The following is a 144179-nucleotide window of genomic DNA, read 5'->3' as shown; positions in this document are numbered from 1 at the left end:
AAAAAGTGACAAAAATCCAGCAAAAAAGTGACAAAAATCCAGCAAAAAAAGTGAAAAAAATCCAGCAAAAAAAGGCAAAAATCCAAAACAGCGACAAAAAACGAGAAGAAAACGAGGACAAAAACAAAAAAGCGCTAAAATGACAAAAACTCAACAAAAAAGTGAAAAAAAACCACAAAAAAAAAGGCAAAAATCCAGAAAAAAAGTGACAAAAATCCAGCAAAAAAGTGACAAAAATCCAGCAAAAAAGTGACAAAAATCCAGCAAAAAAAGACAAAAATCCAGCAAAAAAAGACAAAAATCCAGCAAAAAAAGACAAAAATCCAGCAAAAAAAGGCAAAAATCCAGCCAAAAAGTGACAAAAATCCAGCAAAAAAGTGACAAAAATCCAGAAAAAAAAAGACAAAAATCCATATACTGTGGAGACAACGAGCAGAGTGTTGTGATGCCACAGACAGCGTGTGGAGGGGGCGTGTCTAAAGGCTCAGAGGTTCTTAAAGAGACAGAGGCCTATTTCAAGACATTCACTACAGCCATTTTGAGAGAGACATTTTATACAAGGCAGTTATTCTAATTTACTGCATTTACAGACCAGCAGAAGGTTTGTCATCATTGTAGTGTGATATAGACTGGTGCTATGGGACTGAAAAAAGCAGAATACCCCCTCTTTAACCTCTTAACTCCCACCTGAACATGTTTTCTCCTGTTCTTCAAATTCTGCAAATCTAAAAGCTTCTTCAAAACAGCGATAAAAAACGAGAAGAAAATGAGGACAAAAACAAAAAAGCGCCAAAATGACAAAAACTCAACAAAAAAGTGACAAAAACCCACCAAAAAAAGACAAAAATCCAGCAAAAAAGTGACAAAAATTCAGCAAAAAAGTGACAAAAATCCAGCAAAAAAAGACAAAAATCCAGCAAAAAAGTGACAAAAATTCAGCAAAAAAGTGACAAAAATCCAGCAAAAAAAGACAAAAATTCAGCAAAAAAGTGACAAAAATCCGGCAAAAAAAGACAAAAATCCAGCAAAAAAGTGACAAAAATTCAGCAAAAAAGTGACAAAAATCCAGCAAAAAAGTGACAAAAATTCAGCAAAAAAGTGACAAAAATCCACCTTTTTTTTCTTCAAAAATCCAGCAAAAAAGTGACAAAAATCCACCTTTTTTTTCTTCAAAAATCCAGCAAAAAAGTGACAAAAATCCAGCAAAAAAGTGACAAAAATCCAGCAAAAAAGTGACAAAAATCCAGCAAAAAAGTGACAAAAATTCAGCAAAAAAGTGACAAAAACCCACCAAAAAAAGTGACAAAAATCCACCTTTTTTTTCTTCAAAAATCCAGCAAAAAAGTGACAAAAATCCAGCAAAAAAGTGACAAAAATCCAGCAAAAAAGTGACAAAAATCCAGCAAAAAAAGTGAAAAAAATCCAGCAAAAAAAGGCAAAAATCCAAAACAGCGACAAAAAACGAGAAGAAAACGAGGACAAAAACAAAAAAGCGCTAAAATGACAAAAACTCAACAAAAAAGTGAAAAAAAACCACAAAAAAAAAGGCAAAAATCCAGAAAAAAAGTGACAAAAATCCAGCAAAAAAGTGACAAAAATCCAGCAAAAAAGTGACAAAAATCCAGCAAAAAAAGACAAAAATCCAGCAAAAAAAGACAAAAATCCAGCAAAAAAAGACAAAAATCCAGCAAAAAAAGGCAAAAATCCAGCCAAAAAGTGACAAAAATCCAGCAAAAAAGTGACAAAAATCCAGAAAAAAAAAGACAAAAATCCATATACTGTGGAGACAACGAGCAGAGTGTTGTGATGCCACAGACAGCGTGTGGAGGGGGCGTGTCTAAAGGCTCAGAGGTTCTTAAAGAGACAGAGGCCTATTTCAAGACATTCACTACAGCCATTTTGAGAGAGACATTTTATACAAGGCAGTTATTCTAATTTACTGCATTTACAGACCAGCAGAAGGTTTGTCATCATTGTAGTGTGATATAGACTGGTGCTATGGGACTGAAAAAAGCAGAACACCCCCTCTTTAACCTCTTAACTCCCACCTGAACATGTTTTCTCCTGTTCTTCAAATTCTGCAAATCTAAAAGCTTCTTCAAAACAGCGATAAAAAACGAGAAGAAAATGAGGACAAAAACAAAAAAGCGCCAAAATGACAAAAACTCAACAAAAAAGTGACAAAAACCCACCAAAAAAAGACAAAAATCCAGCAAAAAAGTGACAAAAATTCAGCAAAAAAGTGACAAAAACCCACCAAAAAAAGTGACAAAAATCCACCTTTTTTTTCTTCAAAAATCCAGCAAAAAAGTGACAAAAATCCAGCAAAAAAGTGACAAAAATCCAGCAAAAAAGTGACAAAAATCCAGCAAAAAAAGTGAAAAAAATCCAGCAAAAAAAGGCAAAAATCCAAAACAGCGACAAAAAACGAGAAGAAAACGAGGACAAAAACAAAAAAGCGCTAAAATGACAAAAACTCAACAAAAAAGTGAAAAAAAACCACAAAAAAAAAGGCAAAAATCCAGAAAAAAAGTGACAAAAATCCAGCAAAAAAGTGACAAAAATCCAGCAAAAAAGTGACAAAAATCCAGCAAAAAAAGACAAAAATCCAGCAAAAAAAGACAAAAATCCAGCAAAAAAAGACAAAAATCCAGCAAAAAAAGGCAAAAATCCAGCCAAAAAGTGACAAAAATCCAGCAAAAAAGTGACAAAAATCCAGAAAAAAAAAGACAAAAATCCATATACTGTGGAGACAACGAGCAGAGTGTTGTGATGCCACAGACAGCGTGTGGAGGGGGCGTGTCTAAAGGCTCAGAGGTTCTTAAAGAGACAGAGGCCTATTTCAAGACATTCACTACAGCCATTTTGAGAGAGACATTTTATACAAGGCAGTTATTCTAATTTACTGCATTTACAGACCAGCAGAAGGTTTGTCATCATTGTAGTGTGATATAGACTGGTGCTATGGGACTGAAAAAAGCAGAATACCCCCTCTTTAACCTCTTAACTCCCACCTGAACATGTTTTCTCCTGTTCTTCAAATTCTGCAAATCTAAAAGCTTCTTCAAAACAGCGATAAAAAACGAGAAGAAAATGAGGACAAAAACAAAAAAGCGCCAAAATGACAAAAACTCAACAAAAAAGTGACAAAAACCCACCAAAAAAAGACAAAAATCCAGCAAAAAAGTGACAAAAATTCAGCAAAAAAGTGACAAAAATCCAGCAAAAAAAGACAAAAATCCAGCAAAAAAGTGACAAAAATTCAGCAAAAAAGTGACAAAAATCCAGCAAAAAAAGACAAAAATTCAGCAAAAAAGTGACAAAAATCCGGCAAAAAAAGACAAAAATCCAGCAAAAAAGTGACAAAAATTCAGCAAAAAAGTGACAAAAATCCAGCAAAAAAGTGACAAAAATTCAGCAAAAAAGTGACAAAAATCCACCTTTTTTTTCTTCAAAAATCCAGCAAAAAAGTGACAAAAATCCACCTTTTTTTTCTTCAAAAATCCAGCAAAAAAGTGACAAAAATCCAGCAAAAAAGTGACAAAAATCCAGCAAAAAAGTGACAAAAATCCAGCAAAAAAGTGACAAAAATTCAGCAAAAAAGTGACAAAAACCCACCAAAAAAAGTGACAAAAATCCACCTTTTTTTTCTTCAAAAATCCAGCAAAAAAGTGACAAAAATCCAGCAAAAAAGTGACAAAAATCCAGCAAAAAAAGTGAAAAAAATCCAGCAAAAAAAGGCAAAAATCCAAAACAGCGACAAAAAACGAGAAGAAAACGAGGACAAAAACAAAAAAGCGCTAAAATGACAAAAACTCAACAAAAAAGTGAAAAAAAACCACAAAAAAAAAGGCAAAAATCCAGAAAAAAAGTGACAAAAATCCAGCAAAAAAGTGACAAAAATCCAGCAAAAAAGTGACAAAAATCCAGCAAAAAAAGACAAAAATCCAGCAAAAAAAGACAAAAATCCAGCAAAAAAAGACAAAAATCCAGCAAAAAAAGGCAAAAATCCAGCCAAAAAGTGACAAAAATCCAGCAAAAAAGTGACAAAAATCCAGAAAAAAAAAGACAAAAATCCATATACTGTGGAGACAACGAGCAGAGTGTTGTGATGCCACAGACAGCGTGTGGAGGGGGCGTGTCTAAAGGCTCAGAGGTTCTTAAAGAGACAGAGGCCTATTTCAAGACATTCACTACAGCCATTTTGAGAGAGACATTTTATACAAGGCAGTTATTCTAATTTACTGCATTTACAGACCAGCAGAAGGTTTGTCATCATTGTAGTGTGATATAGACTGGTGCTATGGGACTGAAAAAAGCAGAACACCCCCTCTTTAACCTCTTAACTCCCACCTGAACATGTTTTCTCCTGTTCTTCAAATTCTGCAAATCTAAAAGCTTCTTCAAAACAGCGATAAAAAACGAGAAGAAAATGAGGACAAAAACAAAAAAGCGCCAAAATGACAAAAACTCAACAAAAAAGTGACAAAAACCCACCAAAAAAAGACAAAAATCCAGCAAAAAAGTGACAAAAATTCAGCAAAAAAGTGACAAAAACCCACCAAAAAAAGTGACAAAAATCCACCTTTTTTTTCTTCAAAAATCCAGCAAAAAAGTGACAAAAATCCAGCAAAAAAGTGACAAAAATCCAGCAAAAAAGTGACAAAAATCCAGCAAAAAAAGTGAAAAAAATCCAGCAAAAAAAGGCAAAAATCCAAAACAGCGACAAAAAACGAGAAGAAAACGAGGACAAAAACAAAAAAGCGCTAAAATGACAAAAACTCAACAAAAAAGTGAAAAAAAACCACAAAAAAAAAGGCAAAAATCCAGAAAAAAAGTGACAAAAATCCAGCAAAAAAGTGACAAAAATCCAGCAAAAAAGTGACAAAAATCCAGCAAAAAAAGACAAAAATCCAGCAAAAAAAGACAAAAATCCAGCAAAAAAAGACAAAAATCCAGCAAAAAAAGGCAAAAATCCAGCCAAAAAGTGACAAAAATCCAGCAAAAAAGTGACAAAAATCCAGAAAAAAAAAGACAAAAATCCATATACTGTGGAGACAACGAGCAGAGTGTTGTGATGCCACAGACAGCGTGTGGAGGGGGCGTGTCTAAAGGCTCAGAGGTTCTTAAAGAGACAGAGGCCTATTTCAAGACATTCACTACAGCCATTTTGAGAGAGACATTTTATACAAGGCAGTTATTCTAATTTACTGCATTTACAGACCAGCAGAAGGTTTGTCATCATTGTAGTGTGATATAGACTGGTGCTATGGGACTGAAAAAAGCAGAATACCCCCTCTTTAACCTCTTAACTCCCACCTGAACATGTTTTCTCCTGTTCTTCAAATTCTGCAAATCTAAAAGCTTCTTCAAAACAGCGATAAAAAACGAGAAGAAAATGAGGACAAAAACAAAAAAGCGCCAAAATGACAAAAACTCAACAAAAAAGTGACAAAAACCCACCAAAAAAAGACAAAAATCCAGCAAAAAAGTGACAAAAATTCAGCAAAAAAGTGACAAAAATCCAGCAAAAAAAGACAAAAATCCAGCAAAAAAGTGACAAAAATTCAGCAAAAAAGTGACAAAAATCCAGCAAAAAAAGACAAAAATTCAGCAAAAAAGTGACAAAAATCCGGCAAAAAAAGACAAAAATCCAGCAAAAAAGTGACAAAAATTCAGCAAAAAAGTGACAAAAATCCAGCAAAAAAGTGACAAAAATTCAGCAAAAAAGTGACAAAAATCCACCTTTTTTTTCTTCAAAAATCCAGCAAAAAAGTGACAAAAATCCACCTTTTTTTTCTTCAAAAATCCAGCAAAAAAGTGACAAAAATCCAGCAAAAAAGTGACAAAAATCCAGCAAAAAAGTGACAAAAATCCAGCAAAAAAGTGACAAAAATTCAGCAAAAAAGTGACAAAAACCCACCAAAAAAAGTGACAAAAATCCACCTTTTTTTTCTTCAAAAATCCAGCAAAAAAGTGACAAAAATCCAGCAAAAAAGTGACAAAAATCCAGCAAAAAAAGTGAAAAAAATCCAGCAAAAAAAGGCAAAAATCCAAAACAGCGACAAAAAACGAGAAGAAAACGAGGACAAAAACAAAAAACCGCTAAAATGACAAAAACTCAACAAAAAAGTGAAAAAAAACCACAAAAAAAAAGGCAAAAATCCAGAAAAAAAGTGACAAAAATCCAGCAAAAAAGTGACAAAAATCCAGCAAAAAAGTGACAAAAATCCAGCAAAAAAAGACAAAAATCCAGCAAAAAAAGACAAAAATCCAGCAAAAAAAGACAAAAATCCAGCAAAAAAAGGCAAAAATCCAGCCAAAAAGTGACAAAAATCCAGCAAAAAAGTGACAAAAATCCAGAAATAAAAAAGACAAAAATCCATATACTGTGGAGACAACGAGCAGAGTGTTGTGATGCCACAGACAGCGTGTGGAGGGGGCGTGTCTAAAGGCTCAGAGGTTCTTAAAGAGACAGAGGCCTATTTCAAGACATTCACTACAGCCATTTTGAGAGAGACATTTTATACAAGGCAGTTATTCTAATTTACTGCATTTACAGACCAGCAGAAGGTTTGTCATCATTGTAGTGTGATATAGACTGGTGCTATGGGACTGAAAAAAGCAGAACACCTCTTTAACCTCTTAACTCCCACCTGAACATGTTTTCTCCTGTTCTTCAAATTCTGCAAATCTAAAAGCTTCTTCAAAACAGCGATAAAAAACGAGAAGAAAATGAGGACAAAAACAAAAAAGCGCCAAAATGACAAAAACTCAACAAAAAAGTGACAAAAACCCACCAAAAAAAGACAAAAATCCAGCAAAAAAAGACAAAAATTCAGCAAAAAAGTGACAAAAATCCGGCAAAAAAAGACAAAAATCCAGCAAAAAAGTGACAAAAATTCAGCAAAAAAGTGACAAAAATCCAGCAAAAAAGTGACAAAAATTCAGCAAAAAAGTGACAAAAATCCACCTTTTTTTTCTTCAAAAATCCAGCAAAAAAGTGACAAAAATCCACCTTTTTTTTCTTCAAAAATCCAGCAAAAAAGTGACAAAAATCCAGCAAAAAAGTGACAAAAATCCAGCAAAAAAGTGACAAAAATCCAGCAAAAAAGTGACAAAAATTCAGCAAAAAAGTGACAAAAACCCACCAAAAAAAGTGACAAAAATCCACCTTTTTTTTCTTCAAAAATCCAGCAAAAAAGTGACAAAAATCCAGCAAAAAAGTGACAAAAATCCAGCAAAAAAGTGACAAAAATCCAGCAAAAAAAGTGAAAAAAATCCAGCAAAAAAAGGCAAAAATCCAAAACAGCGACAAAAAACGAGAAGAAAACGAGGACAAAAACAAAAAAGCGCTAAAATGACAAAAACTCAACAAAAAAGTGAAAAAACCCCACCAAAAAAAGGCAAAAATCCAGAAAAAAAGTGACAAAAATCCAGCAAAAAAAGTGACAAAAATCCAGCAAAAAAGTGACAAAAATCCAGCAAAAAAAGACAAAAATCCAGCAAAAAAAGACAAAAATCCAGCAAAAAAAGACAAAAATCCAGCAAAAAAAGGCAAAAATCCAGCCAAAAAGTGACAAAAATCCAGCAAAAAAGTGACAAAAATCCAGAAAAAAAAAGACAAAAATCCATATACTGTGGAGACAACGAGCAGAGTGTTGTGATGCCACAGACAGCGTGTGGAGGGGGCGTGTCGGAAAGGCTCAGAGGTTCTTAAAGAGACAGAGGCCTATTTCAAGACATTCACTACAGCCATTTTGAGAGAGACATTTTATACAAGGCAGTTATTCTAATTTACTGCATTTACAGACCAACAGAAGGTTTGTTATCATTGTAGTGTGATATAGACTGGTGCTATGTGAATAAAAAAAGCAGAACACCCCCTCTCTAAACGTTATTTCATCCTTCTACCCACTATACTCCACCATTTCTCCTCCGCACACGTCCAAGTGTTCTCAATCTGTTATTAATACCTCCAGAAACATCTGCGAGTCCAACATAATAAACTCCCCATAATCCGGCAGTGTCCGCGGCCCGCTCCTCTTCAGCTCGAGCCCCTCCATCACTTTATAAATAAACACACATTTTTATCGATCGGGTGAGAGCAGATGCCCACTCTCTCTCGCTCTCTCCATCCCGCCATCTGCAGCCCCCCCCCCCCCCCCTCTCTCGCGCGCACTTATGATAATGGACCACATGCTTGTATTGATTTTGCCTCTCCGTCTGTGTCTGCTCCTGTCTGCGCGCATCACTCTTGTTTCAACACGCAGCTCGTTTCTCTGCCTCGTCCGTTACAAGATCTAAGGGAAAAAATGGCTGTTTGTCTTCAAATGTGAGGTGCGCTTCTTGTTGTTGGCGTTGTACATACTGCCCCCTGTGACTCCTGGTGGTTCCCAGAGTCAATAATAAACACGGTGAGGCTGCGTTTCAGTTTCATGCCGCTAAAATCTGGAACAGTCTTCATGAGGATGTGAGACAGGCCTCAACTCTGACAATGTTCAAATCCAGGCTGAAAACAGTTCTGTTTGCCCGTGCATATGACTGAAAGTATTTTATCTGCACTCTCGCCTTTTACTGTAATTGATTAATTTTATATTGATGTCCAGAGGAGAAGGAGCGACAAAAACAGAGGTTAGGTAAAAATCCAGCAAAAAAAGGCAAAAATCCAGCAAAAAAGGCAAAAATCCAGCAAAAAAAAGGCAAAAATCAGGCAAAAAAAGTGACAAAAATCCAGCAAAAAAAAGGCAAAAATCCAGCAAAAAATAGGCAAAAATCAGGCAAAAAAAGTGACAAAAATCCAGCAAAAAAAAAGGCAAAAATCCAGCAAAAAAAAGGCAAAAATCCAGCCAAAAAAGTGACAAAAATCCAGCAAAAAAAAGGCAAAAATCCAGCAAAAAAAAGGCAAAAATCCAGCAAAAAATAGGCAAAAATTTTTGCCTGATTTTGATTTTGCCTCTCCGTCTGTGTCTGCTCCTGTCTGCGCGCATCACTCTTGTTTCAACACGCAGCGCATTTCTCTGCCTCGTCCGTTACAAGATCTAAGGGAAAAAAATGGCTGTTTGTCTTCAAATGTGAGGTGCGCTTGTTGTTGTTGTTGTTGTACATACGGTTAGTGCTAGATCGTCTGCTCCAGAGGGACGGTCTGCTGTGAAAACGTGAGATATCATGACACAAATTAAGGTTAGGGCCAGGGAAATGGTTATAACCTCTTAACTCCCGCCTGAACCGAGAGGATCTTTTTCCTCAAGTCATCAGATTTTTTTTCCAACATTTTTTTGTTGGGTGTTCAACTCATTTTTGTAACTTTTTTGTAATTTTTTTTAATCACATTTTTGTCATTTTTTCGTCAATTTTTTCGTCAATTTTTAATCCATTTTTAATCCATTTTTTGTCAATTTCTTGTGACATTTTTGCCACTTTTTCATACATTTTTCATCACTTTTTTGTCAATGTTTTCTCACTTTTTTGTCACATTTCCATCATTGTTTTGTCGCTATTTTCACAGCTTTCTTCCAGAGGCTTTTGGACTGGGGCTAAAGCCAAACTGGAGAAAATGTGCTCGGTTCAGGTGGGAGTTAAGGGGTTAACCTTAAGGATTAGGGTTATTTGTATTTTTAGACAAACCAACTCATAGATCTATACAAACTCACAGCAGACCGTCCCTCCGGAGCATATGATCTAGCACTAACCGTTGTACATACTGCCCCCTGTGAGCACCGTGAGGAAATGCACGTCAATCAATCTTCGCGGCACGAGACGTTAGGAACAGGCGGCTACAAATGCTCATGTTTGAAGCTAACAGAGGGGGGAAACAGTTAGCCTACTCTTCCACTCACTACACTACTCAACAAATGCTGAATTATGGATGTATTTTCTACCAAATAAAGATACAAAGACACAGAGAAAGTGGTTCAGTGGCCCAAATATATACACACAACAAGGAATGCTAACCATAGTTCTAACATTAGAATGAAGATGATCATTTCTTAGATGTAAAATGTAATAATTACAATTTAAGATCTTCATTAAAGGAACAGGCCACCGTTTTTCCACACTGAGATATGTTCTTACCTGAGCTGTGACGAGTTCTTTAGGACCTGTCTGATCTTCAGTCACGTAAACACAGCGCAGACGGCGTTAGCATTTAGCCTCTCCCTCTCTCCTCTATAGCTCCAAAACAGGTCAAGATAGAAGCTTCCAAGCTCTTCCACGTTTTCCCTATTTAAATATGGTTACGTGAAGTGTTCCACTACAAAGTATAATTACACACAATTAAACAGTGTGGATTTTCTAAGCGGATAAAAGGGGGAACTATATTGTAAGGCGTAATAATACCAGGAGTAGTTTGGCATCCGCGCAGTAAAGTGAAGATTACTGCGCGGATTTCGGACTACTCCTGGTGACCTTGTTAGGTAAGAATAAAGAACAGGCGTGTCCAGAGTAGGTTAGAAAGAGCTCCATCTGCACATCCTTCAGAGCAAACATGACGTCTGTTTGTCTGTTTTTTCAAAGCTGTTTTATAAGTTTAGAATCAGGCCGTAAGGCATTACATCACAGACGTCGGGCTCTTCCTGTTTGACACTATGACGTAAAAAAACGTCAGAGTGTCACAGCTCAGTTGTTCACCAGGGAGGGCGGAGCAGCTGCAGAGAACACAACATGGTCTAGAGTCACCACTGATACATGTCCTGCTGTGTGGAAGATTGTGGTGTTTTGTGTTTTGTCCCTTTCTGATCTTTTATCTGTGAACATTTACCTACTTTTTACATATTTAATGTTGTCATTCATCATTCACTGTCTCTTTATGTCTCTGTGATGGTGTTTCTCTGTATGTTTGCGTGAATGAAGCCACAAACCACAATTTTTGTTGAATTTTTGTTGAATTTTTGTCACATTTTTGTTGAATTTTTGTCACATTTTTGTTGAATTTTTGTCACATTTTTGTTGAATTTTTGTTGAGTTTTTGTTGAATTTTTGTAATTTTTTTGTTGATTTTTTTCACATTTTTGTTGAATTTTTGTCATTTTTGTTGAATTTTTGTTGAGTTTTTGTTGAATTTTTGTAATTTTTTTGTTGGTTTTTTTCACATTTTTGTTGAATTTTTGTCATTTTTGTTGAATTTTTGTCACATTTTTGTTGAATTTTTGTTGAGTTTTTGTTGAATTTTTGTCATTTTTTTGTTGATTTTTTTCACATTTTTGTTGAATTTTTTCACATTTTTGTTGAATTTTTGTCACATTTTTGTTGAATTTTTGTCACATTTTTGTTGAATTTTTTCAAATTTTTGTTGAATTTTTGTCATTTTTTTGTTTAATTTTTGTCACATTTTTGTTGATTTTTTTCACATTTTTGTTGAATTTTTGTCACATTTTTGTTGAATTTTTGTCACATTTTTGTTGAATTTTTGTCACATTTTTGTTGAATTTTTTCAAATTTTTGTTTAATTTTTGTCACATTTTTGTTGAATTTTTTCAAATTTTTGTTTAATTTTTGTCATTTTTTTGTTTAATTTTTGTCACATTTTTGTTGATTTTTTTCACATTTTTGTTGAATTTTTGTGATTTTTTGTTTAATTTTTGTCACATTTTTGTTGATTTTTTTCACATTTTTGTTGAATTTTTGTCACATTTTTGTAGAATTTTTTCACATTTTTGTTGAATTTTTGTCACATTTTTGTTGATTTTTTTCACATTTTTGTTGAATTTTTGTCATTTTTTTGTTTAATTTTTTTCACATTTTTGTTTAATTTTTGTCACATTTTTGTTGAATTTTTTCACATTTTTGTTGATTTTTTGTCATTTTTTTGTTGAATTTTTTCACATTTTTGTTGAATTTTTTCACATTTTTGTTGAATTTTTGTCACATTTTTGTTGAATTTTTGTCACATTTTTGTTGAATTTTTGTCATTTTTTTGTTGATTTTTTTCACATTTTTGTTGAATTTTTGTCACATTTTTGTTGATTTTTTGTCACTCTTTGGTTGAGTTTTTGATAAGGAAATAGCAAAACAACATGGCTAAAAGCTCCAAAAAGTCGATTTTCCATGATATAGGCCCTTTAACTCCACACAACCCGACGCCTGTACACTTTGAAATCTTCCTGGAGCTCATCACCCGAGGATTCTCCCAACACTTCATCTTTTGGCTCACGTCTTGGAGCAATAATGCTCATTGACCCTCATGTGTCTGATTATGTGCGCTCCGTGTCTGTTGCCCTTTTTGATATTCCAGTCTCGAAGCTGATGCTAATTTAATCAATATCGACTGTAAATCCGGCCGGTTGCTGACTCATGTGAGGCTCTGGAGTCATGCAGGACCCACACAGACATCACAGGCACAGCTCACATGGTCAGGGCATGTTCAGACCAGGGAAAACAGGGAAATGTGCTCCATCTAAAACGTACAGATGAGCTTTTATTGTTAATTTATTGTTTAATGTGAGCTTTTTGGTCAAACACATACTTCCTTGAGTTTACTGTGAGCTGAGAAATGCCTGATAATGATGCTGGCAAAAAGAAAATTAACGTGATATTTTATAAAACCAACAAACCAAAGTTTAGCTGACAGAATGCGGTTACTTAATCACGCTAATCAGTGATGAATGACTGTCGGGGGAACTATATTGTAAGGCGTAATAATACCAGGAGTAGTTCGAAATCCGCGCAGTAATCTTCACTTTACTGTGCGTAGTCCCCCCTTTTATCCGCTCATTTTGTGTAATTATACTTTGTAGTGGAACACTTCACGTAACCATATTTAAATAGGGAAAACGTGGAAGAGCTTGGTAGCAAAAAAGTGACAAAAATCCAGCAAAAAAGTGACAAAAATCCAGCAAAAAAGTCACAAAAATCCAGCAAAAAAGTGACAAAAATCCAGCAGAAAAAAGACAAAAATCCAGCAGAAAAAAGACAAAAAATCATCAAGAAAGTGACGAAAATCCAGCAAAAAAGTCACAAAAATCCATCAAAAAAGTCACAAAAATCCATCAAAAAAGTCACAAAAATCCATCAAAAAAGTCACAAAAATTAAAAATTAGAAGAAAAAAAATTGAAAAAAAATAAAATTGAAAAAAAAATTATAATGTTTTTTTTGCGATTATGCTAATTCTGTAATCGTTTACTGTTGTAATCGAAATCGTAATCGAATTTCGATTAATTGCACAGCCCTACTATGGACCCAAAAGAACGTTTCTAAAGCGCGATAGGGCGGGACATGTCCGCTTTAGAACTGTCCTGTTGCCTTTTTAAAAGCAGCAAACCCTTCATTTTGCGACAAACACTGCGCTTTTACACCCTCGTTTGCTCACATTTGTCTTGGGAGCTGATATTATTCGAAGTCTCCACAAAAGCGTCTTAATAAAGCCGTATTAGATCCCGCGTTTCGATACGGCGGCGTTTGTCCCAGAGGCTCCTGCTGGAGACAGATGGAGTCTCAGATTGGAGCGGGAGCCGAATTGGAGGGAAACGAGGTCCGGGGCGAAAAAAACCCCAGAATAGAACAAAAAAAATATATCTAAAAATCCATTTACTCAGAGGGACCCTGAAGGCATCACGAATCCTGTATCTCACAACAACAACAACACAGCGAGCGCCCGTGTATCCCCCGCAGGCGCGACGATAACCCCAGCGCTATTGATTTATGGGGGCGCAGTAAATGATACGGGACCTCACGTCGGACCTCTGACCTCGCAGAGTCTCGGTTTGATGTTTTCAATTCTGTTTGTTCCGCACAGGTTTACACGGGGGCGAGGGGGAGAGAGTAAGTAAAGTCAAAACTCACTTTGGGGTAAAAGAGGTCGATTTGAAGGTGAAGAAACACAAGGAAACCTCATTAGGTTCGGAGTTGGGGCTGTTCCAGGAAATACTGCGCCCCCTCTGTAAAAAAAACAACAACAAAAACACAACGTCAGCGCTCTGTACTAAGTGCTAATCGTTTCATTTACTAAACAGATGCTCTTTACATAGAATACGCCGCAGAACTATGTGCTACAAGTCTCTCATTTAGTGGGTTTTTCACACATTTTGCCCTTTAAGTCCAAAACATGCACAACAGAAAAGATCAAGAGTCTCCTACAAACAATAGGCCTATAGTGCTTTAAATCAGTGTTTCCCAACCAGGGGTACTTGGAATTATTTCAGATTTTAAAAAAGAAGGTGAACGGAGTAGAATTTCAATATGAATTTCAAAGGAAAGTTAGTTTTAATTATGTTTTTCAGTAAATGGTTTGAAATTGAGAGTATATTAGCTTAATTTTAAACACAACACACTGTGAAATACTGTATAATATTAATTTGGTTGGTCACTTTGTAATAATATTGGCAAAATCCTCATGGTAGGGGGTTCTCAGAGTATAAATCCACGACTCAAGGGGTACGCGAGGCAAAAAGGGTTGGAAACCACTGCTCTAAATGACAAGTTAAATTCATAAACGTATGCTTTTCAGCTATGGCTAATGCTAATCATGAGCCAAGAGTGTTAGTAATTATGTCCAGAATATCAGAGCCTCTTTACTCTGTTGTGGCCAAAGTTTAATTTATGGACACGCTTTTTCAAAAAATCCACAGACACTAAAATGTTGTTACTGACTTGAAATCAGATTTTTTTTTTGTACCAATAGTAAACGCCTCGTGTGGCCTTCAGGTCATTCGGGCAGACGATCAAAATGACCCAAAAACCACTGAAGATTTTTGCGAAAAGAAGCAAAATGTGAATGTATGGTTGTTTTAAAGAGGGGGTATTCTGCTTTTTTCAGTCCCACAGCACCAGTCTATATCTCACTACAATGATGACAAACCTTCTGTTGGTCTGTAAATGCAGTAAATTAGAATAACTGCCTTGTATAAAATGTCTCTCTCAAAATGGCTGTAGTGAATGTCTTGAAATAGGCCTCTGTCTCTTTAAGAACCTCTGAGCCTTTAGACACGCCCCCTCCACACGCTGTCTGTGGCATCAGTGGGGAGGGGGTTCTGCTGAGGAGCAGTGGTCGGTTACTCGGCTGGTGACCAAAGCTCGGAGGCGTCTCCAGGAGGTGGGGGCGTTCCTAGGAGGACTCGGGCAAACCTATCCCTAAAATGGCCGCCATCAGAGAGGGAGAGGGTTTGAAATGTTAATTAATAAATGAACCTAATATTTTAGGTGCAAATGGACACAAATCTAGCTTTTCTTCGTTTTCCTGGTCGTCCATTTTGCTCAAATAGAAATAAAGGCCTGTCTCTAATTGTGGCCTGGCTCCAATAAAGGCCTGGTCCTGATGCCCTTGAGTAAATAAAGGCCCCGGCCTATATTAGAGCATTTACGGTACGTCACTAAATCTATAAAAGCTCAGTGATATAAAGTCAAACAGTGCAAATTCATGAGAAAATCTTCAGCTTCATATGGATGATATTTTATTTTATAGCGGAAAATACAACAAAGGCGATTCAGGAGATGAAATGTGCCACTCCATTGTAACATAGGGTAACAAATTAACACATTCGTTATCCCTAATGTCTTTCTAGAAACAGATGCAATAAATGTATCAAACTAACACCAAAAAACATTGTAAACATCAGCATAAGAGGCTAAAAATGTACCCAAATCTTAAAGACAACACCGAGTACGTCCTGGTGAAATGCTCTGACCTTTTAATATCACAATGAAAACCTCCGCATGTTACAATCAATACCTGTTATGTCGACTTCTAATGGCCACATAAATCCATACGATGGAAAAAAGGTGAGAAAAGAGCAACAAAACTGAGACGAAAACAATGATGGAAATGTGACAAAAAAGTGAGAAAACGTTAATGAAAAAGTGGCAAAAATGTCACAAGAAATGGACGAAAAATGGATGAAAAAAAGACACAAAAAAAAACAAAAATGTGATAAAAAACTGGCAAAAAACTGGCAAAAAAATGACAAAAAAGTGACAAAAAAGTGACAAAAAAAGGACCAAAAAAATGACCAAAAAAATGACAAAATGTGACAAAAAAAATGACAAAAAAATGACAAAAAAATGAACAAAATGTGACAAAAAATGACAAAAAAATGACAAAAAATTGACAAAAAAATGAACAAAAAAAAATGACAAAAAAATGAACAAAAAATGACAAAATGTGACAAAAAAATGAAAAAAATGTGACAAAAAAATGAAGAAAATGTGCTAAATTAAAAAAAAAAAAATTGACAAAAATTGACAAAAATTTGACAAAAAAATGACAAAAACGTTACAAAAATGAGTTGAACACCCAACAAAAAAATGATGGAAAAAAAATCTGATGACGTGAGGAAAAAGATCCTCTCGGTTCAGACGGGAGTTAAGAGGTTAAGCTTTTATATTTGGGTAAAGCTCGCCCGGGTGCTCTTCCAGAATGGACATATGGCCAGTCCGCCCCTGGATACAGATGTAATAAATGTCTCAACCTAAGACCAAAAAACATTGTAAACATCAGCATAAGAGGCTAAAAATGTACCCAAACTGAGTACGTCCTGGTGAAATGTTCTGACCTTTCAACATCACAATGAAAACCTCCGCATGTTACAATCGATACCTGTTATGTCGACTTCTAATGGCCACATAAATCCATACGATGGATTCAAGAGTGCAGCGCTCTCTTCTTTACTGCCGTGCCTTGTGCCTCCGGGCCGTCCCCTCCTCCCTCCATCTCTCCTACAATACCCACGATGCATCACTCCGCGCACCCGCGTCCCCCCCGGCCCCGGCCCCGCCGCGACTCCAGCCTTTTACGGGACACTGTGGGAGTAATTGGTCGTCTGGGAGGAAGAAAGTTTAGGAAGGAACAATATAGAGCCGCTTTGATAGACGATATATCTGTCTGCCTTTACGGGAGGACGCTTCACTTCGGGAACGGGCACAATACGGAGCAATTTCCTGCTCCCTAAAGTCGGGGCGAGTCGGTCAGTGTGTGGAAAATACAACTATCAGTCATCCAGGTGGTCAAGTCAACCGTCTCACATTAAGAAACAAAACAACAGGACTTGAATTTAAACAAGAAGCAGGTGTTACTATTGAAAAATCTAATGAAATCTACAAGTAATACCGTAAATGCTCTAATATAGGCCGGGGCCTTTATTTACTCGAGGGCATCTGGGACCAGGCCTTTATTGGAACCAGGCCACAATTAGAGACAGGCCTTTATTTCTATTTGAGCAAAACGGACGACCAGGAAAACGAAGAAAAACGAGATTTGTGTCCATTTGCACCTAAAATATCAGGTTCATTTATTAATTAACATTTCAAACCCTCTCCCAGCGGCTGGAACATTGACGCCTTTTATTTTGTCGGGACAACAGGAAGTGTTTCGTTGCTGTTAGCGGAGCTTTGACATCAATGTCACTGCAGGTTTCTGTTTCGTTTTTACCGGACCGGATTATTTGTTGTTATCTTGTGTAAAAGGCGAGTTTAGACGGAGCGTTTGTGTTTGTGATCGATCATGAGACTGACCCGAGAGAAGACGAGACGCTCGCGCTGATGGGAGGAGTTATTTTGAGGCGTGGGACTGACCTGCACACGGAGCAGCTGGACGTGCTTTGAAGACGCGATGGAGACTTTATTAAAACCCTGGAGGGTCACACGACATTTGCCCTGTTTCCAAATATGGTCACAGGAGGTTTGAAAAGTGGCTAAATCTGTGTCAAAGTTACGCTCGGATCAGCTCCTCCGCAGCGTCCCCCCTCGGCCCGGGTTCAGTTTGTTACTTCCTGCACGTGAGTTTTCATTTACACCAGTATGAGACAAACTCCTAACATGGGGAATATTTCTACTGCTATAGTTTCTAATAAAAGCCCCGGCCTGTTTTAGAGACCGGCTTTAATTTGCCTCCGTCAGCCTCGAACCCGGCCTCTGTCGGAGACCCGGCCTCTGTCAGAGACCCGGCCGCTAATGGAATACAGGCCAGTATTAGAGAATTTACGGTAATTCAAATGAGTTTTTTCTTTTTGACTGGAACTGGACTGACTCGGGTGAGTGTTAGTGATCCAGTCCGTAATGATTCGCCCCTGATGCCCCGCCTGGTAAACTCGCCCCTGCCTGCTCTCTGTAATTAAGGGCTTCCTCCGTAGTGCTTGTGCTGACAGACTGATCAATGTGAAGGTAATGCCTCTGCAGCGGAGAGCGGGGCCTGAATCTGAATAAGGGCTGGAAGATGACAACGCGCAGTATTTGCACAGCAGTGAATCGATCAGGGCTTACACCAACTGAGCGGCTGCAGGTTCAACCGGGTTCCCAGTTTTCCAGGGGCCAGGACTCCCCCGGTTAAATAAAGGTCAACAACTACGACAGTTTAGCCTCCTGCAGTGTGGGGACTTAACATTTAGGGCGACACAATACGTCACAAGTTTATTGTTAGCATCTACTGTAGGTCATGGTCCAAAACTCAGGGCCACATATAACGTAAACGGGAAAATACTAATGAGAAAACATGTTTGAGTAAATGTATAATGAGCTGTACGGTAGTACCGCGGTTAGCGCTCCCGCCTCACAGCTAGAAGGTCCAGGGTTTGATTCCCACCTGGACGGGGCCTTTCTGTCTGGAGTATGTGTAGGTTTCCTCCAGGTACTCTGGTTTTCCCTATCACTAAAAACGTTTTGTTTGACATATGTGCTGTAGGAACCGCCACCTTAAAGGAATAGGCCACCGTTTTTACATACTGAGACATGTTCTTACCTAACCTTAGCCGAGTTAATATATCCCCGTCTGGTCTTTGTCCGTGCGCTCACACATACGCAGCCTCTCCCACATGTCACATAGCTCCAAAAAAGCTCACGATAGAAGCTACCGAGCTCTTCCACGTGTTCCCTATTTAAATAAAGTTACGTGAAGTGTTTTCATGCGAAGTATAATTACACAGAAATGTAACATGTGGATTTTATAAGCAGATAAAAAGGGGGACTATATTGTGAGGTTTAATGATACGAGGAGCACAACGTCCGCGCAGTAACTCCTAAAGGTTATTGACGGAAGTGAGCGGGGGAAGTCTTTAGGAGTTACTGCGCGGACGTTGTGCTCCTCATAACTTTATTTAAATAGGGAACTCGTGGAAGAGCTTGGTAGCTTCTATCGTGAGCTTTTTTGGAGCTATATGACATGTGGGAGAGGCTGCGTATGTGCTCCGTTTGCCTGGCAGAGCGCACGGACCAAGTCCAGATGGGGTTTATATTAACTCGGCTAAGGTTAGGTAAGAACATATCTCAGTATGTAAAAACAGTGGCCTATTCCTTTAAGGTGGTGGAGGGTTTGAGCACCTGAATGATCCTGGAGCTCTGTTGTCCGTGGCTTCGTGCCCCTGTAGGGTCACCCATGACAAACAGGTCCTGGGTGACGGGTCGGATGGATGGATGGATGCTGTAGGTCTTTCCTGGGGGCCTCCTCCCAATGGGACATGTCCAGAACACTTCCTGAGGGAGGCGACCAGGAGGCAGTCGAAACAGATGTTCCACCTCTGCTGCTCCTCTCGATGTGAAGGAGCAGCAGGTCTAGTCCGAGCTCCTCCCGGGTCACTCTCACCCTGTCTGTGTTCAACCAGTAAAGAAACTCACTTCAGCCGCATGTTTCTGCGATTCTGTCCTTTTGGTCTTTGCCCAGATCTCCTGACCAAAGGTGAGGGTAGTTTTAATCATGAGAGTTCCATCCATCCATCTTCTTCCACTTGTCCGTTGCTGGGTCGTGGGGGCAGCTGTTGGAGTTGCCCAAATCACATCACACCAGCCCCTGTGGCTACTCCTGCAGGTGGTGGGTCCACAGAAAGACGGCCTCATGGTTCTAACCGGGCCTGTTGGTCTCTCATAAGGAGCTTCTGAACCGCTCTTTGTCTGACCCGTCACCTAGGACCTGTTTGCCCTGGGAGACCCTATAGGGCACGAAGCCCCGACAACAGAGCTCCAGGATCATTCGGGTGCTCAAACCCTCCACCACGTTAAGGTGGCGGCTCCAGGAGGGGTCGTGATAGTTCGTTCAGTTTTTTTGTGCTGATCGCTTATAGTTTTTGTTGTAATGTCTAATGTACTCGTAAAATGGACACACACAGTTCTAGACGGTTTTACAAACTAGACTCTGGGAATATCATGCAGTTTATCAGCTGAAAAATGTTGGTTCAGTGTTTATGTTTGTGTTGGCTCTCAGTCTCAGTTTTCTTCTGATCTGGTGAAGTAAAGACTAAATCAAAACCGTCCATCGTCGTCCAGGTTTCCCCACGTCGTTGACTGGACTGGTGTCAAAGACTATTTATTTATTTAGGTCCATTTAATGGGGCGAGTCACTTTACCGCGTACTAACGGCTGCTCGCTCTGCGTTATACTTATGAGCTGTCAGGAGTAAATACATAACGACTCCCACGGTTTAGAGGGAGACATATGGGACGCATTGACCCGCACATAAACATAATTACTCTGCTTTAGTGGAGAGTAATGACAATTCCAATACAAGCATTTTCAGTCTGAGCAATAGCAGGTTTAAGCACACGATGGAGACGGAGCGTTCGGTTGTTTGGAAGGATGTTAGACTGTTACAAACTGAAAGATCCAGAGCACTGACGACACACAGTAACTCCTGATCATGAATACATCACAGAAATGCCTTTAAAATGAAGCATGTGGAAGAGGACCTCGTGCACTTAACCCTACATTTGGCTAACTAGGATTACTGAGGATCATATCTTTGCTTCCTGAAGGCTCTACTTTCTGTCAAGGCAACACCACGTCCCGACAACGGCCTAAATAATGAAACAAGAGGAGGAATTTGTCACGATATCCATGTAACGCGTTATGACTGGAAGGGTTGAATGTGCCAGAAGAAGATTCGGCCACGGAGCCAGAGTGTGTGAATAAAACACATAGACAGGAAGGAACGTTTCAAAAAAATGTATTGAATATATATAGTGGTATAGTTTTCAATATAATAGTGTATTCAATATATATATATATATCAGTGGCGGCTGGTCCATTATGGGCGGTGGGCGCCGCCCTTCCTATCAATTTTGCAAATAAAATAAAACGTTTTAAGTTCAGCAAAATCATAGCTTTCTTATGTACAGGTGTTTTTACACTGAGGGAGGGGGAGCGGAGGTGTAGGAGGTGTCATTTTGTCTGTCTGGTTCACCTCGTGCTGTAACAGCATCATAAATGTGTAGTTTTGTGCTCGGGGCGGCAGGAACAGCGCCCCAAACATCTAACCAATGGCGTTCTGATATGGTATAAAAACGTCACCAAATATCATTAATTCAACCAATCAGAGACGCGCAATAATAAACCTCCGATGGGCGTGGCCTCAGCGCTCATAATGAAACCACAGCAGGTCTGGGACTAAAACTGTTCATGAATCAAAGAGGAAACACCTCCTGCCTTTGCTCTGGTTCTGTTGGTGCAAAACACAAACATGTATAGAGACGATCTTTACACTTTAGTCAGAAATTAGTTATTTTTTTGTTGAATAAAACAAAACAACACGTTTTGAATATATTCTACATAAAATAATAATATTAAATGCCCCAAAGATAACTTTTTTTAAGTTAAAAACAATGTTTATAAGTATCTAATTTAATAATAACTAACTAATAACTAATTCATAATAACTAATAATAAGTAACTAATTTAGTGGACTTTGCATTGATAATCTTCATTATAATCATATTTAATGTTGTTCCTCTGCTTCATGTTTCTGCTCCACATGAACAAAGCTCAGAGCTGATCCTTTAACAGAGAATTTACATGATCTGAGGCTCTTTCAGACGCTCAATACAAGTTTGGATGATTTTCGTCTCTCCTTTTCATTTTTATTTAGTCTCATTTTAGTCGATTGGGGTAAAGCCAAACTGGAGAAAATGTGCTCGGTTCAGGTGGGAGTTAAGGGGTTCATGGAAAACCCCTTGAGATGCAGCGTCTCGTTTTCAAGGTTGGACCAGAACATTTAAACTGAACACAACACAGTTCAACACAAGACAAGTAACAAACAGATACATTAAAGGCAAACATCAGACGCCGCTCCAGCTCACACGACCGTCTCAGAATCTACAACATTTAGAAGAATAGAAGAATAAAATAGATGAAGCAGTAGAATAAAGATAATATTATTCCAACCAAGAGGCCGCTGCAAACAGCTGATAAAGACCTGACCAGAAGTGATTCGGGCAGATGATTCCTTTCACTTGGCGAGTAAGTCCCTGGAGATGTGGGGATGAAAACATACTAAAGTCAAAAACACTCCAGACATTTGTAAAAATAGTCAAAATGGAATATATTCTGACATGAACTTGGATCGAGCCAATGTAATTACTGTGGAAATATTGATTTTTGCCTCGTGTTTGGGTCAGAAAATCAGACTAAAAAGTAGAATTGTCTCGTAAAAGTACAAGACAATTTGCTGAGTGTTTGATGTTAAGTGAGAATAACTAGAAAAAGGCTTTGGAACTTTCAGATTCCTTTAAAACTCAACAGAGAAAAGTAAATAAATCAAAAGTTTGTGGCCTGCGATCTATATTTAGTCCACGTTTGGAGTCTGGGTTAATTCCCCCGCTCCCTCCGCCTCTCCTCCTCCATCGCTCTTAAACAAATATGATTTTAATGATCCGCCGCACCTGCCTCGTGTGGCGTTCACTGACCTGAGACGGGTTAATGCCTCCGCTCGCCCTGCTGCAGTTCAGATACAGGAGCGGGAGGGGGGGGAGGGGGGGGGAGCAGGCGTCCCGCGGTGCGTCTGGGACAGAAAGGTCACTCCGTGGAGGATGGAGATATTAAAGCCGTATTTAAACGTAGCGGCGTGTGGAGAGTCAGTGATAGTAAACAATATGAAATTAGCATTAGCTGAAACTTTCTTCATTGCAGGGCGTCGAGGCGAGTGTAATAATGGCACTGATTTATATCACACGCATGGAGTTGGGAGTTATGTGTTACGACCCGAGCTTGGCAAACCCAAAGAGTAGACGGAGAGAAGGTAAGTACAAGATTTATTATTACAAAGCTGGAAGACGGCTGGTTGATTGTGGCTGCGTCTGAAAGCATCAGATTATATCCTCTAAGCACTAACACTAGTAACTAACTCCTTAACCTTTCATGAGTCGACTGTTAGATCTGTGCAGTTCGGGAACTGGAGCTTCAGCTGCATTTTGAACAATCCGTCCTTCCTTAAACAGGGGAAAGGGAAGTGACATCACCAACAGCTGATTTTCTTCTTCTTTAAAGTTATTGGTGGAGTGCAGGTCAAACAAAAGTGCATGTCGCCCCCTAGTGTCCAGCATCCACACAGTAAAGTGAAGATTACTGCGCGGATTTCAAACTACTCCTGGTATTATTACGCCTTACAATATAGTCCCCCCTTTTATCCGCTTAGAAAATCCACATTGTTTAATTTTGTGTAATTATACTTTGTCGTGGAACACTTCACGTAACCATATTTAAATAGGGAAAACGTGGAAGAGCTTGGTAGCTTCTATCTTGACCTGTTTTGGAGCTATAGAGGAGAGAGGGAGAGGCTAAATGCTAACGCCGTCTGCGCTGTGTTTACGTGACTGAAGATCAGACAGGTCCTAAAGAACTCGTCACAGCTCAGGTAAGAACATATCTCAGTGTGGAAAAACAGTGGCCTATTCCTTTAAAACGGTTTGTGTGGCTCATTGGCATCAAAAACCGACGCTCAGACGGAAGCATCGTCTGGGCAAAAAAAATGACAAAAACCGACAAAAAAATGACCAAAAAATGACAAAAAAGTGACAAAAATGTGACAAAAACCGACAAAAAAATGACAAAAAAATGACAAAAAAAATGACAAAAAAAATGACAAAAATGTGACAAAAAAATGACAAAAAAATGACAAAAAAGTTACAAAAATGAGTTGAATACCCCAAAAAATCTGATGACGTGAGGAAAAAGATCCTCTTGGTTCAGGCGGGAGTTAAGAGGTTAATTTGTCTAGATTATGGGTTTCTTTATGATGTTTTTATGTTTGAATATGCATTATGAAAGTGTCATCACAGTTTTATCTACATGAAAGAAGGACAATACAGTCGTTGGTGACCCTTTATACAAACAGCAGCACAGTTTTCATTAAAATTCCGTTTGCAATCTGTAATTGTTCCAAGACACCTGTAGGACTCCACACACTCCACTTTATATGTGTTACAACATGTGGGAGAGCGCTCTTCCTAAAGTCGATGTCTTTTGTTTTTGCAACGTTCAAGAGAAGATAAGACTCATCTCACCATTTGACAAAATCCTCAACAACTGGGCCACGCTGACTTTCATTCTTGTGAAGTCGACTTACAATAACTGAGTCATCTGCGTGTTTTAAGATGATTCTGTTTTCATGGTCACTCTGACGCAAGCTAGTGTACAATATAAACAACAGGGGTGAGAGAACAGGACCTTGGGGTGAACCTGTCGAAACAGTGCACTGGTCAGAGAGTTCACACAGACTCTCACTCTTTGACTTCTTCTGGTTAAAAAGCCCAGCCTACGATGTTTAAATCAAGATGAAAATCGCATTGTATCAGTGCACGAGTCCCCTTTCCCTCCAGGTGTTTGAGGAGCAGATGAAGCGAGGTTATAGTCGCATACTCAACGCCTCTTTCCCGGCCCGTAAGAGAACTGCATGGGGTCAAGTGCAGGCTCAGTTTTTCGAAGAACATGTCTGCTTTTACAGAATACTGAGAAACAAAACTGGAATGAAACCATGAGCTCGATCAATCGAACAACGCAGATTTTCCTCACCACAAACAGAGTCTCTTTCCTGAGGCCGTGACATGAAATAATGCGAAACAGTTACAGGGACCTGCGTGTTCATCCATTACATGAGCGAGAGGAGCCTGTAAATGTCAATGCTCTGTTGTTACCGGGCAGAAAACACTCAGCGCCCATTATCATTGATTAGGACTCTTCTAAGAGAGGAGCCAAATGAGAGGCGGGAGAAAGAGAAAGAGAGAAAGAGAAAGAGAGAGAGAGAGAAAGAGCAATTTACTGAGTGTCGAGACGTTCAAGTCATGCACAAAGTTATGCAAAACCAGCTTTCAGCGCTGATGGAAAAACGTGAAACGAAGACGTCGTCTGAAGTCGTTATGCAGATGATTTGTATGACTCAGCCGCGGGGACAAAGTTTACTGTCCGATATGCAAACATGTTCAAAGGTACAATAGTGATCAGCTGTGAAGGAAGGGACTGATTCAGAGCTGGTCACAAAACCCCGTCACAGCAGCAAGACAATAAAGGTTTGTGAGATGTTTAGAAATGATGCACACATGACTCACCGGAGAGTCCAGAGAGAAAAGTGTTCACGTTTAGATGATTCAAAGACAAGTGTCCGTTCAGAAAGCAGCAGGTGGTCAGAGTTTGTAACAATATGCGGCTTGAAAAACAAAGGGACCGTGGAAATCTCTCTCCAGACATCAGATTCACCTCTTAGAGCATCAATTATAATTAATAATAATAATAATAATAATGGATCGGTTTTATGAGCTACTATTGTAGCCACAGCTGCCCTGGGGTAGACTGAAGCAAGGCAACCAGTCCGCGCCATCGGCCCCTTCGACCACCACCAACCACTCGAGGGCTGAAACGACTAATCGATTATTGAAATAGTTGACTATTTTAGTAAACTTTGTCATTTTTCCTCACTTTTTTTTGTCAAATTCTTGTTATTTGTTTTGTCACATTTTTGTCATTTTTTAATCAAATTTTTGTCACATTTTTGTCACATTTTTTGTCAATTTCTTGACATTTTTGCCACTTTTTTATCCATTTCTCGTCACTTTTTTGTCAATGTTTTCTCCCTTTTTTTTTGTCAAATTCTTGTTATTTGTTTTGTCACATTTTTGTCATTTTTCTGTCATTTTTTATCAAATTTTTGTCATTTTTTTGTCAATTTTTTTGTCATTTTTTTGTCAATTTTTTTGGTCATTTTTTGGTCATTTTTTGGTCATTTTTTATCAATTTTTTTGTCATTTTTTGTCAATTTTTTTGTCATTTTTTGGTCATTTTTTATCAATTTTTTTTGTCATTTTTTTGTCATTTTTTTATTACATTTTTTGTCCATTTTTTTGTCCTTTTTTTGTCATTTTTTATCAAATTGTAGCCCTTTTTTATCACATTTTTGTCCATTTTTTATTAAATTTTTGTCATTTTTTTGTCAACATTGTATCACATTTTTGTCACATTTTTGTATTTGTTTGTCATTTTTTGTCACATTTTTTGTCACATTTTTGCCACTTTTTCATCCATTTCTCGTCACTTTTTCATCAATGTTTTCTCACTTTTTTGTCACATTTCCATCATTGTTTTCGTCTCAGTTTTGTCGCTCTTTCACAGCTTTTTCCCAGAAACCTTTGGATTGGGGTAAAGCCAAACTGGAGAAAATGTGCTCGGTTCAGGTGGGAGTTAAGGGGTTAAGATAACAGAGCAACACTGTTCAGTTTCATCATCTTCTTTGTATCTGAATCTAATTCCCAAGGACCCCCTCATGTCTTACTCCCATCGGTGTCGAGAAATCCAGTAATTACTTAAGTGCAGCCGATTGAAGAATCCACCGACCAACCCAAAAGCATCAAGTTTGACCTCATTCAAAACTCTAAAACATCTCATAAAGCTTCGTTTCCATTAATCCCTCACAGATATTTTACACGTCTTCAAATAAAAAGAGCTAAGATGCAAAAGCAGTTGGTTTTGCTGTAGTATTTTGACTGTCGCTCCACTTTGCTCATTCAAACAAACGAAAAACCAAGACGCCAAATGTGATCGATCAGAGGCATGAGATCGGTTTTATTGCTGCGTTTACGGAATGAATCACAGATGAACTCAGTAACCTGCAGAGAGTGGAGTCGACTTCTGTTCCCTGGAGCCACAGTGCCCTCTGCTGGAGAACGCTGGAAAAATCATCCTCATCAGAGCTAGTTCAGCCTCGACTTTAAGTTCATGGACTGAATTCTGGAAGTCCTTAGCTTTCAAATAAGGAATCTTCACAGACACTCCTACCTCCCGCATAAGCCTTTCATTTCAACTCAAAAAACGCCAGTTCTTCAGAAAATGATCGACTAAACGCAGCTTAAATGCCTCACCTTCCACAACGAATCACCTCTTAACTCCCGCCTGAACCGAGAGGATCTTTTCCTCACGTTGTCAGATTTTTTTCCATCATTTTTTTGTTGGGTATTCAACTCACTTTTGTAACATTGTCATTTTTTCTCAAATTTGTCAAATATTTATCACATTTTTGTATTTTTTTTGTCATTTTTTGTCACTTTTTTGTCAAATTATTTTAATTTGTTTTGTCACATTTTTGTCTTTTTCTGTCATTTTTTTCGTTAATTTTTATGAATTTTTTGTCAAATTTTTATCACATTTTTGTCACATATTTGTCCATTTTGTGTCAAATTTGTCATTTTTTTGGCCATTTTTTCGTTAATTTCTTAGCAAATTTTTGTTCTTTTTTTGTCAAATTATTATCACATCTTTGTCATGTTTTTGTCAAATTTTTGTCAAATTTTTGTCATTTTTTCGTACATTTTTTTTCAAATTTTTGTTATTTCTTTGTCAAATTTGTATCACATTTTTGTCTTATTCTTATTTATTTATCAGGGACGATACAATCAACATAGTTACAATTAATATTTGCAGCTGATGCGATGCATGAAGAGCTGGTAGCTAGTGCTAGTTCGCAGCTCATGTCCCTGGTTGGGCCTTTCTACACAGTTTACAATAATAAAATACATAAATACAACATTTGTATAAAACTTTGTCAGTCACACTCATACACACTGTGTTCGCTCACACCTACGTTCACTCAGACTCAGTGCTGTTTACAAACGGGCACAGCTTTGGTTTGTTTTTAGCCAGGACTTAACCCTAGAAGTGAACATTTTAAACTCAGATATGGTTTGAAGTTCTGTGGGTATTGAGTTCCACAGCTCCGGACCAGAGAACGAAATGGCAGACTGACCAAATGCAGTTTTACGGTGTGGAATGGTACAGTTGTGATTGATGGAGCCTCTGGTGACTCTGTTACTGTTTTGTCTCTGTATAAATGAACTGAGTGGCTCGGGTGCAAGATTATTATCATTTTTTTGTCATTTTTTGTAACATTTTTGTCATTTTTTATCACATTTTTGTCTTATTTTTGGTCCAATTATTCTAATTCGTTTTGTCACATTTTTGTCATCGAACTCAATAACCTGCAGAGAGTGGAGTCGGCTTCTGCAGAGGGGGCTGTTCCCTGGAGCCACAGTGCCCTCTGCTGGAGAAGGCGAGTACTGGAAGAACTCTGAAAAAGTGCTTGTAGTTCGCACTCATTGCACTCAACAAAGCCCAGTTCCAACGCATTAAACACGAGATAAACTAAAACACCCCAAAGCTCCATGAGATAAATATAAAGTAATATTCTAAGGTTGGAAATGCCAGTCAAAATCAGATTATTTTCCCGACCAGAGGTGAACACTGGCACTATCAGCAGGGGTAAGTTGAGCCAGTGGGTAAAGTGAACCACCCTTATAGTTTGAAAACATCTTTTTCAAAAAACATCAAAATCTTAGATGAGTTTTGTGGGCCTCGGCTTTCAAATGAGGCGTTACACTGGCCTATAGGCTGTGAACTCCAGTCTAGAAGCTGAACTGGTGAAACTGTGGGTTAAGGGGTGTGGGAAATACATGATTTTTAGCTAATGTTATATTTGATAATGCTATTGAATGTTTTTTTTATGAGTTTAATCTATGTGCTTTAAGTTCCAGTTGAAACCAATCTTTTCACACGCACATCGCTGTAACACCACATTTCTTGCTCTTGCATTCTTTTGCTCAAACCTGTGGAGACGGCCGGCGCCCTCACCGGAGCTGTGAAAAAATAACTCCATATAAGGCAACAGGAAGACAGTTCTAGTGGAAAACTACTGAGAGAAAGGCTTGATGACCTTGGCCCGAGCTCATCTCCTCTCTCTTCGTGAAGTCACATTTTTTCTGATATATATTTGTAAGAGCGCAGTTAGGCGGTGCCGTTTCCTGGGACGGCCCCGTTCGAGCACCGTGCACTGCAAAAAGTATTTAACTAGATCAGTATAAACATCTTAATTTGAGCATAATAATCCAAATTTTAGTTGTTTTGACTAGTTAAGAAGTTGTTGGGCATTTGTCCTGGATTATTTCACTTGTTCTGAGACGTTTCTGACTCGTTTCGTTACATTTCCTCCTTATTTCAGGTCATTTTCTTTGCCAATGGGGAAAGAAAATTGGTCTTGTCTCATTGGCAATTTCAATTTCTTATTTCAAGCGAGATTTTCCCTAGAACTGGTCTGAAATGTCCTCAAACAAGCAAAGCAAACTTGGTCCGATCAGGAAAAGTGTCTAAATGAGTGAAAACCGCTCAAAACAAGAAACATTTCCTCAATTCAAGTTAGGGCTGCTCGATTATTGAAAAAATAATAATCACGATTATTTTTGTCATAATTGAAATCACGATTATTCAGACGATTATTTGTTGCCTTTAAAAAGATCCATCAGATCAGAAAAAGAGAAAAATCCAGCAGAAAAAAGACAAAAATCCAGCAGAAAAAAGACAAAAATCCAGCAGAAAAAAGACAAAAATCCAGCAGAAAAAAGACAAAAATCCAGCAAAAAAGTGCGATTATGCTAATTTTGTAATCGTTTACTGTTGTAATCGAAATCGTAATCGAATTTCAATTAATTGCACAGCCCTAATTCAAGTCATTTAAGACAATGCTTGATTTTTTCTTTTTGTAGTGTGTATATTGTTCGGGACTTTAGCATTGAGATAACCTGTGTTTAGAAATTGTACTTGTTATAGGGAATAAATCTTCTTTGACTAAAGCTACTGAATTCTGGTGGTTTCTCCTCGGACCTTGGGATCAACGAACGCGCTGGCGAGACCTTTTTGATACTTTAATACTTAAAACTTAACCGTTTAACTGTGTTTAAATTGATCTTACGGAGTTTTAATTTTGAGTTTTAATATTTCCCGTGAAATCGCCCACAGGGGTTAAAGTAAATCTTCGTTTCCGTCCACCCCAAGGAATAAACTCTCCCTGAACAAACATCTTGAATCACTTTTATTCATCATCATCATATAAAACATGTAAAATGTGTAAAAGCGTCTCATCTGCAGCCGCACTCGTCCACCACCATGTCCTGGTAGTGCCGCAGCACCACGTTGTCGTTGTTGTCGTAGTAGAGCATGGACACGGGCGACAGGCGGATGGGGACGCAGCAGGGCTGGGGGGTGCCCTGGGGGTCCAGCGAGTGCACCAGCGTCTGCAGGATGGCGTGGTTCGTCCCGTTCAGGGTCTCGCTCAGGGGGAACGGGCAGTCGCCGAGGCAGTAGTTCGCCATGTAGCCCTGAGGAGTCACAAAACAACAGTGATCACAGGGTTCAGTCACAAAACAACAGTGATCACAGGGTTCAGACCCAAAACAACAGTGATCACAGGGTTCAGTCACAAAACAACAGTGATCACAGGGTTCAGTCACAAAACAACAGTCAGTACAGGGTTCAGACACAAAACAACAGTGATCACAGGGTTCAGACACAAAACAAAAAAAAGACAAAAATCCAGCAGAAAAAAGACAAAAATCCAGCAGAAAAAAGACAAAAATCCAGCAGAAAAAAGACAAAAATCCAGCAGAAAAAAGACAAAAATCCAGCAGAAAAAAGACAAAAATCCAGCAGAAAAAAGACAAAAATCCAGCAGAAAAAAAGACAAAAATCCAGCAGAAAAAAGACAAAAATCCAGCAGAAAAAAGACAAAAATCCAGCAAAAAAGTGACAAAAATCATGCAGAAAAAAGAAAAAAATCCAGCAGAAAAAAGACAAAAATCCAACCAAAAAGTGACAAAAATCCATTTAAAAAAATGATAAAAATCCAACAAAAAAGTGACAAAAATCCAGCAAAAAAAAAAGACAAAAATCCAGCAGAAAAAAGACAAAAATCCATTTAAAAAAGTGACAAAAATCCAGCAAAAAAGTGACAAAAATCCAGCAGAAAAAAGTGACAAAAATCCAGCAAAAAAGTGACAAAAATCCAGCAAAAAAAAAGACAAAAATCCAGCAGAAAAAAGACAAAAATCCAGTACAGGGTTCAGACACAAAACAACAGTGATCACAGGGTTCAGACACAAAACAACAGTGATCACAGGGTTCAGACACAAAACAACAGTGATCACAGGGTTCAGACACAAAACAACAGTGATCACAGGGTTCAGACACAAAACAACAGTGAGTACAGGGTTCAGACACAAAACAACAGTGATCACAGGGTTCAGACACAAAACAACAGTGATCACAGGGTTCAGACACAAAACAACAGTGATCACAGGGTTCAGACACAAAACAACAGTGATCACAGGGTTCAGACACAAAACAACAGTGATCACAGGGTTCAGACACAAAACAACAGTGATCACAGGGTTCAGACACAAAACAACAGTCAGTACAGGGTTCAGACACAAAACAACAGTCATTACAGGGTTCAGACACAAAACAACAGTCAGTACAGGGTTCACACAAAACAACAGTCATTACAGGGTTCAGACACAAAACAACAGTCAGTACAGGGTTCACACAAAACAACAGTGAGTACAGGGTTCAGACGCAAAACAACAGCGATCACAGGGTTCAGACACAAAACAACAGTGATCACAGGGTTCAGTCACAAAACAACAGTGATCACAGGGTTCAGACACAAAACAACAGTGATCACAGGGTTCAGACACAAAACAACAGCGATCACAGGGTTCAGACACAAAACAACAGTGATCACAGGGTTCAGACACAAAACAACAGTGATCACAGGGTTCAGACACAAAACAAAAGTCATTACAGGGTTCAGACACAAAACAACAGTGATCACAGGGTTCAGACACAAAACAACAGTGATCACAGGGTTCAGACACAAAACAACAGTGATCACAGGGTTCAGACACAAAACAAAAAAAAGACAAAAATCCAGCAGAAAAAAGACAAAAATCCAGCAGAAAAAAGACAAAAATCCAGCAGAAAAAAGACAAAAATCCAGCAAAAAAGTGACAAAAATCCAGCAAAAAAGTGACAAAAATCCAGCAAAAAAGACAAAAATCCAGCAGAAAAAGTGACAAAAATCCAGTAAAAAAGTGACAAAAATCCAGCAAAAAAAAAAAAAAATCCAGCAGAAAAAAGACAAAAATCCAGCAGAAAAAAGACAAAAATCCAGCAAAAAAGTGACAAAAATCCAGCAGAAAAAGTGACAAAAATCCAGCAAAAAAGTGACAAAAATCCAGCAAAAAAAAAGACAAAAATCCAGCAGAAAAAAGACAAAAATCCAGCAGAAAAAAGACAAAAATCCAGCAAAAAAGTGACAAAAATCCAGCAAAAAAAAAGACAAAAATCCAGCAGAAAAAAGACAAAAATCCAGTACAGGGTTCAGTCACAAAACAACAGTGATCACAGGGTTCAGACACAAAACAACAGTGATCACAGGGTTCAGACACAAAACAACAGTGATCACAGGGTTCAGACACAAAACAACAGTGATCACAGGGTTCAGACACAAAACAACAGTGATCACAGGGTTCAGACACAAAACAACAGTGATCACAGGGTTCAGACACAAAACAACAGTGAGTACAGGGTTCAGACACAAAACAACAGTGATCACAGGGTTCAGACACAAAACAACAGTGATCACAGGGTTCAGACACAAAACAACAGTCAGTACAGGGTTCAGACACAAAACAACAGTGATCACAGGGTTCAGACACAAAACAACAGTGATCACAGGGTTCAGACACAAAACAACAGTGATCACAGGGTTCAGACACAAAACAACAGTCAGTACAGGGTTCAGACACAAAACAACAGTGATCACAGGGTTCAGACACAAAACAACAGTGATCACAGGGTTCAGACAGGAAGAGTCTCACATCGAGCGCTTAAACACTACTTTTTAATGCCACAAGCGGGGCCGGACTGGGACTGAAAAACAGCCCTGGACTCGGACCAGCCTGGCCCAAATTAGCGTAACTGTGACACTTCCACAAATACATATTTTAACCTCTTACCTCCCGCCTAAACCAAATGCAGTCTGTCCTCTTTTGGCTGTGTAACACCTCATTTGAAAGCTAAGACCCACAAAACTGACCTTTTTCCTCGTGTTGTTGCTGTGTTTTGTCACCTTTATGTTTTTCTTTTTTTTCTTTTTCATTTGTGTCACATTTTTGTTGAATTTTTGTCATTTTTTGTCACATTTTTGTCACATTTTTGGTGCTTTTTTCCCAAGAATCTTTTTGATTGGGGTAAAGCCAAACTGGAGAAAATGGGATCCGTTCAGGTGGGAGTCTCTTACCTCCCGCCTAAACATTAACGAGTGCATTTTCCCCAGTTCGGCTTTTTATTATTGTTTTTTTGATCGGCATCATCAGCAAAAAGAGCGGGAAAGGCGGTCGTAGAAACAGAAGCAAAATCATTCATATAAATAATAAATAATAACGGTCCCAAAACTGAACCTTGTGGTGCACCATACTCCACGGAATTCCTTTTAGATTCAGGTTTTTTTATACTGGGCTTTACCCAAATCTAAAGGCTTCTCGACTGGAGATCAAAGGAAAGCTAAGACCTACAAAAGTGACGGAAACTTTTCGTCACGTCGCCACATTTTTGTCATATTTTTAATTATTTTTTCTATCATTTTTTGTTGTGTTTTTTCTCATGTTTTCATCCTCTTTTTCTCACCATTTTGATGCTTTTCATTTTTGCTTTTAGATTTGGGTAAAGCTCGGTTGAGGCGGGACTGGTGGCCCTTCTGTGCTCTTCCAGAACGGACTTGTGGCCGCTCCGCCCCGGGCCACAAGCGGAGAAAGAACTCAGCGCAGAGTCTTAACCCCCGCCGGAACCAACCACATTTTATCCAGTTCGACTTTAACCAAATCTAAAAGCTTCTCGGCTGGAGTTTACAGCCAGAGTAACACCTCATTTGAAAGCTAAGACCTACAAAACTGATCTAAATTTTTAGCTCATGTTTTACTGAGTTTTCTTACTGTATTCTTTGTGACCGTTTTGATGAGTTTTTAAAATCACAGTTTTTGTTATTATGTTAATTATACTCATTTACATCTCGTTTTTGTCGCCATTTTCGATAGTCGATATTAAAGCTAACAGGCCACTGTTCGTACATACTGGGATATGTTCTTACCAGACCTTATTATACGGCTCTTCACAACGTCAGCAGAAGCTCCGTTGATTTGAATGGGATTTTCCAACGTTCTCCCGGTCATTATTTTCTGATAAAGGACGTCTGAGAAAAATAATGACGCTGCCAATGTTAACGGAGTTGGTGTTTTCATATCACTCCGCACGTACGTAGCAGCGACACTATCTGTCCCGTCACTGAGAGAGAAGTCGGGGAATCGTGAGTCTGACTTACCCAGAGATTCACCACCATTCCTCCAACTGCACCTTCAGCTAAGTAGCTAGGCTAGCTGCTAGCCTTGCTGCTTCTAGCCTAGCCAAACGTTTTGGAAACTTTTGGGAACTATTTGAAGCGGAAGTCATTAAATAAACCTTTCGACCTTCATAAAAGTGTACGAAGTTTATGTTGTGTGTTCAGTTGGAAAATGGTCGAATAATAAGCGGGATCATGTGTAGAACGCTGGTCATTATCGGGAAAATAAGCACCTTCAGGGCGAAACAAGAGGGTTCGGTACTTATTTTCCAGATAATTTCCTATTGTAAAACAGTACTTCTGTACTTTTTAACATGACATGACCAATATTTATTGAACATGGGACAGTGATACTCTGAATGCTAACCACTGACAAAGTGGCAAAAGAGCAACAAAAACGTGCCGGAAAAGCCACAATTAAAAAGTGATGAGGAGAAAAGTGACAAAAACGCAACAACAAAAACATGAGATTAAAAAGTGACAAGAGCGCAACAAAAAAGGCGAATAATCTAAACTATATTGTAAAGCGTAATAATACCAGGAGTAGTTTGGCATCCGCACAGTAAAGTGAAGATTACTGTGCGGATGCCAAACTACTCCTGGTATTATTACGCCTTACAATATAGTTCCCCTTTTATCCACTTAGAAAATCCACATTGTTTAATTTTGTGTAATTATACTTTGTAGTGGAACACTTCACGTAACCATATTTAAATAGGGAAAACGTGGAAGAGCTTGGTAGCTTCTATCTTGACCTGTTTTGGAGCTATAGAGGAGAGAGGGAGAGGCTAAATGCTAACGCCGTCTGCGCTGTGTTTACGTGACTGAAGATCAGACAGGTCCTAAAGAACTCGTCACAGCTCAGGTAAGAACATATCTCAGTATGGAAAAACAGTGGCCTGTTCCTTTAATGCTTTAGAATGCCCTGTGTAAACCCTGCCTTTATGACCCGACTCTCACCAGACAAAGCTGACTCTTAAAAGCTGTAAGTAAAACATAATGTAACTCTGATGACTGACCCTGAAACCCCCCCTCAGGACAGCCGCTCTCACACAGACCTGCGGCGCGATGATCCAGTCCTGCCAGCCCACGTCCTTGAAGTCGATGAAGAGCCTCCGGGCCTTGCAGACGTTGGCCGGGGAGACGGGGAGGTGCACGGTGCTCCTCCTCTGACGGGACCGGCACTGATCCGGGTTCAGAGACACCACGACCAGCGAGGAGACGACCAGCGGCAGCGGGAAGGACGGGTGTGAGTGAACCGAGCCTGGGGAGGGGAGGGGGGAGGTCAGGGGTCACAAATCAATTCAAGATCAACACAACGAGCCACTTCTGAGAACACATTTCAGTCACACATATGCATTTCCTGTGAACATGTGGAGTGAAATTGTTGAGTGATGTTAGAATTTCACAATAAATTTAGATATACAGTCAGTTTGAGTCCAACTTAGTGCTTTCTGATGACTTTTAAGGCCTACATTTTGGCAGTTAAGGTGCATTTTTTGTGATGAAATAAAGTGTTTTGTACAGTTTTGTTAAAAGAATTGTGAACAAAATATTTCGTCTCCATCCTGTACTTCGGGACCGGCCGTTTCCAAGTCACTCCTGAAAGGCTGATGAATAAAACAGATGTGATTTCTCTTTACTGGAACAGCTTTGCAGCGAAGGGGAGAAAGGAAAGAAAGGACTTTTATTTGTGTGGCGCCTTCACCGAAGCGTTTAACGTGGGATAGTTTCCATTTGCTTCACACACAGTGGAGAAGCACTAACGGACCTGTCGACCAGTATCATTCACTTACTCACAAGCGACATTAACAGGAAGTGAAAAAAACACAGAATATTTAGTTTCAGTTTCAGTTTTAGATCAATACAGTATTGCTTTTTTATTATAGTAGAAGCTCTGTTGATTTGAATGGGATTTCCCAACGTTCTCCCGGTCATTATTTTCTGATAAAGGACCTCTGAGAAAAATAATGACGCTGCCAATGGCAACGGAGTTGGTGCTTTCATATCACTCCGCACGTACGTAGCAGCGACACTATCTGTCCCGTCACTGAGAGAGAAGTCGGGGAATCGTGAGTCTGACTTTCAACTTACCCAGAGATTCACCACGATTCCTCCAACTGCGCCTTCAGCTAAGTAGCTAGGCTAACTGCTAGCCCTGCTGCTTCTAGCCTAGCAAAACGTTGCCGAGCAACGCGCAAACTTTTGGGAACTATTTGTTGTGGAAGTCATTAAATAAACCTTTCGACCTTCATAAAAGTGTACAAAGTTTATGTTGTGTGTGTTCAGTTGGAAAATGGCCGAATAATAAGCGGGATAATGTATAGAACGCTGGTCATTATCGGGAAAATAAGCACCTTCAGGCCCTGTCGGTGCTTATTTTCCAGATAATGACCAGCGTTCTATACATTAACCCTTACTTAAAATCAACAAAGTGTCAGAATGTGATGATGTGTTTGAGAATATTGAGATTTTCTGCGGCTTCTGCTGCTTTAAACATTTGCACTCCCTACACGTGTTTGTGTTTACATGGAGCAGGTGCAGGTGAGGGGTGTGTTGGGGGGACATCTGAGAGGTGCGGGAGGTGTAGCGCTCGTCTGCTTCTTCGAGACGTTTCTCGCAGTTTTGAAGGTGGCGCATTTAGCGATGCAATGTGGGAACGCAACAATTCAGGGCTGACAAAACGGAGTAGCTGAGAAATGGAGTGGCAGCTTTAAATACAAAAACCCACTAACCCTGTAGTCTCTCTCGGCCTCTGTGGGCCTGTTCTGTGCTTGTAGCGCTCGTTTACACACCTGAGTGAAATGCCAGCAGGTCGTCCGAGTGAGCGCTGAGCGGGATCATCTCCAAAACCAGCCCGAGGTTCCTGCCCGGCTTCCTCCAGGACTCGGCCACTGAGGTCAGGTCTATGGTCACCTCTGTGGACTCGGGCTGCAGCTGCACCGACTGAGACAGGAGCAGCCGCCTGTTCGCCTGCCGGTCCACACCTTAATCACAGAGAGAGAGGAATCTGTAGAAGTGGAGGGAATCCTGTGTTCACCAGCCCTGACCTGCCGACCTTTAGAGATGTGAGATCTGGCATTAAAATGTGATATATTCATATTATTTCGGCTTTTTACAGAGGGGGTATTATGCAAAATGGACTTTTTCAAGCTTTCCATCATGTTATTCTGTCACTCCCTCATTAAAAACATGCCTGAAGTGTTGCCTTGGCACATTCACGTATTTTTGAGTAATCTGTAAAAACTCTGATGGCGGCCATTTTTGGGATAGGTTTGCCTGAGTCCTCCTAGGAACGCCCCCACCTCCTGGAGACGCCTCCGAGCTTTGGTCACCAGCCGAGTAACCAACCACTGCTCCTCAGCAGAACCCCCTCCCCACTGATGCCACAGACAGCGTGTGGAGGGGGCGTGTCTAAAGGCTCAGAGGTTCTTAAAGAGACAGAGGCCTATTTCAAGACATTCACTACAGCCATTTTGAGAGAGACATTTTATACAAGGCAGTTATTCTAATTTACTGCATTTACAGACCAACAGAAGGTTTGTCATCATTGTAGTGTGATATAGACTGGTGCTATGGGACTGAAAAAAGCAGAACACCCCCTCTTTAAAGCATCTTTACACACATCAGCATTGTTATTGAGAGTCTGCATTCAGTTATTCCGGGTTGTTTTTCAATGCTATAGTAATTCCAAGTTCAATCCATTGTTTGTTTTTGGCTGAGTTTGCAAAAAAAAATGTGTCGATCTCAGTCAAATGAAGACTTTAGTGATATACTATAGATGGGTTTCCGTTCCCATGATCCTCTGCGCCGCGCCGCCATTTTGTGTGGCGTTCGACAATGTTTATGCACGACTCGCATGCACATTTCATGAATAATTGTGTCGACTACGGCCGTTCTGTAGTCGCTAATGTGTTATATTCACTCACAATGAGCCATGTGATGGGGAGGCTAACATAATCATCGTGATGTACACATGCACGGTGATCACAACAGTAAAACACGTAGGCCTGACCGTGCACTTAAACTTGTCCATCGAACCAAACAAACAGCCGTCATGTGAGCGGATAAACAATGAGGAATGGCTGTATTTATAACGTGTATCAGCGCCGATCTGTGCTGCGTTTACCTCCTGATGAACCAAGAGCGGAGCAGCCGCCTCACTCTCGCCTCCCCGGCCTTCTCCTCACACTCTCCCCGACCTTCTCCTCGCGCTCTCACCGGGTCTCACTTTACGGGGACGTCCGGTGCTTCCTCCGTGATTTGTCCGAGTCTCATCTCTCTGCGAGCTGCTAACTGTACCTGGTTTGCGTTTGGCATCAGCATGAAAAAATACAAGTCTATGAGCTCATCGTAGACTTGCTTTATTTCATGCTAGCAGCTAGCCCCGCTGTCACATCTGTCTGTTCTATCTGTCAGATAAAAGCTGACAGACCCTGGCAAAACCAGGGAACATCAGCCAAGACATGAGACTCAGACACAGAGCGGAATAAGCTCAGGCTGCCCCGTAAAGTCAGACCCGACACCCGGGACGAGCGGTCGGCGGCCAAAGTTTAAATCTCTCGTACGAAAGTTTTTATGTTTCTGTTACTTAGTGATGAATTACTTTAGAGACATTGAGACGTTTTCTCTTCGTCGTGTCGGGATCAGCTCCACACGACACAGGTGTGAGCACTATTTCTTCATCATATTATCAATGATCCGTAACAATCAATTAGACCCTTGACACACAAGATGGCGCCGTATGGAACTGTGCGGGAGTGTGACGTCAATGGAAAACTATCCATTGTGTCATACGGATATTGCATCACCCAATATCGCGATACGACAGCGCGTTTTGAGTGATTTCCCGCAGGCCTCACCTTTGAGGGCGGCGCGCAGGACCCTGTACAGGGACACGCTGAGGGCGCGGTCGGCGCTCAGGAGCTCGGACGACAGCAGGGGGCGCCAGTGGAAGCGGATCTCCAGTCGGGCCAAACTCAGCTGCTCCTCGGGCTGAAGCACCGACACGTTAAAGAACAGCTGCTTCTCCAGAGAACTCCAGCCCGACACCGGTCCGCCTGCAGGACGGGAGGGGAACGACGGGGGTTATTCTTCCTATGGAGAGACTTTACAGCGGCCCAGGGGAAGATGATCCTTTTGTGCAGAATAAAACATTAAACACTCAAGAACACACTGAACACATGAATTCACGTGAGAAAGTTAAAGTTACCAAATGAAAGAGGAATATGTGAATCTCAGACCAGTGATTTTACTGTATTGTGCAGCCCTGGTCCACTTAAATGGGACAGTATATAAATTTAATGAGTTTAAACACTGAAAAGGAACCTAGAGCCCCCTCCCACAGCTGCAGCCCAGTGGAGGCGTCACAAGAGGCAAACAGAGGAGGAGGTATCCGGGCATGATAAGAAGCCTCCGAATTGGGCTAACTGACAGTTAGGAAGGAGTTAGGAAAAGGAGTCTCAATGCTAACTATCATAGCCACTTTAGCATAGGGACCTCTAGTGTGGACATTCGGATACAGCGTATGTTGCTGCATACGCAATACAGTAGGGGGCGGCATGTGCTTTGTTTGCCTGCAGTCCGCCAATAACCTCAAAGAAGAAGAACAGCAGCTGTTGGTGATGTCACTTCCCCCTCCCCTGGATTTATTTATTTATTTATTTTTCTTCATTTTTTGTTATTTAACAGATGTGATTGCAAAATAAGAATGCTGTCAAAGTACATGTATACATATAAGCATATTCACATTTTTAAGGCCAGGAGGGAGACGTTGAACAAAAACAAAAGAAACATAAAAAAAGAAAAAGAAAAAAGGGAAATACAGAAAATAAAGTAAGAGTCATACAGAATAGATCAAGACATAAAGGGGGATTTTGAATCAATACATTATGATACAGGATGACATAAATGCAGCATTTACTGTGTTATGTGGTATTTGCAGAATGCGTTATGGGCTTTGATGGCTTTTTGATTAGCCACTGTCTTTATTGTTTTAAGATATTGATTGAGTTCGTTTATAAAAGTCCATTTGGCTTTGTTTGTGCCCACTTAGTTTTATGAATATGATATTTGGCCAGGTGGATGATAGTCTGAACCAGAAGGGAAAGGTCTTTGGGAATATTTGAATCATCAAAATAAAACATGATTCTCCTGGAGGCTGATCACATGGCCAGTTTTGTTCTGGATCAGTTGTTGTATATGTGACCATAGGCTGTGACTGTATGTGCAGTGATAAAACAGGTGGATGATGGTTTCTTCTTCAGTTTGACAGAAGTCGCATTTATAATATATGTCGAGTTTGAATCTTTCAAGTGTTTTTTTTTAGCAGGGTATATGTTATGTAGGATTTTATATGAGATTTCTTTGACTTTATTATAGATGCACAGCTTCTCACCAACCAGCCACGCCCTGCTCCAGTTTACTTCCCCAAATCCTGAGCTCCAGTGCGACGTTGCTCTCGGTCTCTGCACAGGCTGGATGAGGTTTCTGATGTATTTATTTGGACATGTTCTTTTAGTGATATCAATTTCTCCTATAAACAATTTGTTCTGAATTTTCTGTGTTTCATTATTGAATTGATCATTTTTTTAAGAGATGCATTATTCCTTTTGGTTTGGATTTACAAACGTGAACATATTCACGCTGCGGAATTGGACATTTGTATATTGTGATGAATTCGTTGTATGAAAATGCTTGTCCCTGCTGATTGATGCGTTGATTAGTCCATATTATTCCGTTATCATACCAGGTTTTGAGAAAGAGCGTTTTGTTGCGATGTTTAATATATTGATTGTTCCAGATGTAGCACCTGGTTGGTGAGAAGCTGTGCTCGTGCATCAGCCTCCAGGAGAGCAACGCCTGCTTGTGGAAGTCTGAGAGTTTGATGGGTAGTTTTTCGGGTTTATAATTACATTTTAGAAGAAATTCAATTCCTCCAATTTGATTAAAAATGTATTTGGGGATTGTATTCCATATATTTATTTTTCCTTTTACTAGTTGGGATATCCATTTCATTTTGAAGACATTGTTGACAGTTTCAAAGCTCAGAACTTCCAGCCCTCCATTTCCCCTCTGGTTGCAAAATACACTGCTCACAAAAACTTAGGGCACACTCAAAAAACACAATGTAACTCCAAGTCAGTCACATTTCTGGGATATCAGACTGTCCAGTTAGGAAGCCACGCTTATTGTGAATCAGTTTCACCTGGTGTTGTGGAAATTAAACAGACACAGGTGGAAATGAGCGGCAATTAGCAAGATCACTCCAAAAGAGGAACCACAGACCATTTCCCTGCCTTCATCCTTTGTACCGTATTTTTGGAACACTTTTGCATTTGTCCAGTGTTCTCACCACTAGAGGCATCATGAGGAGCATCTACAACCCACAGAAGCTGCTCAGGGAGTGATGCTCATCCAAAATGACACGTCCATTCGTGTTGTGGCAAGAAGGTTTGCTGTGTCTCCCAGCGCAGTGTCCAGAGCATGGAGGAGACACCAGGAGACAGGCCAGTACACCAGGAGACCTGGGGGGGGCGACCGAGGTCAACAACCCAGCAGCAGGACCGCTATCTGCTCATGTGTGCACGGAGAAACAGGAGAAGCACTGCCCGAGCCCAATGACCTCCAGAGGGCCACAAATGTGCATGTTGGTCCTCAAACGGTCAGAAACCGACTCCATGAGGGGGGTATGAGGGGGTATGAGGGGGGTATGAGGGGGGTATGAGGGGGGTATGAGGGCCCGACGTCCATAAGTTGTTTGTGAGCAGTGTACATCCTTCTTTAAATAATGAGCTTTGTGTTTCCAGATGAAGTTATACAACAGTCTGTCAAGTTTTGTACATACTATTTGAGGCATATTCATTGACAGAGAAATATATACTGACCTTGAAACACCTTCCCCTTTGGACAATAAGACTCTGCCATAGATTGAAAGATCACGCATGAGCCACATATTAAATTTGGTGGTGATTTGCTTGATGATGGGGTCAAAGTTTAAGCTGCATCTTAATATTTGGTCACTGTTTTATATTACTCCAAGGTAGGTTATAGTTCTCTTAACTGGGATACCATGTATTTCAAGGTCATTACAATTTTTGAGTGGCAACAGAACAGATTTATTTAAATTCATTCTTAACCCAGACACCTCTGAGAACTCTTTGATACACTCGACTGGATAAAGATGGTCGAACTGGGAAAATGTTGCTGAAACAAAATGGATAATGTGCAAAAAAAAAAAAAAAAAAAACATACAAAAGGTGACACAACACAGCAACAACGCGAGGATAGAGCTCAGTTTCGTGGGTCTTAGCTTTCAAATGAGGTGTTACACAGCCAAAAGAGGACAGAATGCATTGGTGGTAAGAGGTTAAAGACAGTCCTTAACCTGGGCCCCCCACGCCGCTCACCTTGGTCCTGCACGTAGCGGATGATGTTCCCCCTCACCCCGTACTCCGCCACGGTGCACGGGTCTCTGTCCGGCTGCTGCGCCCGCGCGTGCTCCGCGCCCCGGAACATCCTCCACAGCGCGGCGGGGACATGGCGCGCGGGCGGACGGGGCTGACGGTCCGCAGCTGCGGCAGGAGGAGCGGCAGGAGCGGCAGGAGCGGCAGGAGGAGCAGGAGCGGCAGGAGCAGCGGGCCGCGGTCTGGAGCTCAGCCCGAGGGAGGAGAGGAACAGCCGCTCCTGGGCGCGCGGGTCCTCGGAGCGCGCGGAGGAGAGCCAGGAGGCCAGCAGCAGGACGCACGCGGGCCCGGGCTCCATGCTGAGGGGTGCGGGGTGAAGGGGTGAGTGAGGCGGGTTTGGGGGAGATAAATGAACCACAGGAGAGAGTTTGACCCCGTGACCCCCAGATAAGATAACACGTGAAGGGGCGGGGCTATCAGGTAATTTAGTAGCCATTTATCAGCTGAGAAAAGAGAACGTGCTTATGTTTGTTTTATTATCAAAATGTTAACAATGAACAAACCAAAAGCAAAATAGAAAAAAAATAATAAAAAGGAGGCGGGGCCACTTTTGTGTCCCGACCCACCAGTTGAGAATCACTGCTGTAAACGGCTTGAATGCACTTAAATATTTAATAGTTTAATGAATATTTAATACCCACCGTTTCCATAATATTTTGGTTTGTACTTTTACATTGATTTTAAATTGATTTTCATTTTCTTAAAGGAACAGGCACCGTTTTTACATACTGAGATATGTTCTTACCTGAGCTGTGACGAGTTCTTTAGGACCTGTCTGATCTTCACCCGTGCCTTCGTGAATTAAGAGATTAAATCTAATGTCTGAGTAGATTTGGTCTGGTGTTCGATTAGATAAAACCTCTAGTCGTCGTTATTCTCTTAATTCAGATAATTTTGTGTCATTTCAAGGGAAAAAACAATTAATGGTCTGATTTCAAGTGGGTTTTATTCTTGCTCCATCGGCGCTACAGCGTTTGTATCTTGGATTAGTTCAAACCGACTCAAATTCAACATAGAAGAACTTTAATTCAAGCCATTTTAAGTCATTTATCTAATTTAAGATGGTCATGTTTCCAGTGTTGTGCTTCACTTTGGGCTAATAATCAGAATAATCAGCGGCTTCGGCCCTTGGTCTGTTTACAATGAAGAAAATCGGCCCCTCCCTTAAGAGAACTTGCCTCCCCCTGGTTTCATGTAACATAAAAACCTTCCATTTTCTTGCCCAAATTCTAAAACTCCAAAACTCTGTGCCAAAGAGTCCATGTCGATCTCCGAGTGATTTGGTCTCGATCCAGGGGAATGACCTGAAGATGGATGAAAGCTCTTACAGATGGGGGTTCTCCAAGGTGGAACAGCAGACATCAGTTAAAAAGCTTGAGTTCAGTTGTTCAGATGTTTTGTTTGGACAGTTCCAAAAAGCGTGACCTTGTGACGCCCAACTTTAGAAAGTGTAAGTGGCTGTAAAAAGTTAAATATACAATTGTAGACTTGTGTTCACTGAAACTCTTAACTCCCGCCTGAACCGAGAGGATCTTTTTCCTCACGTCATCAGACTTTCCATCATTTTTTTGTTGGGTATTCAACTCATTTTTGTAACTTTTTGTCAAATTTTAGAAATTGTTTTGGCAATTTTTTCCCCCACATTTTTGTCTTTGTTTTGTCATATTGTCATTTTTCGTCAATTTTTTTGTCATATTTTTGTCATTTTTTAAATAATTTTTTCGTCATATTTTCGTCATTTTTTTTGTCATATTTTTTTCATTTTTTTGTAATTTTTTCGTCTTTTTTTTGTCACATTTTTGTCATTTTTTCATCAATTTTTTGTCATATTTTTGTCACATTTTGTCACTTTTTTGTCATTTTTTCATCAATTTTTTTAATCAAATTTTAGTCATTTTTTTCGTCCATTTTTTCATCAATTTATCAAATTTGTCATTTTTTTGTCACATTTTTGTCATTTTTTTTGTCATTTTTTGTCATTTTTTTGTCATATTTTAGTAATTTTTTTGTCATTTTTTTATCATTTTTTCGTCAATTTTTTTGTCATATTTTAGTAATTTTTTTGTCATTTTTTTAAATCAATTTTTTGTCATTTTTTCATCAATTTTTTATCAAATTTGTCATTTTTTCATCATTTTTTTGTCAATTTTTTATATCAAATTTTTGTCATTTTTTGGTCATTTTTTCATCCATTTTTTGTCATATTTTTGTCACATTTTGTCACTTTTTTGTCATTTTTTCATCAATTTTTTTAATCAAATTTTAGTCATTTTTTTCGTCCATTTTTTCATCAATTTATCAAATTTGTCATTTTTTTGTCACATTTTTGTCATTTTTTTTGTCATTTTTTGTCATTTTTTTGTCATATTTTAGTAATTTTTTTGTCATTTTTTTGTCATTTTTTCGTCCATTTTTTATAATCAATTTTTTGTCATTTTTTCATCAATTTTTTATCAAATTTGTCATTTTTTTCGTCATTTTTTTGTCAATTTTTTCTATCAAATTTTTGTCATTTTTTTGTCACACTTTTGTCATTTTTTGTCATTTTTTGGTCATATTTTTGTGAATATTTTCTCACTTTTTTGTCACGTTTCCATCATTGTTTTCGTCTCAGTTTTGTTGCTATTTCCACACCTTTTTTCCAGAAGCTTTTGGATTGGGGTAAAGCCAAACTGGAGAAAATGTGCTCGGTTCAGGCGGGAGTTAAGGGGTTAAAGGCCCTGCACCAACCGGTCTTCATTCATAAATGAGAGAGAGCACCATTTTAACTTTTTTCTAACACATTTGTTCATAGTTCACACAGGCCTGCAGTCTCTAAACAACCTGTAACGTACAATTAAAACACACAATTGTTTAGTTCCATTGATTTTTTGTTTTTTTAATATCGTTGGCAACAAAGATGGATCTGAATCGTTATTTACAGTTGTTGTTTTTTTTATGTACAGCAGTTTCTCCAGTGTTGTGTTTCTACAGGGCGACCAGCAGAGGGCGTGTGCATAGCTCGGACACAGATCTGTCACACGCAGCCCACACACGCACACACACACACACACACACACACGCACACACACACACACGCGCTCGCACAATAAATACACTTACATTTGTATAAGACACAGATCCTTCTAAACGTCTCACACAGAAAGACAAAAGGACGGACTCGCGGTCGGTTAAACGAGGAGAGTCGAGGAGTTTCACAGAGCGAAGGCCGAGAGTCCGGGGAAGGTTTACTTCACTGAAACCAAGGGGATTCTCCTCTTCAGAGCTACAGGAGCCTCAGCTGGAGGAAGATGAAGCACAGACCTTAACCTCTACTCACAGTTCCGGCGGCCATTTTGTATACCGAAGCCCGATTATGCAGTCAACATGTTTGGCGTGCCTGCGAACAGGTTTTTTATGAATGAGCAGCCGCCATTTATTGTCAATTGCACACCGGTGTGTAGCCCCGCCCACACCCAAAAGTAGGTCAATTGTATGGAACACAACAAGTCAACACAATATCTCTACTCAGGATGAAAGTAATCTGTAAAAACTCTGATGGCGGCCATTTTAGGGATAGGTTTTTGTCACATTTTTGTTGATGTTTAGTTGAATTTTTGTCATTTTTTGTAGAATTTTTGTCATTTTTTGGTCAAATTTTTATCATTTTTTGTTGAATTTTTGTCATTTTTTTGTCAAATTTTTGTCATTTTTGTTGTTGAATTTTTGTCCATTTTTTGTTGAATTTTTGTCATTTTTTTGTCAATATTTTGTTGAATTTTTGTCACTTTTTTGTCGATTTTTTGTTGATTTTTTGTCAATTTTTTGTTGAATTTTTGTCACATTTTTGTTGAATTTTTGGCTGATGGCGGCCATTTAAGGGATAGGTTTGCCTGAGTCCTCCTAGGAACGCCCCCACCTCCTGGAGACGCCTCCGAGCTTTGGTCACCAGCCGAGTAACCAACCACTGCTCCTCAGCAGAACCCCCTCCCCACTGATGCCACAGACAGCGTGTGGAGGGGGCGTGTCTAAAGGCTCAGAGGTTCGTGACCTCTTAACTCCCGCCTGAACCGAGAGGATCTTTTTCCTCACGTCAACATCATTTTTTTTCTTGGGTAATCAACTCATTTTTGTAACTTTTTTGTCATTTTTTGGTCATTTTTTTCTTCAATTTTTTTTATCAATTTTTTTGTCCAAATTTTATCATTTTTTTTTTCATATTTTCGTAATTTTTTGTCAAATTTTTGTCATTTTTTCGTCATATTTTATCAATTTTTCGTCATTTTTTTGTCATTTTTTTGTCAATTTCTTGTGACATTTTTGTGACATTTTTGCCTCTTTTTCATCAATTTTTCGTCCCTTTTTTGTCACATTTCCATCATTGTTTTCGTCTCAGTTTTGTTGCTCTTTTCGCAGCTTTTTCGCAGAAGTTTTAGGATTGGGGTAAAGCCAAACTGGAGAAAATGTGCTCGGTTCAGGTGGGAGTTAAGGGGTTAAAGAGACAGACGCCTATTTCAAGACATTCACAACAGCCATTTTGAGAGAGACATTTTATACAAGGCAGTTATTCTAATTTACTGCATTTACAGACCAACAGAAGGTTTGTCATCATTGTAGTGAGATATAGACTGGAGCTATAGGACTGAAAAAAGAATAATACCCCCTCTGTCTCTGTCTGTGGAGCTACAGCAGGATTTACTAAAGATCTGCTTCACTCTGAAGACTAAATCAACACATAGAAGAGGAAACAGAAAAGTTGACATGTCAACAGAGTCTCAGTCTGAGTCAGTGTTTAAGCTGCTCAAGACGCTAGCATGCTACCGGTTAGCAACTGTCAACCAACTGTCAACGGCTTCAACACGATAAACACATGTATGAACACTGAGGAAACACTACAGTAACAGCTCTGACCTCTGACCTCTCATGTGTTGTATCCAGTGTGGTTCAGGGCTGAGCTGTTGAAGCTAAATGCTAACGTCTCGAGCGGCTTAAACACTGACTCGCTGGTTTCTTCACATAAACGTGCGTCTCTGGGGCCGTGTTTAACTGTTTTCTTCTTGAGCAACAAGTAAATAAAAACGCCACCGTCGATCAGCTGGCTTTCATTCATACCCTGAGTAGAGACGCCATTTTGTAGCACGGCATAATTCTACTTCGGTATTCAAAATGGCCGCCATAACAACAAAAGTCACATGGCTGAGAGGCTCGTATTAGGCCAGTGTAACCCCTCATTTGAAAGCTTGTGTTTCTGTGGCTTTATCATCACTTTTAATCTTATTTTGGGTTTTTGTCACTTTTCTGTTGTACTTTTGAGTATTTGGGAGAGAAAATGTGCTCGTTTCAGGGGTTATGGCAAAAAGTTAACAAACGGTCACCAGATCGTTATTTAGGCCCGATCCTGCCATATTCATCGCTGGGCTGAAAGTCTTTTGAAGTGACTAATATCACGGCGATGTTTTAATCCCGCCTTCACGAGGAAATCATTTCACCTCAGTCGTTTGTGCTGAGGGAGAAGAAAGCAAATGTAGATGTAAGAATGACTTTCTTTAGCCGGTTCACTTCTCAACACGGCCTCAGTCTGAGCTCCGACTGAAACGTGGGGCTGGGTTTTTAATCTTATCGCAATTTTAACAATAGTCATTCTCAATAATCGACGCGGCGACGCTGCTGCGCCTGTCAGGTCAAGCCCAGGGAATCGCAAACAGGAAGGCACATGCGAAAAATGCAAGAGAAGAGGATCCGGCTACACTGCAAAAAGTGCCCTACTAAAAAAACAAGGGAAAAAAATCTTAAAATAAGACATTTTGTTTTGTTTTAAGGAAAAAATTCTGTCAATGGGGTCAGCATGTTTTTCTTGAATTCTTTTTTGTAGAATATTTTTCTCATAAAACAAGAAAGAAACACTAAATTTAAGCAAATAAACAGCTAGAATTAAGCAAAATGTCCTCAGAAAATTGAATAATTTAAGGAAAACGTGAAAAATTGTGGATATTTTACTTAAATGTTGCTTGATTTAAGTAAAATGTTCTAAATTAAACACATTTGAGCAAAATGTTCTTAATAAATACTAATATTTAAGGAAAGTATTGCCGCGCCCGGAGACCCGTCTCCATGATGTGGAGCCAGAATCACCTGCTGGAGGATTCACCTATTGTACATGTTTTTAGTGGCAGACACGGGGAGAACATGCTCCACACAGAAAGGCCCCGTCCTGGTGGGAATCGAACCCGGGACCTTCGAGCTGTGAAGCTGAGGCTCTAACCGCTGTGCCACCGAGCCGCCCACTTTAAAGAATGGAATGTATTATCTCTCTGTGAGAAGCAGTTCTTACATTAAGAGTTGTTGATCTGAGTTTTTCTTAAAATAAGAAAAAATATTCTTTGTCTAAAACTGAAGATTCAGTTTTTCTTTTTTGTTACAAGAAAAATGATCATGTTTTTAGCAAATTTATCTGAACAAGAAATGACTAGATTTTATTTCCTAAAACAAGATTTTTTTTTCTCAAGAAAACTTTGCTCCACAAAACATTATTATTTTTTCCCTAAAAAGTAAGAACTTATTTCTTAAAGTAAGACATTTTTTACTTGCTTAGAATCCACTTTTTGCAGTGTAGAGCAAAAAAGAGATGAAAATGTGATGAAAACCCAATAAAAAAAAGCGATGGGAAAAACGCAAGGGAAAAGCTCCATTAAGATAAGTTTTGTAGGTCTTAGCTTTCAAATGAGGCATTACACTGTTGAGCTTATGAATTTGAGTAAAGCTGGATTGGTGTTATCAGTGATTTGCCTCAGGTGCTCTGTGGAGCGGGTCACACTGTTTTTAATGCAGGCTAGCTGATACCATAGAAGTGCACTAGCCTTGCACTAGCCTAGCGCCACAAAACTCTTCAAATATAAGAACTGCATGAATTAAAAAAAAATATCTCCATAAATCAGCAACACTCTGGATAACGAGGAAATGAGGCCCTATGTCAAACATCCTGGAACATCCCTTTAAGGAGCCTCACTTTTGAGTCCGACCGCAGCGTCAGGAAAGGCCACGTTTATTGAATCAATGTGGGTAAAATAAACGTGATTCTTTTATCCCCAGCACGTCTACGGGAGGTTCTGCGAGAGCTAGAAACGAGATTGTGCAGCAGGACTTTATTCAGGGGGAGCAGATTTAAGTGTTTTAAAAGCGTCAGTACAAACAGAAGTAAATCGTTCAGTGCTTCGCGTTTTCAAGTGCAAATCAGCAGAAGAGATCAACATAGTCAAACCGAGTGGGCGGGGCCAAACGTTAAAGGGGCGTGAAGCGAAAATCCACTTTTTATCATGTTGTTTATGTGGTAGTATTTCTCCAGGGCCGGACGTCGCCTCACCCCTGCTCTAGCGCATCTTTGAGTGATCTTTTTTTCCCAGTGGCTGTTTTAAAGGAATAGGCCAGCGTTTTTACATACTGAGATATGTTCTTACCTCACTTTAGCCGAGTTAATATATCCCCGTCTGGTCTTTGTCCGTGCGCTCACACATACGCAGCCTCTCCCACATGTCACATAGCTCCGAAAAAGCTCACGATAGAAGCTACCAAGCTCTTCCACGTGTTCCCTATTTAAATAAAGTTACGTGAAGTGTTTTCATGCGAAGTATATTTACACAGAAATGTAGCATGTCGATTTTATAAGCAGATAAAAAGGGGGACTATATTGTGAGGCGTAATGATACGAGGAGTAAAACGTCCGCGCAGTAACTCCTAAAGGTTATTGACGGAAGTGAGCGGGGGAGGAAGTCTTTAGGAGTTACTGCGCGGACGTTTTGTGACAAAAAAAATGACCGAAAAATGAAAAAAATGTGACAAAAATTTTACAAAAAAAAAAAGACAAAAATGTGACAAAAAATTGACTTTTTTTTTTTATGTGACAAAAATGTGACAAAAATGTGACAAAAAAATGACAAAAAATTGACAAAAAATTGACTTTTTTTTTTATGTGACAAAAATGTGACAAAAAAATGACAAAAAAATGACAAAAAAATGACAAAAAATTGACTTTTTTTTTTATGTGACAAAAATGTGACAAAAATGTGACAAAAAAATGACATAAAATTGACAAAAAAATGACTTTTTTTTTTTTTTTATGTGACAAAAATGTGACAAAAATGTGACAAAAAAATGACAAAAATGTGATAAAAATTTGACCAAAAAATTACAAAAAATTGACCAAAAAATTACAAAAAATTGACGAAAAAATGACAAAAAATTGACGAAAAAAGGACAAAAATGTGACAAAAAACTTTTTTGGAGCTATGTGACATGTGGGAGAGGCTCCGTTTGCCTGACAAAGCGCACGGACAAAGACCAGACGGGGATATATGAACTCGGCTAAAGTGAGGTAAGAACATATCTCAGTATGTAAAAACGGTGGCCTATTCCTTTAAGCTGCGCGGCGACCGGGGCTGTCACGATAATCACTACATCGACTTATCGTTCAATAAACAACAGATAAACTGTATATTTTTGGGCTCAATGTTTATCGTGTGTACAACAAACCGGGTTGCATTATATTTCGTGTTTATTGCAGCTCGTGTGGTGTTTTAGGATGATAGGTGTTATGGTGACGAAAAGCTCCTCCTGAGGTCCAGCCTATCCAGGAAATCTGTTTTCATACAGGCAGAAGCGAGTGCAATCAGTGCCCAAATACTGTGTTTTAAAGCTTAAAAATCTGCGTGTGTTTAATTTCTTTAAGATTTAAACATTTCACCAAACAGAGGAACGAGAACTCGACACAATAGGAAACGTTTAGCAAAAAAATGTCGTGAATTTGAGCCAAAACTTCAGATTAAATTGGACATTTCATGCAAAGTTGTCTTTAGTTTCATCCTCCAGACCTGGATTAATATTTTTAAAGCCCAGAATCCAACATGATCAACCTGAGCCGCTCTCTGCTCGGAGCGTTAATCACGGTTGGATACAGTGATAAAGCGCGTGTATCCCTGGAAGCAGGGGCGGATCTAGAGGGGGGGCCCAAAGCAGGGTTAATTTCGTCGACTAAAATATTTAGTCTTAATTTTAGTCGAAAAATTGGACTAAAACTAAATGAAAAGTTTCTCATGAGACTAAAACTGTGACTAAAATGTCCACATATTTTAGTCGACTAAGATAAGACTAAATAAAACTGAAAAGGAGAGACTAAAATCATCCAAACTTGTATTGAGCGTCTGAAAGAGCCTCAGATCATGTAAATTCTCTGTTAAAGGATCAGCTCTGAGCCATAAAGCTATAAAGCTGCACTTCATTGTTCCCATTTTACACATAACAATCAGTTAGTATGTTTAGTTAGTTTATATTTTTATTTTTATGCACGACATGTCCACTTTAATATGTTTTAGACCATCATTTTGGTATTTTTTATGAACTTTTACAACCATTTTCCAATAAATTTTGATTTTATGTCAGTTTGAATCCAATTTAGAGCTTTTTAATGACATTTAAGGCCTTGGTTTTGGCCAAATTTAAAACTTAATGCTTCTTGATGCCGCTCTGAAACCCTCGCCTCTCCATCTCTTGCTAAGATGAATCCTTCCATCAGAGTAAAAACCCTCCATAGCTTCACTATTGAGCGTCTGAAAGAGCCTCAGATCATGTAAATCCTCTGTTAAAGGATCAGCTCTGAGCTTTGTTCATGTGGAGCAGAAACATGAAGCAGAGGAACAAGATTAAACATGATTATAATCAATATTATCAATGCAAAGTCCACTCAATTCGTCTTAAATTTAGTCGACTAAAACTAGACTAAAAATGAAATGTTTTGTTTGACTAAATCTCGACTAAAATTAAATTACATTTTTGTCAAAAGACTAAAACTAAAATAAAATATGTTGTCAAAATGAACACTGGCACAAAGGTCTTGCCCCCCTTTGTCATGTCTGCTGTAAAAGCTGCACGAGTTACAGAGGCTCACTCTCAGTCAGTACTTTTTTGACAGGATGTAGAATTATAACCACTTTATAGCTATTTTTTTTAGAAAACATTTGACTAATGTTTAACTGTTCCCTGAGTTAGAAACCCCTGACTTACATTATGGACAATTCTACTGTGTGTGTGACGTCCAAGCGGAAAAATGTCCTTACGATCAAGCAAAACTTGTGCACCTTTGCTATAAACGTTCGACGATGTAAAATGTGTTGCCGCCCCAGAAATGACCCCTGACCCTGCCTGCCATCCCATCACTTTTTTTCTAGATCCGCCCCTGCCTGGAAGTTATTTTTAAAGAACATTATTCCTCCAGCTGCCAGCAGGAGGCGCCTCAGACAGGATTCATCAGCGCTTCCACCTGCACTTCATTGTTCCCTTTTAATTCTTACACATTACACTTAGTTAGTTTATATTTATATTTTTATGCACGACATGTCCACTTTAATATGTTTTGGACCATCATTTTGGTATTTTTTATGAACTTTCACAATAATTTTCCAATAAATTTTGATTTTATGTCAGTTTGAATCAGTGTTAATTTTGACATGTTTTATTTTAGTCTTTTGACTAAAATGTAATTTAATTTTAGTCGAGATTTAGTCAAAAAAAACCTTTTCAATTTTAGTCTAGTTTTAGTCGACTAAAATTGCATGTCAATTTAGTCGACTAAATTTAAAGGGGCTGGAAGCAAGTTCGCCATTTTATACTCACTACTGCCACCTCAGGTCATACGTGTAACTGCACCTTCTATATTAAGCTCGTGCATGACGGCAATTCGGGCCGAAGTGACACATTTTTGAGTGACCGTACAGGATTTTAGAGGCAGTTGTGGTGAACAGGTCTGAGCTCATTCTACACATTAGGACATGGCTGGAACATGTAGGGGGAGGAAAATACTTAGTTTTAACATTTTTAAACTCCTTATAGTCCCTTTAAGACTAATTTAGTGGACTTTGCATTGATAATCTTCATTATAATCATATTTAATCTGCTTCATGGAGCTGCTCCACATGAACAAAGCTCAGAGCTGATCCTTTAACAGAGAATTTACATGATCTGAGGCTCTTTCAGACGGACAATACAAGTTTGGATGATTTTAGTCTCTCCTTTTCATTTTTATTTAGTCTGATTTTAGTCGACTCAAATATCTGGACATTTTAGGCACAGTTTTAGTCTCATGAGAAACTTTTAATTTAGTTTTAGTCCAATTTTAGTCGGAAAGAATATCACTTTGACTAAACTTAAGACTAAATATTTTAGTCGACGAAATGAACACTGGTTTGAATCCAATTTAAAGCTTTTTAATGACATTTAAGGCCTTGGTTTTGGCAAATTGAATAACTTAATGCCGCTCTGAAACCCTGGAATTGGCTCCTTCGCCTCCAGCTCTCGCTAAGATGAATCCTTTCACCAGAGTAAAAACCCTCCATAGCTTCACTACAGCCGTGCAGCGAAGAGGAGCTGGAGGCCGGGCCTGGGAGGAGCTTGCGGGAGATCTCTCGGAAATCAGGAAGTGAAACTACTGTTTTTTTTTGCATTTCCTAAACAACAAAGTGATGCCAGTGCTGAAGACGCGTGTGAGATGATCACCAAACACCTGCCAAAGCTCCTTCACACTCTTGATTCTCTCCGCCTTCACCGCACACGGCCCGGGCTCCTCTCAGTCGACGTGAACAGCACAGATCGAAGCGTCACACTTTTTCCAGGGGCTTTGGTGCAATCGGAACAATCAGAGTCCATAATATAGATCTTTTTATATATATATATATTTATAATTAACTACAAATCCTTTCTCCATGAGCTATGTACAATGTATGGCGAGGAAACCAGCTCCAGTGGTCGCAGTTTAGTCCGACCGTCCGAGGAGGGCATGCTTTGTCAGTCCAGCACGGCGCCCCCTTCAGGCCGAGAGGGAAAGGTCAGAAGTCCGCGTGGTGGCGTCGCCGTCATGTGGCGTTGACCTCCATGATGTGGTCGTCGGAGGCGGGCAGGACCAGGACCTGCTGCGTGAGGCTGTTGTTGAAGACCTGGCCCGGGCTGAAGGGCTCGAGGCGCGGCATGTTGAGCGCCCTCTGCTGGTGGGAGGAGGAGGAGGAGGAGGGCGCCGGGTCGTTGCTGCTGCCCACGGAGTGCACGCTGCCCCGGCTGCGGATGCTGGCCGTGTCCGCCTGGTCGTCCAGGGACTTGTCCAGGAGGGAGAGGGTGTCGTTCTCCACGCAGCTGTCTGCAGAGCCAGAAGCAAAGGTGAGGAGAGATGAAGAGACGTCGCTGACTCAAGAGGACACGTTACACACAATCTCTGCTACAACATGGTTAACACAATTATATTTTCACCATTTTTGTGACATTGATCGTCCACTTCCTTGTTGGACTCTGACAGGAAGTCACTAAGTATACGATATTTTACAGTAACTTATTCCATGCTGGATTTTCTGCGATTTGAATGTCTGTGTTTTCGCTGTACTTTGGAGACGTTTCTTTGCAGAACGTTCTCGAGCAAACCTGAAGAAGAAAAAAGCCAATTCCTTTGCAGAGTTTTGATTTCTTTAAAGAAATGACTAGAATAATCACTCCAGCCACTAGGGGGCAGCTGAAATAAAAGAATTCCACACGTGTCCAGCAGAGGGCACTGACATAATGAGAGATCAGGATATAAAAAACACATTGGCTACAGTTCTGTCAGGCTCATTATTATTTATTATTGAAAAAAGTTTCCTCAATCGTATTCAAAAACATTTTTTTGGGGGGGGGGTCTTGACCCCCCATTTGACCCCCCAACCACTTCCTGATTAAATACATATAGCCTCTCCGGGATAAATCCCTCCTCCTCCGTGAAAAGGACGGGCCTGATGATCTCTGCTGCTGCTGTAGTGACCAGAGTCAGAACTGAAGCTGTAACGCGGCCTCTGTGTCTCGTGCGCTGTGACCGTCACGTTTCTGTCCATGCGGTGACGCCACGACCGGCGCATGTCTCTGTTTACAGCCTGCGCTGAGCGCGAGGCTGACAGAGGAGAAGCAGCTGCAGCCACATTAATGACCCTGCACCGGGCGGATGGACGTCTGTGACTCCACAGCGGAATCAGGATCTGGTCACGTGTTCATTTAGACTCGTTACTGTCGCTGACCCACACAATGTCCACCTTTAGCTCTGACCGGGCTGAGCCTGTGCCCTGGCCCGCCTGCCCCGGGGCAGCTGCTGCTACAGAGGCAGCTCAGCGCGTTCACTCCGACCACACAACTAGGCCACCGCTCACACGCACAGAGCGAGCGCCCTGAACTGAAGGGCAGAGACAGGTACCACAGGTACCACAGGTACCACAGGTACCACAGGTACCACGCATTCATCGCTCTGTTGGTTTGAGTTCTTCACAACATGGACCAAATGAGAGCGAGTCAGCCCCTCCCCTCAGCGTTACCATAGAGACCTGTTCCCACCAAATGCATCATGACCACATGATGTTAAAGAGCTTAAAGTTACAGTCGATCAATCATTAGTTGATCAAATGTAAATTCTTCTTTATGCTAATGATATTTTCTATACATAATGCAACAACATTGATGCTTTGTTCTGATTGGATGTAACATTATTTAAATCATATGTGTTGGTGACGCTCGCTCAGGACCAGCACAGCACGGGAAGGTTCAGGGAACACTGAGCTGAAGAGAAATGTTTTGGCCTTTTTCAAAGCCAAAGTCAATTCTAGTCGAGAGATTTTAGGCATTTCATGAAGGCAATTCAAACTAGATTTGCGATTAATTTGTCAATTATTTTAATCAATTCCTGGCCCTAATAACAATTAATAATTTATTTGACCTATAAAAAAATATAAACATAAGAATCACTGCAACACCTCATGAAATGTGCAGCACCTGCTCTTTTGTAAATATGTTTTCTGTCGTGGCCGTGGCTTTGGCAGTTAAAGTTCGAGCAGATTGTTTGCAAACTGCAATTGATTAATTAAAAACAAAGTAGTTGATCTGCTGTGTTGTTTCTATGGTTTAGCAGTAAAATGCAGTTATAGCCGTGTCCACTTTGTTGGTTTTCATGAGACCCCCTTGAAATGACCAGGACCCCCCATTGCCGCCCTAATCAAAACTGTCTGGAGCCGCCACTGCCTCCCCACATATACTTGGCCCCTCCCGGAAATTTACTTGGAGACCCCTGCTATAGCTTCACTTCCCAGAAACTCCATGTACAATAGGATAAAGTTGCAGAATAAGTTCGAGGTATTGTTGGTGCGGCTCCGACTCACTTCAGGCTTCTTCTGTGGCCCCTCATGAACATTAATTGCCCCCCCCGGTTCTAGAGGTTTACAGGTGGACAGGCTGGATCTTTACCAGGGTCGGGCTGGAGGGCGACGGCCGCCGAGTGGGGCAGGTACTTGAGCACTTTGATCTTGGGGAAAGGCAGGTGTCCCGCGAACAGCGGCATGAGCTCGATCTGGACTCTGTGGGTGGAGTTTGGGGTCAGCGGCATCAGGACCATCCCGGAGCTGCGCCCACAGACGGCCCAGTTACTGCTGCTGTCGGCCACTGCACAGAGGGACAAGGAGCACGCTCAGGATTCACAAAACTGAAGAAAACATACAGATTATTTTATTTTAATGTCCAAGTTGTTCCATAAACTAACCCCTTGTACAGAATTTTTTGTTGCTTTGGTTTATTTTCGACTCAATGTTCGAACATCTTCTGAAAATAAGGTGATGATTACCGTAAATGCTCTAATACAGGCCGGGGCCTTTATTTACTCAAGGGCATCAGGACCAGGCCTTTATTGGAACCAGGCCACAATCAGAGACAGGCCTTTATTTCTATTTGAGCAAAACGGACGACCAGGAAAACGAAGAAAAACGAGATTTGTGTCCATTTGCACCTAAAATATTAGGTTCATTTATTAAGTAACATTTCAAACCCTCTCCCAGCGGCTGGAACATTGACGCCTTTTATTTTGTCGGGACAACAGGAAGTGTTTCGTTGCTGTTAGCGGAGCTTTGACATCAGTGTCACTGCAGGTTTCTGTTTCGTTTTTACCGCGGACCGGATTATTTGTTGTTATCTTGTGTAAAGGCGAGTTTAGACGGAGCGTTTGTGTTTGTGATCGATCATGAGACTGACCCGAGAGAAGACGAGACGCTCGCGCTGATCGGAGGAGTTATTTTGAGGCGTGGGACTGACCTGCACACGGAGCAGCTGGACGTGCTTTGAAGACGCGATGGAGACTTTATTAAAACCCTGGAGGGTCACACAACATCAAAGGAGGTGACGATATAATTTTTATCACTTTTAGCTGAATTTTTGTCATTTTTTTGCTGGATTTTTGTCATTTTTTTGGTGGATTTTTATCACTTTTTGCTGGATTTTTGTCATTTTTTTGCTGGATTTTTGTCATTTTTTTTGCTGGATTTTTATCACTTTTTGCTGGATTTTTGTCTTTTTTTTGATGGATTTTTGTCTTTTTTTGCTGAATTTTTGTAATTTTTTTGCTGGATTTTTGTCTATTTTTTTTTGATGGATTTTTGTCTTTTTTCTGATGGATTTTTGTCACTTTATGCTGGATTTTTGTAATTTTTTTGATGGATTTTTGTCGCTTTTTTGATGGATTTTTGTCTGACATAAAAACAAACGGCGCTGTGTGATGATGTCATCTGCTCAGTTTGCTTGCGCAGGTGTGAGGGCTGGCCAGCAGGGGGCAGGTGTGAAACAGGGACCTCTCTTTAATCAAGGCGTACTTGAAATCATTTGTACTTTTATGACTGTCCAGAAAACATCAAATATCATCATAGTGTTTTGATTAATAAATAAATAAAATAAAGATAGACTTTTTTTTAAAGGCAACAAATAATCGTTTGAATAATCGTGATTTCAATTATGACAAAAATAATCGCGATTATTATTTTTTCAATTATCGAGCAGCCCTAGCAGGATCTAAAGTCTGCCTGGTTGGAGTACATTTTGAAGTACTGTCGATACCCCTGGTGATGGTAGTAGTGTTTGCAGTATCCGTACCTTCATACATGAGCTTGGTGGTTTTGGGCCCCTCCGTTTCGCTCTTGCTCTCCTCCACGACCTCCCCCTCGGACGCCTCGGTCAGACGCGTGATGTGAACCTCCAGCGCACACAGCAGGCCGCTGCGACAGTGCGGCTCGCCAGCAGGGGGCAGTATCTCCGCCCGCACGCTGTACAACGTCTGCGAACAGGAGGGACCGCGTTAGAGTTACGAGTCTGGAAAGAGTTTGGAGAGATTCCTGGAGGGATGGGACCCAAAAGAAGGCCACAGGGGGATTTTTATTCACAAAAACTGTGAATAAATCTCTTTTCTTGATGGTCAGCCTTATGGTCGATGCTTGATTATACTGACAATACTGAATTTGGATATTTTGTAACCTCTTCCAAGTGACAGCAGGTTTATACAAATGAATTAGATTTATCGCCGGGTTGTTCCGTGTGACACAGAGCCGTGGGAAGATGTTTTAGTTAGGGGGCGCTGAGGGACAAAATTTACCCCCAAAATACTTTTTCTGTGCATAAATCCTATTTATTAACCTCTTAACTCCCGCCTGAACTGAGAGCATTTTCTCCAGTTCAGCTTTACCCAAATCCTGTAGGCCAGTGTAACGCCTCATTTGAAAGACCTACAAAACTAAATGGATCTTTTTCCTCACGTCAGATTTTTTTTCAGCACTTTTTTTGTTGGGCAGTCGTCTCTTTTTTGTCAAATTTTCGTGACTTTTTTGTCACTTTCTCGTCAAATTATTAGATTTTTTTTTGTCCATTTTTGTCACTTTTTGTAAATTTTTTGCCACATTTTCGTCAAATTATTCAAATTTTTGGTCAAATTCTTATCACTTTTTCGTCCATTTTTTCCTCACTTTTTTGTCAAATTTTTCTCAATTTTTTGTCATTTTTTTTGTAAATTTTTAGTCACATTTTTTGTAATTTTTTGTAAATTTTTTGTAAATTTTTTGTCACTTTTTCGTCAAATTTTTCTCACTTTTTTGTCCATTTTTTAGTAAATTTTTTAGTAAATATTTTGTAAATTTTTTGTCACTTTTGTGTCAAATTTTTTGTAATTTTTTTGTACATTTTTGTTATTTTTTTGTAAATTGTTTGTCAAATTTTTTGTCCTTTTTTGTCAAGTTTTTGTCATTTTTTGTCAAGTTTTTGTACATTTTTTGTCAAATTTTTGTCAATTTTTATCATTTTTTGGTAAATTTTTTGTACATTTTGAGTCACTTTTTCGTCAGTGTTTTCTCACTTTTGTCACATTTTCATCCTTGTTTTCGTCTCAGTTTTGTTGCTATTTTCACGCCTTTTTCCCAGAAGCTTTTGGATTGGGGTAAAGCTGGAGAAAATGTGCTCGGTTCAGGTGGGAGTTAAGGGGTTAAATATTGCCTGCAGTTCACAAACTATCCACCAGGGGGTGCTGCAGTGCCCTCAGCACCCTGGGTTCCCACGGCCTTGGTGTGACATCACTTTAGATTCTTTTTTAATAAGTTTTAGGACTTTTTTCCAATTAATTACTTACTAAAGGTTTAATGTGATTAAAAATATTATACAAAATCACACTTTATCAGTTTCCTTTTTCCACCGTGTAAAGCCAGACACAAGTTCACCGTCAAACTTGTTTATTCACACAGTTAAGGCGACGTAAATGTATTTCTTCAGAGCTAATGGAACACGGGAATTTCTCCATTATGAGATCAATAAAGTCTCATCTCGTCTCCCAGGAAAACTTACTCTCAAATCCACTTTTTTTGCTGATTAACTGTATAAATGAGTGTCCAATTGTGTTGTCTACTAATCCTGGTAATATTTTTTGCAACTTTGTGCAAATAAGTAAATAGATCAACTTTCTGCCTAAAATTGTCAGTGTGGCGCCTCTACAGGCGAAAGTCTGTACTGCATTTGATTTTTGAAAGTGGAGCCACTGATGGAAGAGGTGTAAAATCTGATGCTTGCCCTGCAGCACAAACACTCCAATGAAACACTCCCACACACGGCCCTGGACCTGCCTCCTGCAGTGAGGAGGGTGCAAGGGAGGGATAGGGCTGTTTACCTGTAAGGTGACTCAAGACTGTCAATCACAGACCCATAGCCCCCCCCCAGAGCTGAGGCTCTGGAAGGGGGGTAAGTTTCTCTTTAAACACAGCAAAAGCAGCTGCTTTATCTTAATCTCCTGCTGAAATAATGAATAAAAGGCCCAAAAAACTGTTTGCCACCTTATTCAAATATATATATATATATCACCATTTCTTCAGGCAAAGCGAAGACGTTCATATAGAGAAAAAAGTCTTCACTATGTGTGAAACAACAACAACAACAAATATTAGGGAGGAACCGATACCACTTTTTCTAAAACCGATACGAGTACTTGGATTTAAGTACTCGCCGATACCGAATACCGATACGAGTACAAGGCAGGTTTGTAATTAGTTAATTTACTCATTTGCTACACATTTAAGAGCAGTTATATTAGAATTGTGCTGATGCCATTTTTTATTTTTTTTTATTTTCATTCAATATATTTTTTATTTTTATGTCTCTGTCCATCACAGACAGAAAAGTCCATGTCCTAAAGCTCCCAATGCCTGAGCTTTATTCATGTATGTGTTTTTATTTAACAATAGTATCGAGATGTTTCTTAAATGGTCTCTTTTCGTCTTTACTTCAGCTCCTGTAGATTTTCTCGTGTGTTTGTAGTAACTTAGCGAGAAGCTACAGCGTTTTCATTGTTCTGCTGCAGCTCATTTTCCCTCAATATAAACATGCTGTGTGTCTTTAGTTTGGATTTTCTGAGGACTTTTTAGTCGCTGGGTTAGTTTTTCAGATGAATAAACCCCTGGGCTTAAAACGGCGTCAGAATGAACAAAACTGCTAGCTCGAGTTAGCATCGTTAGCCTGTATGTTGTAAACACTGCAGACGCTGCAGCTCTAACAACATTAAGCTCTGGTTAAATCCAGCTCAGACTCTGGTTTAGAGAGCGCAGTCTGTAATAAAGTCAGCTCTATGTGGATTATTGTGTTTACACTAAACTATTCTCCAGTTTGTTGCTTCTTCTCTCCTCAGCTGAGAGGTTTCTGGTATCGGTTTCTGGTATCGGTATCTCTACAAACACGAGGAGGGCTTCACACATGGATCACGGAGGCGGCACTCACAGTGACGCGCTCCAGTTGGAAGCTGTAGTGGAAGGGTTTGGAAGCGGCGAGCTGGTGGTTCACGGGAGAGAAGTGCGCGGAGAACAGGCAGTGCAGACACGAGGGCAGCTCCTCGCTCCACCGGACCTCCCACAGACAGAACAGGCTGTGTTTACTGCACAACACCTGCGGGACGAGAGGGAGGAGGCCACGCGCGTGAGAACAGGGCGTGGTTTTTTCAAAACTCCAGCGTTTGTACCTGCTGCGTTTTAGTGTTGAGCGACAGCAGCTGGAGACACGAGTCCTGCATCTCCGACAGCTTCACCTCCTCCAGTTTGAAGTCGTCGTCGGACACGTTCTGCACGCACACCTGCACGTACTTCCTGCTCGGCACAACACAAGATCACCAGACGGTTTGACATCGGAACTGCTCACGCATTGTTCACATTGCTAAAAAGTCGATGCGGATTCCGATACCACGACAAAAACCAAAAAGTATTTCCTCTTTTTTCATCAGCCATGCACTACAAAAAGTAAATATCAAGCATTGGCTTAAATGACTTGAATTGAGGAAATGTTTCTTGTTTTGAGCGGTTTTCACTCATTTAGACACTTTTCCTGATCGGACCAAGTTTACTTTGCTTGTTTGAGGACATTTCAGACCAGTTCTAGGGTAAATCTCGCTTAAAATAAGAAAGTAAAATTGCCAATGACATAAGACCTATTTTCTTTCCCCATTGGCAAAGAAAATGACCTGAAATAAGGACGAAATGTATCGGAACGAGTCAGAAACATCTCAGAACAAGTGAAATAATCTGGGACAAATGCCCAACAACTTCTTAACTAGTCAAAACAGCTGAAATTTGGATTATTATGCTCAAATTGAGATGTTTATACTGATCTAGTTAATCACTTTTTGCAGTGTACAAATAGTAAACATGGGGCTGCTTAATATCCGACGCTAACTGATACATGTAAATGAATGGATGCAGTTATGCTAAGCTACACCAGTGTTTCCCAACCAGAGGTACGGGTTGAAGCTAACACTACATTGTGGCAGGGTCCTCGAGTTGCGGGGTACTCGGTGTATGAATTAATGCCTCAAGAGGTTCGTGGGACAAAAAAGGATGAAAAAAAAGGATGGGACTCACGGTAGGGCTGGGCCATATGGCCAAAAAATAAGATATTGTTTTTTTTACTGAGTTTGGATGATTATGATTTTAATCGATTTTATTGGGGGAAAAAAGGGTCTCCTGATCTTTCATATGAAGAAAACTGCTCAGAGTTCTGCTCTTTAACCCCTTAACTCCCGCCTGAACCAGGCACATTTTCTCCAGTTTGGCTTTACCCCAATCCAAAAGCTTCTGGAAAAAAGCTGTGAAAATAGCAACTAAACTGAGACGAAAACAATGATGGAAATGTGACAAAAAAGTGAGAAAACATTGGCAAAAAAGTGACGGAAAATTGATGAAAAAGTGGCAAAAATGTCACAGGAAATTGATGAAAAAAATGACAGAAATGTGACAAAAATGTGATAAAAATTTGACTAAAAAATACAAAAAATTTACAAAAAAGTTATAAAAATGAGTTGAATACCCAACAAAAAATGATGGAAAAAAAATCTGATGACTTGAGGAAAATGATCCTCTCGGTTCAGGCGGGAGTTAAGAGGTTAATATTAAGATTCATAATATAACCTACAATAAGGCCCATTAAAAAATGTTATTTATGTTTTAAATATTCTTTGTCTGCTCTCAAAAGTAAAACTTCTTATGTATTTCGTTTTCTGATCCTCGAGCTCAGCTGTGATTGAGACTGACGGGGAAAGGGGCGGAGTTAAATGTAGCAGCAGCAGCTCAGAGCATGGCTCAGCGTGAGCAAACCGGGGCAAACTTTGAGAAAACTCCATCGTGAACAGCAAAAGCACAACGCACGGCCTTTATAAAGCAGAAGAGATTGTTAGAAAGTCGCTGGTTCCACTGGTGTCATTTTTGAAAACAGCCCCTGTGGAGCGTCTGAAACACTGCTCAATCGACAGCACTGTGCTCGTCAGGCAGACATGGAGCTTTTATCAAAACCTGCTCCTCTTCAACCTGGTCCAGCACCAGTAATCAGATCTTACTTAGTTTTACAACTTCATTCAGGGTTTTAGCAAGATTCAGCTGAATGAGCAGGGAAACATGGAGGATATGAATGTTTAGTCTCCATAATACTTCTTGTATCAACTTAGTGTTGAGGAATCGATGTGTAAAAAGGCTGATGTCGGACCTGTTTCCGGCGGAGAGCAGCGAGTGCCTGGTTTTGAAGGGGATGTAGAAGGTGAGGGCGAGCAGCGTGGAGTAAATCGACCACGGACAGTCGATGGACATCTGCGAAGAAACAGACACACAGTCACTCCACCTCACTTCATAACAGTATTTTATGTTCTATGGGAGAGCAAGAGCCTGAGATAACATTTAATGCTCTCCGCGTGTGAAAACCCACCCGCTGGTCGATGGCGGTCATGGGCGTGTCCGGGTGGCTGTAGCTCCGCGGCCGGTGTCGCACCTCCCCGTTGGTCAGCCTCTCCGTGTTGGGACGCTCCGCCCCGGACGGGATCAGGCACAGCACCTCCAGCTGGAACACCAGGCTGTGGTAGGGGGCCGCGGAGGGCAGGCTGATGCTGGTCACCTTCTCCGACGACTGGATGGACAGGACGTGCTCTCCCACCAGCTCTGAGGACGCCCACGGGGGAGTCTCGGGTTAGTTTCATGTGTCTTTATGTTCTTACGCCCTCGGCTGTTTGACTACGGCCTGGTGGTGTTTTATACACGTTATTCTATTCATAAGAGACACTGCAGGTGAAGAGGGAAACTTTTAAAATGTGAAATTAAACTAAATTTGAAACTGTTGCTGTAGATTGTTGACATAAATATAGAAAAAATGTATTGCAGGATCTGCCATTTTATGTTTTCATGTAAAATAAGGTAATTGGTGTTTAAGAATTGCCTGTATTAAAGGGGGGGGGGTATTATGCACATTATTGCACATTATTCTGTGTGTCACGCTGATACTAAACATCTCAGTATTTGTGAATGAATACGCGTCGACAAAACGTCATAAAATAATACACGATGGGCACGTTTGGACAATTATTCACTTTGATATTATGGCGAGACACTGCAGGTGAACAGGGGGAAAAAATAAATGTAGAGATGTCAATTTGAAGCTTTTGCTGAACATCACAGATATAAATATGAGGAAAAAATGTATTGCATTTTTTCTGTCATTTTATGTTTCCACATAAAAATAAGGCATTTTGAGCATTAACATGGCCAAAATTGCCAATTTGGGCAACGAAATCAATATAATGAATTGAGCCAGATTAAATGTTATGGTTTTATTGTATTGACATATTAGTAACTAAGATTTTTTCAGAGGGGATTTTGGATATTTTGTTTAGTTTTTCAATAAACTAATCATCAGTGAAAACATCTGTAAAAACTCAAATTCCGCCTGTTTTTTTGGTTTCAAAGCTGAATAAATCAGGCTAGGAATTAGATATTAAAAAATCCCTCTGACAAAACCTTCAAAACCTTGTTGTGTCTCAGCCTGTAAAGTTTGGAGTCTGTGGGAGCTTCTATAAGGGCTCAGGCTCTGCCCGAGTGCGGCTTCTCTCATTCAGAGAAAACCAGCCCTGAAGTTTTGTAGCGAGTGCGCATGCTCGGCCCGTTCTTCCACTTTTCCGCTCCGGCGTCTCGTAGGAGGAAAAACACCATATTTGGGTGAAAGCGTCATCACGGGGCCCCTTAGCAGGACACGTGGATGTCAAATCTGTCAATATTTAGGAATGAAAACCCGCGGGAAAGACGGCCTTTCTACTTCCGGGTCGCCCCCACCTCGCAGACAAAACATCATCAAATAAACATCATCATTTTTATATCTGACATGAAAACTAAGATGTAAAGGGAGGAAAACAGATACAAATCTCCACTTCCACCGCTGCGAGAAACATCAATACTTTCACCTAAAGTAAAACCAGCCAAACTACAGACACTGTGTCCCTAAACGCGTCCAGTACATCCACACGTGGCCCGTACCTCCGGAGGAGCTGGTGACTCTGGCGGTGCAGCTGCTCGAGGGCAGGATGGGCATCGTCTCCGTGTTGCTGAGCTGCAGAGCGTCGCCCTTCTTCACAGTGTAGTGTCCCGTCAGCAGCGTGAACTGAACGAACTGAGGCAGCCCGGCCAGCAGCGGCTCTAAACACACACACAAACACACACACACACACACACACACACACACACACACACACACACACACACACACACACACACACACACACACACACACACACACAAACACAAACACAAACAAAACACACAAACAGTCAGCGTGGCCTCATTTACCATCTCACCAACACATGGAGGACTTTTCATCCATCACCAGACTGTGCTGTGTGTTACCCATATCATAAACCCTAAGTTTCCAGACCGCATGAGATTTTTGTTTGATGACTGAAATATAATCCAAGCCTAAATCTTCAAAAAACCCAATTACAACTATAGATATATATTTTTCCAATTAAATATTCGATTACTATGTTAATAACAGGTGCAAATCCAGAAATAACTGTAGAAGCTAATAAAGAGTAATATCCACACATTTTCATATATTGACATACTGTACATTTCAAAATAAATGTCCAGATCTAAAAAATAGAGGTTGTAGTAAGTTGCTAGTATGATAATAGTGTAATTTGGTGCCACTACAGTAAAAAATGTAGAAGTTTTTGAAGATTGTCCACACATTTCCATATTTGAAATGTATATAAACATTTTGTGTACATACATTTAAAAATGAAGGTCCAGCTCCTAAAAATAAAGTTTGTAGTACGTTTCTAGTATGATAATTGGTAACTGGTGTAAATTTTGTGTCACTACATTGAAAACTGTAGAAGTTATTGAAGAGTAATGTCCATAAATGGTTATATTTTTGTATGGATTTCAAAATAAATGTCCAGATCTAAAATATAAAGGTTGTAGTAAGTTTCTGGTTTAATAATTACAAGATCTTGGATTTTAGGTTTAAAAAAAAATCTGAATGTAAATGTACTGAAGTTACAGAGACTATTTTTGTATATAATTATTACAGTTTATACAGAAAGCATCAAGTCAAATGTAATGCTTTTCAATGTCATGTTAAAGCCTGAATATTACATTTAAAGCTACAAAAGGACAAAAAAACAAGGGCTTATTTCATTTAATAAGATCAGAGGAATGAGGAGAAATGAGATTTGAGTGTGAACTCGTGATGCTCTCAAAGAGAATTTAGTTGTGATTAACCTCTTACTCCCCGCCTAAACCAAGTGCTTTTCGGCAGTTTGGCTTTATCCAAATTTAAAAGCTTAAAAAAAAAAGAAACATCAAAATAGCGACGAAAACGAGGATGAAAAAGCAAAAAAAAGGGACGAAAACGTGACCAAAAAAACCCTCAAAAGGCGACAATAACGTGACCAAAAAAATATCACTTTTGCAAGTCTTAGCTTTCAAATGAGGCGTTACACTGTTGCTCTCCAGTCGAGAAGCTTTTAGATTTGGGTAAAGCCAAACTGGGGAAAATGAGCTTGTTTCAGGGGGGGGTAAGAGGTTAACTTTGCAATGACAATAAAGACCAGGCCTGTCCTTGAGCAGATCCTGTCTCGAAATTTAGAAGAAATGCAGAATTAAAGCCATTTTAATGTACAGACTATATTTTTAATGCTGTAAACATTGTAAAAAATGCTGCACGTTTCTTTTCTTAAGATTTCCAAACAGATAAATGGGAGGACATTTTGATATTTTAAAGCTAATCCGACACAAGGGGAAACTTTGAGGAAAAACGTGAGCAGAATTTCATCCAAAACTGCGGCTGAACGAGTCTTAGTCCATCATTTCTGTTTCAACAAACCTACCCAGTAAAAATGTACTTCTTTACTTCTTTTTAATGACGTTTGAGGTCTTAATTTAGACTTTTAATGCTTCTTACTGTCCCGTGGAAACCCTGTTCTGTAATTGGGTAAATAATAAAAAAGTAGATCCAAACCTGCGAGCGGCTCCACCGTGAGCTGCGGCTCCTGAGAGTAAACTTCGTATTGAACTGAGGGATAAACGTGGGGCAGAATGAACTGCACCTGCCCCACGGTGGCACAGAGCTGCCGCAGGGTGTACGTCCCGGGGTCGCCGCTCTGGACCGGAACAAACAGAGGGTTTGGGGATTAATGCACAGAAAGAAGCGACAGTTAAGGCAGTTATAGGATTACATCATCGCTAAAGCATTTCTACACAAGAACTCATCCAGAAGGAGAGAAAAACACACACAAACTGCTTGAAATCTAAAAACAAGAGAAGAGAAAGAATGTTCATTGCAAAAAGAAGAATTGAGGGAAATGTGGATAATTAAAACCAAATTGGAAACAATGGGAAACTTGTGAATAGGGCTGGGCGATATTGACAAAAACTAATATCTCAGTATTTGTGCAAGACGTCAAAATATGCAATGTGCTGGCAACAAACTTTAAATGTATAGCACTGCGTCCCTCAAAAAGATAGATGTTAGAAAAATATACACTTTCCACATTACTGCCCTTATTTTTCTCCTAATTTTCCCTCATCTCCCCCATTTTTCCCTGAATTCCATCCATTTCCCTCCACATTTTAATGCTCAACCTAGGGCTGCTCGAAAAAATAATAATCACGATTATTTTTGTCATAATGAAATCAGATTATTTAAACGATTATTTGTCTATCTTTATTTTATTTATTTATTAATCAAAACACTATGATGATATTTTCTGTTTTCTGGACAGTCATAAAAGTACAAATGATTTCAAGTACGCCTTGATTAAGGAGAGGTCCCTGTTTCACCCCTGCCCCCTGCTGGCCGGCCCTCACACCTGCGCAAGCAAACTGAGCAGCGCGGCCTGATGACGTCATCACACAGGCAAAAGCACGAGCCGTGGCACGTGAAAAGCGAAGGGAAAATAATCCAGCGTCATGAAATAAAGCAAGTCTGCTTTGCAAAAAAAATGAAATTTTTTTTTTTTTTAAATGGAAAAAATGTGAAAAAAAAAAAATTATAAGCTTTTTTTTGCGATTATGCTAAATTTGTAATCGTTTGCTGTTGTAATCGAAATCGGAATCGAATTTCGATTAATTGCACAGCCCTAGTTCAACCAATTAATTTTCCCCACTTTTCCTCCATTTATTTTATCTCTGTAAGAATTAAATAGTAAAAATGAAATGCAGGTGAAAGAGCTGCTGAAAATCTGGACTGGGGCTCCTCCTGCTGGCAACTATAGGAATAACAAAAAATAACTTCCAGGTTGGATATAGATACAGACGGCATCTCGTCATAGAAGGGGGCGTGGCTTCGCCGAGGGGGAAAATAGAATCTTTACAGAAACACAATTTTTCACTCTTTTTTGCCATTTTCTGGTGGAATATGAACTTATTTATCACATAAATAAAGTCAGGTGTAAATCAGGTCCATATGGATATTATCTCACAGCAGATTGTTCAGTAGAAGTGAAAAAACAGCAGTTGTAGCAAGCGCGAGCTAACCGTTAGCATTAGCCCGATGCTAACATGTAGCATCAAGTTAGCATTCTCCGTTATTCATGTATTTATGGGCTGTTGAACCACTTTGCTCCTCCCCATGTCTTTGTATCATTATTTAGTAGAAACTATATTCATATTTCAGCATCTGTTACTGTAGTTTTTGAATAATTGGAGAAAATTGACATTTTTTCAAAATTGTTTTCCCCTTAACTGTTTTCAAAAATGACCATATATGGGCGATTCCAGAGATGCCGTCTGTATCTATGGTGTTATAGCAGCTCCATCAGTGCGAGGATGGACTGGGCGATGTGGACAAAAAATCAAATCTCGATTTTTTTTTACTCAGTTTGGACGATTTTAATGGATTTTATTTGAAATAAACTTTAAAAAGTCTCCTGATCTTTCATATGAAGAAAACTGCTCAGAGTCCTGCTCATTAATATGTCATAACTCTTAACTCCCGCCTGAACCGAGCACATTTTCTCCAGCTTTACCCCAATCCAAAAGCTTCTGGAAAAAAGGTGTGAAAATAGCGACAAAACTGAGACGAAAACAATGATGGAAATGTGAAAAAGTGAGGAAAAAATTGACGAAAAAGTGACAAAAAATTGAGAAAAAAATGACGAAAATGGACAAAAAATTGAGAAAAAATGGACGAAAAAGTGATCAGAATTTGACCCAAAAAAATGAAAAATTTGACGAAAAACAGACAAAAAAGTCACGAAAATTTGACAAAAATGAGATGACTGCCCGACAAAAAAAGTGATGAAAAAAAACCTGACGTGAGGAAAAAGATCCATTTAGTTTTGTAGGTCTTTCAAATGAGGTGTTACACTGGCCTACAGGATTTGGGTAAAGCTGAACTGGAGAAAATGCTCTCGGTTCAGGCGGGAGTTAAGAGGTTAAAAGCATGAATTAGTTTGATTAATTTGATTTATCGTCCAGCCCTAGTGCGAGATAAACACACTTCGAGCGGCTCTGAGTCGATGATGTCGGATTATGGGATTTAAAAATGTGAAGGCCAGTTTTTGGATTTGAAAAATGAGCCTAATCAGGTGATGCTGTAGAACTGGGGAGGGCAAGTTCTTAACGGAGGCCAGGTTTTTTTTTATTGTAACAAGACCGAGGGCCGAAGCCGCCAGTTTTAGGCCAAAGTAAAGCACCGCACTGGGGAAACGACCATCTTAAATGAGAAAAATGACTTAAAACTGCTTGAATAAAGGTTCTTTAGGTTGAATTTGAGTCTGTTTGGACTAATCCAATTCGTAGTTTACCACCACCGAGTATGGAGTGAATGTATTGTCTCATATAAAGCGCTTTGTGACCATGTCTGTGAAAGGCGCTATATACATAAAAATCTTCTTCTTCTTCTTCTTCTAATCCAAGATAAAGATACAAATGCTGATGCCAATGGAACGAGCATAAAACCCACTTTGAAATCAGACAAATGAACTTTTACTTTTAAAAACAGTTGTTTTTCACTTGAAATTATACAATATGATCTGAATTAAGAGAATAATGACTTGTTCTATTGGTGATAAGATGTTTTATCTGATCTAAGACCAGACCAAATCTACTCAAACTTTAGATTAAATCTCTTAATTCAAGTGTAATTTCTTCCTTAAAATTGTTATTATTTTTCCAGTGCACTTTCTACAAATGCCAGAGTCGTACATGATATGACCTAATTGGGTGTATTGACAGTATTTCTCCCATTTAACCCAAAAAATGTTCAAGTACTTTCTGATTTGTGTCATAATGTTTCTCAAAATCATCTTGAGGGCCAGAGGTTCTGCGCTGGAGGGCCGGATTTGAAGAAGAAACGGCTCAATTTAACAGTGTGAATGTTGAGAAATACGGCGTGTTTTGGATCATAAATGTGTATTTTCTCGTGCAGTGAATCCTCGTTCTCGGAGCTGCTTCCAGACGCACCTCCTTCCCTGCGCCCTTGTCCTCGTCTTACCGGTGCTTTTAGCCGGATGCTGTTGTCCCCCGGCTGCAGCGTCACGTCCTGCACCCTCAGCATCTGCGCCTCCTCCTTCAGGGCCAGGGGGCTCACGCCGTTGGACGTTTCCGACGGCGACGAGCTGTTGTGCCTCCGGACGAGCAGGTGCGTGTTCTTGCAGATCACGCCCGTGGAGTTCAGGCAGTTGTCCGTCGGGCTCCGGTCGTGGATCTCGTCCAGCTCCAGCGCGGGCGTCCCGTTCGAGGACAGCGGCGAGTCACCGGTCTGCGTGAACTCGATCGTCCCGCTGGGGTTGGCGAGTCTGTGAGCCCCTTTCGAGCGCCCCAAAGTCCCGCCCCCTCCGCCTCCGCCCCCGCCGCCGCCCGTGTTCTGCTCCACGTCGAAGTGGACGCTCGCCACCAGCTGCTGTAAGTGCACGGACACCGGCATGAGGCAGCGCAGCACCAGCTCCACCTGCAGGGCGGCGCCAGAGTGCACGGAGGCGGTGGACGGGTGGAACTGCAGCCGCGTGAGCTGAGCGAACACGCCCATGGACAAGGCCACGCTCTGAGCTGGAGGAGGAGGAGGAGGACAAATATATTAGGGATGTGTCAAATAACATGAGTGACTTTGAACAATAAGAAGCAAAATCATTTCACAGCATGAACTTGAAGAAGCTCGAGACAAAGACTAAAGACTTCACAGAATCAGTTATATTGAGGAAATTCAACCTCAACATGAGCTTTTCCACATTTACTAAAGGAGTCATGATTTTCTCGTGGTGAAGATGTTTTTGTGTTGTGTGGAACAAACACAGACAGAAAGAGAAACTGGGAAAAGAAAAGGGGCTCTGGGAAAAGGCTCCCTCATCTGAATCCTGCACTACCTCATGGGCTTTTAATTCCACCACATATCACAAAGTTTTTAATGCACCACACAAGGACACAGATGCAGATGGGGGTGGTCAGAACTTAAAGGAATAGGCCACCGTTTTTACATGCTGAGATATGTTCTTACCTTAGCTTTGACAAGTTCTTTAATAATACCAGGAGTAGTTTGGCATCCGCACAGTAAAGTGAAGATTACTGCGTGGATTTCGAATTACTCCTGGTATTATTTCGCCTTACAAAATAGTCCCCCCTTTTATCCGCTTAGAAAATCCACATTGTTTAATTGTGTGTAATTATACTTTGTAGTGGAACACTTCACGTAACCATATTTAAATAGGGGAAACGTGGAAGAGCTTGGTAGCTTCTATCTTGACCTGTTTTGGAGCTATAGAGGAGAGAGGGAGAGGCTAAATGCTAACGCCGTCTGTGCTGTGTTTACGTGACTGAAGATCAGACAGGTCCTAAAGAACTCGTCAAAGCTCAGGTAAGAACATATCTCAGTGTGGAAAAACGGTGGCCTGTTCCTTTAATATGCAACTTTATGCTACTATCTATAAACCAAATAAAGGAGGGAGATGTTATGGGATGTCATTATATATTCTACATAATAATGTAATGCAGGGGTCGGCGAGTTTTGCGTCATGGAGGCCGATTTTCATCATTCCCAAAACAGCCAAGGGCCGAACCTCAACATTGTGGCCTAAAGTAAAGAATTATTTCCAAGTGGCAGGGCTTTGGGATCCACCATTATCCTCAGATGACAAGCCCAGGACCCAAATAACACTGTCATTTGTCATATATATATATAAAATATTGTATTTTCCACACAAGTTTTTGTTGAACAAGCAGTAGATTTCCCTTTAAGACTGAAATTATGATCAAAACAACCCAAAAACATTCATTTTAACAGACACAGTGTTTCCATGCAGTTTCACTTCCCTATAGACTCGCGACCCACAGGAAATGGTTCCGTGACCCAACCCACCAGTAGAGAATCACTGTTTAACATTATATATGACCAAGAGGGAAAATTTTTTAAATACCGGCACTATTTCTCACATTTTGACTTTACCAGGTATCTGCTCTCTTATTTGCATAATAATATTTATCAAAATCAATTTGTTTTTTCGGTTTTGTTATTGTAATCACTTGTTTGTTTCGTCTTCCTAATCCAAATGGTCTGTTTGATTTCAATCTTCACCCTTTCTCATGTTCACTAACCCATTCAGTATACCTTTACCTATATTATTATTGTTTCTGTACTATTTTTTGTTACCATCATCATTTTTCATCCTATGATTTGTTTCTCATGATTTATTATTGTTTTCTCTCTCATTCATACCTCACACCTACTCATCACACAAGTCACCGACGTTTGAACTAAGAAATAAATAGCGATTATCTGTCAAATATTCAAAATAATGATTGTGCCCAAAGCTTTACACCTTCACTTAATGGGTTTATCAACAAAAACCAGGCCTAGTTTGAAGCCCTGTGGGAGCTGCTTCTGTGGGTTTGTGGCGGACTCACCCTGGTCTCCAGACTTCCCGGCGAAGGTCAGTATTTCTTGACAAAAGTGCTTTCTCTCCTCGGTGCTGAGGTTCACGTCTCCGGCCAACAAGGCACTGGTCTGTAAGTAACTGCGGTCCAGGGTTAAGGAAACTTCAAACTGAAAACTCACAGAACATTTCACAGCTCAAAGCACTCGAGCTGTTATTAAACCCCTCCCTGTTATTGAACCCCTCCCTGTTATTGCAGCAGGATACTCCTCTGTGCGGTGCAGCAGCTTCTGACACTCTGCGATCTGTTTCCGGGTGTGAGTGACCGGGAGGCTCCAGCCCTCGGACACGTAGCACTTCAGCGCCTCCTGCAGGAAGGACTCGGCGCGCTCCGGGTCGCCTTTCCTCCTGAAACACAAGCAAGCAATTAGAGACATGTTCAAGCTCTTAACCCCCACCTGGACCAAGTTTAACCTCTTAACCCCCACCTGGACCGAGTTTAACCTCTTAACCCCCACCTGGACCAAATGTTTAACCTCTTAAACTCCACCTGGACCAAGTTTAACCTCTTAACCCCACCTGGACCGAGTTTAACCTCTTAACCCCCACCTGGACCAAATGTTTAACCTCTTAACCCCCACCTGGACCGAGTTTAACCTCTTAACCCCCACCTGGACCGAGTTTAACCTCTTAACCCCCACCTGGACCAAATGTTTAACCTCTTAAACTCCACCTGGACCAAGTTTAACCTCTTAACCTCCACCTGGACCAAGTTTAACCTCTTAACCCCCACTTGGACGAGCATGTTTTATACAGTTTTACCTAAATCTGAACGAGCGACAGAATAGCTACAAAAACTGAGACGAATATGTGACGAAAAAGTAACAAAAATGTAAGAGAAATGTGCTGAAAATGTGACAAAAAAGTGTCAAAAAAGTGTCAAAAAAGTGTAAAAAAATGTAACCACAAAGTAACAAAAATGTGATGAAAATTTGATGAAAATTGACAAAAAGTGACAAAAATGTAAAAAAAAGTAACAAAAATGTGACAAAAATGTGACAAAAATGTGACAAAATTTGATAAAAATGCAATGAAAATGTGACAAAAAGTGACAAAAAAGTAACAAAAATGTGCTGAAATTTTGAAAAAATGTGATGAAAAAGTAACAAAAATGTGACAAAAATGTGATGAAAGTATAACAGAAAAGTAAACCAATAAAGCAATGAAAAGAAATGAAGTGAATGTCAAAAAGGTGACAACAACGCAACAAAAATGCAAGAAAAAAGATCAGTTTAAATGAGTTTTGTAGGTTTTAACCCCCACTTGGACGAGCATGTTTTATACAGTTTTACCCAAATCTGAACGAGCGACATAATAGCTACAAAAGCTGAGACGAATATGTGACAAAAAAGTAACAAAAATGTGTCAAAAAAGTGTAAAAAAAAAGTGTCAAAAATGTGACAAAAGTGTCAAAAAAGTGATAAAAAAGTGTCAAAAAAGTGACAAAAATGTGACAAAAATGCAATGAAAATGTGACAAAAAAGTGATAAAAAAGTGTCAAAAAAGTGTCAAAAATGTGACAAAAATGTGATAAAAATGCAATGAAAATATGACAAAAAAGTGTCAAAAAAGTGTCAAAAATGTGATAAAAATGCAATGAAAATATGACAAAAAAGTGTCAAAAAAGTGTCAAAAATGTGACAAAAATGCAATGAAAATATGACAAAAAAGTGTCAAAAAAGTGTCAAAAATGTGACAAAAATGCAATGAAAATATGACAAAAAAGTGTCAAAAAAGTGTCAAAAATGTGATAAAAATGTGATAAAAATGCAATGAAAATGTGACAAAAAAGTGATAAAAAAGTGATGTGTCAAAAAAGTGTCAAAAATGTGACAAATATGTGATAAAAATGTGATAAAAATGCAATGAAAAAGTGACAAAAAAGTGACAAAAAAGTGACAAAAATGTGACAAAAATGTGACAATAATGTGACAAAAATGCAATGAAAAAGTGACAAAAAAGTGATAAAAATGTGACAAAAATGTGACAAAAATGTGACAATAATGTGACAATAATGCAATGAAAATGTGACAAAAAAGTGACAAAAAAGTGACAAAAATGTGACAAAAATGTGACAATAATGTGACAATAATGCAATGAAAATGTGACAAAAAAGTGATAAAAAAGTGATGTGTCAAAAAAGTGTCAAAAATGTGACAAATATGTGATAAAAATGTGATAAAAATGCAATGAAAAAGTGACAAAAAAGTGACAAAAAAGTGACAAAAATGTGACAAAAATGTGACAATAATGTGACAAAAATGCAATGAAAAAGTGACAAAAAAGTGATAAAAATGTGACAAAAATGTGACAAAAATGTGACAATAATGTGACAATAATGCAATGAAAATGTGACAAAAATGTGACGAAAGTATAACAGAAAAGTAAACAAAAAGGTGACTACAACGCGACAAAAATGCAAGGAAAAAGATCAGTGTAAATGAGTTTTGTAGGTCTTAGCTTTCACACGAGGCGCTACACAGGCCTGTTGGCTGTGAGCTTTTAGATTTGGGTAAAGCTGAACTGGAGCAAATGTTCTTGGTTAAGAGGTTTGGAGCCATTATGCAAAATCAACTTTTCCACCATGTTACAAAACTGTTCCCTCATTAAAACAGTTCCATTTTACTCACAAGAGAATCATTTACAGAATATAAAACCGTGTCTGCTTTTCATACAGTTTCTAACATAACGGTGCAGTAAAGTATAATCACAGAGGTCAGAATCTCCAGGGCAAAGTGTGGGAGTGTTTACACATTCATAATGTTCAAAGCGCAGCTGAAAATAACTAAGCGCTGATTATATGATTATTATTATCATCATTATTAAAGAGACAAATGTTTCTTACATGTAAAACTCAGCCAGGCTTTTCCCCACGAGCCTCGCCGACCGCATCCGGCTGATCGCCCGGTACATCTCCATAGCAGCGTGAGAAAGTTCCTGCAAGAGAAAACAGTGGATCAAACATTTTAAGTTTGAGAGTGTTTTTAAAACTACTTCTGGTCCATAAGGCTTTACTCCACACTCAGGGTCATGTGAAAAAGAGATTCTTGCTTCAGTAATGCATTTAAGTTTGGTATTTCTCTGGTTCAGACATGATTTACAGCCAGTTTAAGCTTTGATTGTCTAATTTAGACCCGGTTTAGTCCCGTTTTGATTCAGATCTAGACCGGGTGACACTTTTGAAGGTCATATATTGTATGGAGGTGGGGAACTCTCCAGTCAAGAAGCTTTATGATTTTGATGAGAAAATGGTAATTGATAACATCTTTATAGATCTCACAATGGAGAAAAGATGACTTAAAGGGACTATACGGAGTTTAAAAACGTTAAAATTATGTATTTTCCTCCCCCAACATGTTCCAGCCATGTCCTAGTGTGTAGAATGAGCCACAACTGCCTCTAAAATCCTGCACTGTCACTCAAAACAGTGTTACTTTGGGTCTGAATTGCCGTCATGCACGAGCTTAATATAGAAGGTGCAGTTACACGTATCACCTGAGGTGGCAGTAGTGAGTATAAAATGGCAAACTTGCATCTAGCCCCTTTAACCCCTTAACTCCCACCTGAACCGAGCACATTTTCTCCAGTTTGGCTTTGCCCCAATCCAAAAGCTTCTGGGAAAAAGCTGTGAAAATAGCGACAAAACTGAGACGAAAACAATGATGGAAATGTGACAAAAAAGTGAGAAAACATTGAAAAAAAAGTGACAAAAAAAAAATCACAAAAAATGTGACAAAAAAATCACAAAAATTGGATTAAAAAAATGACGAAAAAGGGACGAAAAATTGATGAAAAAGTGGCAAAAAAATGACAAAAAATTGACAAAAAAGTGATACAAATTTGACCAAAAAAAAATAAAAAATGTGACCAAAAAAATGACCAAAATGTAACAAAAAACGTACAAAAATGTGATAAAAAATTGACGAAAAAGTGAAAAAAGTGTGACAAAAAATGACAAAAAAAAGACAAAAATGTGATAAAAATGTGACAAAAAAATTACCAAAACTTGACAAAAAATGACAAAAAAAATGACAAAAAAGTTACAAAAATGAGTTGAATACCCAACAAAAAACTGATGGAAAAAAAATCTGATGACGTGAGGAAAAAGATCCTCTCGGTTCAGGCGGGAGTTAAGAGGTTAATAAAGTTTCCTGTATTGGTTAATATCGGCAGATAAAAGTGACGAAAGCGTGAGAAAGTTCCTGCAAGAGAAAATAGTGTATCAAATATTTTAAGTTTGAGAGTGTTTTAAAACTACTGTTGGTCCACAAGGCTTTACTCCACACTCAGGGTCGTATGAAAAAGAGATTTTTGCTTCAGTAATGCATTTCAGTTTGTTTTTTCTCTGGTTCAGACATGGTTTACAGCCAGTTGAAGCTTTGATTGTCTGTGTATTCAGACCTGCACTGTTTGGTCCACTTTAAACGGATCAGGGTTCGTTTTGAACGCTGCTCCGGATTTTTTATTCAGGTGTGAAAACAACAAACGAATCCTGTTGCGGATCAAAGAACCGGACAGAGACCCACTTCTTCAGGTGGTCTCGGTCCGGCTTCCAAACGGACTCTGGTCCAGTTCGCTCCAGGTGTGAATATAAACCACTGTTGATCCGAAACAACTGCGGGAAACATGCGCCTTTTTGGGCTTAACGAGCCACCGTAGCAAGGCACCGTGGGAAAAGTTATCCCTTCGCGGATGCTAACGCTAATTGGCTTGTTGCACAATGTGGCTACGCTAGTTCCTCTGAGCTGAAGCTGTGGGCGCTAGTACTTCCTGTTCGTGTTCATTTCCATTAAGATGAGCTTAGACCAGTGAGTTCCTGGTAGAAATATTTCCATATGTTTGTGAGGATCAGGGAGTTTGTCTTGAAGCTAAAGGCTAATTTAACCTCTTAACTCCAGCCTAAACCGAGAGGAACTTTTTTCCTCACGTCACATTTTTTTTTCCATCATTTTTTTCACTTTTTTGTCATTTTTTCATCAAATTTTTGTCAAATTTTTGTCACATTTTATCACATTTTTGTATTTTTTTTGTAATTTTTTTTGTCACATTTTTGTAATTTTTTTGTCACATTTTTGTCATTTTTTTGTCACATTTTTGTCATTTTTTTGTCACATTTTTGTCACATTTTTGTCATTTTTTTGTCACATTTTTGTCATTTTTTTGTCACATTTTTGTCATTTTTTTGTCACATTTTTGTCACATTTTTGTCATTTTTTTGTCACATTTTTGTAATATTTTTGTCACATTTTTGTCATTTTTTTGTCACATTTTTGTAATTTTTTTGTCACATTTTTGTCATTTTTTTGTCACATTTTTGTCACATTTTTGTAATTTTTTTGTCACATTTTTGTCATTTTTTTGTCACATTTTTGTCATTTTTTTGTCACATTTTTGTCACATTTTTGTAATTTTTTTGTCACATTTTTGTCATTTTTTTGTCACATTTTTGTCATTTTTTTGTCACATTTTTGTCATTTTTTTGTCACATTTTATCACATTTTTGTCAAGTTCTTGTGACATTTTTGTGACATTTTGCCACATTTCCATCATTTGTTTTCGTCGAGTTCAGGTGGGAGTTAAGCGGTTAATGGCAAGGCAAGGCAAGGCAAGGCAAGTTTATTTGTAGAGCACAATTCATACACAAGGCAATTCAAAGTGCTTCACAGTTGCATAAATATAAGAAAACAAATACAATCAATAAAACATCAACATAGAATTAATCAATTACAGTAAGAGGCAAGAGTGTAGATAAAATACTTTCAGTTATATGCATTTTTAAGTCTTGTTTTGATTCGCTCTGTCTTGAGCACTATTTTTAAGTCTTGTTTTGACTCGCTCTGTCTTGAGCACTATTTCGCTCTGTCTTGAGCACTATTTTTAAGTCTTGTTTTGACTTGCTCTGTCTTGAGCACTATTTCGCTCTGTCTTGAGCACTATTTTTAAGTCTTGTTTTGACTCGCTCTGTCTTGAGCACTATTTCGCTCTGTCTTGAGCACTATTTTTAAGTCGTGTTTGGACTCGCTCTGTCTTGAGCACTATTTCGCTCTGTCTTGAGCTCTATTTTTAATTCTTGTTGTGACTCGCTCTGTCTTGAGAACCATTTTTAAGTCTTGTTTTGACTCGCTCTGTCTTGAGCACTATTTCGCTCTGTCTTGAGCACTATTTCGCTCTGTCTTGAGCACTATTTCGCTCTGTCTTGAGCACTATTTCGCTCTGTCTTGAGCACTATTTTTCTTGCTCGTTCAAAAGTAAGTTACCTAACCTCTGTTTTTGTCGCTCCTTCTCCTCTGGACATCAATATAAAATTAATCAATTACAGTAAAAGACGAGAGTGCAGATAAAATACTTTCAGTTATATACACGGGCAAACAGAACTGTTTTCAGCCTGGATTTGAACATTGTCAGAGTCGAGGCCTGTCTCACATCCTCGTGAAGACTGTTCCAGATTTTAGCTGCATGAAACTGAAACGCAGCCTCACCGTGTTTATTATTGACTCTGGGAACCACCAGGAGGCCCCTCCCTGAGGTTCTCAGGGCCCGAGATGGTTCATACGGCTCTAACATGTCAGAGATGTACTTTGGAGCTAAACCATGAAATGACTTGTACACAAGCAGAGCTGTTTTAAAGTCTATTCTCTGAGTGACAGGAAGCCAGTGCAGAGACTGGAGCACTGGACTAATATGGTCGTATTTCCTGGTTCTTGTCAGGACTCGAGCAGCAGCGTTCTGGATGTACTGTAGCTGTCTGATAGCTCGTTTAGAGAGGCCAGTGAGTAGGCCGTTACAGTAGTCTAATCTGCTGGAGACAAATGCATGGATAAGTCTCTCTAAGTCTGGTTTTGACACTATTCCTCTGATCTTAGCAATGTTTTTCAGATGGTAAAAAGCTGCTGATGTTATTGCTTTGATGTGGCTGTTTAAGTTCAGGTCTGAGTCCATGATTACTCCTAGATTTCTAACCTGATTTTTTGGTTTTAGAGAGAGAGACTCAAGGTGACTGACAACACTTTGTCTTTGTGCCTGTGGGCCAAAAACAATGATCTCAGTTTTGTCTGAGTTTAGTTGGAGAAAGTTGTTTTGCATCCACAAACTGATCTGTTGGATGCAGTGACAGAGTGTATCTACAGGCCCATGTTCACCAGCCGTCAGTGACACGTAGATTTGAGTGTCATCTGCATAGTTGTGGTACGACACGTTGTTGCTGTTTATTAGCTGACCCAATGGAAGCATGTACATGTTGAATAAGAGAGGTCCCAAGATTGACCCCTGGGGGACTCCACAGGTCATGGCAATTTTGTCTGAGACACAGTTGCCAATTTCAACAAAGTACGTCCTGTCCTCGAGATAGGACTTAAACCAGTTTAGAGCAGTACCAGAGATTCCCACCCAGTTTTCTAACCTGTGAAGTAAGATCCCGTGGTCCACTGTGTCAAAGGCAGCGCTCAGGTCCAGCAGAACTAAAACTGAGACCTTACCTGCGTTGGTGTTCATACGGATATCATTTGTCACCTTGATCAGAGCTGTCTCAGTGCTGTGGTGGGGCCTAAAGCCTGACTGGAAAGTATCAAACACATTGTTAGACAGGAGAAAGTAAGTGAGCTGCTGATATACTACTTTCTCTAGGACTTTTCCTAAGAATGGCAGGTTTGATATGGGCCGGTAGTTGTTCATTACCTTGGCATCAAGGCTGCTCTTCTTTAGAAGAGGCTTGATGACTGCAGTTTTCAAGGCCTTTGGAAATGCTCCAGTCTCGAGTGAGATGTTAACTAACTGAGCAAGTTGTGGTAACAAGCTGGTCAGCACAGACTTCAGAAATTTAGTGGGTAATTCATCAAGGCAGCATGTACATGAACTCAGACCGGAGATAACCTCTTCGATTGTTTTGTCAGTAACAGGTGTGAAATGTGTCAGCTCAAGGTGTTTATCTGGTGGCAGAGTTTCTATTTGTGTTGTGGAGATTATGGCATTTTTAATGCTTTGGACTTTGTCATAGAAAAATATTGCAAACTCATTACACTTAGATGTAGAGATTAGTTCTAGGGGCAGTGAAACTGGAGGGTTAGTTAATCTGTTTACTGTGGAAAACAGAACGCGAGAATTGTTTCTGCAGTTTGAGATGATTTTAGAGAAGTACTTCTCCCTTGCTCCACGCAAAATATGGTTGAACACACAAAGTACTTCTTTGTAAACCTCAAAATGAACCTGGAGCTTTGACTTGCGCCATTTCCGTTCGGCTTTTCGGCACTCCCTTTTCTGTGCCCTGACCGAATCTTCACTTCTCCAAGGTGCCTTTTGCCTATTGTTAACCATTTTAACCTTGACAGGAGCAATAGTATCCAAAACATTTAAGACCCTTGATGTGTAGGAGTCCAACAGATTATCAACATTAGAACATGGGGCATTTTCAAATCTGATCATCTCCATAAACTGTGTCCCTGTTGTATCATTTATGTGTCTTCCTTGAATAACTCCAGGCCCGACCACTGGTTTCGGTGTAACACACAGGTCAAAGAAGACACAAAAATGATCAGACAAAGCAACATCAACAACATTCACATTTGATATATTAACACCTTTTGTAATAACTAGATCTAGAGTGTGGCCTTTGTTGTGAGTTGCCTCACTCACGTGCTGAGTTAAACCAAACATTTCAAGGACAGCACCGAGTTCTATTGCATGCCTGTCGTTGGTCACATCCACATGCACATTAAAATCACCTGAAATTACTAAACAATCGAAATCAATGCATATAAATGACAGTAATTGAGTAAAATCTTCAATAAAACAGTTCTGTGGTGGTTTGTAAATAGTCATATAAAGTATGGGAGATTGTTTTATCTCCATTTTGAATGACACATACTCAAACGTTGGAAAAACCCCAAATGACAATTTTTGCAGGAGTAAATTGTCCCTGAATATGGCACAAACACCCCCACCCCTCTGGTTTTGGCGTGTTTCAGACACAAAATTGAAGTGAGATGGACTACACTCAATCAAAACTGCATTACCAGTGTTTTTGTCTAGCCATGTTTCAGTTAAAAACATAAAATCTAGATTATAAGAGGAAATAAAACTATTTATTAAAAAGGACTTGTTTTTTAGCGATCTGACATTGAGTACAGCATGTTTGAGATTTATCTGTGTTTGAGTGGATGGAATCTTTTTGCAGGGGACATGGATTAGATTTCTTTGATTGGACGGTCTGACTGTCCCTCTCTTATCTAATCTATGTTGTTTGACAGTACTAATTGTCTTGTAAGAACACACTCCCTCTATGGACCTCTGGTTGGTTTTGAGTTTGCTATGTATGGTAGCAACGCAGAGGCCCCTAATGCATTACACAACTTGAAATAGTGCCTTTATATATATATATTTTTTATAGCATGTTAGCCTTTAGCTTCCAGACAAACTATCAATCCTTTATGAAGTGTCTCCGATCTGACCTCGTTACATAAAGATTTGAACTCAATAAATGATCATCCACCGGGAACTCACCGCCCACAACATAATCTTTGGAAAATATGATTATTATTCCAGGAAAAGAGAAACAGACAGGAAGTCCAGGCGCTCACACCTTCAGGTCAGAGGAACTAGCATAGCCACACTCCTGGATATTTGGGCAGATGCACAAACACAACTGTGTTCGTGTTTAGCGAGAAAATGAAGCAGACGAGCTTCGAGCGTCTCCTGAACAGCCGCGGTGTCAAAGTGGAAAAAACTTCGCCAAACTTAAATGAAAGTACGAGACGCATTAAAGAAAAGTGGAGGATCAAGACCAACAGTTTGTACTGTGTGGACATAATGGAAACAAACAGCTCAGCAGACGACCCTTCATCCACACAAACTCCTCTTCCTCGGCTGCTCCGGTGAAGCTGAGGTTAAAGGCACGTTTCTTTTATTATCATAGGAAGCGTAAAATTTTCATTTTTATTTCATTTGTTGTGGTCCTTGCTGTCGCCTCGATCGTCACACACGTGTTTACAAAATATAGTTCTCTTGCAAAAAGTACAGTCTGAACACGAACTGCACCAAACGGGAACAAAAAAGTTCGCTTCTGATCCGGAACAAACAAGCGGAGCAAAGGACTTTTCTGGTCTGAATGACCCGGTTTAGTCCCGCTTTGATTCAGATCTAGACCGGGTGGCACTTTTGAAGGTCATATATTTTATGAGGTGGGGAACTCTCCAGTCAATAAGCTTTTTGATTTTGGGTAAAGCCAAACTGGAGAAAATGGTTAAGGCGTTAAGAGGTTAAGTTTTTAAGTTATCGTTCTGTACAAATGGTGCAACATGGACGACTTACAAGATAGTGTCGTTCGAAAGCTTCCACAGACGATAAAGCTTCTTTCAGTTTCTTGTACGGACTCTGCAGGCTGTTCACTGCAAAACAAAGAGCACACAGAAACGTTATAGGATTTAATTCAATTCACGACATGGAGGAGAGCGTGTTTGGATATGAACCCTCCCCTTTATAAGTTTAGCTTTGGCATGAATTGAAAGCATTGGTAAAAAGCCCTATAAAACAAAGCTAACATTAAAGACTAATTTTATTCGATGTCATCGTGTCTCGTACCGGTCTCCGGCCTCTCGTCTCCCAGTCCGGCCAGCAGGTCCACGGTCCGGTTCAGGTCTTCAGACGTGGGGCCTTTCTCTGAGACCAGCCCACACAGCTCCCCCAGACACTTCAACTGCACAGGAGAACGTGGACACACTTTCATTAATGACCTTTAAAAGTGAGAAACATCCTAAACTTATCACCTGAACCGAGAGGATCTTTTTCCTCACGTCATCAGGTTTTTTTTTCCGTCATTTTTTTGTTGGGTATTCAACTCATTTTTGTAACTTTTGGTCATTTTTTGTCACATTTTTGTCACATTTTTATCACATTTTTGTCGTTTTTTTGCCACATTTTTATCACATTTTTGAAATTTTTTGTCACATTTTTATCATTTTTATCACATTTTTGTCACATTTATATCACATTTTTATCATTTTTGTCACATTTTTTCAAGTTTCAAGTTTAATGGTTTTGTATAGCCCAATATCACAACAGAAGTCGCCTCACAGGGCTTTTCGTCAATTTTTTGTCAATTTCTTGTGACATTTTTGTGACATTTTTGCCAATGTTTGTCAATGTTTTCTCACTTTTTTGTCACATTTCCATCATTGTTTTCGTCTCAGCTTTTTCACAGCTTTTTTCCAGAAGCTTCTGGACTGGGGTAAAGCCAAACAGGAGAATTAGGGGAAATGTGGAAGAGCTTGGTCGCTAACATCCTAAACTTATCACACCTCAACACTGACACAGGAGTCTACAGGAAACCAGCGGCACGGGGACCCCTGGGGGCACTTGAAAAATTATCAAGAGGTAATTGGAATTATGTCAGATTAAAAAGGAAGTTCAAACCGACTGCTATAAGAACAACATTTTGAAAGGATTTTTCCTTTTTTTTGGAAAATATATACATTTCATTTTTTTCATTTATTTATTCATTTGAGCAGAAAAAGTATGTCAACATTTTACAGAAAGAAAAAACGCAAAACAAGACTTTGTGCTCAAAAGGAGTAGGAAGAAGTTCAAAGAATTAAACCTGCCCCTTATCTCTCATTCAAGTAATCGTCACATAAACTTTCCGCTCATGCAGGAAACCGATGCATGAGTCTGAGCTTACATATATGATCGTACAAAATGTCAAAGAATTTCATCATTTACAGTTACCAAGAAATAAAAATAAAGGATTTATAATTTACAGTCGTAAATAAATAAATACACCATATGGTACATAAGAGTTATGCCAAGGCACATTTCTCTTTCGTTCTGATCACACAAAAATATATATAATATCGCTCAGCCCTGCTTTACCAACTATACCCACATGTACAAGCTCCGTATAACCATGTAGAAATAGAAACTATCTGTCCATAGTCATTCACTTAAGATTGGCAGGGAAAGGGAGAGAAAAAAGACATGTAAACATCCTTGAAGTATACATCGTATATGTAATCCATGAACATACTGGAAACATGTGTTTTGTCCATTGTCATGTAAACTTGAACTATAAATATAATAATATATACATTTTAGCTTTATTTCTAACACACATGTGGTTGTTTTTTTTTACTGATAAAGAGCAAAAATGAATCCCATGAAATAAATCTGCAACTTCCTCTAGGTGGGGGGTGTGCAGAGAACCACTGTCGGGAACCACTGTCTTAAACTTCAACTTTAATATTAATTGACATTAAAACTATCTTAACAAATACTTGGAAATACAGAACATGTGTTTTAATTTGATCACAATTCTTTAATGACTTTTCATGCTTTATCCTGTTCAGCCTCCCTACAGCAGCCAGCAGGGGGCACTGTTTGAACGTGTTTGAACTCCATAATAATGAGGGATCAGATCATTACAGGTTATAACTTTGTGAATAAAGCTCATAATAAACATAAACACAGACTTTAACCATGTTTTGATAGAAAAGAAACAAAGATGTGATAGTTGATTGAGGTTGTATGAAGCTAAAATAAGTGTAAAATAAGGGTAAAACAGGGGTAAAATAATGGTGTACTGATGGTGTGGCTCACCTTGTCAGTCGCGTAGGCCCACAGACCCACAGTGTGGGAGCAGTTGGCTGCCAGCTGTGCCTGGTCACAGCAGCCTTCGATTCTGTGCAAAACCTCCAGACAGCTCAGGAACACCCAGCAGTCCAGCGCCCCCTCCAGGACGGACACCTGAACAACGAGGAACACGTCATTCTAAAGGACTCTAGGACAGGGGTGGGCAAGTCTGTGTGGTGGAGGCCGATTTTCATCATCGCCAGATCCACTGAAGCCCAAAGTAAAGAACAATTTTCTGCAAATGCCAATGTTTTGCCTGTGTAGTGCCTCATTTGAAAGCTAAGGCCTAATTGTAACTTTTTGTTGCGTTGTCGCTGCTCTTTTATCCATTTTTTGAAGCGTTTTGGGATTTTTTAGGTGGGTTTTTTAAAAGCATTTTTGCCCTGTTTTCTCGTCACTTTTTATCGCTCTTTAGTCACTTTTGTTGTTGTTTTATTGTTACTTTTCTGGCCTGTTTTGGTCACTCTTTTGTTGTGTTTATGTTGCTTTTTCGTCACTTTGTTGTTGTGTTTCAATGCCATTTTGATGCTTTCTTTTCAAGGTGATTTTAGATTTGGGTAAAGCCAAACGGGGGAAATGTGCTCAGTTCAGGTGGGAGTTAAGAGGTTAAAAATCATATGTAAACAGTAACATTTTGTATTTATATTATACTGGTTTTACACAATAACCACCAAAGTAAAAAGCGGCTCATCTCCCCCCACTTCCCCGACTTTGGCAGGTATGTGAGCAAATTCATCTTGGGGGCCAGAGGTTCTGTGCTGGAGGGCCGGATTCGGCCCCCGGGCCTGAGGTTGCCTACCCCTGCTCTCGGATCTATGCATTTATCATTTTTTGGTCACATTTTTTATCACATTTTTGTATCTTTGTAATTTTTTGTCATATTTTTATCACTTTTTATCACATTTTTGTCATTTTTTTTTATCACATTTTTGTCACATTTTTTATCACATTTTTGTCACTTTGTCATTTTTTTTGTCAAATTTTTGTCATATTTTTTGTCACATTTTTGTCATTTTTTGTCACATTTTTGTCACATTTTTGTCACATTTTTGTCATTTTTTGTCACATTTTTGTCACATTTTTTGTCACATTTTTGTCACTTTTTTGTCATTTTTTCGTCAATTTTTTGTCATTTTTTGTCAATTTTTTGTCAATTTTTTGTCCATTTCGTGTGACGGATTTGGCCCCCGGGCCTGAGGTTGCCTACCCCTGCTCTAGGATCTATGCATTTATCATTTTTTGGTCACATTTTTTATCACATTTTTGTATCTTTTTTGTCATTTTTTGTCAAATTTTTGTCATATTTTTTGTCACATTTTTGTCATTTTTTGTCATTTTTTTGTCAAAGTTTTGTCATATTTTTTATCACATTTTTTGTCACATTTTTGTCATTTTTTGTCATATATTTATCATATTTTTGTCACATTTTTGTCATTTTTTTTATCACATTTTTGTCATTTTTTTATCACATTTTTATCACATTTTTGTCACATTTTTTGTCACATTTTTATCACATTTTTGTCACATTTTTTGTCACATTTTTATCACATTTTTGTCACATTTTTGTCACATTTTTGTCATTTTTTGTCACATTTTTGTCACATTTTTATCACATTTTTGTCATTTTTTGGTCACATTTTTTGTCAATTTTTTGTAATTTTTTTGTCACATTTTTGTCATTTTTTGTCACATTTTTGTAATTGTTTTTGTCATTTTTGGGTCAAATTTGTATCAAATTTTTGTAATTTTTTTGTAATTTTTTTGTAATTTTTTGTCATTTTTGTCATTTTTTTGTCACATTTTTGTCATTTTTTTGTCCATTTTTTGTCAATTTCGTGTGACGGATTTGGCCCCCGGGCCTGAGGTTGCCTACCCCTGCTCAAGGATCTATGCATTTATCATTTCTAAAACATTCTCATTTTGAGTCTGGATCCGGCCCTGAGTGTGAAACCTCGCACCTCCAGCAGCCTCAGCTCCTGGACGCAGTTGTGCAGCAGCTCCAGCGCCCTCTGCGTGACCTCCCAGGGCCGCTGCAGGAAGATGAGCAGAGTGCACTGTCGGGAGAAGAGGTAGCTGCGCAGGTCCAGCAGACTGGCCTCTCCTTTCTGGATCAGGTCCCTCTTCTCCATGTCGATGGGCCGCCGCAGCAGCAGGCCGTTCCAGCAGCGGACGGGGGCGCAGAACGAGCCCAGCCAGTTCGCCGTGTCTGGGGAGAAAGACGGGAGACGATGCATGGTAGGGCTTAAATACGGAGGTGCACAGCGACTACATCCTGAAGCGAGGAAGAAATAAAGCCAAAAGTAACAAAAATGTAAGAGAAATGTGCTGAAAATGTGACAAAAAAGTAACAAAAAAGTGTCAAAAAAGTGACGAAAATGTGACAAAAATGTGATGAAAATGTGACAAAAATGTGACAAAAATTTGAAAAAATGTGACGAAAATGTGACAAAAATTTGACAAAAATGTGACGAAAATGTGACAAAAAATTGAAAAAATGTGATGAAAATGTGACAAAAATGTGCTGAAAATTTGACAAAAATTTGACAAAAATGTGGGGAAAAAATGACAAAAATGTGATGAAAATTTGAAAAAATGTAATGAAAATTTGAAAAAAATGTGATGAAAATTTGAAAAAATGTGATGAAAATGTGACAAAAATGTGATGAAAATTTGAAAAAATGTAATGAAAATTTGAAAAAAATCTGATGAAAATTTGAAAAAATGTGATGAAAATTTGAAGAAATGTGATGAAAATGTGACAAAAATGTGATGAAAATTTGACAAAATGTGATGAAAATTTGACAAAATTTGATGAAAATGTGATGAAAATGTGACAAAAATGTGATGAAATTTGACAAAAATTTGACAAAAATGTGAGGAAAAAAATGACAAAAATGTGATGAAAATTTGAAAAAATGTGATGAAAATTTGAAAAAAATTTGATGAAAATTTGACAAAAATGTGATGAAAATTTGAAAAAAAATTGACAAAAATGTGATTAAAATTTGAAAAAAAATGATGAAAATTTGAAAAAATGTGATGAAAATGTGACAAAAATGTGATGAAAATTTAAAAAAATGTGATGAAAATTTGACAAAAATGTGACCAAAAAAGTGCATATGTAGGTGCACAGCGACTACATCCTGAAGGAAGAAGTAAAGCTTACCTCCGGCTCCGAAGTTGAGGACGTATTGCGTGAACAGAGCGTCGAGTTCGTCGTACTGAACTAAAGCGTCTTCAAACTGCTGCAGCATCTCAAAGACAAAGGCCAGCTCCTCCTGCAGAGACACAAACATGTACGGCGGGTTCATAAAGGACTTCTCATGTTTCGATTCATTTCAGGGGCGGACCGGTCATATGTCCATTCTGGAAGAGCACAGAAGGGCCACTGGCTCGAGGGCCACCGGTCCCGCCTCAACCGAGCTTTACCCAAATCTTTTAATATAGTCGCACATTTTCTCCAGTTTGGCTTTACCCCAGTCCAAAAGGTTCTGGAAAAAAGGTGTGAAAATAGCAACAAAACTGAGACGAAAATAATGATGGAAATGTGACAAAAAAGTGAGAAAAATGTATGAAAAAGTGGCAAAAATGTGACAAAAAATTACACAAAATGTAACAAAGAAATACAAAAATTTGATAAAAAATTTACGAAAAAGTGAAAAGATGTGATAAAAAGACAAAAATGTGATTAAAAATGTGACAAAAAAAATTACAAAAAATTGACAAAAAATGCCCAAGAAATGACAAAAAATGTGACCAAAAAAATGACAAAAATTTGATTAAAAAAAATGACAAGTGAAAAAAATTTGACCAAAAAATGACAAATGTGACAAAAATGTGACAAAAAAATGATAAAAATGTGACAAAAAATTACAAAAAATTGACAAAAAACGACAAAAAAATTACAAAAAAAATTACAAAATGTGATAAAAAATGTGACAAAAAATACAAAAAATTGACAAAAAATGACCAAGAAATGACAAAAAATGTGACAAAAATGTGATAAAAAATTTACCAAAAAAATGACTAAAAAACGAACCAAAAAATGCCCAAAATGTAACAAAAAAAATGACAAAAAATGGATTTAAAAAAATGACGAAAAAGTGAAAAAAATGTGACTAAAAAATGACAAATGTGACAAAAATGTGACAAAAAAATGACAAAAATGTGACAAAAAATGACCCAAAAAAATGACAAAAAAGTTACAAAAATGAGTTGAACACCCAACAAAAAAATGATGGGAAAAAAATCCGATGACGTGCGGAAAAAGATCCTCTCGGTTCAGGCGGGAGTTAAGAGGTTAAGAAAGTTTCCTGTATCTGTTAATATCGGCAGATACTCAAACCTCCAGTATCGGTATCGGAAGCACAAGAGCTGGATCGGTGCATCTCTAAACTGAAGGCTGCTTCTTTAAAGTCTGATATAAACTGAAGCATAAACATTTGATTTGATAGTTACACCAAAAAGTCTTCAAAAAATCATTTTTGCGACGTCTGAGCACCAGAGTTTGAAGAAGACTTCGTTTGTGTAAATAACAGAGTGTTCGTGCTCAGGGAGAGAGAGAAGGCAGTGTTTGGGAAATGGCCAAAGAGTCGATGGAGCCTCAGAAAATCAGCCCCAGAGAACATAAGGGGAATGTGCAAAGTGTTTTCGAGACGAGGGAGGAAAAAGCTAACACAGCAAAAAAATAAAAAGTCAGTGATGTATCTCACCTGGACCATGAAGTATTCGCAGAAGCTCCAGCCCGGCTGAGTCCTCTTCTCCCGCAGCGTCCTCATGTCGTCTTCGAAGCGGCCCAGGTTTTTGGTGAAGGACATGAGCAGGAGTGTCCTTAGCTTCAGCAGCAGAGCGCTCCAGGACTCCTGAGAGCGGGACGAGTCCTTCAGGGGCTCCGACAGGACCACGCACCTGGAATACAAGAGGGTACCTTTAAATCACACCCGGAATACAAGAGAGTACCTTTAAATCACACCCGGAATACAAGAGAGTACCTTTAAATCACACCTGGCATGAAGAGAAAACTGCTGAAACACACCTAGGAATCAGGGACTTGGTTGCCTAAGTTACGAACAATAACCACGGGCTGCATCTTGTACAATACATTTTATACAAACAAGAGCTTTTCGCCAGAAAGAACAATGAACCATTACTACCTCTAACTTTAATGTCACAAACCCACTTTTCATTCAGATTTGTGACCAACCAGGATAAAGGGGAAATTTCTATTTTACTTTCTATTTGGACACAACCTGAAACTTCAGAACAAACTATTATGTCCAATTTCATCCAAAAATGCAGCTGGATCTGCGTTGGACAATAGCTTTTATGTTTTAATCAATTGACAAATTATCGTGGACACTCTTAACTCATTGACTGCCAATGACGTCTATAGATGTTAATTGAAATCCGAAAGTTGACTGCCAATGACGTCTGAGCTAACACGCTGTGGTTTTCTCCCGGAGCTAATTGTAGATGATGTGAGTAATAAACTACAACATCAGCCCGGCTCAGTGTGTGATCATTGTTCTTTATTGACTTTATTTGTGCATATTTCTTGTTTTCACGTGAGGACCGGAGGTTTAGCTTAGCATTAGCTTTCTCCGGTGGTAATGCTACAACAGGCGTCCTCGAGGCCCAAACACATTCCCAGCGCAGATTCAGCCTCTGAAATAACCTTTCTTGTCGCCGCTTTTAATCCTGGTGTTTAGATAAAGAAACACTGATGTTTCTTTGTAAAAGTCCCAGAGCGGCTGTAGCTCCGGTTCACAAAGAAGCTAAACCGTGACTTGTGACTTGTTTACATCTGTGGGGCCGGCGTAGGATCTGCCCCGGTGGCTCAGCTACAACATACGTGGAAGCTCCTGATTGGTCGACGCTCCCAAATTTCTCCAAAAAGCTCAACATTTCCCAACTCGAGCGTCAGCCGCGCTCGACGCCCTGGAGGCGTCAAAAGCTTTACCAAGCGGGAAAAACCTCAAAACGCGCCGCACAGGAGGCGCGTGACGCGCTGTGGGACATCTTGACGCCCCCTCGAGGCGCGTCCTCCATGTATTTTAAATGTAAACCTGACGCTCTCGGAGGTGCCGGCCGCGTTTGGTGTGGACGCAGCACAATGCTGCCACCTAGTGACTCAGTAAAAGAGCTAGGTGGCAGCATTGCTCTTTCGTTTTCTCAGCTTTTTGGTCAGAAAACAGCATTTTTGGTGATTTCACATTTTCTACGGACGAATACTAAAGCATGGAAAGAGGTACAAACAACCTTTTTTTTTAGATGAAAGAAGAGAGTCTGATCTTTCTTTTGGTGGGTTTTGTGTTGACATAGACTTAGACCTAAATGTTCTGTGGGTCTGTGGTTGGCAGTCAATGAGTTAATGGGAATAGAACAATATTCAATCACCGCTGGGAAAACAAGAGTTAAGACGATTAAGTTGATATAATGTAGGACATAATCTCTCACCTGTCGTTCTGCTTGTTGCAGAAGTCGCTGCGGATCTTGTCGACGATGGAGGAGCGCGGCAGGATGTTGGTCTTGTTCTTCTTCTTGGTTTCGTTGTTCTCCACGACGATGATGACCCAGTCGGCCGATCCGTGCGTCCGTAAACTGTTCTGCCACCGCAGCATGTCCTCCTTCACCGAGCCTTTGTACGCCTCTGTGTCCTGAGAGGAGAGAGTGGAACTGTCAACTACAACCACCATACTGATCATACTGAAACATGTAAACAGTGAGTTTTCCTCTTAAATCATCCACTGGCACGTTTGTGTTGAAGGATCTCCATGTTGCAGTGACACTTACAGACTGGGATCGGAAATATATGAGCCATCTGTGAGACACTGCAGGTGAAAAATATAAAAACTTGTGCTGCCATTTGCTGATATAAATCAAAAGAACAATGCCTTGTTTCTTTGGGTTCAAAGCTCAATTAATCAGGCGGGAAATTAGACACTTAAAATCACTCACTCCAAGATTGGAAAGTTCGCAGGAGCGTCTAAAGTGGAGATATTGTCACAAGAGTGAAATGAAAAGCTAATTTTGAGGACTGCATTTTCACGTGTCTCGCCTTAAAGCAGAACTAAGAAACTTGTTTACCTTAAAGAGGGGGTATTATGCTTTTTTCAGCCACATAGCACCAGTCTATAGCACACTACAATGATGACGAAACCTTCTGTTGGTCTGTCAATGCAGTAAATTAGAATAACTGCCTTGTATGAAATTGCTCTTTCAAAATGGCGTAGCAAATGACTTGAAATAGGCCTCTGTCTCTTTAAGAACCTCTGACCCTTTCCGACACGCCCCCTCCACACGCTGTCTGTGGCATCACAACAACACTGCGCTCGTTGTCTCAACAGTATTGAAACTACGATCGGTGCATTTTAATTTTTATTGTTGGAAAGGAGCTACTGTTTATCACTTTGTGAACAATGGCCACACAGGATATTATTTGGAGACGAACCTTCCACACCGGACGCTTGGAAGAGGCTCTTGCCTGAAAAATAACTGCTGTTTGGAGGCTCTCTCTTTGCATCTGCCATGCCCTATGGATCTCTAACTATACCCCCATGAACGACACCAGGATCTGCAGGAGCCCATACGATTCAAAGACGGACATTATCTGTGCAGGTGGACAATGTTTTTTCGAGGTTACCCCGTTAGCTTGTTATAATCGACTACAGCTCATTGTTGATGAAAAGTCTGTAATAAACCACAAATGTGTAAAGCCAGGCTCATTGTGTGATCATCGTAAAGGCTGCTTCGAGTAGTTGCCTGCTTTATTGACGTTATTTGTGCATAATATGCTGCCTGTTTTCAATGACTGTTGTGAAGGTGAAGGTTGTTAGCTTGTCGCGGCTAATAGTGCCTTAGCTCCGGGAGAAAACCACTCGGCTACGACTCACTGTAGATGAAATGTGAGCAATAAACTACACAATCAACAAGCCAGGCTCCGTGTGTGATCATCATAAAGGTTGCTTCAAGCAGTTGCCTGTTTTAGTGACGTTTTCAATGCATAAGCTGCTTGTATTCAGTGAATTTTCCCGTTAGCTTATCGCGGCTAGCTTGTTAGCTCCGGGAGAAAACCACTCGGCTACGACTCACTGTAGATGAAATGTAAGCAATAAACTACGAAATCAACAAGCCCGGCTCAGTGTGTGATCATCATAAAGGCTGCTTCAAGCAGTTGCCTGTTTTAGTGACGTTTTCAATGCATAATATGCTGCTTGTATTCAGTGAAATATCCCGTTAGCTTGTCGCGGCTAGCTTGTTAGCTCCGGGAGAAAACCACTCGGCTATGACCCATTGTAGATGAAATGTGAGCAATAAACTTCCAAATCAACAAGCCTGGCTCCGTGTGTGATCATTGTTAAACGGTTCTTTATGTGTGTGGTGGTTTTATTGACTTTATTTGTGCATATTTCTCGTTTTCACGTGATGACTCGAGGTTTAGCTTAGCATTAGCTTTCTCCGGAGGCTCTGTGCATCATTAAGGCCCAGCGCAGAACCAGACACTGAAATAAGTGTTCTTGTCACCGGTTTTAATCCTGGGTGTTTAGGTAACAGAAACACTGATGTGTGTCTTTGTAAAAGTCTGCTGTGGCTCCGGTTCACAACACATGAAGCTAATCCTCCATGATGACTCTGTTTACATCTTAGGGCTAGACACTGCGGGGAGGGGGTTCTGCTGAGGAGCAGTGGTTGGTTACTCGGCTGGTGACGAAAGGTCGGAGGCGTATCCTGGAGGTCGAAGGCGTTTCCTGAAGGAATCAGGCGTTTTATCCCTAAAATGGCCGCCATCAGAGTTTCTACAGATTACTCGAAAATACGTGAATGTGCCAAGGCAACACTTCAGGCATGGTTTTAATGAGGGAATGACTTAATAACATGATGTAAAGCTTGAAAAAGTCGATTTTGCATAATACCCCCCCTTTAATAAATCCTTTCCGTGGTCCCTCTGGGTTTAATACAAGTGTTAATGGGATGATTGGGGGTAGAGATGCGCGGGTCGGCTTTTTTTCTGACCCGCACCAACCCGACCCGCTGTAATTTAAACCCGACCCAGCCGACCCGGAGAAAAGCCTCTCAGTTTGCCGACCCGACCCAACCCGACCCGTGCACATTAAAAAACTGCTGCATGAGTCTCGCTGCAGCTGGATATCACTCAAACGTGACCACGCCACGTGACGCCGAGTTTACAGGAGAATTAGCACACGATACTTTGTTTTGCTACTTACTGCACCGCTGAAGATCTTTGAAATCACGAATGGACTTATCAGGAAACGAGAAGCAGAAACTCTCATGAGACTTTACTTCCACCACGTCATGGACGAGTCTTTCTGTCAAAGTAAACGGAGTTTGGACTAAAGTGGAGCAGCTTTACCTGACGCTAAGAAGCTCCTCAGGTCAGTAAGATGCTGTGTCTTTGATTTGTTTCACCTTGCCTCTTGTTGATGCATTACTTTCATCACGTGCGTGTCATTATGTCTTTGGGCACGGCTATTGTGACGCTTTTGTAGCGGTGATCAAAGTCAGACAGAAACAATCGGCCAGGTGACTCTAAACATAACATGCTAATGATACATTTACCCCTAAAACTAAACTAAACACAGTCAACTTTTGTGGCATTTATGGATAAGAATGCACTTTATGTAGTAAGCCAACAATATAAGGACAAAACCAAAAAAGTGCGCTTTGTGACCCGACCCACCCGCACCCGAAGTTTGCCGTAATTTTGAGGTCCCCGACCCGACCGAATCCGCGGGCACCGCGGGTTGACCGCGGGTTTCAGGTCAACCTGCGCATCTCTATTGGGGGGTCTTTCATGGTTTTCATGGTGTCCCTGGTGTCTCTGGCCAGAAAACCACATTTGCAACTTGACTGCCACCGGGTCGGAGCAGCAATACACACCAATAGAATCACAAGAAGAAGCTAACAGGCTAACGGGGAAAGCTAACTGCGGGCTAGCGCCACTTAAACAGTATTTATAGCCAAACTAGCAAAAAAACACAACATTATGACACCTGCAGTGGCACTTATGGCCTCTAGGGTGCACGACTTACTTAGTACTGCTTTAAAGTTGTTCACTTTGTGGAGGAAAGCTACACAAGCACAGAGAGAACATGCAAACTCCACACAGAAAGGCCCCATTGAGTCCGGGGATTGAACCCGGGTCCTTCTATATTCTGATATATCCGCAATATCATTATTAGGGGTCTGACCCAGGCCTACGGACTAAAATGCCACAGAAAACCCTCGTGGATAATGGTGCATTACTATTAAATTTAGTCAAAAATCTGTTCTCTAGCTTCTCTAGTTTCTGTGCAGGAGGTTTTCTGAATGGTGTGACGAGGAAAATGATCTCGCAACAGAGAAATGACACGAGCACAAGCCGAGCCTCAGGCAGTGTCTGGAAGTTCCGGATGAGACGTGTTGGCTGTGACTGACAGGTGATAACGACTCCGTCCGGCCCTCCAGAGCCATATTTCATCTATTTGTGGAACGAGAGTGAAACATTGGAACTGGAGTATCCCTGATGTTTATATCGGAGCTGCAGACCGTCTGCTCTGCTGTGCGTCTGCTGGAGTCAGTCTGATGTGACCTGTGGCACCGCCGCTGGAGAAGACTCGGAGATTTACAATTCATGAGGTGATACTGAAGTGTATTTACCCGGAGGCTGCAGCGCTCGGTCCTAAAAACAGGAAGTGAGATTCATACGAGATCTTCCTTACGCAGCAGCTTCACCGGCTCTGGAGTCTAACCTCGCACAGTCAGATTCATATCACGACTCGAAGCAGCTTTTACGCAAAAAGCTTCACAAAAACCTATTCACTGAACGTATTAGGGCGTCTTGAATGTTTCTGTGACGTTGATATTGGAGTTTGACTATAAACAATCCCAAAAACCTGGCCCTGAAATCCAGAGAGTGACTGACGGCTTAGAACGACAGCCACACCTCTGCCGGTCTGCCACAGGACGGCCTTTCCACAATCATTCATGAGTGAAGAGAAAATCCATTATGTAGATTAACCCCTTAACTCCCGCCTGAACCGAGCACATTTTCTCCAGTTTGGCTTTACCCCAATCCAAAAGCTTCTGGACAAAAGGTGTGAAAATAGCAACAAAACTGAGACGAAAACAATGATGGAAAAGTGAGAAAAAAGTGAGAAAACATTGGCAAAATAGTGATGAAAAATTGATGAAAAAGTGGCAAAAATGTCACAAGAAATTGACAAAAAAGTGCCGAAAAAATGACAAAAAATGTACAAAAATTGATGAAAAGTGCCAAAAATGTGACAAAAATATAAAAAAAAGGTCAAAAAAATTACCAAAAAATTACAAAAATGTGACAAAAAAGTGAGAAAACATTGACAAAAAAGTGACGAAAAATTGATGAAAAAGTGGCAAAGATGTCACAAATTTGACAAAAAATATGACAAAAAAACAAATGACAAAAATATAACAAAAAATGACCCCAAAAAATGACAAAAATGTGATAAAAATTTGACAAAATAATTACAAAAAATTGACAAAAAATTGATGAAAAAATGACAAAAAATGTGACAAAAAGGAGTTGAATACTCAACAAAAAAATGATGGAAAAAAACTGATGAAGTGAGGAAAAAGATCCTCTCGGTTCAGGCGGGAGTTAAGAGGTTAACCCCCCCCCCATCTTCAGCTTTACCCAAATCTAAGAAAAAATCTTGATTGGAGCCGACAGCCTTTAGGCCAGTGAAACGCCTCATTTGAAAGCATTTGAATAGCAATAAAACTGAGACGAAAACAATGATGGAAATGTGACAAAAAAGTGACCAAAAACAAATTTAAAAAATGACAAAAATGTGACAAAAAATGTGACAAAAAAATGACAAAAATGTGAGACGGGAGTTAAGAGGTTAACCCCCCCCACATCTTCGGCTTTACCCAAATCTAAGAAAAAAGCTAAACAGATATTTTTCCTCACATTGTTGCCGTCACTGTTTAGACTTTTTTCATCATCACACTTCAGTCATGCTTTTGTTGTGTTTGTCACATTTCATCCTTTTTTGTCATGTTTTGTCACTTTGTTGCTTTTTTTTTTAAATCACTCACTTTTTCCATCAGTTTATGACATTTTTTGTTTCTTTTCTGACCGTTTTTTCGTTGCTTTTTTTTTTTTACCCTTTTTTTTTTACACTTTTTTGACAATTTTTCTTTGCTTTTTGTTCATTTTCATCCCATTTTTGTCCGTGTTTTGACATTTTTTCAAGAAGCTTTTAGATTTGGAGAATCTGGAGAAAATGTGGTCGGTTCAGGCGGGGGTTTAGAAGACTGAACTCGTGATGATCATGTAATAAATAAGTAAATTACAGAATATGACGATCGCTTTGCCACAGGAAAACTCCAGAGGGGAAAGTCCTTTAGTTCAATGTGCGCACGTGATCGTCTAAAGGTCGTCAATAAAAAACTCAAAGCAGAACCAGAGAGTATTTATAATCACAAGCACAACTTCATTTAGAACTACTCTGACAAAATCTGTGTTGTTTTGTGGCCTCTTAGTTTGAGTCTTAAGGTCAGCACACACTACATGACTTTTCTAGTCGTAAACGATTTTATATAGAATGGGGGGTCCACACTACACGACTGGATTCAGGTCGATTATAGAACGTCTGGGGGTTCACACTTAACGAGCGTCTGTCGTCTCTACGGCTTCAAAACTGACCCCAAATCCACAAAGACAGGCCTGTGTTTGTGAGCGCGGGATAACGTGTGTGTCCCGATTGGTCAACGGTGTCAACAATGTCACAACACCGCAGCGCTAGCTTACTGCTACTACCAAGCTTCAACTGGGCTATAGTTCTGTCACATGGAGATAAAAGTCGGCGACAGGAAGAAGCGGGACGTATTTCAGTGGATTTAATAAGAAAAGGAGACGGGCGTCGACCTCAGGACGGAGGAGACGGAGGAGAAAGCGGGGAGGCTAGCCGCCGTTAGCCGCCGTTAGCCGCGAGGTGAAGCTAAACAGTTCGTCTCCAAACACAGTAAGAGCCGCTAAACTCTGTTCGTGGTTGAAATGTAGCTGGAAAAGGTGTTTGTCGTGAACTTTTGGTGATATAAAGTTGTGCTGTTTCGTGTGTGGGGCTGTGGCCGTGAAATGAGTTGTTTGTGCCGCTGGTTTAACAGAGAAGTGAAAAAAGGAGGCGCGGTGGTGTTTCTCTGTCTTTATATCACTCTGTCATTCACATTTGTGTCGGTAAAATCACCCACGTTTCTCCCGTGCGTCCAAAATCAAACATGTTTGATTTCCTACGACTGGAGTCTCGTCGCGTCTTTCTACCGCCCCACACTACACGACCCCCCCACACGACACGACCCCCCCACACTACACGACCCCCCCACACTACACGACCCCCCCCACACTACACGACCCGACTGTGTGACCGCCTTCGACTAGACGCGACTCGATTAGACTCGGCACGACTGAGAATTAGAGCGAAATCGGGCATAAAAGTCGTGTAGTGTGAGCTGACCTTTAGTGTCAAAGTATCTGCACATTCGTTCATCAACATGCTCTCTGCGCTCATTGGATTGATTGGATTGAAAACTGTATCCAAACGAGTTCCGCACACTGGATATTTGTTTTTGTTCTGCACACAGAGATGGAGCCGCCTGGAAAACTCATGACTCATGTTTGCGAACTTCCTTAAACGCATCACGTGCTGCCAGAGCCGCGCTTCCTGTTCGCTCTTCTGTTTCCCAAATACCGCCTGAAAAACTCCCATCAGCAAAATGAACGAGGCCGTTATAGATTAGGCAACATCTGAGAGAGAGAGAGTGAGAGAGAGAGAGAGAGAGTGAGAGAGAAAGAGAGAAAGAAAAAGAAAGAAAGAAGAAAAAAAAAGAAAAGAAAGAAAGAAAGAAAAAAAAAAGAAAAAGAAAAAAACAGAAAAAAAATAGAAAAAAAGAAAGACAGAAAGAAAAAAAGAAAGAAAAGAAGAAAAAAAGAGAAGAAAAAAAAAGGAAAAAAGAAAAAAGACAAGAAAGAAAGAAAGAAAGAAAAAAGAAAGAAGAAAAAAAGAGAAGAAAAAAAAGAAAAAAGAAAGAAAAAAATAGAAAACAAAGAAAGAAAAAAAAAGGAAAAAAGAAAAAAAGACAAGAAAGAAAGAAACAAAAAGAAAGAAAGAAACAAAAAAAGAAAGAAGAAAGAAAGAAAGAAAGAAACAAAAAAAGAAAGAAGAAAGAAAGAAAGAAAGAAAGAAAGAAACAAAAAAAGAAAGAAAGAAAGAAAGAAAGAAAGAAAGAAAGAAAGAAAGAAAGAAACAAAAAAAGAAAGAAAGAAAGAAAGAAAGAAAGAAAGAAAGAAAGAAAGAAAGAAAGAAAGAAAGAAAGAAAGAAAGAAAGAAAGAAAGAAAGAAAGAAAGAAAGAAAGAAAGAAAGAAAGCTGCAGTTGAGGCTTCTGCATCGTGTGAGAGAAATGCCCTCGTGTGAACCGTCTGCATCTGTGTTTGTCTTGTGATGTGTTTGCCTTGTTAGTTCTATCTGCAACGTAAACAAACTCCACCAATTCAGTCACTTCTTACTTCTGTCCTCGGCAGTTGAAGTGTCGAACGTTTCGCCTCTCATCCAAAAGGCTTCGTCAGCCACACTGAGGTCTAGCTCAGCCTGCAGCCCAGAGAAGGACCACAGGGAGGAGTTCAGCTTTGCTTAGTCCCCGAGCGAAACCTTTCGGATGAGACACTTCAACGACCGAGTACAGGAGACGACTCGAGAACCTTCACTGAAGATTGACAACACCTGTACGACTGAGAGCCTACACAGAGATACAAGAATTTTGACAGAGGGCCTCATTTCCTTGTTATCCAGAGTGTTGTTGATTTCTGGAGATTTTAATTCATGCAGTGAGTTTAGTGTTGCTAGGCTAGTGCTAGGCTAGCGCATGTCTATGGTAACTAGTAGCCTGCATTAAAAACAGTCTGACCCAAGCACAGTGCACCTGAGGCAAATCCCTTAAAACACCAGAATCATTTTTGAAATATAACCATTTGGCATCTAAAAGAACTTGAGCAGCATCAGCTTCTTTAAAAACTCATAACTCCGCACAGGAATGGACTAGAGACTTTTTTTGTACATACTCTGGAATTTGTGCTCTACAGGGCAGGGGCCGGATTAAATCATCTTGCGGGTCTGATCCGGCCCACGGGCCGTATGTTTGACACCCCTGGCTTATACAATTCTAAAACTGCTCACATTTCAGCTTCATGCAGCAACAAGATACAAATCTACAAGAGGCACAAAGGCTTAGTTTTTAATCATTCCCTAATAAATGTGGTGCTCTCTCACTCCTTCCTACTCCAGCCTCATGAAAGCATTTTCCAAACCACAAGCAGCAAAACACTGCATATTTAATTTATTTATCATCACGTTGGGAGATGCAGCTCAGCTCCTCTTCTGTGTCTCTTCATCTCTGTCAAGATGAACTGAATTTAAATAATATTAAGGGACAGAATTTATCCTGGAGCTCCAACAGCGGGGACTCTCCAGGGGCCTGGTGCACTTGGGTGCCTTAATATGTTACATAACAAGTTCAGAACATTTAGTAGAGCTAAAGGTTTGTGCACAGTCTTATAAAAGCAACAGCACTGGAGGAAGAACACAGCTTCCTTCCAAAGTTCAACAGCAATTGTCGTCATCTGCAGGTTTAAACAACCACAACACAGATAGGACGTAATCCTTGGTCTGTTTTAGGGATGCACGGATACCACTTTTTCTAAAACCGATACGAGTACTTGGATTTAAGTACTCGCCGATACCGAATACCGATACGAGTACAAGGCATTTTCTTCAACGTTCTTACTTTTTTCACAGCAGATTGGTTTGTAATTAGTAAATTTACTCATATACATTTCCTTAAGTAAAGTCGGCGACACATTTAAGAGCAGTTATATTAGAATTGTGCTGATGCCATTTATTTATTTATTTTATTTTTATGTCTCTGTCCATCATAGACAGAAAAGCCCATGTCCTAAAGCTCCCAGTGCCTGAGCTTTATTCATTTATGTGTTTTTATTTAACAATAGTATTGAGATGTTCCTTAAATGGTCTCTTTTCGTCTTTTCTTCAGCTCCTGTAGATTTTCTCGTGTGTTTGTAGTAACTTAGCGAGAAGCTACAGCGTTTTCATTGTTCTGCTGCAGCTCATTTTCCCTCAATATAAACATGCTGTATGTCTTTAATCTGGATTTTCTGAGGACTTTTTAGTCGCTGGGTTAGTTTTTCAGATGAATAAACCCCTGGCCTTAAAACGGCGTCAGAATGGCCAAAACTGCGCTAGCCGCGAGTTAGCGACGTTAGCCTGAACAACATTAAGCTCTGGTTAAATCCAGCTCAGACTCTGGTTTAGAGAGCGCAGTCTGTAATAAAGTCAGCTCTATGTGGATTATTGGATTTACACTAAACTATTCTCCAGTTTGTTGCTTCTTCTCTCCTCAGCTGAGAGGTTTCTGGTATCGGTTTCTGGTATCGGGACCTCATGAATGAGTACGAGTATGTGGTATCAGTATCGGTGCATCCCTGGTCTGTTTACCCGTTTCAATCAAGTAATCTTAGGGTTATGAATATTACAGGCCTGAGTGATCTTCTGACGGCCTCCCTCTCCGGACGATGCGCTTATTATGTTACGTTCGAGATTGAGGAAAAAGACGCGGCCGGTCTAGTAGGGCTGTGCAATTAATCGAAATTCGATTACGATTTCGATTACAACAGTAAACGATTACAAAATTAGAATAATCGCAAAAAATCGATTATAATTTTTTTTTTTATTATTATTTATTATTATTATTTATTTTATTTATTTTTTCTAATTTTTAATTTTGGGATTTTTGTCATTTTTTTGCTGGATTTTTGTCATTTTTTTGCTGGATTTTTGTCATTTTTTTGCTAGATTTTTGTCATTTTTTTATGGATTTTTGTCTTTTTTTTTATGGATTTTTGTCATTTTTTGCTGGATTTTTGTCATTTTTTTGCTGGATTTTTGTCTTTTTTTTTTGCTGGATTTTTGTCACTTTTTTGCTGGATTTTTGTCATTTCTTTGCTGGATTTTTGTCATTTTTTTGCTAGATTTTTGTCATTTTTTTTATGGATTTTTGTCTTTTTTTTTAATGGATTTTTGTCATTTTTTGCTGGATTTTTGTCATTTTTTTGCTGGATTTTTGTCTTTTTTTTTTGCTGGATTTTTGTCACTTTTTTGCTGGATTTTTGCCACTTTTTTGCTGGATTTTTGTCACTTTTTTGCTGGATTTTTGTCACTTTTTTGCTGGATTTTTGTCACTTTTTTGCTGGATTTTTGTCACTTTTTTTGATGGATTTTTGTCATTTTTGTGATTTTTTTAAAGACAACAAATAATCGTTTGAATAATCGTGATTTCAATTATGACAAAAATAATCGTGATTATTATTTTTTCAATAATCGAGCAGCCCTACGGTCTAGGAATCAAACCCGAGTCTATCTTACAGCTACAGCCACACATCCCCATCGTAATCCCGCAGAACGACATGGATTGCAGAGCTTTGTCCTTACGCAGCAGTCGGTCCAGTAGATGTGCAGGAAGGGGAAGGTGAGCAGAGCCTTGTTTCCCTCTTTCGGAAGCAGCTCCTCTTTAAACTGCACAAAGTTCGCCTCCAGGTGGATCATTTTCGGGGCGCGGCCGTAAGTCCTGCAGAGAGAAAAACATCAAAAAAGATATTTACTCACATAGAACTCGGCTTCTGCAGTTGGAGGCATGAATGTGAACGACATCATTAAAGATCTATTCCCAAACAGAAGATGCGGGCGCTCACCTCCTCCACTCCATGGGCTCTCGGGGAAGCTGCTGGGCCAGTGTGGTGTAGAGCGAGGTAAACAGAGCCTGGTCTCCAGCACCTGACGGAGAGCACAGAGGGACAAACAGGACAATGAGTCACGGCCGAATCCAAGACAGCTTTTCTCTGACAGTAGCATGAGCGATCCGGGTGTTCCTGCAACTCGATAAGAGCGATTTTGTTGCTGATGAAGCTTCTACGTCTGGAGGCGACACTTAACACTGAAAATACCCAGATGACAGCTTGTATGGTTTACACAGGCGGGCGGCAGGGAGATAAGTTTAAGCTCAGCCAAACAAACTTGCGTAAGAAATACTGGAAACTTGGATTTAAAGCCTTCATTTTGGGACAGTGCTTTTTAATGCCCCGCGGAAATCCCTGCTTAAAAGGAACACGCCACCATTTTTAAATACTGAGATATGTTCTTACCTGAGCTTTAGACGAGTTCATGTGTACCCGTCTGGTGTTTGTCTCTCTAAAATCCTGCACTGCCACTCAAAAAGTTGTCATACATGAGCTTAATATAGCGACTGCAGTTACGTGCAAGACCTGAGGTGGCAGTAGTGAGTAGGGCTGCAACTAACGATTATTTTGGTAATCGATTAATCTACCGAATATTTTTACGATTAATCACACATAATTTTAATCACATAATGCTATAGTGGCATCACTTGAGGAGTGTTGATGGAGTAAACTTAAAGTGAGTGTTTTTGCAGGCTCTTAGTGCCAATTCTGCTTTATGACTGGATGAGACACAGACAGATATTCAAGAAATGTTCAATGTACAAAACACTAAAGACCCTAACTTGTAAAACAAAGTAGGTTTCCATCAAAAATATAAATCTAATGTCATTTTTGCTCTTTTTAAGTCTGTGTTTACTAGAAAATGATTAATCGATTAGTAAAATAGTTGACAACTATTTCAATAATCGATTAGTTGTCGATTAATCTACTCGTTGTTTCAGCCCTAGTAGTGAGCATAAAATGACCAACTTGCATCTGGTCTAGTCTAGTTAGAAGCGACCGAGCTCTTCCACTTTTTCCCCTATTTAAATATGGTTAAGTGAGTAGTTACACGATCCAAGTACAGTCACGCAAAATTAAACATGTCGAACACGTCACAGTAATATCTTCACTCCAGTAGAACTATAGTAGGAGTAGTACTTTGTAGGTACATAATGTAATAGGTTAGGTTTAGAGTTAGAATTATGTCTTATTACATGAAGTACCTACAAACTACAAATACATATTATTCCATTGTGTATCTAACCCATAGGTACAACTTATTACACAGCGTTACAGAGCACATTACATTGTACTAAATTTAGTTTACAATGTATCGAGGGTACTGTAAAATAAAGTGCTACAGAAATGTGTATGTTATCTGTAATTAAAGGCACACCGCGTAACTTTTTGGACTATACTGTTCATCTATGACAAACTCCTAATGACCAGCTTGACATAGAAAAAGCTATTTCTGCAGTGGGTAATCAAAGAATGGATTTGGATGAGGACCTAACACTTAACAATCTCAAATTCTGCTGAGTTTAGTCACATCTCCATGGAGTCGAGCTGGAGACGAACCCACTCCTGGTAAAGTCACATTCATGTCTAAGGAGAGCTGAGCCGCTCACAGCAAAAGCACATGTTTGTTTGTATGAGGAAAATATCTGTCATATAATAAATGCTTGTATTTCAATTCTATTTTTGGGGTAAAATCCTACGCGGTTAAAGAGGGAAACCGTGGAAGAGCTTGATCGCTTCTAACTTCACCCCCTTTGCTCCCATAGAGGAGAGGCTAAATGCTAACGACACCTTTGGTCTTTTTGTGCAACTGAGCAACCACGTAAAGACCAGACAGGTACGCATCAACTCGTCTAAGCTCAGGTAAGAACATATCTCAGACAGTATGGAAAAACGGTGGCCTGTTCCTTTAAGAACTTTTGTCTATAATGGAAAACTCCTGTACGAACGAGAGCTCACTCAAGCATTAGTTCTGATAAACTGAGAGACAAAGAGACTTCCAAAGAAACAAGAGCATAAAATCAAGCGCTACTTCAATAAAATACTTCTTAGATTCTACATTTTTGAGCCATGATTCATGATTTCCATGAGCACAGTTTCACTTTAGCTTTTATCTAGACACAAACACAGCTGCACATGTTTCTTTTGGGACTCTTCCGTTTGCGACGTTATGCAAAAAACATGAAACTAGATAAGATTCGCTCTGCACACTGGGATCACTTAACCTGCTGCCATCACTGTAAGAAACACTTTGTCTTTTAAAGCTCATAATCCTATTAAAGCTCCATGATTTTACAACCCTAAAACTTTAAAAAGGCTGACAAAAACACTTAATGCCACAGGAACCAAGTCTAAAGCTTAAAACAAAATGAAGGTAAATCTTTGTCCTTGTCATGCAGTTTTAAAGCCCTGGTTAAAGAATGAGAAAAATGGCGTGTGGACACATTTCTGTTCACTGTAGCGATGATAAAACTGCAGCTGTAAAAGTGAAGTGGACCTCGGCTGAACCGCGTCTGTGTGTCTCCCACTGGGTGAGCCGTTCACTCGTTATATTTACAGATAAACAATGTCTGCCTGTTACAGAGAAGCAGCAACGTTACGACTGCCAAGGGGGTCGCGAGACAAATTTGGGGGGTCGCCAGATAATTTAGATAAAATAGCCATATTTTCATTAGCATGTAATCTGATATATTATTATTATATATTATTTGTTTGTAGTTTGATGAATTTCATTTTAGCCAAAAAAGTGACGAAAAATGACCAAAAAATGACAAAAATGTGACAAAAAAAATGACAAAAAATGACAAAAATGTGACCAAAAAAATTGACAAAAAATGACAAAAATGTGACCAAAAAAATGACAAAAAATGACAAAAATGTGACCAAAAAAATGACAAAAAAATGACAAAAATGTGACAAAAAAATGACAAAAATGTGACAAAAAATGACCAAAATATGACCAAAAAATGACCAAAATGTAACAAAAAAATGACAAAAATATGACAAAAAAATGACAAAAATATGACAAAAAAATGACAAAAATGTGACAAAAAAATGACAAAAATTTGACAAAAAAATGACCAAAATGTAACCAAAAAATGACAAAAAAATGACAAAAATATGACAAAAAAATGACAAAAAAATGACAAAAATGTGACAAAAATGACAAAAAAATGACAAAAATGTGACCAAAAAATGACAAAAATATGACAAAAAAATAACAAAAATGTGACAAAAAAATGACAAAAATGTGACCAAAAAGTGACCAAAATGTGAAAAAAAAATGACAAAAAAATGACAAAAATATGACAAAAAAATGACAAAAATGTGACAAAAAAATGACAAAAATGTGACAAAAATGTGACAAAAAAATGACAAAAATGTGACAAAAAAATGACAAAAAAATGACAAAAATGTGACAAAAATGTGACAAAAAAATGACAAAAAGTATCTTTTGCTTCAGGCGGGAGTTCAGAGGTTAAGGTAAATCTTTGTCCTTGTCATGCAGTTTAAAATCCCTGGTTAAAGAATGAGAAAAATGGCGTCTGTGGACACATTTCTGTTCACTGTAGCGATGATAAAACTACAGCTGTAAAAGAGAAGTGGACCTCGGCTGAACCGCGTCTCCCGCTGGGTGAGCCGTTCACTCGTTATATTTACAGATAAACAATGTCTGCCTGTTACAATTCAGAAGCAGCAGCAATGTTACGACTGTCACGATGGGTCTGAATGAGCGGCTTTGAGCTGGTGAGAGACACTGATCTAAAGTGTGTCAACATAATACAGGCACTTTTATTAGAGTTTGGTTTAATTACTTGCTTTGTTCTGAGGCAAGAGCTTATTTTCAGAGTTCGGGCTGGGCTTTCCACTTTTAATCCCCATTTTATTTATTCATGTATTTACATTTTAGGGCTGCAACCAGTGTTCATTTTAGTCAAAGTGATATTCTTTCCGACTAAAATTGGACTAAAACTAAATTAAAAGTTTCTCATGAGACTAAAACTGTGACTAAAATGTCCAGATATTTTAGTCGACTAAAATCAGACTAAATAAAAATGAAAAGGAGAGACTAAAATCATCCAAACTTCTATTTACCGTCTGAAAGAGCCTCAGATTAGGGCTGTGCAATTAATCGAAATTCGATTACGATCTCGATTACAACAGTAAACGATTACAAAATTAGCATAATCGAATTATAATTTTTTTTTTTCAATTTTTTTTTTCCACATTTTTTTCCCTTATTTTTACTTTTTGGATTTTTGTCACTTTTCTTCTTCTTTTTTTTTTTCATTTTTTGCTGGGTTTTTTTAGTCTTTTTTGCTGGATTTTTGTCACTTTTTTTAATGGATTTTTGTTTTTTTTTGCTGGATTTTTGTAATTTTTTTGATGGATTTTTGTAATTTTTTTGATGGATTTTTGTTACTTTTTTGATGGATTTTTGTAATTTTTTTGATGGATTTTTGATGGATTTTTGTAATTTTTTTGATGGATTTTTGTAATTTTTTTGATGGATTTTTGTTACTTTTTTGATGGATTTTTGTCACTTTTTTTAATGGATTTTTGTCTTTTTTTGATGGATTTTTGTAATTTTTTTGATGGATTTTTGTAATTTTTTTGATGGATTTTTGTTACTTTTTTGCTGGATTTTTGTCACTTTTTTTAATGGATTTTTGTCTTTTTTTGATGGATTTTTGTAATTTTTTTGATGGATTTTTGTAATTTTTTTGATGGATTTTTGTTACTTTTTTGATGGATTTTTTCAAAAGGCAACAAATAATCGTTTGAATAATTGTGATTTCAATTATGACAAAAATAATCGGGATTATTATTTTTTCAATAATCGAGCAGCCCTACCTCAGATCATGTAAATTCTCTGTTAAAGGATCAGCTCTGAGCTTTGTTCATGTGGAGCAGCTCCATGAAGCAGAGGAACAACATTAAATATGATTATGATGAATATTATCAATGCAAAGTCCACTCAATTAGTCTTAAATTTAGTCGACTAAAACTAGACTAAAATTGAATTACATTTTTGTCGAAAGACTAAAAGTAAATTAAAACATGTTGTCAAAATTAACACTGGCTGCAACTAATGATTATTTTGTCATCGATTAATCTATCGGATATTTTTTACGATTAATCGATTAATCGCTTGGCTGTGAATGGTGTAGGAAAATTGGATTAAAAAAAAAAAAATCACATAAAGCTAAAGTGGCGCCGCTTGAGGACATGTTGATGGAGGAAACTTAAAGTAAATGTTTGTTGGAGGCTCTTGCCGTTAATTCTGCTTCTGATTGGACGAGACACAGACGGATATTTGTGAAATAGTTCGAATAGTTCGAAATCCGCGCAGTAATCTTCACTTTACTGTGCGGATGCCAAACTACTCCTGGTATTATTACGCCTTACAATATAGTTCCCCCTTTTATCCGCCTAGAAAATCCACATTGTTTAATTGTGTGTAATTATACTTTGTAGTGGAACACTTCACGTAACCATATTTAAATAGGGAAAACGTGGAAGAGCTTGGTAGCTTCTATCTTGACCTGTTTTGGAGCTATAGAGGAGAGAGGGAGAGGCTAAATGCTAACGCCGTCTGCGCTGTGTTTACGTGACTGAAGATCAGACAGGTCCTAAAGAACTCGTCAAAGCTCAGGTAAGAACATATCTCAGGATGGAAAAACGGTGGCCTGTTCCTTTACGGTTAACATGTTACTGATCATAATAGGGCTGTGCAATTAATCGAAATTCGATTACAACAGTAAACAATTACAAAATTAGCATAATCGCAAAAAAAACATACTTTTTTTTTTCTAATTTTTTTTTTTCACATTTTTTATTTCTAATTTTTAATTTTGGGATTTTTGTCACTTTTTTTGATGGATTTTTGTCTTTTTTCTGCTGGATTTTTGTGACTTTTTTGCTGGATTTTTGTGACTTTTTTGCTGGATTTTTGTGACTTTTTTGCTGGATTTTTGTCTTTTTTCTGCTGGATTTTTGTCACTTTTTTGCTGGATTTTTGTGACTTTTTTGATGGATTTTTGTCTTTTTTTTTATGGATTTTTTGTCTTTTTTCTGCTGGATTTTTGTCTTTTTATATGGATTTTTGTCACTTTTTTGATGGATTTTTGTCTTTTTTCTGCTGGATTTTTGTCTTTTTTTATGGATTTTTGTCACTTTTTTAATGGATTTTTGTCTTTTTTTTATGGATTTTTGTCACTTTTTTGATGGATTTTTGTCACTTTTTTGATGGATTTTTGTCACTTTTTTGATGGATTTTTGTCACTTTTTTGATGGATTTTTGTCACTTTTTTGATGTATTTTTGTCACTTTTTTGATGGATTTTTGTCACTTTTTTGATGGATTTTTGTCTTTTTTCAGCTGGATTTTTGTCACTTTTTTGATGGATTTTTGTCTTTTTTTGATGGATTTTTGTCTTTTTTTGATGGATTTTTGTCACTTTTTTGATGGATTTTTTTAAAGGCAACAAATAATCGTTTGAATAATCGTGATTTCAATTATGACAAAAATAATCGTGATTATTATTTTTTCAATAATCGAGCAGCCCTAGATCATAATTTCTTACTGCATCGCAATGACTATTAGATCGTGACAAAGGTGGATCGTCCCAGCCCTAATATACAGATACACAAATAACAGTAAAATGTTTTATTCCTGAGCTCCTGTGCAAAAGCTTGAAAGTGAAACCTCCCGTCGGTGCTGCTGACGCCGGTGCCGCTCGGTGCTGACGACCCAGGATTCGTCCTCAAATCAATGGGTCTAGAATAGATCAAATTCACACATCTTCATCATGTTTTTTTGTCTTGTTCAAAGGTCGCAGAGGTGGTGGTCAAAGTACTTCATTTCATTAAGTAAAAGTACAGACACTAATGTTTAAAACCAGTTAAAGTTGCTCTGGCAAAGTGAAAGAACAGAACTATTTGGTGGAATATACTTTAGTATTCAGCTTAAAGTACAAATCTGTTTAAATAAGTGCTAAGAAAAGCCTCTAAACGCAAACATTGCACCTTCATCCTCTGTGCAGCAACTAGGGCTGTGCAATTAATCGAAATTCGATTACGATTTCGATTACAACAGTAAACGATTGCAAAATTAGCATAATCGCAAAAAATCGATTATAATTTTTTTTTTCAAATTTATTTTTTATTTTTTCAAAAAAAAAAAAAAATTCACATTTTTTTTCACATTTTTTCTTCTAATTTTTAATTTTTGTCTTTTTTTTGATGGATTTTTGTCACTTTTTTGATGATTTTTTGTCTTTTTTCTGCTGGATTTTTTGTCTTTTTCCTGCTGGATTTTTGTCTTTTTTCTGCTGGATTTTTGTCTTTTTTTGATGGATTTTTGTCATTTTTTTGATGGATTTTTGTCACTTTTTTGATGGATTTTTGTCACTTTTTTGATGGATTTTTGTCATTTTTTTGATGGATTTTTGTCACTTTTTGATGGATTTTTTTAAAGGCAAAAAAATAATAGTTTGAATAATCGTGATTTCAATTATGACAAAAATAATCGTGATTATTATTTTTTCAATAATCGAGCAGCCCTAGCAGCAACACGACAAAACTTCATTCTTGTGACATCTGGATTGTGGATTTTAAATTTTCAAATGCAGTGGAGTAAAAGCAGAGAGAAGTCAACAAAAATAAAGTACACATGCTCAAAAACTCTACAGTACTTCAGTATTTACTTTGTTATCGACCACCTCTGGTCAAGGGCGGATGGAATTACTGCATTTTGAGGCACTTCATGATCTTTATGATGAAAAGCACAAATAAACTCAATACCTACAAGTTGCAGGCCTGAAATTGACACAGACACATTGTTGGATACTTTGGTCAATCTCAACTAGGGCTGAACGATTCTGCCTAAAATCAATATTGCGATTTCGATTTTATTGCGATTTTCCGCTAATAACTTTTTGTTGCAATACAATTAAATATTGACAACTGATTTAATAAAGTATTACTCACTCTTAAGTCCTTTATAATCACATGAAGATAATTCCAAATAGTCCACATAGTCATTTAGCCGACATCATTTCCAATAAGCTTATAATGAATTATTTTTTTTGTTAATAGCTTAAATAAGTTCTTGCTATTTGCTCTTGTGTTTTAGTCAGTGGTTGTGAGATAAGTTCTGATCTTTATCCAAAACATTCCCAAACATAAGCCTTGAAAAGTGAGTCGCAAAGGACTCTGAACATCAGCTCAGGCTCAGCTTCATCTGTGGAGCCGAGACGTGTGAATCCAGAGGAAAGTTTCTGTGATCAGAGCATCAGAGCGTGTAGCGCTGCAGCTAACGCGATGCTAACGGAGGAAACAGCAATAGTCCTGAGCGCTGCAGCTAACGCAATGCTAACGGAGGAAACAGCAATAGTCCTGAGCGCTGCAGCTAACGCGATGCTAATGCAGGAAACAGCAATAGTCCTGAGCGCTGCAGCTAACGCAATGCTAACGGAGGAAACAGCAATAGTCCTGAGCGCTGCAGCTAACGCAATGCTAACGGAGGAAACAGCAATAGTCCTGAGCGCTGCAGCTAACGCGATGCTAACAGAGGAAACAGCAATAGTCCTGAGCGCTGCAGCTAACGCGATGCTAACGGAGGAAACAGCAATAGTCCTTAGCGCTACAGCTAACGCAATGCTAACGGAGGAAACAGCAATAGTCCTGAGCGCTGCAGCTAACGCCATGCTAACGGAGGAAACAGTAATAGTCCTGAGCGCTGCAGCTAACGCGATGCTAACGGAGGAAACAGCAATAGTCCTGAGCGCTGCAGCTAACGCCATGCTAACGGAGGAAACAGCAATAGTCCTGAGCGCTGCAGCTAACGCAATGCTAACAGAGGACACAGCAATAGTCCTGAGCGCTGCAGCTAACGCGATGCTAACAGAGGAAACAGCAATAGTCCTGAGCGCTGCAGCTAACGCGATGCTAACAGAGGAAACAGCAATAGTCCTGAGCGCTGCAGCTAACGCGATGCTAACAGAGGAAACAGCAATAGTCCTGAGCGCTGCAGCTAACGCGATGCTAACGGAGGAAACAGCAATAGTCCTGAGCGCTGCAGCTAACGCGATGCTAACGGAGGAAACAGCAATAGTCCTGAGCGCTGCAGCTAACGCGATGCTAACGGAGGAAACAGCAATAGTCCTGAGCGGTGGCTGCTTTATACACGCTGATATTTTCACATCCACGAGCTACCGCACACCTTAAGTAGACGGAGAAGTAAACAAAAGCGGTGGCGTCTCTCGGCGCTACATCAGCGGCATCAGCTGCATGGGCCGAAATCGCGTGCTTCTGCGAGTTCGAAATCGCGTTGTGTAATATCGCAATAAAATCGCAAATGAGATTAATCGTTCAGCCCTAATCTCAATGATCGTCATGGGACTTTATAATCGACGGGTTTACAGCCATTTCTCTGGCACCGAGTTTGGGAGTTTGGACGAGACAATCAAGACTTTTGTGCCATAAATGAGTCTGAAAGTTTTTGTTTGAGCTGAGGCTTGAATAAAAGATGGATCTAATTTCACGAATCAACAAGATTTCTTTGTCTTGCAAAAGAGGCGGCACGGTAGCGGAGCGATTAGCGCCTCCGCTTCACAGCCAGAAGGTCCCGGGTTCGATTCCCACCAGGACGGGGCCTTTCCATGTGGGGTTTGCATGTTCTCCCCGTGTCTGCGTAGGTTTCCTCCAGGTACTCCGGTTTCCCCTAAAGGCAGGTGAATCCTCCAGCCAGGTGATTCTGACCACCTGCCTTATGGAGACGGGTCCTTGGGCGCGGCACTGCCGTCGACCACTGCCCCGACATCACTGCTACATCGAAGGGTTAAATGCAGAGGACACATTTCCCTAATAAAGCATGTCTGTGTCAGGTATTGAAGTCAATGAAGGTATTTGAGTCGTCTTCTGAACTCAGTCGGAGTCTTGAACGTTTCGCTTCTCATTCAAAAGGCTTCGTCAGCGAACTGAGGCTCCGTTCAGCCCGCAGTCTAGATAAAGTATGCTAGTAAACTATGGCAGAGGATTTACATGATCTGAGGCTCTTTCAGACGGTCAATAGAAGTTTGGATGATTTTAGTCTCTCCTTTTCATTTTTATTTAGTCTGATTTTAGTCGACTAAAATATCTGGACATTTTAGTCACAGTTTTAGTCTCATGAGAAACTTTTAATTTAGTTTTAGTCCAATTTTAGTCACAAAAATATCACTTTGACGAAAATTAAGACTAAATATTTAAGTCGACTAAATTAACACTGGTTGGTAGAGTAGGTGGTCTCATGATCGTAAGGTTTGGGGGTTTAAATCCCTCCTCCTGAAGGTGCACACTGTCGGCACTTCACCCTAGTTGCCTCCAGTGTCTGCGTACACTGGTGCATGAACGAGAGAGTGAACGGGTGACTGGTTCCTACTGTAAAGCGCTTTGGGCCTGATGAAAGGTAGAAAAGCACTTTATAAGTTGAGTCCAATTATGTTCAGCCAAACCACAACTTATTACATTACATTTACATGATCAAATAGAGTAACTGCTCCTCTGAAAACTACGTGGAAGTGAAAGCATCTTTGTGAGAGACATCACAAGATACGGCCTCAAGAGAGAGACCGACCATGTTTTCACTGCCTCCTTTCACACTCAGCATCTGAAAAGTGAATCAAAGCAACTTTCTCTGCTCCACCACAGGCAGAGAGGCGGTTTACCACGTCACACTCACAGTCACCCAGGGGCGGACTGGCCATGTGTCCATTCTGGAAGAGCACAGAAGGGTCACCAGTCCCGCCTCAACCGAGCTTTACCCAAATCTAAAAGCTGAAAAGAAAAGCATCAAAATAGCGAGAAAAAGAGGATGAAAACATGATAAAAACACGGACAAAAAAACACAACAAAAAATGATAGAAAAAATAATGAAAAATGTGACAAAAATGTGACAAAAATGTGACAAAAATTCAACAAAAATGTGACAAAAATGTGACAAAAATTCAACAAAAATTTATCAAAAATTCAACAAAAATTCAACAAAAATTTAACAAAAATTCAACAAAAATGTGACAAAAATGCGACAAAAATTCAACAAAAATTCAAGAAAAATGTAACAAAAATTTAACAAAAATGTGACAAAAATTCAACAAAAATTCAACAAAAATGTGACAAAAATGTGACAAAAATTCAACAAAAATGTGACAAAAATGTGACAAAAATTCAACAAAAAATCAACAAAAATTCAACAAACATTCAACAAAAATGTGACAAAAATTCAACAAAAATGTGACAAAAATTCAACAAAAATGTGACGAAAAAATGACGACAAACAAGAGACGAAAAAACAACGAAAAAGCCACAAAAAAGTAATGAAAAAGCAGCAAAAAGCCACTAAAACATGACAAAAATGCAGCGACAACGTGACAAAAAGTTACCGCCACTTTTCCAGATTTTAGCTTTCAAATGAGGCGTTACAGTGTCGCTCTCCAGTCAAGAAGCCTTTAGATTTGGGTAAAGCCGAACTGGAGAAAATACTCTCGGTTAAGGCGGGGGGTCAGAGGTCAACATATGTCTTTGTGGAAGTGTCACATTTACACTAATTTGGACCAGGCTGACCAGAGTCCAGGGCTGTTTTTGAAGACACCAAACACATGACATTCACTGTAAGTGCAGCTCAAGATGAAACGCTACACTTAAGGGGTTGTCTGCAGAAACTTTCAACAACAAACCCTTGAAAGTTGTCCCTCTTGTTTGCTTCAGTGAGCAGGAAAACAAAGCACGCGCTCTCAGTAGTGATGTTGACAGCCGTGTTATCACCGGTGGCCTCCTCGCGCTTCACGGACTCTGCATGTTTGGAACAATTAGTCCAATACCAACCCCTGCACAGACATGTCACACGTGTCCACCGGCTATGTAGATGATTTCCTCCGAGCTGTGGCCGCTGAAAGAGGCACCTGTGTCCTATAAATGGAACCGGCGCTAAGTGGACACTGGCCCCTCATGCCCCGAGTCCTAAAATAAACCACTTAGGAAGACACCGGAAGAACGGCGAGCTAGCTGCTAACGTGCAAAACCTAGCAGGGAGCGGTGATAAAAACGGGTGAAAGGAGGTGCTTATCGACGCACAAGTGGAGAACATTCGCCCCCAAAACTGCAGCAGCATCTCGGTGTCTGAGCCCTGACGCCGAGTCCACCACGGCCCGCCAGTTAGAGAAGGGGAGATGCTAACAGGCTAGCGCTCGTATCATCCGTATCCCGGGGTCATACGGAGGGAAAAGCTTGTAAATAAACAAGCCTTGTCAAGTGTAAATGAACGGGAAGCGTGATTTCAAAGCGTCGCCCCCGAGCTCGTTATCGCCGGGCTAAGACAGCTAAGGGAAGCTAAAGGAAGCTAACGCTCAGAGCTAGCTGTCAGGGAGGAAAAATGCAGCACAACTCACACGTCACGATCGGTTTGTTCTCCATGGTGTATATGATCGGCTTTTCCTCTTGACACTCCATATGTGTTAGCGCAGGTAATCCATGAACGTGACATACAAACGCGGCGTTGATGTTAGTAAGTGCTTGTCTCTGCAGTTGTGTTGAATCGATGGGGCCTGTGTGTCCCCACTGCACTTCCGGGAAGTACGTCACCTGTGCGTCACAGAAGGTAAACCCCCTCGGACACTTTTTACGCCTCTCTGTATTTAAAATCTCTGTTTAAATTTAAAATCTCTATATTTTTTTTATCTTTTATTATTATTTCTTTGAGTTGATCTTTTTTTATTTTTTAAATAATTGCCTTAACCTCTTAATCCCGCCTGAACCGAGAGCATTTTCTCCAGTTCAGCTTTACCCGAATCCTGTAGGCCAGTGTAACACCTCATTTAAAAGCTAAGATCTACAAAACTATATTGATCTTTTTCCTCACATCATCAGATATTTTTTCATCACTTTTTCGATTTTTTTTGTCAGTTTTTTGTCAAATTATTCGCCTTTTTTTGTCAAATTTTTGTCAATTTTTTGTCAAATTTTTGTCCATTTTTGTCATTTTTTTGTCCATTTTTCGTCCATTTTTTCTCAAATTTTCGTGAAATTGTTCTCACTTTTTTGTCAAATATTTGTCACTTTTTTGTCAATTTTTTCTCAAATTTCCGTCAAATTTTTCGTCCAAAAAATTGACTTTTTTGTCAATTTTTTGTCACTTTTTCGTCCATTTTTTCTCAAATTTTCATCACATTTTTCTCACTTTTTTCTCAATTTTTTGTCAATTTTTCTCATTTTTTGTACATTTTTTGTCACTTTTTCGTCAAATTATTCGCATTTTTTTGTCAAATTTTTCTCATTTTTTGTCAATTTTTTCTCATTTTTTGTCAAATTTTTCTCAAACTTTCGTCAAATTTTTCTCACTTTTTTATCAAATTTTTCTCACTTTTATGTCCATTTTTTCTCAAATTTTCGTCAAGTTTTTCTCACTTTTTTATCAAATTTTTGTCAATTTTTCTCATTTTTTTTTTACATTTTTTGTCACTTTTTCGTCCAATCATTCACATTTTTTTCGTCAATGTTTTCTCACTTTTTTCACATTTTCATCCTTGTTTTCGTCTCAGTTTTGTTGCTATTTTCACACCTTTTTTCCAGAAGCTTTTGGATTGGGGTAAAGCCAAAATGGAGAAAATGTGCTCGGTTCAGGTGGGAGTTAAGGGGTTAATATTGAACTGTAATTTTCTTCTACTCAACTGAATGTGCCTTGACATGACATGCTGTGAACTGTTATGTGCCTTACAGTTTGTAATCGTTGAATTTAAAAAAAAAAAAAAAAAACACTTTTTTCACCTCTCTAAGTTATAAGCAGTGTTGATGTAGACGTGTAAATGAATGAAAGGGCAACAGTCATAATATGGCGAACTTGCTTTAATGATATATTGTAATAATACACAGAAATCTTTACAATTATAATACATTTAACCCTAGAACACTATCGCTCAAATTCATAACACCATCACTAACGCCGGGTGACTTTTACCTGAGATAATATAACCCGATAAAAAGTACTTCATCAAAATCTCATCAAAATCTTTCAAAATACGACAATACATGACAAATTTGAATCGTGTTCTTTTATATTAAACTGTCATAATAAAATGAAAGAAAAGCATCATGAGAGGACCAGATAAAAATTACTGGAAAATTAGGAGTTTGGGAACAAACAAATTCCTAAAAAATAAAATAATGAAGATGGAAACTTGGTTTTTGGTCGACATATTCCTGGGATATGTGAGACTTTTCTTTTACCATTAATTTTGCCCTTTTTGTGTCCTGTAGTTTACACCTAATGAAATAACGGCTTACACTTGTGTTGCCCTTTACAAGCCTGTGTGACCAAGTTTCTCTCTGTGGTGAACATGTTTTTAATGTTTTATAAGGTAATTAAAAACAGGCATTAAAGGGGCTAGAATGCAAGTAGGCCATTTTATACACGCTATACACCTCAGGTCATACGTGTAACTGCACCTTCTATATTAAAGAGGGGGTATTCTGCTTTTTTCAGTCCCATAGCACCAGTCTATATCACACGACAATGATGACAAACCTTCTGTTGGTCTGTAAATGCAGTAAATTAGAATAACTGCCTTGTATAAAATTGCTTTGTGTCACTTTTTCGCTGGATTTTTGTCTTTTTTTTCGCTGGATTTTTGTCACTTTTTCGCTGGATTTTTGTCTTTTTTTTTTGCTGGATTTTTATAATTTTTTGCTGCTCTTTTGTCACTTTTTTGTTGAGTTTTTGTCATTTTGGCGCTTTTTTTTGTTTTTGTCCTCATTTTCTTCTCGTTTTTATCGCTGTTTTAGATTTGGTGAATTTGAAGAACAGGAGAAAACATGTTGAGGTGGGAGTTAAGAGATTAAAGAGGGGGTTTTCTGCTTTTTCCAGTCCCATAGCACCAGTCTATATCACACTACAATGATGACCAAACCTTCTGTTGGTCTGTAAATGCAGTAAATTAGAATAACTGCCTTGTATAAAATGTCTCTCTCAAAATGGCTGTAGTGAATGTCTTGAAATAGGCCTCTGTCTCTTTAAGAACCTCTGAGCCTTTAGACACGCCCCCTCCACACGCTGTCTGTGGCATCAGTGGGGAGGGGGTTCTGCTGAGGAGCAGTGGTTGGTTACTCGGCTGGTGAGAGAGGCTGTGTAATGCGCGCGGTGATGTTGTATTTGCGCCTCAACTTAAAGATAGTGATCTGACGCCACACTATAAGACATGTTTTTAGTGGCAGGGGAAGCCACATGTTCTGAAATCTCTCCATTCTTCCTGCCCTAATCACTGTCCCCCCGTCTGTTCTCTCTCCTCTGCCTTCCTGTCTTTGCTCTGCTCCTCTGTGTTCCCCGTGTCGTCCTCCTTCACGATCTCCGCCCCGTCGCCTTGCCCCGGCCTGGCGTCTCCTTTCTCTTTCCCATCTTCCTCCTCCACTTTGCTCTCTCCCTCCTCCCCCCCTTCCACCAAACACTCCCCGCTCTCTTTGTTGCTCTTGGTGCTCTCTCCATCTCCTTCCTTGGTCACCTCCTCGCCCACACCTGGATCGCTTTGCCCCCGTTGCTTCACAGCGCTTTCACCGACCTCCTCTTCACCCTCTGCTTCTTCTCTTTGCAGCTGGACCTCCCCGCCCACTCCCTCGCCCCTGCCCAGCTCCAAATCCCCGTCCGCAAAGTCCAGCGCGTCGTCCGGGGCCTCCATCGCGGCCACGTCCCACTCCAGCCGCTGCACCCTGGCTTTCATTTTGCGAGTGCTGGACTCCAGCTCCACCACGAGCCGCGCCAGCTTGGTCTGAAGCACCTCCAGATTCTCCTGGAGTCGGCTGACCCTCGTCTCCACCTTCTCCTTCTCGCTCTCCTCGCCCTCGCCGCTCTCCTCCAGCATGCCCATCTTGGTGAGGATCTGGCGGCCCTTCTCCTCCAGGTGGCGCTTGGCCGCGGGGAACTCGGACAGCACGTCGGTCAGGTCCTCCTTGGACAGGCTGAAGAGGTCGGAGTAGCCGTTGCTGCGGATGTTGGCGGTTCTGCGGTTTCCGGATCTGTTTCCTGGAAAAGGGGGATGGCACCGTAAGACACGATGCATAGACAGATGAACGGGAGAGCCACATTTAATTAATTAATTTACTGCGCGGATGCCAAACTACTCCTGGTATTATTACGCCTTACAATATAGTCCCCCCTTTTATCCGCTTAAAAAATCCACATTGTTTAATTGTGTGTAATTATACTTTGTAGTGGAACACTTCACGTAATAGTGATGCGCGGGTCAGGGTTTTTTTCAACCCGCGGGTCCCGCATTTGGAGCAGGTTCTAACCCGACCCGGCCCGCCCCGCAACGTTGTTCTATTTTTACAGCCCGCCCCGCCCCGCCCCGCACCCGCACCCGCACCCGCACCCGCACCCGCAACCATTAAAAATTAGGCGTTACAACTATGATCCGTATGAACAGCACCGGCGTGTCAGCCCCTCGCGCGCGCTCTCTCTCTCTCTCTCTCTCTCTCTCTCCCCCTCAGAAGAGCGCTGGGCCAGAGGGAGAGAGGAAGAGAGCAGAGGTCGGCCTAAAGCGAAGTCACACACAGTCGCACATACGGTGGAATATAGGAAACATGAGCTCCACAAAAGCGTTCTCTGGATCACAAGCTGCAAAACGCTGCTTGTTTTATGAAAATCCGACGTATATTTACGCTAAAAACCTGCTGTACAGACGACGGAATAAGTTGTGAATGAATTCAATGAATGCGCGTACGGAGGCACATAGTGCCCGCGACCGGCATTTTTTGACCCGCCCCAACCCGCCCCGCGATCGAAGGATAATTTCACGACCCGACCCGACCCGAACCGCGGGCAGACCGCGGGGCCCGCGGTGGAACCCGCAACCCGCGCATCACTATCACGTAACCATATTTAAATAGGGAAAACGTGGAAGAGCTTGGTAGCTTCTATCTTGACCTGTTTTGGAGCTATAGAGGAGAGAGGGAGAGGCTAAATGCTAACGCCGTCTGCGCTGTGTTTACGTGACTGAAGATCAGACAGGTCCTAAAGAACTCGTCACAGCTCAGGTAAGAACATATCTCAGTATGGAAAAACGCTGGCCTGTTCCTTTAACATCCGGGCATTTAACACGGCCGTGCCAAACAACACAAATTGTAATTGGCGGGGGGTTATCTGAAAACGGGGGGTAGCAGTGCTTTAAGGGACAAAAAGAAGTGCCGGTACTCTATTTTTTGCCAAGACCCCCCCCCCCCCTTCAAAAAAAAAGATCAAAAATAGGCCTATATATAATGTTATATTTTTCCTTCTTTTCTTTATTATTTTTACAGCGTTATTACTGTATAAATGATGTTGTAATAACGCTGGACTGTATCATTTATATAATGTATTAACAATAATTAGTCAGATCTGCTCAAATAAATAACTCATGATGACAGCCCAATGCGAAGAAAATAAGCTTTGTGAACGTCCATCTGCATAATAAATATGCATAATAAAACAGTAATGAGAGCCCAGTCTTACCATCAGAAAACAGACTGTTTGAGCTGAACTCTTACAGGTGGATGTCTCTGAAGTTCTGTTACAGAGGTGATTCTGTCTGTGCTTTCCAAAGTGTCTAGCAAACACTTCCATGTTCTGGAGCTTGTGCTGTTATTGCAGCTTCTCAGGCTCCGTTCTGTCTGCAGTCGCCTCATCTCAGTCCGCAGAAGTTTGTTTCAATCCATATTTACCGCTTTGTTTTGTTTTTATCGCATCTACGAGGCCAAACGGGGCACATGGCTCTCGTGCTCGTCGCCACTTGTGAGAACCTCAATAACCGCGGCACAGCTGGGGTCAGCCAGCGCAGCCAGGCTTGTTCTTTACTCCTCTAGCCAGGAGAGCAGAAGTGTTCATTGTGTTTTAACCGAGCAGCGATGTTGGCGTTCCACACACACTCACCGCGATCCGCTTGTTTGTGTGGACGAGCATCACGTTAAGTTGTTTACAGCGGCTACAGCGACGCACCGCGCTCTTTACTCATACGACTCAAAGGTGTCTGGGTAATGTAGTCTCTGCTCACGCTGGGACGAAGTAAGAAGCGTGCATTGTGAAGGGCGCTCTGAAAAGCGGCGGAGCAGCCAAAGGATTAAAACAGATGTGCAGATGAGCGCACCGGTACGCTAAAAGCACGTTCTTGGTGCACGGAGAGGTGGCGGTACGCTCAAGAGCTATTTTTGGAAGTGGCGGTACTGAGTACCGGTGCGTACCGGCCCACTTAAAACACTGCCCGGAGGTAATTTGAAATCGATTTCAAAGTACCTCGGGGTGAGCTTAATGGGGGGTAGTTTGAAATCGCTGCACCGGCCATCCTCTGCTTCCACAATTCCAACTGCTCCTCAGGCAGAAGATACAAGGTCCCACCAGCAAATAAAAACACTCACAAAAAAATCATTAATCCCATCTGCAATAGAGAACAAACCGTAGTCTTCACTCACAATCTTTTTCTTTCAGGTGCATTGTCACCCGGTAGAGCGTCTCTGAATTTGCAAAAACAAGTGCAACCACTAAAACACTCTCTGCCTGACCTTTTTCAATGATTAATCAGAGTGATTTTGATCAAGTTATTGGCGATACCCTCCTCTCCCTGCGTGAAAGTGTAGATGACACAATAAAGACTTTATTTATTGGGTGAAACATTGTCTGGTTGTGATTTGCTGCCTTACCCAAAACGTTCTGGGCCAAAGATTATTTGAAGGAAAAGCGATGGAGAGGAAATACTCATGTCACCTTTGATGTTGAGGATGCTTATTTCTCCAAAGAAGTTTCCTTCGCTCAGAACCGCGAACTCCGTCACTCCGTCGTCGGCCACCACGGACAGCTTTCCCTCTTTGATGATGTACATTTCGTGGCCCACGTCTCCCTTTCTGCAAACGTACTCTCCCGGACTGAACACCTGCACAACACAAGCCCGAGATCTGAGGTTAAATGACGAGGAAAGAGACACCACTGCTTTCGGAAGAGGTTCAAACGGGTTGGCAGGGGCGGACTGAGGCTGAAAAATGGGCCTGGACTCTGACCAGCCTGACCCAAAGTAGCGTGAATGCGACACTTCCACAAAGACATATTTTAACCTCTTACCCCACTTTAACCCCTTAACTCCCACCTGAACCGAGCACATTTTCTCCAGTTTGGCTTTACCCCAATCCAAAAGCTTCTGGAAAAAAGGTGGGAAAATAGCAACAAAACTGAGACGAAAACAATGATGGAAATGTGACAAAAAAGCGACGAAAACATTGACAAAAAAGTGAAGAAAAATTTATGAAAAAGTGGCAAAAATGTCACAAGAAATTGACAAAAAAAAATCAAAAAAATGACAAAAAATTGACAAAAATGCGACAAAAATGCGACAAAAATGTGATAAAAATGACAAAAAATTGATAAAAAATTGACGAAAAAAAATGACAGAAATGTGATAAAAATTTGACAAAAAGTGACTAAAAATGGATGAAAAAGTGGCAAAAATTTCACAAAAATGTCACAAGAAATTGACAAAATATTGTCGAAAAAATGACAAAAAAAATGACAAAATGCGACAAAAAAAAATACAAAATGCGACAAAAAATGACAAAAATTTGATAAAAAATTGACCAAAAAAAATGACCAAAAAATGACAGAAATGTGACAAAAATGTGACATAAAATGTGAGAAAACATTGACAAAAAAGTGACAAAAAATTGATGAAAAAGTGGCAAAAATATCACAAAAAATATCACAAGAAATTGACAAAAAATGGTCGAAAAAATGACAAAAATTTGATACAAATTTGAGTGCCATTTCCTCCAGTTCAGCTTTACCCAAGTCTAAAAGCCTCTTGACTGGAGAGCAACGCCTCCTTTGAAAACGATGGCCTCACGTTGTTGCTGCATTTTTGTCATGTTTTTGTTGTACATTTTTTGGTCACTTTATCTGGCTTTTTCATTGCTTTGTCATCTGGTTTTCGTCACTTTTTCGTCACTTTTTTCTTGGCTTTTTTAGATTGCTTTGTTGTTGTGTTTTCATCACATTTTTTTTCTTGCTCTGACGGCAAAAAGAAACGTAAAAGAACAAAGACTGGAGAAAATAAACTTAAAACTGATCCCTTGCCTCCTGCCTGTCTGTCCATCTAAGGGTTTTTTACATTTACCAGAGTCACAACATTTACACAAATACTCCAGTACTTTAACTTTTTGTACTTTTACTCAAGTACTTTGACCACATCTGGTTACAACTCACAGCAACAAGTTTAACCTTGTCAAATGAACATAAGAAAACCTGTTGAATCTTCTTTTATTGAGGCTGTTCTATCGCCTTGTGCCAGTAGGGGGCGTGATGCATCTGTGTTGTTTGTTTTGATGGGACGCAGGGGCGGACTGACCAGAGCACAGAAGGGCCACCGGTCTCGCCTTAACCGAGCTTTACCCAAATCTAAAAGCTAAAAAGAAAAGCATCAAAATGTGGATGAAAACAAAACAACAATGTGCCGGAAAAGCAACAAAAAAAGGGACGAAAAATGTGATGAAAAGTCGACAAAAACACGACAACAAAGCGATGAAAAAAGCAAAAAACGTGACAAAAACACAATAAAAAATGATAGAAAAAATGTGACAAAAACACAATAAAAAATGATAGAAAAAATGTGACAAAAAAACACAATAAAAATGTGACAAAAACACAATAAAAAAAGTGACAAAAACATAATAAAAAATGTGACAAAAACACAATAAAAATGTGACAAAAACATAATAAAAAATGTGACAAAAACATAATAAAAAATGTGACAAAAACATAATAAAAAATGTGACAAAAACACAATAAAAAATGACAAAAACACAATAAAAAAAGTGACAAAAACACAATAAAAAAGTGACAAAAACACAATAAAAAAAGTGACAAAAACACAATAAAAATGTGACAAAAACATAATAAAAAATGTGACAAAAACACAATAAAAAATGTGACAAAAACACAATAAAAAATGATAGAAAAAAGTGACAAAAACACAATAAAAAATGATAGAAAAAAAGTGACAAAAACATAACAAAAAAAGTGACAAAAGCACAATAAAAAAGTGACAAAAACACAATAAAAAAGTGACAAAAGCACAATAAAAAATGACAAAAACACAACAAAAAAAGTGACAAAAACACAATAAAAAAGTGACAAAAACATAACAAAAAAAGTGACAAAAGCACAATAAAAAAGTGACAAAAACACAATAAAAAATGACAAAAACACAACAAAAAAAGTGACAAAAACACAATAAAAAAGTGACAAAAACACAATAAAAAATGACAAAAACACAACAAAAAAAGTGACAAAAACACAATAAAAAAGTGACAAAAACACAATAAAAAAGTGACAAAAAAGTAATGAAAAAACAACAAAAATATGATACAAAATGTGGCGACTTGACAAAAAGTTACAATCACTTCTGTAGGTCTCAGCTTTCAAATGAGCCGCTACACTGTCGCTCTCCAGTCGAGAAGCTTCTAGATTAGTTAAAGCCGAACTGGAGAAGATGCTCTCCGTTAAGGCGGGTGGTAAGTGTCACATTTACATGAATCTGGGCCAGGCTGGTGAGACTCCAGGCCTGTCCTTCAGTCCCAGTCCACCCCTGATGGGACGTCCAGCCTCCTCCCTCTCACCTGCGGGTTGAGCTTCAGCACCAGCTCCTCCAGCAGACTGGTCTCACAGCTCTGGAAGATGGTGACCTTGGACAGCGTGGGCAGGTGCACGCTGACGGCGATCTCCGTGCGCAGGTGCAGGGGCAGCTGCTGCAGGATCTCGTTCTCCCGCATGATCTTCTTGTTGATGTGCAGATGTTGGTACCAGTTGTCGATCCTCTGCCTCAGCTCTTTGCTGATGTGGTGGCTGCGCAGGTACGCCTTCACCTGGACACAAACCAGGGAGGAATCCACTCTTTCAGATGCAGACCCAGAGTCAGAATGTGTTTTTATTTTACCCAACATCTCCACTTTCAGATCTAGTTTCATTTATTCCATTTCTGTCTTTCTTGTAGAGGTGATAGATATTCTTTGGACCTTTTTGCCTTTTCCAAAAAAGATGAGATGTTTAGAGATGGGTCTGTGGTTAAGAATGACTTCTGCTTCAGAGAGAGCTGTGTGTGTGAAGGAGTTTTGGTCTGTGAGGGTTTGTTGGTGGACGTCAGTGTTAATTTTGACAACATATTTTATTTTAGTTTTAGTCTTAGTCTTTTGACTAAAACGTAATTTAATTTTAGTCGAGATTTAGTCAAAAAAAGCTTTTCAATTTTAGTCTAGTTTCAGTCGACTAAAATTGCATGTCAATTTAGTCGACTAAATTTAAGACTAATTTAGTCGACTTTGCATTGATAATATTCATTATAATCATATTTAATGTTGTTCCTCTGCTTCATGGAGCTGCTCCACATGAACAAAGCTCAGAGCTGTTCATTTGGCAGTGAATTTCCATGATCTGAGGCTCTTTCAGACGGTCAGTAGAAGTTTGGATGATTTTAGTCTCTCCTTTTCATTTTTATTTAGTCTTATTTTAGTTTAGACTAAAATATCTGGACATTTTAGTCATAGTTTTAGTCTAATGAACAACTTTTTATTTAGTTTTAGTCCAATTTTAGTCGTCAAAATATCACTTTGACTAAAATTAAGACTAAATATTTTAGTCGACGACATTAACACTGGTGGACGTCAGGTTTAAGTCCTGACTACAGTGACCAGACAAAAGGGATTTCTCAATGACTAAACAAAACAAAACAAAAAACTTGATTGAAGAATATTTAATTTCCAGTTTGAGCATTTCTCAGACTCATCGAGTAAAACGGAAACTGATGAAATAAGATGTGATTTGTGATCAAATTATAACATTTTACTACTTTACTACAACTCCTGGCTCTGACTTTCAGGCTTCACGGACAGGCTCCAGTTCACATCACTGACCTGATCCAGCCCCTACACTTCAGCTCGGAGTCTGAGGTCTTCAGGTCAACACCTGCTCATGGTTCCTCTGACCCTTTACAAAACCAGAGGAGACGGGTCCTTCAAAGCCGCCCCGTCTCTGGAATGAACTTCCTCTGTCTTTGCGTTCTCTCGATTCTGTGGAGACTTTTAAAAAGCAACTTAAGACTCATCTGTTTAAAAAGGCTTTTGAGAGCAAATAGAGCTGCCTCTTTGAACACGTATGTTTTACTGTCTTTTACTGTTTGTTTTAGTTGTGTCCACTGTAAAGCACTTTGTGACCTCTGTCTGTGAAAAGCGCTATATAAATAAAGATTACTTACTTACTTACTTATTTTACTACATACTTTAGGACAGTGGTTCTCAACTGGGGGTCAGGACCCAAAAGTGTGCTTCAGGCCAATCTGCAGAGAGGCTACAGATCATTTGTTGTGATCATTTTTGACAGCCTTATGATCAGCTATTGAATCAATGGAACTTAAAGTGCTGTATTCTGACACTAGGGGGCACCAAAGCCTCACCAGTTTAGGACCATTAACCAGGCAGGAGCCAGATTGACTTTACAGAGGCAGAAACATCTGCACTGACATCGATCTGTGGGTTTGTAAACTTACAGTAGAATTCAGCATCACAATATTGTCTCTTATTTAGGCAGATCATTAGGCCCGAGCGGCCTGGCAGGGCTCGGGCCTATTGTAATTGTACGGCAGTGCGCAGAGCGCACTGATGAAAGACGTGCGCGTAGCGCACGTCCCGAAAAGAGCGCGCAGCGCTCAAGAAACAGAGCGCGGAGCGCTCCCCATGCATTAGACAGTAATGGGGGGACTCCCGGCACCACGCCCTGTCCGGTGAAATAGGCGTGTGCCGCGAAAGCGGCACATTTGTAACTGCTCGTGTGGAAAAAGATGAAAACTGCAGGCATGGCGCAACGTTGCGCTCGTCATCGACCATGGCCACTTCCCAATGCCCAAAACACTACTAGAGTGACTCAGGGCATTAAGGCCTATCCAATGATATAGGTGTTTGCCGCGAAAGCGGCATATTTGTAGTTGCTCGCATAAAAATATGAAAAAAAAACGCATTAAGAAATATTGACAAAGAAGTGGTAAAATACGAGCGCAACGCGCTCGTATTTGACAATGAACCTTACGGGTGGGTTACTGGACGTGAGACCTTTCCGACGATATAAATATGGGCCGCCGCAGGCGGCGCTATATTGTTATTGTACGGGTTTTTCTTTTTAGGCCCGAGCGGCCTGGCAGGGCTCGGGCCTATTGTAATTGTACGGCAGTGCGCGGAGCGCACTGAAGAAAGACGTGCGCGTAGCGCACGTCCCGAAAAGAGCGCGCAGCGCTCAAGAAACAGAGCGCGGAGCGCTCCCCATGCATTAGACAGTAATAGGGGGACTCCCGGCACCACGCCCTGTCCGGTGAAATAGGCGTGTGCCGCGAAAGCGGCACATTTGTAACTGCTCGTGTGAAAAAAGGTGAAAACTGCAGGCATGGCGCAACATTGACAAGAAAGTAGTCGATGACGAGCGCAACGCGCTCGTCATCGACCATGGCCACTTCCCAATGCCCAAAACACTACTAGAGTGACTCAGGGCATCGAGGCCTATCCAATGATATAGGTGTTTGCCGCGAAAGCGGCATATTTGTTGTTGCTCGCAAAAAAAAAAGAAAAAAAAACGCATTAAGAAATATTGACAAAGAAGTGGTAAAATATGAGCGCAACGCGCTCGTATTTGACAATGAACCTCACGGGTGGGTTACTGGACGTGAGACCTTTCCGACGATATAAATATGGGCCGCCGCAGGCGGCGCTATATTGTTATTGTAAGAGTTTTTCTTATTCTTATTCTTATTATTATTTTTCATCTATCCGTGTTTTTTTGGAATAACTCGACGAGTCGTCGACGAAAAGTCAGCATTTTTTGCCCAAAATTAAAAATCCCGGCGATACACAGTGTCAATAAATCCCGTTAAAAAATATCGAAAAATGGCGCGCCAGCGCCCCCTGGAAAATCAGGATTACATTGCGCCTATGGAGAGACCCAAAAATTTAAGTTTGTCGTAGACGAAAAAAATTCGGCACAGTGATTGGTCACATGGAACCAAAAAAAAAAAGATATTACGCGGTTGCTAGGCAACCATCTGTATGGCGGCCATATTGGCCAAAAGAGCGACCTGGCGCCGAAGGCGCCTTTTCGTGCCCTCGCATTTGAACGAACTCGTCCTAGGGCGTTGAACGCAGCGACTCCCCGGTCGCTCCAGATCATCTCCACATGTGGGGCATTGAAAGTTATTAAAAACTTTCTAATAGGATTTCCGGTTTTGTCATGGCAACGCCATGAATTTGGCGTTCGTTTTTGGCGTTCGCCGTCGCCTTCGAAGAGTCATAACTCGCACAAACTGTGGCCGATTTCAGTGAAACTTGAATCGTTGGTCGAGTCCTCGGCCCCGGATGTTTTGATATGGGAATTTTGAAAATGGGCGCGACAGCGCCCCCTGCAGAGCACCGAATAAAAATGAATGGGGAAAAAAAGTAAACTTTGTCGTAGACAAAAAAAATTTGGCACACACATCCGTCACGTGACCCCGATCAAAAAGTAAATTATGGCCACGCCCATTTTCCCACCGTGTTGCCATGGCAACGACCCGACGTCAAGTTTGGCGTAGCCAAACCAAAATTGGTACACACCTTCGTCATGACTTTCCGAACAAAAAAGTACATTACATGGTTGCTAGGCAACCCACACAAAGTCGACCATTTTGGGAAATATCGCGTAATCTGGCGCTGAAGGCGCATTTCTTGCCTTTGCTCTTTTATAAACTCGACCGAGGGTGGCAGCGTCATTTTAACCACGTACGGCGTGGCAGCGCCCCCCGGTTATTGCGGTGGCGTGCGACGGCGTGCGCCAACCGGCCAACGCTGCTCGCGAGGGCCTCTAAATGCCGCTTGCGGCTTTAATTCTTATTATTATTTTTCCTCTCCCCCTCCGGAGGCCGTTTCGGCCACTTCCCACCGACGAAAAGTCCTGAATTTTTGCCCAAAATTCAATTAGGTGAAAAAAAAAACTTTCACATCTCCAAATTTCAAAAATTCAAAAAAATGGCGCGTCAGCGCCCCCTGGAAAAACGGCGTTAACATTGCGGCCTATGGCCAGACCCCCCAAAATCCTGAAAACCCCGAAAATTTTTGTTCGTCGCAGACGAAAAAAATTCGGCACAGTGATTGGTCACATGGAACCAAAAAAAAAAAGATATTACGCGGTTGCTAGGCAACCATCTGTATGGCGGCCATATTGGCCAGAAGAGCGACCTGGCGCCGAAGGCGCCTTTTCGTGCCCTCGCATTTGAACGAACTCGTCCTAGGGCGTTGAACGCAGCGACTCCCCGGTCGCTCCAGATCATCTACACATATGGGGCATTAAAAGTTATTAAAAACTTTCTAATAGGATTTCCGGTTTTGTCATGGCAACGCCATGAATTTGGCGTTCGTTTTCGGCGTTCGCCGTCACCTTCGAAGAGTCATAACTCGCACATACTGTGGCCAATTTCAGTGAAACTTGAATCGTTGGTCGAGTCGTCGGCCCCGGATGTTTTGATATGGGAATTTTGAAAATGGGCGCGATAGCGCCCCCTGCAGAGCGCCGAATAAAAATTAATGGAGAAAAAAAGTAAACTTTGTCGTAGACAAATAAAATTTGGCACAAACATCCGTCACGTGACCCCGATCAAAAAGTAAATTATGGCCACGCCCATTTTCCCACCGTGTTGCCATGGCAACGACCCGAAATAAAGTTTGGCGTAGCCAAACCAAAATTGGTACACACCTTTGTCATGACTTTCCGAACAAAAAAGTACATTACATGGTTGCTAGGCAACCCACACAAAGTCGACCATTTTGGGAAATATCGCGTAATCTGGCGCTGAAGGCGCATTTCTTGCCTTTGCTCTTTTATAAACTCGACCGAGGGTGGCAGCGTCATTTTAACCACGTACGGCGTGGCAGCGCCCCCCGGTTATTGCGGTGGCGTGCGACGGCGTGCGCCAACCGGCCAACGCTGCTCGCGAGGGCCTCTAAATGCCGCTTGCGGCTTTAATTCTTATTATTATTTTTCCTCTCCCCCTCCGGAGGCCGTTTCGGCCACTTCCCACCGACGAAAAGTCCTGAATTTTTGCCCAAAATTCAATTAGGTGAAAAAAAAAACTTTCACATCTCCAAATTTCAAAAATTCAAAAAAATGGCGCGTCAGCGCCCCCTGGAAAAACGGCGTTAACATTGCGGCCTATGGCCAGACCCCCCAAAATCCTGAAAACCCCGAAAATTTTTGTTCGTCGCAGACGAAAAAAATTCGGCACAGTGATTGGTCACATGGAACCAAAAAAAAAAAGATATTACGCGGTTGCTAGGCAACCATCTGTATGGCGGCCATATTGGCCAGAAGAGCGACCTGGCGCCGAAGGCGCCTTTTCGTGCCCTCGCATTTGAACGAACTCGTCCTAGGGCGTTGAACGCAGCGACTCCCCGGTCGCTCCAGATCATCTACACATATGGGGCATTAAAAGTTATTAAAAACTTTCTAATAGGATTTCCGGTTTTGTCATGGCAACGCCATGAATTTGGCGTTCGTTTTCGGCGTTCGCCGTCACCTTCGAAGAGTCATAACTCGCACATACTGTGGCCAATTTCAGTGAAACTTGAATCGTTGGTCGAGTCGTCGGCCCCGGATGTTTTGATATGGGAATTTTGAAAATGGGCGCGATAGCGCCCCCTGCAGAGCGCCGAATAAAAATTAATGGAGAAAAAAAGTAAACTTTGTCGTAGACAAATAAAATTTGGCACAAACATCCGTCACGTGACCCCGATCAAAAAGTAAATTATGGCCACGCCCATTTTCCCACCGTGTTGCCATGGCAACGACCCGAAATAAAGTTTGGCGTAGCCAAACCAAAATTGGTACACACCTTTGTCATGACTGTCCGAAAAAAAAAGTACATTACGTGGTTGCTAGGCAACCCACACAAAGTCGGCCATTTTGGGAAACATTGCGTGATCTGGCGCCGAAGGCGCCGTTTCTTGCATTTGCTCTTTTATAAACTCAACTGAGGGTGGCAGCGACAGCATAGCCACGTAGGGTGCGGCAGCGCCCCCCCGGTTATTGCGGTGGCGTGCGACGGCGTGCGCCAACCGGCCAACGCTGCTCGTGAGGGCCTCTAAATGCCGCTTGCGGCTTTAATTTTACTTATTTTTTTCCTTGTTTTGCATCTTTTTCTCTGTGTACTCAAGTTATTAAATAAAATAAATTATACTATATTTTAGATATCAAATACTGGATGGCAGAAAACTTTCTCCAGCTTAACCAGGACAAAACTGAAATGTTAATCATCGGCCCTGAGGCCCAGAGAGACAGACTTTTACCCAAACTACAGTCACTGTCTATGAATCCTTAGATTCCGGCCTCTGTCAGAGACCCGGCCGCTAATGGAATACAGGCCAGTATTAGAGAATTTACGGTATGAAATTAATTAAACTGATTTCTGAGAGTATTTATATCAATATCATAGTATTAACTGCAGATGTGACCATGAGAAACTTTAATATTTAACTTAGATGGAATTACTGCACAACAGACATTTCACAGCGCTGACCCTGGAAAGGAGAAGATGAGGAAAAGGAGCTCAGAACATGAAGTCCACTCACCAGCTCATGATTGGGAAAGAAGACGTTATCTCTGTCCCGGAGGCTCGTGATGACGCTGCCGACGTTTCCCACGATGGAGGCGAAAACCAGCACCGCGATGAGCAGGTCGGCGATCATGAACAGGTACTCCTCCTCTCTGCTGGGCAGCGGCGTGTCTCCAACCGTGGTGAAGATCTGCACCAGACACTCACTTCTTTCACTCCAGGGCAATGCTTTTTTCAATCACATAGCACCAGTCTATATCACACTACAATGATGACAAACCTCCTGTTGGTCTGTAAATGCAGTAAATTAGAATAACTGCCTTGTATAAAATGTCTCTCTCAAAATGGCTGTTGTGAATGTCTTGAAATCGGCCTCTGTCTCTTTAAGAACCTCTGAGCCTTTAGACACGCCCCCTCCACACGCTGTCTGTGGCATCACAACACTCCGCTCGTTGTCTCCACAGTATATGGATTTTTGTCTTTTTTTGCTGGATTTTTGTCACTTTTTTGCTGGATTTTTGTCACTTTTTTGCTGGATTTTTGTCACTTTTTTGCTGGATTTTTGTCATTTTTTTGCTGGATTTTTGTCACTTTTTTTGCTGGATTTTTGTCACTTTTTTGCTGGATTTTTGCTCGATTTTTTTGCTGGATTTTTGTCGCTTTTTTGCTGGATTTTTGCCTTTTTTTGCTGGATTTTTGTCACTTTTTTTGCTGGATTTTTGCCTTTTTTTGCTGGATTTTTGTCACTTTTTTTTGCTGGATTTTTGCCTTTTTTTGCTGGATTTTTGTCACTTTTTTTGCTGGATTTTTGTAATTTTTTGGTGGATTTTTGTCACTTTTTTGCTGGATTTTTGCCTTTTTCTGTTGCTCTTTTGTCACTTTTTGGCTTTTTTTGTTTTTGTCCTCATTTTCTTCTCGTTTTTTATCGCTGTTTTGAAGAAGCTTTTAGATTTGGAGAATTTGAAGGACAGGACAAAACATGTTCAGGTGGGAGTTAAGAGGTTAAAGAGGGGGTGTTCTGCTTTTTTCAGTCCCATAGCACCAGTCTATATCACACTACAATGATGACAAACCTTCTGTTGGTCTGTAAATGCAGTAAATTAGAATAACTGCCTTGTATAAAATGTCTCTCTCAAAATGGCTGTAGTGAATGTCTTGAAATAGGCCTCTGTCTCTTTAAGAACCTCTGAGCCTTTAGACACGCCCCCTCCACACGCTGTCTGTGGCATCAGTGGGGAGGGGGTTCTGCTGAGGAGCAGTGGTCGGTTACTCGGCTGGTGACCAAAGCTCGGAGGCGTCTCCAGGAGGTGGGGGCGTTCCTAGGAGGACTCAGGCAAACCTATCCCTAAAATGGCCGCCATCAGAGTTTTTACAGATTACTCAGAAATACGTGAATGTGCCAAGGCAACACTTCAGCCATGTTTTTAATGAGGGAGTGACAGAATAACATGATGGAAAGCTTGAAAAAGTCCATTTTGCATAATACCCCCCCTTTATATATGGCCCCTGGACCACCTGCAGCCGCCCCAGATCAGAACAGAACAGTGTATTTTTACTCACCTGCGCCGAAAACCAGAAGCAGTAGAAGTACTGTCGTCGCGTCGCAGCAAAGACCGGGTTGGTGACGTTCGGGTAGACCCACCTGTCGCTCCCGAACCCGATGTAGTTGGAGAGGGCAAAGTACAGGCAGGCGTTCCAGTGGATGAGCACAAAGATGTAGATCATCAGCTTGGAGATCCGGAAAGTGTTGGGGTAGGAGGTCCTGGTCTCCATGCGGTCCAGCGCTTCGTTGAGGCGCGGGGTGCGTAAGAGCCGGTTGATTCTGACCATGGGAGTCTGGATCCCGAAGGCGAAGTAAAGGAAGTCAGTGGGCAGCAGAGACACCACGTCCCGCAGGAAGTTCCTGGAGCGGAGGTAGCGTTTCTGCAGTCGGGACGGGTCCGTGACGAGGATGCCCTGCTCCAGGTAACCTACAGAGAACAGAGAAGACCTGGAAGAGCGGGATCTGAGATATGTTGTAGACGTGGCCGTATCTATCACTACAACAGCAGCGCCTTCAGCATGAACCGCGCCAAAGTTTGATCCAGATGCAGTTTCTTTGCTCTCGGTCATAAAGAGGGAGGAGCCAGTGCACCTCAGACTGACGGTGACTTGATTTCTAGGAGTTTTCCTCATTCTGATCTGAGGAGCGAGAGGAGAAGGAGAAGCATCTGCGCCTCATCATTGCCTCCTCCTCTGATACTCACTTTGTTTCTGTCTCATGCAAAGATTGTCCTGCGCTTTAATGAGAGCTTAAACCAGCGCATTCACCTTTGCAGCGACCAGTGGTTTGACAGTGAGGGCGATGCAGAGGGGGCGGGGCCAGAGCGCAGTGTCCAAACCAATGGGCGCTGGCTGCTCTGCTTTATGACCACGACACTGGGGAACATTGCTGTAGTACCTCCATATCGCCACTAGGCCCCCATTGAAAAGCATTGGAGTTTAGACACGTTAAAAACAACTTTAACGCCTGGTTTAGACTAAGCTAGATCTTCCTCCTGAAATAACGCTGGGTTAAAGAAACCAGGCTGGTTTTCGTAAGAAGAATTTTTGAAATCTGGTACTTGGTCACTGGCTCGGACTGTTAGCATTGGAGCAGCACGAGCTACACGTCACGCAAGGGCGGAGTCTGCGGCGAAGATCCCGCCCTTATGCCCTTTTTAGGAACATGCTTCGTCAGAGCTGGGGAGGCGGAGTCTGTAAATCCTCCGTGAATTCCCCCTCGACCGTGGTCATTATGGTAAACGGGGAGGAGTGAGCAGAAGACGTCCATTTTTTTTTTACAGTCTATGCTCCAAACCAGTGTCTGATGTTCAGAATGAGCCAAAGCAAAACACAAACGGACATTTTCATTTAATATTTTAGTATTTATTTAGGGCAAGACATTCTCATTGCCTCTCACTCAGGCGAGTAAAACTGTTTGGAAAACCTGCTTCACAGCAATAATGGATGAAATAGATATTTTATTTTGTGATATTCATCATAATACTGTGCGGATGCCAAACTACTCCTGGTATTATTACGCCTTACAATATAGTTCCCCCTTTTATCCGCTTAGAAAATCCACATTGTTTAATTGTGTGTAATTATACTTTGTAGTGGAACACTTCACGTAACCATATTTAAATAGGGAAAACGTGGAAGAGCTTGGTAGCTTCTATCTTGACCTGTTTTGGAGCTATAGAGGAGAGAGGGAGAGGCTAAATGCTAACGCCGTCTGCGCTGTGTTTACGTGACTGAAGATCAGACAGGTCCTAAAGAACTCGTCACAGCTCAGGTAAGAACATATCTCAGTGTGTAATAACGGCGGCCTGTTCCTTTAAAGAACTGGTGGAAATTATTTGCTATAGTTTGATTTTTTTTGTATAACAATAATGTCTAAGCTCATGAATCAGCTACATGTATTTAGTTGCATTATGAAAAAATAAAACTGAATGCAAAACAAATGAAATCAATCAATATGAGAAAAAAACCTGGCACACATTTCTAGGTCCTTGAAGCGCTCACCTCTGCTATATTTAATATCCTTCAGTTCTTTTTAACTCTACTTCTTTGAGTTAATTTTCCTTTTACGTCTTTATTCTTTGCAGCAGAAGCTAGTTTGCCTCTCCACTGCGGGAAGCAACATCTCTGTCACCTTTAAAATGTGTAATCAAGCGTACCTGTGCGGAGGGTGATGATCATGTCCATCACGTACATCAGATCTGACAGATAGTCCAGGGTCAGCCACACCGGGAGGTAGTTCAGCGCGATGGCGGTGAAGCACGTCCTGAAGAGGGACATGTTCTTAATCTATGTTTATAAGGACAGTGACGGCACAGGGATGGGATGTGTCACCTCAAAATGATGATGACCCAGTTGTAGACGATGGGGAAGATGATGACCTGAAGCCAAACATAGTAGAACTGGTCTGCAGGGTCCAGCGCCCACTCTTTCCAACTGAAACAGAACGTAGAGATTTTAACCATATTATAACATTCTTCTCTTGTCAGAAAATACCTGGAGTAGTGTTTTTCTCGTCTAATTTGGTTGTTTATTCCTCTGCTGCTAAAGGACTTTGATTGTGCAATAGATAATGTATTTGTGCTATTGATTTACAACATCGCCCACATTTGGACATAACCTTGGAGTGAATAGTGTGAGAGACGTGTGATCTCTTGTGTTGGAAACTACAGATTTCAAGCTTTTTAACAAGTCCTCCCTGGTCCTTCTACATCTCCGGGAGTTGTATAACATCGAGGTGGAAATTTGTTAATCTACATCAGAAGTGGAGGCTCCTCTGATAAAACTGTGGTGAGCTTGATTCATGATGCGCATGTACCGATTAAAAGAAACAGAAGAATATCCATCCATCCATCCATCATCCATCCACCCATCATCCATCATCCATCCATCCTAGCCTGATAAACCACACCCACCTTCTTTCTGCACGAAAGAAAGTGGGTGTGGCCACACACGGTAAACTAGTTGTTGATTGGCGGCTAAGGCCGAACCAATCACGACCGTCACAGAGAAATGAGAAGGTTACGTCACTCGCTGCACCTCTATGTTTTTAGTTCAATTAACGTTAACATTAGCAAAACTAATCATGGATGAAGTAGTCAAGGATTTTGCCTCGCGTTCTCCGCATGAGTTTATATTCACTTCATATTTGTTTAATTGGACACAGCTGTCGTCACGTCCGCTAATCGCTAATTGGTTTATTTCACTGACAATCTGTGCGCGTTAGGCCCCGCCCCTTCAAACTGCGCCATTGTTTTCAGCCGGCTCAGAACTGAACCGGAAGTGCAAGCAATCACACCGTGGAATGCGGAAGTGAATTTACGTTGCCCGGTGCAACAAGCCGATTGCTCTGTGACCAGACTAATTCCCTGCGTGGAATGGACAGGGAAGAGTATGGCAGAGCCAGGCAACATCCCTCCATCCATCCATCCAGTTTCTTCCACTTGTCCGTTGCCGGGTCGTGGGGGCAGCTGTTGGAGTTGCCCAAATCCCATTGCACCAGCCCCTTATGGCTCCTCCTGCAGGTGTTGGGTCCACAGAAGGACGGCCTCATGGTTCTAACCGGGCCTGTCGGTCTCTCATAAGGGGCTTCTGACCAGCTCTTTGTCTGACCCGTCACCTATAGGACCTGTTTGCCCTGGGAGACCCTACAGGGGCACGAAGACCCCGACAACAGAGCTCCAGGATCATTCAGGTGATGCTTCTTCAGTGTCTCAGAAGAAGACATTTGTAGGTCTCATAAATAGATAATCATGGTTTTTCCATATCCAAAAAGTGTCTAAAAGGACTGGTATAGCAAAACATGAGATCTGTGCAAAACAAGGAATGCCATTTGGATCAGGAGATTTCAGAAAAGGCTTTTTTCATGTCTGCAGGAAGGTTTGGGAAAGCCAGAGCCGGCCCTTTGTGCAGAAGTGTTCTTTCCTGATCACTTGTTTATACATTATTTCAAGTTACAAAATGTGAATTATCAATGATGAGGTAACTAAGAGGTTTATAAGCCTCCGTTATGCCTGACATCATGTTCACTTGAAAAGCTTTTAAAGGAGGAAATGCGGTCATTAAGAAGCACAAATTGCCTCAAAGGAAAAAAAAAGTTGATGACTCACTTACTTGATTTTTGAAAACTGACTCCACGCACTGCTCTGGTTCACTGCATTACTCTCCTCATTTCCTTTCCGCCTCTTGTGCCAGTTCACCAGCCTCTGCCACTGGTTCCCTCGGACAGTAACGTTGCCCAAAGCGTCCATATCTTATTCAGCCCTTGCTTTTTCCGGACGCCACTGCATGACTGGGTGTGTTTAATTGACTTACATTGCGTGCTGGTGTGATGCTGCCGGTCTCCATGGAGGGCAGGGGGAACAACAAGTGCCGTGGCCCCGGTGGGAATGGCTTCTCCAAGACAACTCTGAGGCCGGTGTGATCACAGTCAGGCCGATGACAGAGGGAGAAGAGGAGAGAGAAGTAAGGGACACATGTAGGGACTTACTGTCAACTGTACTTGTAACGTGAGGTAATAAGGTAAGTGAAGATGAAAAGTCCACACAATTAGGACTGTCTTGCTATCGCTAACTAGTGCTTAACCTCTTAACTCCCGCCTCAACCGAGAGGATCTTTTTCCTCACGTTATCAGATTTTTTTCCATCATTTTTTTGTTGGGTATTCAACTCATTTTTGTAAGTTTTTTTAATCATTTTTTTTGTCATTTTTTCTCAAATTTTTGTCTTTTTTTTGGTCAAATTTTTTATCACATTTTTGTCACATATTTGTATTTTTTTGTAATTTTTTGTCACATTTTTGTCATTTTTTGTCAATTTTTTGTCATTTTTTTTGGTCAAATTTTTGTAATGTTTTTGATCAATTTCTTGTGACATTTTTGCCACTTTTTCATCAATTTTTCGTCACTTTTTTGTCATTTTTTTGTCATTTTTTGTCACATTTTTGTCTTTTTTTTGGTCAAATTTTTATCATATTTTTGTCACATATTTGTATTTTTTTGTAATTTTTTGTCACATTTTTGTCCTTTTTTCATACATTTTTTTCATCAATTTTTCGTCACTTTTTTGTCATTTTTTTTGTCATTTTTTGTCACATTTTTGTCTTTTTTTCATTAATTTTTTAATCAAATCTTTGTCTTTTTTTGGTCAAATTTTTATCACATTTTTGTAACTTTTTTGTCATTTTTTCTCACATTTTTTTTCATTTTTTTGTCACATTTTTGCCACTTTTTCATCCATTTTTTGTCAATGTTTTCTCACTTTTTTGTCACATTTCCATCATTGTTTTCGTCTCAGTTTTGTTGCTATTTTCACACCTTTTGTCCAGAAGCTTTTGGATTGGGGTAAAGTCAAACTGGAGAAAATGTGCTCGGTTCAGGTGGGAGTTAAGGGGTTAATGTGATCCCTTTCTTTCAGTTTTTCAGGGTAAAGGGTCCAGGAACTATTTTTGGAGGATCCGGCAAAGATTTGAGATGATATTCTCCTACTCATCCCATTTTCCTACTCCAAAAAAAGGCAATAAGAATTATCACTAAAGCAGATTTCTATGAACCAACGAACCCTGTCTTTGTAGAGCTGAGCCTACTGAAAATCCATGATCTTGTTGATCTAAATACATTAGTAATAGTGCCATCCATCCATTTTCTTCCGCTTTATCCGGGGCCGGGTCGCGGGGGCAGCGTCTCAGCAGAGATGCCCAAACTTCCCGATCCACACACACCTCCTCCAGCTGTTCTGACCCCGATTCGCGATCTCGTCCTTTCGGTCATGACCCAAATCACATGACCATAGGTGAGGGCGGGAACGTAGATCGATCGGTAAATCGAGAGCTTTGCCTCAGACTCAGCTCCCTCTTCACCACGACAGACCGATACAGCGACCGCATCACTGCTGACGCCGCACCGATCCGTCTGTCGATCTCACGCTCCATCCGTCCCTCACTGAGAACAAGACCCCGAGATACTTGAACTCCTCCACTTGAGGGAAGGACTCCCCACCGACCTGTAGAGGGGAAGGAGAACCATGGCCTCGGATTTGGAGGCGCTGATCCTCATCCCGGCCGCTACACACTGGGCTGCAAACCGCCCCAGAGCAGCTGAAGGTCCCGCAGAACAACATCATCCGCAAACAGCAGAGATGAGACTCTGAGGCTCCCAAACCGGACGCCCTCCGGGCCCTGGCTGCGCCTAGAAACTCTGTCCATAAAAGTGATGAACAGAACCGGAATGATTTGACGAAAAAGTGACAAAAAATTGACAAAAAATTGACAAAAAATTGACAAAAATTTGACAAAAATTTGACAAAAAATTGACAAAAAATTGACAAAAATTTGACAAAAAAGTGAGAAAAATTTGACAAAAAATTGAGAAAAAAATGGACGAAAAATTGACAAAAATTTGACAAAAAAGTGAGAAAAATTTGACAAAAAATTAAGAAAAAAATGGACGAAAAATTTATAAGAATTTGACAAAAAAAATGCAAATAATTTGATGAAAAAGTGAGAAAAAATTGACAAAAAAGTGAGAAAAATTTGATGAAAAATGGAGGAAAAATTGACGAAAAAGTGATGAGAATTTGCCAAAAAAATGCGAATAATTTGACGAAAAAGTGACAAAAAAATTACAAAAAATTACAAAAAATTGAGAAAACTTTGACGAAAAAATTGATAAGAATTTGACAAAAAAATGCGAATAATTTGACGAAAAATTGACAAAAAATTGACAAAAAATTGACGAAAAATGTATACAAATTTGACGAAAAAATGCGAATAATTAGACGAAAAAGTGACAAAATATTTACAAAAAATGGACAAAAATTTGACAAAAAAGTCAGACGAAAAATTGAGGAAAAAATTGACGAAAAAGTGATAAGAATTTGCCAAAAAAAATGCGAATAATTTGACGAAAAAGTGACAAAAATTTGACAAAAATTTGACAAAAAATTGACGAAAAATGTATACGAATTTGACGAAAAAATGCGAATAATTAGACGAAAAAGTGACAAAATATTTACAAAAAATGACAAAATTTTAAAAAAAAACTACAAAAAAGTGAGAAAAATTTTACAAAAAAATGTGAATAATTTGACGCAAAAGTGACAAAAAGTCACGAAAATTTGACAAAAATGAGACGACTGCCCAACAAAAAAAATGATGAAAAAAAATCTGATCCATTTAGTTTTGTAGGTCTTTCAAATGAGGCGTTACACTGGCCCACAGGATTTGGGTAAAGCTGAACTGGAGAAAATGCTCTCGGTTCAGGCGGGAGTTAAGCGGTTAATACATAAGATTTATGCACAGAAAAAGCTTTTATTTATTATCTCCCCACCTTTGCTCCGCGCGCCTGTGTGTCCGCGCGCGCCGTGACTCATGACAGTGGGAGGAGACTGTACAAAGATGGCGGCGTTAGCGACGAGGGCTTTTCCAAATCCACCAAATGTCATGTTTACCTGCGGCTCACGGCGCGCGCACTAGCCCCACGGGACGAGAGCTTCGCGTCCCGACTGCCATGACCCGGCCCGGACCCTCCACACCCCTGTCCCGTGGATACTTCCGCCGTTTTAGCTTCTGACATTGTGAATACATTAGTTAGCTGTTAGCATCCCCGCAACGGCTAACCGCCACTAGCGTCAACAACAAGCTCACTGGAAAGCGCCTTAACCTCACAACTGGGACTGTTTTACAATTTACAAACACACAAGGTGAGTCAGATCGTGTTTGCCTAACTGTTTTTGCGACTGACACGTTTATAACCTAAATAACGTGTTTGCAATCCTGATATTTGCAAGCTAAGGGCTAATTATATGGGCTGGGGAGCTTGCTACATCTTGATCTGATCTGACCTGACATTTGATTTCTTCTAAACTTTATGCAGCTCTGTCTTTGGAACATGTGCACAAGGCTGGCAAAGAGGTGAACGTGTAATATTGTGAAATTAAAGTCATGTTCAGTGAAATAGTCGAGCTACTTTTGCCCAAAGCAAGAGAGAGGACCCCAGGCGCTGCAGTGATTGATTAGTGACATCGCAGTAAACTGTGAGTTACGAGACGCGCCGTGTTTACTCTGGTTTCTGATGAAATTGAAACCTTAACGAGTCGATTTGTGGAACATCCATCAGGGGGATAAAAGTGCAGCATCATGGCCCTGTGTGCTGGTGAGAGGTTAAAGCAATTGGATGGTTTTATTTTGATTTGTAAACACATTGGTGTCATCAAGTGTGTGGTTGTAGGAGATGAGCAGTGATGGGTTGGAGGCTTTAAAATCGATTCTTCTGTGTTTTTGGCATTGAAATTGGCTGGATTAAGTCATTTGGGGATTTGTCGTAGCGCTGTAATGACTTGGGAGGAAAAAGGGGTGTTTCTGCCTGATTTTGGAAAAGTGTATGAGACAGTGATGTATAGAAAATCACTAAATTGGAACAGGCCAATATTTTTCCACACTGAGATATGTTCTTACCAGAGCTTAGACGAGTTGATACGTACCAGTGTGATCTGTGTGATCTGTGGAGGAGGGTGGTAGCTTCTAACGTCACCCCCGTCTGGAGCTATAGGAATACACTGGGAGAGGCCAAATGCTAACATCATCTTAAGTCGTTTATTGCGTGACTGAGGGCACACACTAAGACCAGACAGATACGCATCACCTCGTCTAAGCTCAGGTAAGAACATATTTCAATATGTAAAAACGGTGGCCTATTCCTTTAAAGGAGCTTGTTGTAACTAGTTTGTAATGGACACTGAAGGCAAAGTAGAAAAAAATACTTCTAAATGCATGATAATCTGAAAACCTTAAAGGAACAGGCCACCGTTTTTCCATACTGAGATATGTTCTTACCTGAGCTGTGACGAGTTCTTTAGGACCTGTCTGATCTTCAGTCACGTAAACACAGCGCAGACGGCGTTAGCATTTAGCCTCTCCCTCTCTCCTCTATAGCTCCAAAACAGGTCAAGATAGAAGCTACCAAGCTCTTCCACGTTTTCCCTATTTAAATATGGTTACGTGAAGTGTTACACTACAAAGTATAATTACACACAATTAAACAATGTGGATTTTCTAAGCGGATAAAAGGGGGACTATATTGTAAGGCGTAATAATACCAGGAGTAGTTTGGCATCCGCACAGTAATCACTTTACTGTGCGGATGCCAAACTACTACCTGTTTTGGAGCTATAGAGGAGAGAGGGAGTGACTAAAGGCACGGGGGAAGATCAGACAGGTCCTAAAGAACTCGTCACAGCTCAGGTAAGAACATATCTCAGTATGAAAAAACGGTGGCCTGTTCCTTTAAGCGACACCATGTTATCTATTAACAAATATCAAGTCTTATCATTGTTTTTGCCCTATATCAAAGCTTTAAATGTTCCTGAATGTTCCTTCAGTTCTTACCACAGAGTCTTCCATTTCATTTTTCCTTAAGTGAGCCGTCAGTGCTGTTAATATATCAACCTTTAAAGGTGTCAGAGTGGCTGGTTGGTATTTCACATGCAAACACACGTAAATGATGGTAGATAAAAAGGGGACTGTGTTTGTATGTGGTACAACTATGATGTAATATGGACACTGTGAAGTCACATAACAACGTAACAAATAATCGTCTATTTACAAAACTATTACACTGGCATTAGGTCTCAC

The 144179-nt window shown here is 40.0% G+C and overlaps 3 protein-coding genes across 3 annotated transcripts; all 3 read right to left on the bottom strand.

Moving 5' to 3' along the window:
* Positions 1-30075: 30075 nt before the first annotated feature.
* gdf3 (growth differentiation factor 3) lies at positions 30076-43154 on the bottom strand (the record flags this gene model as incomplete). The annotated part of the gene is made up of 5 exons (XM_079563678.1): positions 30076-30315; positions 35450-35655; positions 37187-37378; positions 39254-39451; positions 42800-43154. The coding sequence occupies 5 exons, from the start codon at positions 43152-43154 to the stop codon at positions 30076-30078; spliced, it is 1191 nt and encodes a 396-aa protein (XP_079419804.1).
* An 11254-nt stretch (positions 43155-54408) lies between these two features.
* trappc10 (trafficking protein particle complex subunit 10) lies at positions 54409-116951 on the bottom strand. Its single transcript, XM_079563358.1, has 23 exons — positions 116784-116951; positions 104309-104390; positions 104049-104184; positions 92964-93163; positions 91220-91415; positions 89674-89785; positions 88466-88713; positions 86475-86621; positions 84465-84579; positions 84195-84271; positions 76738-76829; positions 74100-74240; positions 73864-73973; positions 71462-72015; positions 67985-68126; positions 66001-66159; positions 64406-64635; positions 64190-64290; positions 62181-62304; positions 61943-62107; positions 58793-58973; positions 57125-57319; positions 54409-55010 (listed from the first exon to the last, which is right to left on the bottom strand). Exons 1-23 carry the CDS (start codon positions 116842-116844, stop codon positions 54733-54735), a joined length of 3846 nt encoding a protein of 1281 aa, XP_079419484.1. The 5' UTR covers positions 116845-116951; the 3' UTR covers positions 54409-54732.
* A 2694-nt stretch (positions 116952-119645) lies between these two features.
* On the bottom strand, positions 119646-138802 carry cnga4 (cyclic nucleotide gated channel subunit alpha 4; the record flags this gene model as incomplete). The annotated part of the gene is made up of 8 exons (XM_079563677.1): positions 119646-120403; positions 123116-123281; positions 126013-126258; positions 133027-133200; positions 134571-134980; positions 136712-136818; positions 136887-136988; positions 138666-138802. 8 exons carry the CDS (start codon positions 138800-138802, stop codon positions 119646-119648), a joined length of 2100 nt encoding a protein of 699 aa, XP_079419803.1.
* Positions 138803-144179: the final 5377 nt, after the last annotated feature.

The sequence above is a fragment of the Gobius niger genome (genome assembly GCF_951799975.1).
Source record: "Gobius niger genome assembly, chromosome: 9".
Lineage (NCBI taxonomy): Eukaryota > Metazoa > Chordata > Actinopteri > Gobiiformes > Gobiidae > Gobius > Gobius niger.
The sequence above is the reverse complement of the archived record's forward strand: the minus strand, read 5'-3'. Positions and strand labels throughout refer to the sequence as shown.

Excerpts from the sequence above, each read along its gene's own strand:
- trappc10 (XM_079563358.1), bottom strand. The coding sequence starts at position 116,844 with ATGGAGTGTCAAGAGGAAAAGCCGATCATATACACCATGGAGAACAAA. Across the intron at positions 93,164-104,048 it reads TCTACTGGACCGACTGCTGC|GACACAGAGGCGTACAAAGG; the intron begins GTAAGGACAAAG and ends CTCTCCTCTCAG. Across the intron at positions 72,016-73,863 it reads CGGGAAGTCTGGAGACCAGG|CTCAGAGCGTGGCCTTGTCC; the intron begins GTGAGTCCGCCA and ends CTCCTCCTCCAG.